This window comes from Neoarius graeffei, chromosome 13, assembly GCF_027579695.1.
Source record: "Neoarius graeffei isolate fNeoGra1 chromosome 13, fNeoGra1.pri, whole genome shotgun sequence".
Taxonomy (NCBI): domain Eukaryota; kingdom Metazoa; phylum Chordata; class Actinopteri; order Siluriformes; family Ariidae; genus Neoarius; species Neoarius graeffei.
Genome location: NC_083581.1, coordinates 14,101,447 through 14,245,625, shown reverse-complemented (window position 1 = coordinate 14,245,625; position 144,179 = coordinate 14,101,447). Strand labels below are relative to the sequence as shown.

General features: G+C 41.9%; 5 protein-coding genes across 13 annotated transcripts in view; 2 read left to right on the top strand and 3 right to left on the bottom strand.

Annotated features, from left to right (window-relative positions):
• nabp1a (nucleic acid binding protein 1a) overlaps positions 1–5,499 on the top strand; it is an 8,721-nt gene extending 3,222 nt beyond the window's left edge. Inside the window, exons 3-6 of the mRNA XM_060937295.1 lie at positions 2,570–2,641; positions 2,749–2,833; positions 3,084–3,144; positions 4,818–5,499. Of these exons, the coding sequence (XP_060793278.1) occupies positions 2,570–2,641; positions 2,749–2,833; positions 3,084–3,144; positions 4,818–5,008 (409 nt within the window). The 3' untranslated portion in view covers positions 5,009–5,499. The remainder of the gene's footprint in view (positions 1–2,569; positions 2,642–2,748; positions 2,834–3,083; positions 3,145–4,817) is intronic.
• A 681-nt stretch (positions 5,500–6,180) lies between these two features.
• On the bottom strand, positions 6,181–13,149 carry ftcdnl1 (formiminotransferase cyclodeaminase N-terminal like 1). Of its 3 annotated transcripts, none has more exons than XM_060937286.1 (6): positions 13,055–13,149; positions 10,498–10,634; positions 7,955–8,050; positions 7,590–7,745; positions 7,315–7,503; positions 6,181–6,783 (listed from the first exon to the last, which is right to left on the bottom strand). In XM_060937286.1, the coding sequence occupies exons 1-6, from the start codon at positions 13,057–13,059 to the stop codon at positions 6,359–6,361; spliced, it is 1,008 nt and encodes a 335-aa protein (XP_060793269.1). In that variant the 5' UTR covers positions 13,060–13,149; the 3' UTR covers positions 6,181–6,358. The 3 variants fall into 3 exon arrangements, with proteins under 3 accessions (XP_060793269.1, XP_060793271.1, XP_060793270.1); XM_060937288.1 differs by lacking the exon at positions 13,055–13,149 and adding an exon at positions 10,918–11,140 and having other exon boundaries at positions 10,498–10,611; XM_060937287.1 differs by lacking the exon at positions 13,055–13,149 and adding an exon at positions 10,918–11,139.
• c13h2orf69 (chromosome 13 C2orf69 homolog) lies at positions 11,174–25,373 on the top strand. 6 transcript variants are annotated; one of them, XM_060937294.1, is made up of 3 exons: positions 11,174–11,194; positions 11,467–11,701; positions 23,152–25,373. In XM_060937294.1, the coding sequence occupies exons 2-3, from the start codon at positions 11,504–11,506 to the stop codon at positions 23,866–23,868; spliced, it is 915 nt and encodes a 304-aa protein (XP_060793277.1). In that variant the 5' UTR covers positions 11,174–11,194; positions 11,467–11,503; the 3' UTR covers positions 23,869–25,373. The 6 variants fall into 6 exon arrangements, with proteins under 6 accessions (XP_060793277.1, XP_060793275.1, XP_060793276.1 ...); XM_060937292.1 differs by having other exon boundaries at positions 11,176–11,194; positions 11,461–11,701; XM_060937293.1 differs by lacking the exon at positions 11,174–11,194 and adding an exon at positions 11,206–11,358.
• Positions 25,374–26,016: 643 nt separating this feature from the next.
• On the bottom strand, positions 26,017–46,092 carry stk17b (serine/threonine kinase 17b (apoptosis-inducing)). Of its 2 annotated transcripts, none has more exons than XM_060937284.1 (8): positions 45,707–46,092; positions 45,335–45,544; positions 33,908–34,120; positions 33,639–33,777; positions 33,150–33,276; positions 31,147–31,195; positions 30,704–30,883; positions 26,017–28,446 (listed from the first exon to the last, which is right to left on the bottom strand). In XM_060937284.1, the coding sequence occupies exons 2-8, from the start codon at positions 45,442–45,444 to the stop codon at positions 28,242–28,244; spliced, it is 1,023 nt and encodes a 340-aa protein (XP_060793267.1). In that variant the 5' UTR covers positions 45,445–45,544; positions 45,707–46,092; the 3' UTR covers positions 26,017–28,241. The 2 variants fall into 2 exon arrangements, with proteins under 2 accessions (XP_060793267.1, XP_060793268.1); XM_060937285.1 differs by having other exon boundaries at positions 45,335–45,448.
• A 16,276-nt stretch (positions 46,093–62,368) lies between these two features.
• Positions 62,369–132,245, bottom strand: hecw2a (HECT, C2 and WW domain containing E3 ubiquitin protein ligase 2a). The gene is made up of 29 exons (XM_060937283.1): positions 131,924–132,245; positions 126,432–126,539; positions 126,227–126,321; positions 125,752–125,821; positions 123,710–123,879; positions 114,965–115,107; positions 114,746–114,846; positions 113,761–114,494; positions 113,124–113,445; positions 111,013–111,111; positions 110,351–110,501; positions 106,746–106,852; positions 106,332–106,456; positions 105,484–105,669; positions 101,620–101,760; positions 101,426–101,528; positions 83,285–83,381; positions 82,991–83,074; positions 82,802–82,890; positions 82,238–82,358; positions 80,463–80,576; positions 76,308–76,460; positions 76,111–76,209; positions 73,679–73,808; positions 66,120–66,266; positions 65,701–65,815; positions 64,649–64,734; positions 64,405–64,517; positions 62,369–63,168 (listed from the first exon to the last, which is right to left on the bottom strand). Exons 1-29 carry the CDS (start codon positions 132,243–132,245, stop codon positions 63,057–63,059), a joined length of 4,437 nt encoding a protein of 1,478 aa, XP_060793266.1. The 3' UTR covers positions 62,369–63,056.
• Positions 132,246–144,179: the final 11,934 nt, after the last annotated feature.

The window sequence follows — 144,179 nt, the reverse complement described above, 5'->3', positions numbered from 1 at the left end:
ATGGATGTATAAAGAGAACCATTGTAGCCTGACTAGTGGGGCTAGGTGCCAGGTAGCCTGAACACCACCTAACAGGGCTTGCGTGTAGGCTAGGTGCTAGGCTACATGTATAATTTGTCATTTATCTCGCATACGATATCCTTAAACTTTTGGAAAAGTTACCTGAGACAAAATGTTCGCCACACAAACGCGTGTGTTCAGTGGGTTGCCAATTCTCTCGCCTGATCGCCGCGATCCACTTTTCGTGACGCTGTCGATCGGCCAGGAACCTATGGAACATTAATCCAGGTTTATCCCCTCTTCTGTTGTGGCAGCTAACTGCACAACACATCAGGCATTCTACGATAAAAGTAAACGATGAAGATGGATATTACAAGCGTTGTTTGCTGATAAGCATGGCTTTGTTTGACCTCCAAAATGGCGGCGTAAACAGTATCACGTGACCCTATGACGTCAGGTCGAAAACCTCTATAGCCTAAGACCCCGTTTACACGTAGCCGGGTATCTATAAAAATGGATATTTATGCGGTTGCACCCATTTACACGTAAACGGAGGTTTCAGTCACTGAAAACAGCTGCTTTCCAAAACTCCGGGCAAAGTGGAGATTTGTGAAGACTTCGTTTTCATGCCTGCGTGTAAATGGTGCAAAACGGAGTTTTCTCCATGTTATGGGGAAAATGGAGTTTTAGCATTGTGATCTGACGGTCCCTCCTTGGTTTTCAGATCTCTGGTTGGCTTTCTATTTGTTTGACGTTTTTGACAGCCTTCCCTGGCTGTTTTTGAGCATTGTGTAAACGGAATTATTTTCTAGTATGGGGAGATGTCCGTTTTCATAAATACCCGGCTACGTGTAAACGAAGTGTAAGCCTGGGTTTATCATTGATCTGGAGTGGGGGGGTCTGGTCTGATAACATCTGACCAATCAGATAATTGTTTACTTGTGATGTCTGAGCACATGTTTTTCCTGGGTGTGTCTGTCTATCCTTGTTGCATCATGGAGAAGCTGATAGTGTTGAAGAATCCCATGCTTTATGACACGCACGTTGTACAATGATGCAGTCAAAAAGGAAGGCGTATGGAAGATCAGCAGTAGAGTGGCTATGAATATCTTTTATCTGTAAACTTGGAACCATCTCCTTTTCCTTTGGCTTTGCCTTCTGTGCAAAATGAGCATCAAAAGCAGCTCTTCCTCACTGTCAGTAATTGTGTGCTGCCATGTGTACACAGTGCACAACTGCTATAACTTCCTGGAGTAAAAAAAAAAAAAAACCCACATTTATTTACCTGAGTGGCAGGACCAACTATTATAGTTGGGGTGTGACTGCTGTAGACTGGAACTAAATTCAGGCATAGGTGCAGCTGTAGTTGGTTGTGTTGTGGGACCAGGCCTTTAAAGCATTGAGTGTAGTTGTGGAAGGTGAGTAGCTGTAAATAAGCTTCCTTCACATTTATTACTTGGAAAGATCTCCAAGAACAAGATTTAAAACAAGGGGAAGGGTGTATGGGACACACTGGTGATTGGGTGAAAGAGCAACACCATCAGGCTTCACACTGGTGGTGTCAAGCGAAGGTAATCACTAAAGCAGTTTTAAAAAGTTGCCAAATTTGGTGACTGTCCCTCAGCCAGATTGTTTCAGGGGAAAGTAGCTAATGCATAAAAGCACCATATGTCAACCTGTTTCATGAAAACTTGCATAAAGGAAGACTTTTGAACACACTTGGAATAGTTTTACCAGATAAGTAAGATGTTGGTGATACAAGCTAACTAGTTACTATTTAACAATTATTCTCTGAAGGCAAAGTGAATAAGATGAAGTCAAGGTTATTATTCAGAGTCTGAGGTGGATGATTGTTTTAGTATAAATGCACTTTTTTTTTTTAAAAAGTAGGGTTTTTAACATTTCAAACTTCAAAACTGGCAGGCGAATGTAATAACTGCAGCGCAGACTTGTCATTTATCTACACCAAGTCACATAAAATGCATTGCTTTGAAATGGGTAAAATAAATCACAATTCCACCTTACCTTTGAATAGTTTTAGATCAAACTTTAGCATCTTTTAGTGCTTTTAGGAACAGCATTTTCTTTCATTTGTAGTTCTTCCTCACTTAATGGTGACCAAGCTGCCATTTTGCTGAGGTGATCAAGAAATAATCTGAATTTCTTGACCAATCAGCATGCACCAATTTTCTTTAATCACCTGTGGATTTGTACTTAAAAATAAGAATGCAAACCTTAGGATTAATCCAGGTTTGTTTCATCTGGCTAATTAAATGATTACAAGTCCATGTAATGGATACAAGACTCAAACAACCAGGTATTTAACTGGTGTATTGAGTGAGGGGTCTTTAAATGGGGAAATAACTTGGGTGAAATTGGAAAGCCCTGTTGTACATCTCTTTAGAACACTGTAATGTACAAGTACAATACACTTACTCACCTGATGCGAGCTGTGAAATCTCCACTGGTCTGGCTCTGCGAAAATCATTGACTACAAGACTGTGTATTTAGTGTGGAGTCTTCAGCCTTTAAATTGGTATCCCCTACCCCTTTTTTTTTTTTTTTGTAGATATGCCTCGATTTGGAAGGGGTGTCTTACCTTGTACACAGGCCGAGGTGGAGATCTGCAGAAAATTGGAGAGTGAGTAGTGTGTAAGCCTAATCTATCATCAGAACCGCTAGTGTTGTATGGTGCTGCCTTAAACACTTGTGCTGCATCTTGATCTGTAATATTTTTAATCAACTCAGGTTCTGCATGGTGTACTCAGAAGTTCCAAACTTCAGTGAGCCAAATCCTGACCTGCTAGCCCAAGCCAACCAGCAGAACAAAACGGTAAGGTGGTTAGACTAGGCAGGAGTGGGTTTTTTTTTTTTTTCTTTTTTAAATATAAGGATTCCTATTTCTAGGTGTTGGAACAGGTATAGTTTATTATAGATGTATAGTCCAAGAAAACCCCATGGATGTTGATCTTTAAAGTGTGGCTAGAAAACTAAAGCTGAGCTCACTCAAGCTAGACCCTGAACTGGGACGGAAGTTGTCTTTGCATAGATATTTAAAGTGGCTTTTCATCTTCTTTAAATAGGGTAAAGAACCGCATGGAAACTCCCCACCTAATCAAAATGCTGCACCTCCTGTCCAAGCAGGTATGCAAACCAGTCAGTCATGATGTACAGTGGTGCTTGAAAGTTTGTGAACCCTTTAGAATTTTCTATTTCTGCATAAATGACAAACATCAGATTTTCACACAAGTCCTAAAAGTAAAGAGAGCCCAGTTAAACAAATGAGAAATATTACACTTGGCCATTTCTTTATTGAGGAAAATGATCCAATATTACATATGAGTGGCAAAAGTATGTGAACCTTTGCTTTCAGTATCTGGTGTGACCCCCTTGTGCAGCAATAACTGCAACTAAACATTTCCGTTAACTGTTGATCAGTCCTGCACACCGGCTTGGAGGAATTTTAGCCCATTCCTCCGTACAGAACAGCTTCAACTGTGGGATGTTGGTGGGTTTCCTCACATGAACTGCTCGTTTCAGGTCCTTTCACAACATTTTGATTGGATTAAGGTCAGGACTTTGACTTGGCCATTCCAAAACATTAACTTTTATTCTTTAACCATTCTTTGGTGGAACGACTTGTGTGCTTAGGGTCGTTGTCTTGTTGCATGACCCACCTTCTCTTGAGATTCAATTCATGGACAGATATCCTGACATTTTTCCTTTAAAATCTGCTGGTAAAATTCAGAATTCATTGGTCCATCAATGATGGCAAGCTGTCCAGATGTAGCAAAACAGGCCCAAACCATGATCCTACCACCACCATGTTTCACAGATGGGATAAGGTTCTTGTGCTGGAATGCAGTGTTTTCCTTTCTCCAAACAGAACGCTTCTTATTTAAACCAAAGTTCTATTTTGGTCTCCTCTGTCCACAAAACATTTTTCCAATAGCCTTCTTGCTTGTCCATGTGATCTTTAGCAAACTGCAGATGAGCAGCAATATTCTTCTTGGAGAGCAGTGGCTTTCTCCTTGCAACTCTGCCATGCACACCATTGTTCAGTGTTTTCCTGATGCTGGACTCATGAACATTAGCCAATGTGAGAAAGGCCTTCAGTTGCTTAGAAGTTACCCTGGGGTCCTTTGTGACCAACTATTGCATGCCTTGCTCTTGGAGTGATCTTTGTTGGTCGACCACTCCTGGGGAGGGTAACAATGGTCCTGAATTTCCTGCATTTGTACACAATCTGACTGTGGACTGGTAGAGTCCAAATTCTTTAGAGATGGTTTTGTAACCTTTTCCAGCCTGATGAGCAGCAATGCTTTTTCTGAGGTCCTCAGAAATCTCCTTTGTGCCATGATCCACTTCCACAAACATTTTTTGTGAAGATCAGACTGATGGATCCCTGTTCTTTAAATAAAATGGTGCCCACTCACACCTGGTTGTCATCCCATTGATTGAAAACACCTGACTTGAATTTCATCTTCAAATTAACTGCTAATCCTAGAGGTTCACATACTTTTGCCACTCAGATATGTAATATTGGATGATTTTCCTCAAATTACCAAATATAATTTTCTTATTTGTTTAACTGGGTTCTTTTTATCTACTTTTAGGATTTGTGTGAATCTGATGTTTTAGGTCATTCATGCAGAAATATAGAAGATTCTAAAGGGTTCACAAACTTTCAAGCACCACTGTAATCTTCATGTGTAGGCTGTATGTACAAAGCCATTCAGACTAATACCATGCTCCAAGATGTGTTCTTGATCTTTTCACTAAGAGACCAGACTCATTTCAGTGTTTTTGAATGGCAGGAAATGGCACCATGCAGACGTATCCCAATAATGCCGCCCCCCTGCCAGCCAGTTTCCCAGCTCCCGGGAGAGCGAATGGCCGTGCTCCTGGAAATGGCCCGCCGCCAGTCACTGCAGGACAGCCTGCACCTTCAAAACCATCAGTCACCATCAGCAACGGCAGGGACCCTCGACGTGCTTCCAAGAGATAAAGCACACTCAAAGCTTGAATTTTTTTTTTTTTAAATAACTGCCAATCAAGAGACACAATCTAATATTACAGTGCCGTCAGCTGAGTGTTGGCTTTGTCCTCTTTGACGTAGGACTGTTAGAGTAGGGTTTTTTTGGAGAACAGTTGTTACCCCCTTTTTTAAATTTTATTTTAAGATCCCTTCCTTGCCCTTCTATTTAGTGCAGGTCTCGACACCTGCCCTCATGTGGAGTTTCAACAATCCACCCTTACTTGAACACTCGATGCACTTTCTTCGCTTAATTTATAATGACTTGCTGTTAGAGGAATTCAGTAATGGTTAACTGCTGTTGTAAACGTGCAGGCGGAAGCCCCTGGCTGCCTTTTTTTTGTGTGGAAGGGAGTATGCCCTTTAGCCAAATATATACCAAAAGTGACTGTGTGCAAAAGAGGTGAGGGTTTGATTCTGATGCTTAGGTTTATTTAATTAGAAATTAAATACTAAAATTAAAACTTGTCTCTTGAGCCTTTCTCTTGTTTTGCAGTTATGGTGGCTTTGGTGAGCTGCCTGTTACAACAGACTGTCACATTCACTCCACACAAAATGGCCCTTTATCACAATGGTCCCTGGCACCTTCTCAACCCATCCTTTTTGTCATTAAAACATGAGTCAAAAGGACTTGAGTCCACACCCCACTCAGATGTATCCTGCTGTAAAACAGTAGGAGTCACTGTCCTGCCTTCTTTCTCCTTCAAACACCAAGTGGCCAAGAAAGTTCACGATTCATGAAAAACCATACCACAACCAAGGTTGTGCTTGTGTTGAACCTGTGATAAGTCATAGTACCAGTCATGCTGGTAAGCCTTGTTCAGGTTCTATGATGAACCACAAATAAAGCAGAGGAAAAATGTCATTGTGTTTAACTGCCACACCCAGAAAAAAATTAACATTTTAATGTCAGTCACAAGAATAAAGATTTGCTCTTCCACACCCTTTCTAAATGTGATGCAAGTATTCTCTAGTTCTTATTTCTGTAGATATACACATTTTTAACAACTCCTTAGTGTTCTCAGAACATCTTTTACACTCTGTGTGCTTTGGAGAGAAATGGCGAAGGTTTATAATAGGGAATGCAAACTTTTGCAATTAACTATATAAACCTGAGTGTGTGTGCAGTTCATTCAGTGATAGTGTGAGGAGTCTGGATGGGTTTTATTTGAATGCAGTAAGAGAATTATCTTTACAGTAATACCAGGTCACCCTAAAGATGATAAATGATCAGCCCAGTCACATGTACAGCTCTATACATGATGGTGCTGTTTATTTTCCAAGGCCTGGGTTCACTGCTTAGCTGGAGTCAAAGCTCCAGGTCTACATGCGTATTTCGTGTAGCTTTTTCCAAAACTCTCCAACTGCCTGAGACAGCGCTTTCTCAGCCAGTCTCTTACACTCGAGCGGTGTGAACCCAACCAGTGCTGTTCCTCGTGTCATCACACCCTGGCATCCAGCCAGTTCTGTTACCCGAGTGGTGATCAGAGAGGCTGGAGCATGGCAGAATTCTTGACCACCAACCCTGAATGCTGGCCAGGATTCCCTTCCAGCAGCTGAAGCTGGTACACTTTCTACGTTGCAGGCAATTTCCACAGTACCTTCGTGAGGAAGAGCCATAACCTGCACCCCTGGGATTCCACCTGGACTGGACTCTCGGATGGCTGCGGCCACGCTCCGGCCTATCGATACATCCTGGGTATCGATGGTCACGTTGCAGTTCATTACATAAGGGCTTGCGCCGATGCCTTCAGGGAGAAAATAAAGTTCTGTTTCTCACATAAGGCTTCGACTTTCATGTTCTGTTTGCTCATTTAAAAAAGAGAACTAAATACTGTATGTACATTACTCATGGGAATTGCCATCCAAATTCCTCCATGCTGTTTGGATACTCTTGATTGCAGGTGGGAGTGTAATTATGAGTGAGGATTGATGTTCTGTTGCAGATTTACAAACACCATTTTTAACAGTTTCATTTCACCTTAGTCTGTGTCATATATGATTTTATAAATGATGATTCAGTGATCATGAAGTGTCATGTTAGGGGGAAAAAATTGTTCGGATTGTTGATTATTTCATGATCAAGAGTCTGATGAATGTTTTCAGAAACAATCCACTGCTTGGTAAAATGCATAACATGCTGATCACGTTTAATCAGGTCTTCAGGAGTATTTAATGTTTATGCTGTTATTAATTTCATCCTGACCCACCAAAGTCTATGGAGTCACTGCTGTCCAGGACAACTCTTTTCAAGTGTTCAGGATACACTCTGTTCTCACCTGTTAGTCCATATCGTCTCGTAGGCGGTGGTCCAACATCCGGCTGGACAGCAGCCATGTTGAGACCTTTCCGGAACCAGCCCAGCTCTTTCCTCCTGTGTGCAAGGCCACGATGCAGTGGTATATCTGCCAGTCCAAAGAAAAATGCACTGGTGCCTGGCACTCGCTCGGTCAGAGCAGTGGCTAAAGCTGAGCAGGGAGAACAGCATGAGGTTACAAACAAAATTTTTTTTCCAAAATTTCTTGGAGCAAATATCTCCAAGCAATTACCTTACCTTGCGCCTCTTTTCCACAATCCTCCAAGCTCACCTCCTCTCCTAGAGGGTAGAAGGGCACGAGATCCACAGCTCCCATGCAAGGGTGAATTCCTTCATGCGCCGTCATGTCGATCAATGAGAACGCCTGCTCAGATGCTGAGAGAACCACCTCCCCTGGAGCACACAAAGCCATCAAAAAACACAGTCCATTCACTCTATACTGCATTTTTATAAACAATTTCCCAAAGTATAATGTGAAATGCACAATGCATTGAAATAGGTCAAAGGAGAAAGAAGCCTTTAAAACAATCCAGAGTACTAAGACATTGTGAATTCACAAACAGCACTGCCAAATGATAGAAAACACAAGAAGAGGACTTTACTGATGAGCTCAATGCTGGTGACAATGGTGAGAACTGAACGGTTGTAGTCATGATCACTGAAGATGTTGAGGACAGTTGCATCTTTTCGTCTTCCTCCTAATACCACTCACACAGAGATTCAGCATAAAAAGGAGAAATATGTAAGGAATAAAACATTTGAGGCATGCGGTTATAGGAAAATAATCCAACACAATCCAATATTGTGGTGTGAGGCATCCAGAAAGAAAGTGGAGTCACAGTAAACACCCCAAAGTTGATCCTGAAATGTTTTACCACACAGTACAAGTGTCTTACGAGGATTTATACCACGGTGCAGTTGAAATCTTGACTCTGATTGGTCAGAAAGTGTTGATTAGTTTTCTTTAACAGCAGTTGTGCATTTGTTCTAATATGTTATTTTTATACACTTCAAAATGTGTAATTGTTGATACAGTGATGTTTTATTTAAGGGGATGTTTATTTAACATTTTTGGAAGGAGTCTCCAGTGTCAGTGTCTTTGTAATGTTTTCCGACATGGCCAAGTCTTCAGGACAGGACGTGCGTTTTAGTGATTTTGTTTTTAATCTTATTAACCTCAAAAGAGACTGGTGATGGACCAACTATTTATACCTTAGGGTGACCAGATGTCCCTATTTTTGGTGGCCTGTCCCCGGAAATGTCCGTTTTTAACCATGACCAACAGACCTGAAAAAAAAAAAAAAAAAAAACATCTACCAGATTTCAGCAGATGCCTCGCGTATTGTTTTGTGGATCACTTTAAGACGGGCTCAGGCCGATAGCAGAGATGTTCTATAATACCTCTGGCGATGGCCTTTCCAGTATTTTGACTGGTGGAGCTGAGGAACCACTCTTTAGCAGAGTGCTAGAATCTTTGTCTAAACTAAAGTCATTCATTCAGCTTTTGACAGATCGCTTCATCTGGTCCTGGACAGGTGAACCATAGTCTTTCCATGTAGGCCGAAATGACATTGTCATTTATGTTATTTAGCCTTTAAATGTGTAAGCTACATTTTGCGATGTTGTATATAACATAACATTGCTTGTCACACTGTACTGAGATGTAACGGTTGACCTAACAAACCATAGCCTACTGTGGCCAATGGTAGCAGGGGGAAGCTCAGTGCAGCGCCGATCAGTCAGCTGAAGTTGTTGCTAGATGTAGCTTTGCTGTAACAGAAATCCAGCTGAGGTAAAATTGTAACAGTTCAACAGCATAAGCTAACTTTCAGACAAATTGGTGTGTTATCCCACAGAGTAGCTGGCTATGTAAAGCTGTAGGTTTATGGTAATGTTACCAAAGTGTCAGTAATTTGTATAATTTGTTGTGATGTGTAGTGGACTACACATTTTGATTAAGGCTACTCATTTAGGCTCGGTCATCAATTCAGCTATGGCTGTGGGAGATCAGGAATCATTTGTATCCTCAATAATAATAATAATAAGAGAGAAGAAGGGGCGGCACGGTGGTGTAGTGGTTAGCACTGTCGCCTCACAGCAAGAAGGTCCGGGTTCGAGCCCCGTGGCCAGCGAGGGCCTTTCTGTGCGGAGTTTGCATGTTCTCCCCGTGTCCGCATGGGTTTCCTCTGGGTGCTCCGGTTTCCCCCCACAGTCCAAAGACATGCAGGTTAGGTTAACTGGTGACTCTAAATTGACCGTAGGTGTGAGTGTGAATGGTTGTCTGTGTCTATGTGTCAGCCCTGTGATGACCTGGCGACTTGTCCAAGGTGTACCCCGCCTTTCGCCCGTAGTCAGCTGGGATAGGCTCCAGCTTGCCTGCGACCCTGTAGAACAGGATAAAGCGGCTAGAGATAATGAGATGAGATGTTACCCTACCTTGAAATTGCTTGGATTGAAGTAAACTGTTTATTTAAATTGTGTTGTGTGTTTTGTATATTTTTAAATATACTGTCCATTACTAGTGGCATATATGGTAATTAATTTAATATATTTACTTTCATGGGTCTAAAACATCTATTTCAGCTAGCCTACAATTTAAGAGTCTATAAATCTAAACTATGTACCCATACCAGAGATTTTTACATTGTCTTTAATTAATGGTAACCTAAAGCAGTTGCAGAATCGGCCTGCGGCGCACTGAGTGAGGAAAATCCCACTTTTTGTGCAATGCATGATCAAAACACATGAAAAAAAGAAATGTCCCCCTTTTTTATTACAAAGATCAAAACAGATGTTTTAATGATATTTTCACTGCCAAACCGAAAATGTCCCTGGTTTTCTTCTCACAAATCTGGTCACCTTTATACCTTGTTAAGTGATGACAAGACCTTCTCTCACAGACATTCCACAACATTAGATGTAACTATACATGGTTTGAAGTATAAAGTAATTTATTTGTTAATTGATGATTGGAATTATCTGGAAATTGCTGTGGAGTAAGAGGAATAAAACACTTCAGGCATTATTAGGGGAGTAAAACATCATCTGGGTGGTAACAGTAATACCACCCTGTCACTGATTATTTTCAAGGGAAATCACTGACATGGAATGGACCAGGATTGGGAGCTACAGTGTGAAAGTTCACCATTCTGGTGGGTGATGGCTGCCTGTGCCACCTTCTCCACCACATCTCTCTCCCGAGCCTCAGAAATGTTCAGAAGACAAGCAACCAGGCGGCGCCCCAGGGCAGAGGTCATGCCTTCAAACAAGGAACAAGGTGATCTATTAGAAAAAACACATGAAAAAGTGTTATATGCTGTAGACAAACTTTACCCCAATCCTAATCTACCTTTTACTTAAGATACCTAATTAACTATCATTTCAACATTCTGTCACTATTAAGAGAAACTAAACCACGTCTGTGCTTCCTATTTCCAAGTATCACTTCACACTGTCGTAAACACTGTCGCAAAAAAAGCGTAAGACATTAAACTGTACTGTATTTTACAAAACATCGAATGCTCTCAAACTTATTAATATTCTCAGGGGAAATGCTGTCGCTTACTTGCTCTAAGATGTATGTATTTACATCCAGCCCTGTGACCAAAGTACAACTTTTAACTCTCGCGTCAGCTGTGAAAGGTCACTTCAGGACTGCTGATTTACAAAACAACAGTACGACAAAATATTTAAACTGAAGTTTAGTACATGTCTGAAAGATTAGTCTATTTGACTTCCGCAGAAAGGGTCCATACTTCCGTGTTTTCCTGCCAATCCTGAGTCATCGTTCGCGCATGCGTGATGTATTAACGCCGTGCAGGATATTTTATTTTGAGCTTTTGGTTGGTAATGTTGAAAATAATAATAATAGCTAGACATTGCTTAAAATAACTTTAATTGTAATAATTTTAAATGTAAAGTATTAGCATTGGAATGTGATGTCATTATGAATATATTTATATGTATGATGTGTAACACCTGCACCGTGTCAAAGATGGCGGATTAAGTACGGTAACTATGGTAACACTGTAGGGGTCATGCCTGTTTATATTTCTGTAGTGGTTTTGTACAACCTGCGTGTTGTGTTTGTATGATTTATGATTTGGAGGTGCAGGACTTTTCCAGCTCGGTGGCTGTGTTGTGTGGCGGTGATGAGCAGCAGTTGGGGAAGTGCGGGTGCGGGTCAGGCGTCGTCTCTCTACGGCCGCCTGCTGCGGCTCTCCGCGGTCCCAGGCTCCGAGCAGCACCGCCTTAACGATGTCTTACTCCTGCGGCCTGAGCCCAAAGACACGCAGGCGACCTGCAGTGAAAATAATGCACACGTCGTGTTTTTCCCCGGAGACATCCAGGTGAGTCTGAACCTTGAGCTGGAAAACAGAAACCTGTCTTCATCGTGTTTCTCCACAGCGAGTTAGCTCGATGCTGGTTCACTCACTGAACAGCTGAGGACATAAACCGACCATACAAGTCACTTTATAGGTGTATAATTACTGACCAGTGCTCTGTCCAATGTTCCCAACTCACTCACTTCAGGGGAAAGTAGCTCATGCATGCTCAGGAACGAGAGAGAATTCACCAAATGACGTCACAAACTTCTTTAGGGACTGTGTTCATTGATTTGCATATCAAAAGTGGAGACGGTTTTATCAGAATAGAAAACGAGATCGTCAGTAATGGCATAGTTCACTCCAGCCCTGTCTAGCCCAGAAGGAACGATTTAAAGTGTGCCACCTTGTGCAATAAATGTTACATAGAAGCTATAGACACCCTAGGAATACTTACCTATTTGCCAGAAATGGCGAGGAATTAATTTAATTTATTAGCTTTTTGCCATAGCAAGATCTATATATGTGGCAGATCACAGAATCCAGGGACACATGTCGGCCCGGGGGCATTTTGAGTTATTGACAGATTCAGAAAGGACAGTTTCTAAGCTTTCCAGTGATGCCTTCCATGTGGAGATCTGACAATATTTGAAGAATGTGTGGCCTTTTGAAAGTGTATACTTCTTAAAACAGAAAAGGGAGAAAATCGCCCTCAAAGTTTTCCATCTCAGCTACTCTGGGTGTAGGGCGGGCACATAATGGTGCTCATTTGCATGACATTAAGGAAAGCCCTACCCCCTACAAGCTAGCACGATGCTACTTTCATGTAAACAAAGATCACCACGTCAATTTTCCTTCCATGCAAAGTATGCCCAAAACAATTATGAAGTACAAAAATAAGTCCTAAAGTATACTTTAACGTTTTGTGGTTGAAAAATTACTCACACCATAAGAAAGAAAGATACCACGATGATGACACAACTAACACAACACTAGTTTCATGTAAAGCCTCGGTCACAACCGGCCGTACAGTACGCGCTCCTACGGCCGGTCTACACGCAAAAAACGCAAGAAACACACGGAGAGCGCGCGTGTGATGCGCTGATTTTCGAGCCGCAGACCGGCCACAGAGGTTCTTTGTCATGCCAAACAAACTCTACAGGCGCTTACGTTTTTTTTCAGGTTGCAAGACAAACTTGCGGCCAACGCGCATCTTTCTCCATGAACAAAAAAAAAAAAAAACGCAGCGATTTGGGAAACGCCAAAAATCACACGGCCAAAAAATCGTACGTCCGGTTGTGACCTAGGCTTAACCAAACCACAACACTCTCCGTTACATACAAAAATAACCACACAGCCTTAGATTAATAAACTTACCCCATCAGAAAGAGAAACGGTGCCTTGCACACACCAATGCCTCCGATGGAATGTAATCCTAAAACGGTCTGTGTATCATCCGATCATTCAAGTATTGCATTCAGTCTGGAAAATGAGGTTGCGGGGTTTTTTTGCTAGAAATGGTTATCTCCGATGTAAATACCGTGTGTCTGTTTGCTTCGCGGTGTTTGCTCCTCTGCGCTCTGTTTAGCTTCCTCATTCCATAGTGAAATTACATGCCTGTATGCAGTTAAGTAGCCATGCGCTCAGCCCGTATCATACAGCTGATTTGCAAAAAAAAAAGACTTAAATCATCATGTGAATGGCCCATATGGTAATTTACCCACATCCCCCAGCAGGCTACAGTCCTGACAAAAACGAGACAATTTGCAACAAAAAATGTATGCTTTTCCAACAAAACAATCTATTATCTGAAATACTGATTGCATTTTTCAAGATCTCAACTTGCACATGATGGAAAAAAACAAAAATCACAAATTTCGAAAAAAAAATGCTTCTTTTGCGATTATCTCGGATTCGTTTCGGCCAACATGCGTCCCTGGATTCGGTGAGGGGTCACATATGTACATACATTATGGCTGGGAAACCACTACAGCTTGTACCAATTACAGTGGTCCCATTGTACAATCTGCATGTCTTTGAACTGTGGGGGAAACCGGAGCACCCGGAGGAAACCCATGCGGACATGGGGAGAACATGCAAACTCCACACAGAAAGGCCCCTGTTGGCCGCGAAGTTCGAACCCGGAACCTTCTTGCTGTGAGGCGACAGTGATGACCACTACACCACCGTGCCACCCCAGAAGCGAGAAGAAGCGATTTTTGTTGAACTGCTCATTAAGGCTTAATTAGTCCATAACTTCATTAACAATTGTAATTAAACAAATCTGGGTCGACGTTATATGCACCCTAGGTATCCCTACCTTCATGCCAGAAAGAATCAAAATGGGTGAAGAATTGAGGGAGAAGAAGCAATTTGTGTGGAAACTGCTCATTAGAGCTTAATTATTCCGTATCTTCATTATTAATTGCAGTTATGCAAATTTGGGTAGAAGCTATATGCACTCCAGACAGACCCAACTTCCTGCCAAAAAGAATAAAAATCAGTAAAGGATTGTGAGAGAGAGCGAGAAGAAGCGTTTTCCGTGAAATGTGGACGACACCGGACGGACAATGGACAACACATGATGGCATAAGCTCATCGGCCTATTGGCCGGATGGGTTAAAAATAATTTAAAACTTAACAATATTTACAATACAGACTGTGTACATGTTAATACAGGAAATGGACATCAATGAAATGGTGACTGAGCTCTTATCCCCCCCCCCCAAACTCTGTCTGTCCCTCTGAGTTACATGTCAATCCTGAGATCGAGATGCTGACCTCTTCTGCTCCTCGGACCTGCCTGATCCATCCTGATGCCCTGTGTCTGGTTGGAGTCTCATCACATTGCTCCTGTGGAGGACGGCCCCATATGGACATTTGAAAATCACACTTGGAAGATGCTCTGGACACTTATGCCGCTTTTCCACTACAAACGCGGCTGAGTCGGGCTGAGCCGTGCCGGGCTGAGTTGGGCTGAGTCGAGCTGAGTGGGGCTATTGGAGTTGCATTTCGACTTGAACCGTGCTGGCTGGAAGTGGGTGGACACATTGGGTGGAGTTAGCAAAAGTGGGTGGACGTCACGTGATGTCGTTAAGCGGCGCAAACAGTGACATCAGTGATCTTTTAAGCGGTAGTCTCACGACCCGGATAGTAAACAATAAACATGGAGGACATGGAGTCGTTAGTGTTGCTGGTCTTGGTTCTGTGGCTTGTTGTCACCGACAACGCCAACAGATACTGGCAAGAGCGTATAGATGAGGCGAGGCGCATAAGGCTTCAGAAATTCTCGTAATTCGTAATTCTCCTTCTTCCGGGTTTACGGTGTTTACAGATCTCAGCGTGCTCGCGGGGCGTGTGTGGGCATGTGAGGACACTCTTCCTCACCAATCAGTGCACAGAGGAGTGTCTGCTCATGCCCCCAGCCTCACTCGGCTCGGTTTGGCTCGCTTCAGCCCCACTCCAAAACCTTGCGAGTTTTGGGTGCTAAGCAGGGGTGAAGCGAGCTGAGTCATGCTGTTCTAAGGTAGTCGAAACACGAGCCGTGTCGGGCTGAAGTGAGCTGAAAAAGGGTAGTGGAAAAGGGCCATTACAGTAATTTTTTTTATGGCTGAGGACGACCGTTGACTTGCTAACTTTAGGACTGCAGTTGTCCTGAACAGTTTTGCGCTCAAGTTTCCATCAATGAAGTTATAACGTCAACAAAACAGACTTCATGTTAAAAATGTTATCATGTTGTCTCTTATCACCCAAATGAGTATAGGTTCCCTTTTGAGTCTGGTTCCTCTCGAGGTTTCTTCCTCGTGTCGTCTGAGGGAGTGTTTCCTTGTCACTGTCACCACAGACTTGCTCATTGCGGATAGATTTGGGATAAAATTATCTCATGTTTAAAGTAATTAAAATTCTGTAAAACTGCTTTGTGACAATGTTTATTGTTAAAAGCACTATAAAAATAAACTTGACTTGAAACTTGATTACTAAAAATATATTTTTGAGCTGAAGAGGAAGCGGGCTTAGGCTGCGGTCTCATGACAGCTCGCAATGCTTTGTGATGGGCTATCGATGAAAATGAGGCGTTTTGGTCATGAATGTTCCCTGAGCTTCAGGAAATATTCCCAAACCCATGTGTGAGTATTTGCCACTTAGTTTGCTGATGAAAACATCACCACCAGATTTCAGTGCATGCACTGAAATTTTTTGTTGTGCTTTTGGAGGCACTCCAAAAAACAACCCGCGAAGCTCTGAGAACATTCCAGACTCAAAAGAGAACCCATCCTCATCCGGGTGATAACAGATAGCGTGATTTTATAAATAACTTTCTTGTATAACCGTGTTCTGTGTCATCACAAAGTACAGCTGTGTAACCTGGAGAGTCATGATAGTTTTAGCATGAAGTCTATTTTGTTGAAGTTAGCGACTGTTCATTGATGGAAACTTGAGTGTAAAACTGTTCATGAGTCTTAACAATGTTCATGAGTCTTAACAACTGTTCATGAGTCCAAACAACTGCAGTCTTAACAATATCATGGTGATTGTAATCCTCAGCCATCGTAGCAAAACTGTAAGCGTCCAGAGGCATCTTCTAAGTGCAACTTTTGACTGTCCATATGGGGCCGTCCTCCACAGGAGCAATGTGATGAAACTGCAGCCAGACATGGGGCATCAGGATGGATCAGGCAGGTCTGAGGAGCAGAGGTCAGGATGGACAAGTAACTTGGCAGGCAGACAGACAGACGGGGGGGACACAGGTTGTTAGGTATGCCCAATGTCACCTAAAGAGTAAGAACAGGATACGTTTTGCACTGAGACTGTGTCTGAGTCCCGAATACTACTTGGCAGGCTGTTCCATAACTGTGGGGCTTTGTAAGAAAAGGTTCTGCCCCCTGATGTAGCCTTCACTATATGAGGTACCAACAGATAGCTTGCACCTTTTGCTCCAAGTAGGCATGGTGGGTCAGAAAGGACCAGAAGTTCGCTCAAATACTGTGATGCAAGACCATTCAGTGCTTTAAACATCAATAGTAGTATTTTATAATCGATATGAAATTTGATTGGGAGCCAGTGCAATGTGGATAAGATGTGGTCATATCTTCTGGTTCTAGTAAGGACTGTTGTTGCTGCATTTTGAACTAACTGGAGCTTGGGCGGCACTGTTGCCTCACAGCAAGAAGGTTCTGGGTTCGAGCCCAGCAGCCGATGGGGGGCCTTTCTGATTGGGGTTTGCATGTTCTCCCCGTGTCTGCGTGGGTTTCCTCCAGGTGCTCTGGTTTCCTCCAGGTGCTCTGGTTTCCCCCACAGTCCAAAGACATGCAGTTAGGTTAACATGGGGCAGCCATGGTCTGAGGTTGGGCTGAAGTGCCCTTGTGCAAGGGCACCTAACCCACAACTGCTCCCCGGGTGCTGTAGCATAGCTGCCCACTGCTCTGGGTGTGTGCATGCGTGCTCATTGCTCACTTGTGTGTGTGTGTGTGTGTGTGTGTGTGTGTGTGTGTGTTCACTACTTCAGATGGGTTAAATACAGAGGTTAAATTTCGCTGTGTGCTTAATTCTGTGCTCGAGTGTACATGTGACAAAGGCTTCTTGGCGGCTTCTTTTTCTTAGCTTGTTTGTGCACTTTATTGGAACATCCAGACAGTAAGGCATTACAATAATCCAACTTGGAGGTAACAAAAGCATGCACTAGTTTTTCTATGTCATGTAATGACACTTATATTTCTTATCTTGGCAATATTTCTGAGATGAAAGAAAGCTATCTGGATAATGTTAACGATATGAGTTTCAAACGAAAGACTGGATTCGGTGTGATCACTGACGTCTTTTACTGCTGCACATGAAGTGACCATGAAGTGGTGGTCAGCTGAGCTCACTGTTCACAAAGCGTTACTGTCACTGGAGCGCCTTGCTAATCGTTAAAATGCTCTACGCTTGCGTTGTTTTGGGCTGCTTGAATCAAACAAACCGTGAAACTGATAAAAGTTTCTTCCGATTTCCCCACGAAGTGATAAAGGGTGAAAGGGCAAAGGATTTTACCAAAAGACGATGAGAAAGGTGGCTCTTGAACCTTTCACTGCGATGGAAGGGAGCAGAGTAGAAGAACGCTCAAGTTTGCAGTGATCACTTTGTAAAAGTTTTGTAAACGCCTCTGATTTATTTCGCTTAGATTTGAAAATCATTTCTCATCATTTTCCATTATTTTGTGATGTTTTGAAGTTCAGGAGATGCTTAAGTTCTCAGATAGACTTTTGTTTCCAGTTTGATCGTGGTTGCCATATTGTAAACTAACATGTATGTTTTCACTTTTATTTATCAGGGTGTCCTAGCAATCTTTACAAGGACAATGTAGATTGCGCTCCTACACTGAACTAGAGAGATGAGATAAGATAATCCACGTAAACACAAAAGCAGAGCTCACGAGTTAACAGCACGAAATTGCTTCCCTGGCCATGCAGTTACAGAGAGCCGTGTTAACTTCTTTGTCCTGTTTTACCAATACCCAGGTCTTTTAAAGGGGTTTCTATGGATCTTTTGAATGATTTACCTGGAAGAGAAGAGCAGGGAGGATTGAGGATTGACTGGCTATGGTTTGTTTACACCTGATATTAAAACTTGTAGTGTCCTAGCAACCACCACAATACAGAAAGCCCAAAAATGCTACTTACCCAGGCATAAAGGATACAGGATTTATCTTGTAGTGTCTTGATCCCCAGATCATTAACCCAGCCAGATATAAAAAGTTGTACGCCTCCATGATCTTCCAGGGTTTCATCTGTTTGTTCGTGTAGAATGATGTCTGCAGCACCAGGTAGATTGAGATGTTGGGGAGCTCAACAGATGGATAATTTTCCAAATCATAGGAAAAATCTTTCTTTACTAGCATGTAAGGATTTACCCCATCGCAAAGAGTAACTTTCTGAAGGTATCTTGACTGTGCATTGGCCTCTAAACTGCAAAAATAGTAGGAGACAGTTTCACTAGCTCTTTATGTAGTGGCAGCCATATTGATTTGTCTGACCACTACTTCATTCACCAGAAGTAAACGCGCAAGCAAAAGTCATGTGACTGTATACAACCTTTTGTGTGAGGTAAGGGTAAGGTGACCAGACTTCTGAGAAGAAAACCGGGGACGTTTTCGGTTCGGCGGTGAAAATATCATTAAAATATCTAATGTTTTCATCTTTGTAAGAAAAAGAGGGGGGGGGGACATTTCTGGTTTTCATGTATTTTGATCACGCATTGCATAAAAAGTGGGATTTTCCTCACTCAGCGCACTGTAGGCCGATTCTGCAACTGCTTTAGGTTAACGTTAATTAAAGACGATGTGAAAATCTCTGGTATGGGTAAATAGTTTAGGTTTATAAACTCTTAAATTGTCAGCCAGCTGAAATAGATGTTTTCGACCCATGAAAGTAAATATATTAAGTTAATTACCATATATGCCATTAGTAATGGACAATGTCTTTAAAACTGTCCAAAACACACAACACAATTCAAATACTTGGACTTAGAAAACTTTAATGTCCCCGAAAGGCAGTTTGTTGTACAGTACAGGCATATGACAGAACAGACATTTAGTAGACATCTGCAGCACTATTCATCTAACACATACAATGAAATGGAGTATATTGCACTTCCCTACAAGGCCTAATATCATAAAAGAATAATGCATAACATGCACACATCAATGAGTGGAATACAGTAAGGAGTAAGAAGGAGTATATTGCACTTGCCTAAGGGCCTAATATCATAATAAGCAAACTACTGTATAGTGTATTGCACCTCCATAAAAGGCCTAATGCCATAAATAAATAAAACTACTGTGCTGTACTACACCACTATTTATCAATACATAACACGCATCCTTAAATAGAATACAATAAGAAGTATATTGCACTTCCCCAGAAGGCCTAATATCGTAAATAAAGGAAAATACTACACAGTGCTACAGATATTCTTCTAATATAATTCTCCTTCTAAAATAAACAATTTACTTCAGTCCAAGCAATTTCAAGGTATGGTGGTATTATTATTATTATTATTATTATTATTGAGGGTACAAATGATTCCCAATCTCCCATAGCTTAAATTGTAGCCATAGCTGAATTGATGACCGAGCCTAAATGAGTAGCCTTAATCAAAATGTGTAGTCCACTACACATCACAACAAATTATACAAATTACTGACACTTTGGTAACATTACCATAAACCTACAGCTTTACATGGCCAGCTACTCTGTGGGATAACACGCCAATTTGTCTGAAAGTTAGCTTATGCTGTTGAACTGTTACAATTTCAGCTGGATTTCTGTTACAGTAACACTACATCTAGCAACAACTTCAGCTGACTGGTTTGGCGCTGCACTGAGCTTTCTCCTGCTACCATTGGCCACAGTAGGCTACGCTTTGTCAACTGCTACATCTCAATACAGTGTGACAAGCAATGTTATGTCATATACAACGTCGCAAAATGTAGCTTGCACGTTTAAAGGCGAAATAACATAGATGACAAACAGTGTCACTTAGGCCTACAAGGAAAGACTGTGGTTCATCTATCCAAGAGCAGATAAAGCAATCTGTCAAAGCTGAATCAATTACTTTAGTTTAGGCAAAGATTTTAGTGCAGGGGCAGATCTAGGGAAATGGGAGGGGGGAGCGCGTCAACCTAGTAAGGCCAGGGGCCTGGGGGCCTTCAGAGGCCCCCAGAACCTCTGCAGTTTTTAAATGCCCGGAGATGCATTTTGAGCTGACAGAGGCATGTTGTAAATGAAATCTCTTAAAGAAAATTACCATATCAAATATGTTTTAAAAGTAGGAACTTTCAAAACCATTTTATTAGTCACTGAAAATGATCTCGTCAGAGTCGCAGGTATATGCGTAGAACATAATTACAACTGATGTATGGTAATATTTATGAAAGTTGCACTGTCATATAATGCAGTGTAGTACACTGACCACAAAATACCTTTTTTTTTTTTTTAAAGTTTTTTTTGGGGCTTTTTGCACCTTTTATTGGATAGGACAGTGTAGAGACAGGAGAGAGAGAGAGACGGGGAGGGATCGGGAAATGACCTCGGGCTGGAATCGAACCCGGGTCCCCGGATTTATGGTATGGCGCCTTATCCACCTGAGCCACGACAGCATATAAACAAGTCCTATAATAAGTCTTGGTTCCCAAGACTCGGGGGATTTCAAGCAGATTTTCTTCAGAGCTGTTGCAAAAATCAACATCTCTCTCAGACCTATCCAGCTGCTGTCATAAAAATCAAAGTGAGGCTCACCCCCAAAATGGCACATGTCCCATGTGCATACACAGGGTATAGTAAGTACAGGGATACCCTGTTAATGAATGAGCACCACCATCACCAGCCTGGACTGTTGATATAGGGCAGGATGGATCCATGCTTTCATGTTGTTTATGCCAGATTCTGACCCTACCATCCAAATGTCGCAGCAGAAATCGAGAGTCATCAGACCAGGCAACATTTTTCCAATCTTCTATTGTCCAATTTTGGCGAGCCCGTGTGAATTGTAGCCTCAGTTTCCTGTTCTTAGCTGACAGGAGTGGCGCCCAATGTGGTCTTCTGCTGCTGTAGCCCATCTGCTTCAAGGTATGATGCGTTGTGTATTCAGAGATGGTCTTTTCTATACCTTGGTTGTAATGAGTGGTTATTTGAGTTACTGTTGCCTTTCGATCATCTCGAGCCAGTCTGGTCATTCTCCTCAGACTTCTGGCATCAGCAAAGCATTTTCGCTTCGAGAACTGCTGCTCACTGGATAATTTCTCTCTTTCAGACCATTCTCTGTAAACCCTAGTGATGGTTGTGTGTGAAAATCCCAATAGATCAGCAGTTTCTGAAATACTCCGACCAACCCGTCTGGCACGGACAACCATGCCACGTTCAGAGTCACTTAAACCGTCTTGCTTCCCCATTCTAATGCTCTGTTTGAACTTCAGCAGATTGTCTTGACCCTGTCTACATGCCTAAATGCTGCCATGTGATTGGCTGATTAGATATTTCTATTAAAGCAGTGGAACAGGTGTCCCTAATAAAGTGGCCAGTGAGAATGTATTTGTGTTTTGAGCTGCTTTGGGATACTGCTGCCAAAGGAAATTTCATTGTAAATTCTTTTACAGTGACCATAAAGAGTCTTCTCTTATACGGTGCCTTTGAATACTTGATTCTGATTGGTCAGTTACGGTATTCAGCGGTCTGTTATTTCTTGTTAAGTATAACAGACCGTTGCTATAGACCACATCATTAGCGGATGCAATAAAAATTTTTAAATCAATAAAATCCTTTCTAAATCAATATTCTGTCAAATTATTGATTTTCTTTAGGAAGTAGCCGTACTAAGCTGGATAATGACTGGCTCGCTGTACAGTCATTACTTGTCTTGTGGCGATCAGTGATGGGTTGAGAGGAACACTTGTGATCAGTGACTGTCGGGGGGGCTGATGGTGAGCGCCGGGCTGGTCATTGGGAACATCAATTTGTGCAGGAGCAACTTAGTCAGGTTTTAAACATTAGATATAGACTAGTCTCCATAACTGTTTTTGAAATTAAGTCACTAAAAGGGTTTTTAAAAAATTGCCAACTCGAACAACAAAGTTGCCAACACAGGCTCTATACAGGAGATACAGTACAGCAGTGACAGTGACATGATGGTGTATCTGATTCATTGCTATTTCAAACCCAAACCAAAAGATGCAGCCAGTAGCTTCCTGTGATCAGAAAGTGACCCCTATTAATGAGCAGAAAAACCCTTATGTAAATCTGTGCTGGAAAAAAAAAAAACGAGAGCAGAATCAAGCACACAGCAGACCAGGAAACTGATATTCAATCTTATGTGCACTAAAATCCCAAGAGGGCTACATTATATTATCTATTTTTTCAAATTTAATGAGCACTTTATCCTGCTAAGGTTTGTGGTGGAGCTGGAGGCGATCCTCAGAACATTGGGCATACGATGGGAATACATCCTGGATGGGTGCACATACATTCACGTGCATATTCGCAGGGGCATCTAATAAAGCCTAAAATGTTTTTGGAGTGTGTGAGGAACCTCCACAAAGCCTTTGCAGAAGAGTGGAGCTTATTCTAACAGAAAGGGAATAAATCAGTAATGACTTGCGGAAGTGATGTATATGATGGGTGGACCTGAGAAACTTGTAATATTTTGTCCATATTGTGCCACTGAAGTTCAGATTGGACTTTTGGCCTCAGTCATCAAAACTTTTATTGCACATGCAATTTGACTTCATCCTATCACAGCACACCCCATCATATTTTATATTCTCTCATCATACTTCCAAGGACTTCAGGAATTTAGTTTATGATGTTTATTATGCCTGAGGTATTTTAAAAATATACACCTTCATAATGTTTTCAGGTTCATTATTGTTCCATATTGTATTATTTGCAATTTAAACACCACAATGGTGATTGGACTTTTTTCTCTCTCTTTCATGTTTCCAGAACTTCCATCAAGAGATGGCTGTGCAGCCTGATGCGTCTCCATGGCTCTCATTTAGTCTAGAGCGAGTAGCTTTGGTGCTGGGAGCCCGTTTCCCAGGCCGACACGTGTGGCTGGTGCGCCCATCACGGCTCCATCTGCATAAGTTCAGCTGCTACACCAACTTTGTTTCATGTGATGTCTTTGGTGCACCTAAGCACTCACCTGACTATGGTGCGGTGCTCCACTTACGAGCCCTCTTGGGCCACGCCATGGAGCGAGCAGCCATTGCTGAACCTTTGCCACCACTAGGAGGTTCCTCAGTGCCTGCTCCCCTCCCTAAAGGCTTCTCTCTCATCTTAGTGGCCTTCAGCAAAGGCTGTGTGGTGCTCAATCAGGTAGTCCATGAGCTGGCGTCAGTCCGCACCAACCCAGAGCTGAGGCAGTTTCTGGACAGCATCTCTGATATGTACTGGCTGGACGGCGGACATCCAGGCACTGGAGACACATGGGTGACGGATAAGCAAGCGTTGGGCGAGTTGGCGTCTAGTGGAATAGCCGTGCACGCTCATGTCACTCCCTATGAAGTATGCGACCCAACGAGGGCGTGGGTGGGACGCGAGCATCGGTGCTTTGTGAAGACGCTGGGAGAACTTGGTGCCCGCATCTCACAAAACCTCCACTTTGAGGATGAGCCAGCATGCATCGCAAACCACTTCCGGGTCATCGAGGAGTTCTGAATGGCACAGAAATGTGTTCATGTTGCACGATTTGAGCTGCTTCTGACTACAAGCTTTAACACTTCATGTTTTTCAGTTTAAGTCTCTTTATTTGGCACATGATTAAGTCCTAAATGTTTGCCATTTTGTGTGAACAGGGAGTTTCTAAAGTGTTTACATGGACCGTTCCCCCCCGCCTTCTTTGGTTTGAGGTCATAGTTCCAGTTTCTTATGCTTGTCACAGGATACTTCTCAAGCAAAGACTAATAAAAGGAAAATATTTTGACCAAATGTGTGAACGTTCAGCTGTAACATGGAGAATATCTTATTGCATAATTGTAAACTGTGTCTCAAGTCATTTAACTATGTTTATTTACAATAATGCTTAGTGTGGTACACTGAGAAATATGAACATTATGCAGACATAGTGTAGTAAAAAGACCAGGATGCGAAACTGTACTAAACAAATGATGCGATTCAGCTGAATATTAGATTTTCTTCTTTTTGGAAAAATGTCTGAGTCAGGTGGCATTTGTTTTTTGTTTACATGTGGATTATGGTTATTGTAATAAAAATGAGCCACACCTGACAGATGATGTTCTAATCTAATTGACTAGGCTAAAAATTGGTAGCTAATGTAAAATAACTAGCTCGCTAAGTACATGTATACAGATCGTTATCCTCTTTTAACACTAATACAGACGGCATTGTTATATTTGTCCATTTATATTTGATGCGCTTTTGTCAAACATGCCAGTGTTTCAGTCTGGATATTCACAGCATGGTTAACTGCGAAGTGACCGTTATTCATGGGAGGAGGAATTGCATCACAGCTTTGTGCTGGATTTTCATTGTTTCCACACACCTGCGTTTTAACCATGCTGATAGATTTATTTTAAATGAATGTAAACAATGCTGTAACTTAAGATCATGCCTGAACCAATGTGTGTAGTGTAGCAGGTGGCAGGATTGGGTACAAGTTATAGTTGGAGCAGCAAACTGCTTCATGTGACTATTTTTCTTTTCAAATAAACTCACTGGCTACTTTAATAGGAACTTGTTTATTCTAAGATTCCTGATTAGAGAACTGCATAAAGCTGCAGGTGGATGGGTGTTCCTAATAAAGTGGACAGTGTGCATATAAATGAAATTTTTTGTTTGGTGAAAGTCAAGTAGTAGTGTCACCTTTTTCAGAGTGTTGAAGCGACTTATCCACTGAATGGCTACAAGTAAAATAACAGACACAAAATCTGCTTGGCCCAGGCTACTGGTTCATCCGCTGCTGTGCAACATGAATGTTTACAAATCGTTGACTATATGTCAATGAAGCAATGGCTCATGGGTTAACCTGCACCAATTCCAGTGAGATGAAATGTCTACTTGTGAAGTGCACTAGTGTGAAATGTTTCATGTGCAGGCTGAATGTTTCTGCTCTGCTGCAGTGACAGTCATGTTGCCATTCCGTGCTTTTATTTAAAAAAAAAAAGCTTTTCTTTGTTTACTTGATAATAAAGTAATGCATTAGGCCTGGTGTCCTCTGTTGTGTTACAAACCACGAGTAGTTGCTGTAAGGTTAAAAGTGAGTGAGAGATGGGACTGAAAATACAGCTCAGGTCCAGGTCAGACCTGAAAAAACCCCAGATATAACACTCCAGGACTAAACGGTCACGTTCATGTGATGAAGTTTCCAGTAAATGCTTTATCATGGTCAGTGTCACAGAGGTGTAAATGGATCATTTGTTTATAGCATAGCTTGTTTGTTACGTTTTACCAGCAGGAAGAAAAAGAAAAAAAAAACGCCTGAAGGAGAGGGTGGGGTTAAATGAACTCTCACTCACACCTTAAGCCTGAACTGGTGCATTGAGGTGAAATGGTGTTACATTTCATGACATTGTCTGTCATTGGTGTTAGAGCATAAAGCTGATTCTTACAAATATTTTGGTGGTAAAAGAAAAACAAAAATGCCCATCAGGAATGTGGAGGGCAGTATCGCTCACTGAACCTGTCTCAGTGCTGCTGCATATGTGGTATGTCGTTCACCAGGTTTATAAAATTATGCATTAAATGCTGCACATGTTGATCCCTGAATCAATTCAGGTGAGAAAAACAGTCCTTCGCTCCTTCCCTCTTACATCTCAGTGAAACAATACACTCGGTACACGCTGAAAGGGAATTTGATTATGTTTATTTGAAACCCATAGAATTTCATTCAGTCACTTTCACGTCACAAACCCGTATGTCACTTGTACAGGTCCGTTCTCAGGGCTGACGTGTGTGTAACTGCGTTAAAAACTCCTGCTCTTCATCCTGATTCCACACACTGCCTGTCCAACACTTAATAAATCTCTCTCGGTTAGCAAGAACAAAATTCTCCTTAGTATTACTTACATCACGACATATAAAAGGTAATAAGAGCTATACGTTTCTTTAAAAAATAAAGAACAGCTTGTCCGAGGACGTCCCTGAGATGCGTAGACCTGGTTGGAGATGAGAAACTACACTGGGTTCAGGTTGGGTGATTAGTGCGGGCAGGTGGAATCCTTTCAGCTCTCAAAATCAATATGATCATGGACAAGGTCTAGTCCAGTTTTGAGCACTTTCCTAACTTACAGTTTCCCAGCGTACAGTGTGCTAAAACACAGGACACCCAGTTTAAAGACAAGACGATGAGTCTTTCGTTTTTGAGGGCGAGTTGGTGATCTCGCCGCCAAGACAAACACGAAAACACATTCCTTAAACCTTCTTAAACCAACATAACATCTAGAACATTCGAAGCCCAAAAATAGCAACATTTCCAGTTCAAATCTCTCACATCAAGATGAGAGGAGATACTGCAGTATATTCTCGCTACGTATAAAATTCCTTACAGCCAATACTGTATGTTAATACTGCATCAACCAAACACCAGTTCCACTTAACCTCAGGCTGAGTTTTAACAATTCTTTATACCGACATCTCTTAACTCTTTCCTTCCCAACAATTCTCTCGCTCTCACTTATAACAATCACTTCATCTCCAACTACCACCACATCACAAATATCCAGTGACATCCCAAATTTACACTCTTCACTGATGCGCTTAATATGAAAGTAAACTATTTAAGAAAAATAAAAGTTTAAAAAAGTTATACTTGATCAAGTTTTGAGCACAGGATCATCGTGTCTGGTGAACAGAGACAAATGCATATATTCATGCACGTTTCATTTCATGTCATGTCAAGATTATGTGGCAAAATAATCTGACAAAGTATTTAATCTACTGCGATATAGAGGCATGAAAGTCTTGTACTGGCAAACTGTGAAGCTGACCCTGAGAAAAAAAAGGCACAGAATGGGTACACTATATAATCAGGGTTTTTTTTTTTCTGCAGAAAATATTAGATAATCTGATGTAACAAGTTGTGACAACGCCTGATCTAATCCAGATTAGTGCAGAGATTACAAAACCTGCTAGAAACAAGCTGTCCATAAATACAGCTGTGCATTTTCCTGCCTTCATTTGCTTGGGAGTTAAAAAAAAGACTACTTTTTTTTTTTTAAATAAGATCTACAAAAATATTTCTGTTTAAAAACAGCTCAGATTAAAATATTTTTTAATAAAAAGATTTTCCTCTCTTCCTTTCCCTTCATATCTCACCGAAGCACATAGACGGCAAGGGATTAAGTGCTTTATGGCAGCCCTCCAAATCTGTGACTAACAGGAAGTGCACACTGCAAAAAAGCCCGGCTCTGAATAATTCAGGGTGCGGTGTGCGAGTTATGTTGAGCAATATGCCCCAAATCACAGGGCAAACCGCACACACAGCATTGTTGGCAGGAATATTAACATTAACATGACAATCATTAATCTCTGACCTCCCTCAGACTAAACCCAACGAGCCCCACACTCCAATGCCCTGTTTATTGAGAAGAAGCTCATTCTAGTTTCCCCTGAAGTCCAGCATATCGTGATTTGGAGCACCAAAAAGTGATCAACAGCAATTAATCAGAAAAATGAAACCCAACGTCCCTACAATTAAAACATTGCTGGTTTAGAGGAACCACTGGCCTTATCTTCCTACTTTAAAATAACACACCTTACTGGAACTCTGTCAAATAAATAATTTAAAAAATAACAATAACAACAACAAAACATAGATAATAAAGCAAATAAAAAAAAACACAAATACAATAAAAGCACATACAAGAGAAAAAGAGCTGCTCGAATATCTGAGATGAAAGAAGACGACAGCAATCGAGCTCTAGGAACCTCATGTTATTGTGCAGCAGGAAGTCACTCTAGCGTTAGCAGATCATCTTTGGTGTGGCCCCAAAAGGAATTCAGAGGATTAGGATGGAAAATCTTGCCCTGATCAAATAAAGAATGTGATTACAGAACGTGTTTCGGATGCTGATCTACAAGCCATCTTCGAAGCGGGATCTTTTAGACTGCAGAATGTTCTCTTTGTCTTCGGGGTCCTTGGGCGGAGAGGCCCACTTGGCACCACTGCTGCGCTCTCGGGGGACACGTGGGGTTACTGGAGCAGGAGAGGGTTCAGCCCACAGGTACTGCTGACACAGCCACGGGTGACTCAGACACTCAGCGGCGCTCGGCCGGTCTCTGTGTTCACGAGACAGAGGAGAAGAGAGTGAGAGCACAGAAAGATTTAATGAGAAAGATCAAAAGTTTGTGGACACCTGATGATCACACCCCTATGTACCTGCTGAACATCCCAGTCCTGATTCCAGTTGACCCTTTGCTGTTATAATAATCTCTACTCTTCTTCTAGGAAGATTTCTAGAAGAATTTGTGATCATTCAGCTCATCTATAAGAGCATTAGTGAGATCAGACACTGATGATGGGATGTTGAGAAGGCTCCAATTCTGCTTCCAGTTCATCCCAAAGGGGTTGAGTTCAGTCAGGGCTCTGTGCAGGATATGAGTTCCACACATTCTGATGACAAACTCCCCCCCCCCCAAAAAAAAGCTGGGACTGGTACAGCACCACAAAATTGCTGGACCCGCTGATGGAAGGGGCTATGGAAGGGGCTACCGCAAGAAAATTGCCGCCTACTGTACCCATCGGCTGGAACACAATCGTCACCTGTTATGAATGCTGTTACCAGTCGCTACACGCAGGCAACCTTCAAATGCAAGACTTTAAAAGTAAATTTGTAAAAAAAAAAAGCAAAGCAGAATGTGGGCGAAAGCAGAACTGGCTCCGTGCCGGTGCGAAAGAGCTGTTAGAGCTATTAGTGCCAGTGAAGGGAAACTGTAAAGCTACAGAATACATAGATATTTTATCACTGTGTGCTTTAAAGGAGAACTGAAGGCAAATTTTTTTATCAAAATTCTATTTCTCATTTTATTAAATATAGGAATGCATTTTTGATCGCTATTTTGTCCCTGCTATAGCGAGTTATGAGTGTTTGAAATATGCTCTGTAATATATCAGTCCATATGTCAAAGCAATGGCCGCAAACGAGATTCGTTGAGACCTGTGTGAGACATCGTAGGACGGAAGTAAAACGTAAGGCGGAAATCAAAATGACCATCTGCCAACGTTGTCAAAAGACGCACACGCCCTCTTTCGAATGCTGATGTAATCAAGCTGGAAGTTTTGTTTGTTTTGATAGCAATCAGGAAAGTTTGAAAAAAGTAGGCAGTAATCGTCATTTAAACTCGTTTTTGTGCAATATTTTGTTTGGAAAACAGTTTTCAAAATGGCGGCACTGACACCTGGCTGACACTTCATGTTTCGAAGTCTTGCATAAGTCTCGTGAAGATCACGCGGATAAGCGACGCCTGCCGTGGACCAAACGAACTAAATTCAACATGGCTAAAAACCAAATAGGCTGATAAGTATAATATTTAATTGCAGTTAGTTGCCAATACGAGTCACAATATAAGGTTACTAAAACCGAAAACGTAATTGAATAACAAGTTAATTAAGAAATAAAGCAAGTTTAAAAATGACTTCAGTTCTCCTTTAAACACTGTGGCAACAGTTGGGGGAAGAGATGGTCAGGTGTCCAAATACTTATGGCTGTATAGGGTAACTTGTTCACGAGTGTGTTAAAGGAGTCAATACGAGTTATTAAGACAGGGCAGCAGTTAAGAGTGTGTGTGTCAAGCTAAAAGGAGCTAATGTCTTCCTATTACTACTAATCATAATATGTATGGCACATATATAAACCTACCTTTAGCTGCTGTAGTTGTTAGACCTTTTTTTTCTAATTTAATCTAATCTGCTTGAAAAGATCACTCAGAACAATCTACGCAGAGAAGACGTTCCAGCTTCAAGCTTTACAGCACTTTGGAGCCAATTAAATGTGTCAGGATTTGAACAATCTGCATACAGTGATATGATTGATCAGGGGCAGAAATACCTGGTATTCTAGATTACTTGACTTTCCTGAACTGTAAATGACTTTTAGGTTTTTTTTTTAAATATATACACACTACTTTGTTAATTGTGGAAACTTCAAATGAATTATGAATAATTAATTCTGAAATCGTAAAGCCACAGGCTTGCTCATTGGGGATAGATTAGGGATAAAATTAGCTCATGTTTTAAGTCGTTCAAATTCTGTAAAGCTGCTTTGCGACAATGTTTATTGTTAAAAGCGCTATACAAATAAACTTGACTTGACTTAAAGACATTCCTATTATCATCACAGATCTCATTCATTATGTACCGATTGTCTTTCCTCTTCTCCACCTGTATACAGTAAAGATTTATATCCCTCTATCCAGTGTCTCTGGTTCATCTCTCCCTCTCTCTAATGAGAGATTTAAAAATCTACATCTGGATTCCTACTGCTTTGTGAGTCTCTGTTACAAATAAAATAATCTTGACACGGACAGATGAACTCACTCTGGCACTTTGACCAGCAGTTTTCGGATGAAGTGGACGGCGAGCTCAGACACGCGGGAGAACGCTTCCTTGCTGTAGTCCACATTGATCTGTGAGACGTTCAGGAAGGTCTGCTGCTTGTCCTCGCCAGCGAACGGAGACTCTCCTGTGATCAGCATGTACGTGATCACGCCAACACTCCTGACATCCACACAGACACACAACGTGAGTGCAGGTCGGGATAACAATGCCACACACTCGTTGATCGTTATCAAAGAAATAAATCAATGTGCTTATGGGTGTATACTGGACCAGCTGTTAATCATTACTGGAATATTCAGCCATAAAGCATGATGTCAGTCATAAAAACATTTGTCCATCTGCATGCTCTCGCATGTTTCCATATCCCTGTGTGCTACATGATGGATGAAGCTGGATAGGAGCTAAACACCTTATAGACGTACCAGAGATCAGTGGCTGTCGTGATGGGCTCATAGTTCAGGATTTCTGGAGCTAGATATTTATTTAAAAACACACACAGAAAGTCATTTGGTATATACATGAAAATGAATAAAAAACAAATCAGTTACAATATAAACAAAATCGAAGAATTTGGTACATGCTTTTAGACTAATGTGCAGCTGTCTGGATTCCAGAAGACAAATCTTAAGCTCTTATTTTGGTCATTATAACGGTTAGCTGTATGCTGGTATTTTTTTTCCCCCCCAGGACAGTCTAGACTATCCAGATCTTCCATCATTTAATATGATATACTTGTACATTTTTATATTAGCCTTTATATCAAGGGGGGGAAAATTGTCTTATGAAATTATGTTTTTTACATGTTTCTCACGATAAAATGGTGTCAGCAGAGAGATCTTTTCAGAATTGTTTAGAGGAGATTGTCTAGAATCTAGCACCATGGTGGTGTGATATTCTCCGACTGAGCAATTAGTGCATAATGGACATAAATATCATTGTTTTTTTTTTTTTTGCTGTGAATTGAAATCCTGATTGCTCAGCAACGCTTTGCCATACAGAGAAACACCTAGTATCTCCAGAAAGGGGAAGTTCTGTGATTATTTTGATCTGTGGTACGCTGTGAAGCAATACAGACTTCCTGACATATTCGACTGAGAATCGGTGTATAAAAATGGATGAACAAATTAGTAAAGATACTGTATTACTTTGCACAAGTTTGATCCATTTCTCAACATGATCACTTCGGTATGTACAAACACTGTACAAATATGACTAATATCATTACAAAGCTGTGGTTCTGCGCTTTTTTGTGATGTGTGCCTGATATCTATGCAGTGATCAGTTCATGAATAATTATAACAAGAATAATGGGTGTGGAGATGGACACAGAGCTGTAACTCGTCGGCGTCACTGCCAAACCCAATCCGGGCTTGAGGTGAACCATGTTTGAGTGATGTGGCGCCACTTCTGTCGATTTCTAGTATCGCTCCAGAGCACACTTGCACCTTTGAGGTTGGGTTGAAAGTTGTGTAAGTAAATTCTTCTTTGACAACCTCAGGCTTTCTTTCCATCCTCTGAGGCACAACTCTTCTAGTCATCCTTTCCTTATGCAGTGTCCAATAAACTTGAGTTGGCGTCATTCAACTGTTGTCAAGAGTTTTTTTTTTTGGCTTGCACGTCAGAGAACTTGTTTGTATGATTAGATTTACAAATGAATAAGTTCTCAGACATGCAAGCCAAAAAAGACAACTCCTGACAACAGCTGAACGACGCCAACAAGTTTAATGGCTGTAACTGTTTAACTATCGGAGGAGCCATGGTCCTCCGATGCAGCTTTGGGACCAAAAGGTCACCGGTTCAATTCCCTGGACCAACACGAATGGTTGAAGTGCCCTTCAGCAAGGCACCGAACCCCCAGCTGCACCCCAGGCTGCTCTGAGTATGTTGTCTAGATAAGAGTGTCTGCTAATTGCCTGTAATGTATTTGATAAAATACATTCAAAATGACTTTTCTCGCTGTCACGTAGATAAGCAGCTAGAAAGGTTTGAAAGATCAATGCTTCATACAATGTGTGAAGCACCTGTCTGTGATGATGACTTCGTACGCAATTCAAGCAAGAAGAAGGGATGTGAATTTGCATCAGTCAGGTTCTAAGGGTTAATGTTTTGATTATAAAAATTCTCATGCACTGATGCGGTCATCTGCCATCTTTAAGTGAAGATGCCACCTTCACTGAAACCCCACAACCTGTACTGTACTGAACTACTACGTTATATGTGCACTCCGAGTCATTACTGCTACAGGCTGCCATTAATACTACTACACCTCACTGGCCAATTTTTGCACTAATTCAACATGTACATACTTTTTTTTTTATTGTCCTGTCTTGTACTTTTACTGTATCGAACCAAATTACCTAAAACAGATGCACTGAACGTGATGACAAGGACAAAAGGGTGATGTTGCGTGTAAACCAGGACATACCCACGTACTCAGGTGTACCCACGATCTCCCGCAGTTCTCCCATGGAACCGAGCCGACGTGCCAGCCCAAAGTCCACGATCTTAATGTCCCCCAGAGGACTCAGCCCGGTCAGTAGAATGTTCTGAGGCTGAAAAGATGATAAGAATCGTGTCAGGCTGTGAGCTCAGGTAGGCAGAGAGCTGACAACTGGGATTTAGCGTCTCCGAACCTGTTACGCAAATTGGACAGGAATTCAAAGATGCTTGGGACATGTTACTAGATTTGAAGGAAGGTTCATGCCTGGATTAGGTGAATATGCTGCATTTTGTCCTGGGTTAAATACTCATATGTAATACTCTCCATGTTCAACGTTGATGCTGTAAAATATTTTAGTTTAGCTAGTGAGTTCCTTACAGCAACAAGGAGCTCAGTGCCATGAAATTAGTTTTGCATGTAGCTTGAATTGTAATGGCTAGTAATGGCTGTGTGTTAGCGCTAGCATTAGCAAACCTTCAGGTCGAGGTGGACGATGTTGCTCTGGTGTAGCAGACTGATGCCTTCAAGAATCTGTCGGATTAAACGAATGATCTGGCCTTCAGACAGCAGCTCGTCAGACACGCAGTGGTCAAATATCTCACCACCTGCTGCACTGTAGAGAGCGCGCGCACACACACACACACAGACACACACGTGAACATTTGAACTATGCCAGATACTTCAAATCCACCCTCAGATTAACGGCAAGTGCCAATATGACCTGCAACGGAGGTGTCACTCACTATTCGAGCAGCAGGATGATGTCATGCTCGTTCTCGTAGGCTGCATGCAGGTTGATGATGCGGGGGTTACACTTGGCCACCTCCAGCACTGCCAGCTCATGGATCACCTCGGCTCGACAGTCACGACCTCGCCGCCGCTTCCGGACAAACTTCGCCGCAAACTCTTTACCCGTCGCCTTCTCCATGCATTTCTTCACCACTGCAAACTTCCCCCTGATGAAAGAGACACATTAATCTGTATGGCATGTGGAAATCAGCAGGTGGGGTTTGGTAGATAATTCTGTGTTCCGTTTCTAATCAGGGTTGTGTGTGTGGGTACAGCAATGAAAATTAGTAGTTCACTCCCTTACTCAAAACAGTCACTGTTTGGTGTCCAATTTTTTTTTTTTACAGATTTTTTCGTAACAATAGAACTCTCATGCACCTCATGCAAAATATTTTCCGTAACCATCTGTATCAAACCACATCCAGAACTGCTGATGTGGTTTAGGACACAGTGTGACTTTGTGTCAGATCATATCAAGCTGGAAGTGACGCTGTCATTCCAGATAAAACTGAACTCTTATGTAATGTACGGTAATTTTACGTAAATACAGACTCGCGCTGCCATTTCACACATTCTATTAAATCAATAAGAGAATAACTATGTTGCTTGTTTCATAGCAAAAGTTGTACAGTATGTAGCAGTACACTGACGAAGTATTTTGTCCAAACAGAAGGCAGATCTGTGACTTCCTCCACTGGCCATGTGACTCAGTAGTGCCAAACCACACCGTCATAAAGCCTAAATCAGTGGCATCATGAAAAACTTAACAGCACTCTGTCTGGCTCTGACTGTACAGAGGTCTGCAAGAGTAACCACTCAACCAGCAAGAATGTCCAAGTGAGCTTCATTCGCTTGTATCTCCTCTGAAAAACAAATACACTCACCGGCCACTTTAATAGGAACTTGTTCTTGATTCTAAGATTCCTGTTCTTGGCTGCAGGAGTGGAACCTAATGTGGTCTTCTGCTGTTGCATGCTGAGATGCTTTTCTGCTCAGCACAGTTGTAAAGAGTGATTATACAAGTTGCTATATCCTTCCTGGCAGATCGAACTAATCTGACCATTTTCCTCTGACCTCGCGTATCAACAAGGCGTTTGTTTCCTCCCACAGAACTGTCGCTCACTCAATGTTTTTTGTTTTTCGCACCATTCTGTGCAAACTCTAGAGACTGTTGTGTGTGAAAACCCCAGGAGATCAGCAGTTTCTGAAATACTCAAACCAGTCCATCTGGCACCAACACCCATACCATAGTGAAAGTCACAGAGATCACAATTTTTCCCATTCTGATGTTTGAAGTGAACATTATCTGAAGCTCTTGATTGGTATCTGCATGGATTTTATGCACTGTGCTGCTGTCAAGGCTGATTAGAGAACTGCAGAAAACAGCAGGTGGCTGGGTGTTCCTAATAAAGTGGCCAGTGTGCGTATATTACATATTCTCAGACGCTTGTATCACATGGAGTTTGTGCCAGGTTCTTACATGACAGAAAATGTTCACAATACAACTGTGACACACAGAGACAAATGAGCTGTGAAAAGAGCTTCCTGTATAAAGAAAAGAGTCCCTGCACTGCGACAAAGGCCTTTACAGAGGACACTTACGTAATACAATGAGAGCGAGAGAGCAAGTACCCATGTCACTTCTCTTTTCACAGAGCTCTCATGATGCTGCTTCCCACTTTAGTTTCCTTCCTTTTCACAACCACAGTAAAACGCGCGCGCGCGCGCGCACCCTGCCCCATGCCGGTGCTGAAAGCTATTAAAGCACGACCAGAAGACACTTAGCAATCTGTTTCTCAATCTGTGCTGTCAGAAACTCAGCAACTCAACAACCAGCATTTACAGCCAGCACTCGCCTGAACCCACATTAATGAGAATCGGCTCCAGTACAACAAGATCATATCCAATATCTTTATGAAATGCATTACGTGTCTATAAAAGCCTGATTTACTTACCCTTCTTTCACTTCTCCACCTCATTAAGTAATTTTTTTGAAGGCGTAAAAATTTTAGCACTTTCTTTGCAAATCTTTATACATATTGTGTGGTGTGAAAATGGCTTCAAGCATAGTGATATATTTTTCATTGTTTCTGACATTACTACATCCAAACATGTGAGTAAATACAGGAATAATCAATGGCTAGGATATCCGATTATTGCGCATCATCTTGCTGGTTGGACTGTTCCAGGATGATGCCGCCCACGTGAGCAGTGTGTCGTGTGTTCAGTCACTGAACACCTTTCTAACATACATTGTGATGGGTTTTTTTCTTCAAATGTGTCACCCATCCATGTAAAAATTCCCAAATCCTTTTCTTCCTTCAGACAGGTCACCAAAACATCAGAATCAAGTCAGACGAAGGGCTCTCTCGTTTCTCCACATGGAAGCGGTTTGGATGATAACTGATTTTCAATCATTTTCTTTTAAAAATGGACTTGGGACTGTTGATGTGAATAGTGTTAAAGAGCCAAATGAGTGTGTAATAATCTAGCAATGTAGCTTGCACAATGCTAATTGACGCTCTAGGCGTCTGCTGTTGTTGGCTATACACTCACCGGCCACTTTAACAGGAATGCGCTGTTGATTCTAAGATCCCTGTTCTTGGCTGCAGGAGTGGAATCCAATGTGGTCTTCTGCTGTTGCATGCTGAGATGCTTTTCTGCTCACCACGGTTGGAAAGAGTGATTACACAAGTTGCTATATGCTTCCTAGCAGCTCGAACCAATCTGACCATTTTCCTCTGACCTCGCTTATCAACAAGGTGTTTGTCGCTCACGCAATGTTTTTCACACCATTCTGTGCAAACTCTAGTGACTGTTGTCTATGAAAACCCCAGGAGATCAGCAGTTTCTGAAATACTCAAACCAGTCCATCTTGCACCAACACCCATGCCACAGTGAAAGTCACAGAGATCACAATTTTTCCCATTCTGATGTTTGAAGTGAACATTAACTGAAGCTCTTGATTTGTATCTGCATGATTCTATGCATTGTGCTGCTGTCAAGGGATTGGCTGAGTGACCAGTGAGTGTATTTGCCTCCAGTGCAGCAAAATGCAGACACTACATTTGTAGTGTAGCAGAAAATGTGTACACTGAAGTTTCAGCCAAATTGTTCTTCTGGAAGTGCAAATGCAAAGTTACGTCACAGATATAAATGCGGATGTTGTATGTAAACAGTGTGGGTGGAGGAAGAGTTACTTGGTTACTGTTGCCAAGTAAAGGCAGATTCATTTCCAACAACAGCATACCTTGAGACATTCCTCTTCAATGAAAGCAACTTGATAATTGTTTACAAAACCTGTAACTTGCTTTCCAGCTACAAGATTACCTGCACTGCTGTTACAGAAAATGACCAATCAGAATGCAGAACACATTCAACTGCACTGTTGTTTTATTCCACTACAAAAATACTCTCCAAACATACTTGTTCTTTAAAACACAAAAAAAAATGCATCAGTATTTATAATAAATTCCATTTTTATAAAAGCTACGTTAATAGTGTACATCGGAATATCAACAGTCTAAACTGTATCACAAGCCCAGATCCAACACTTGTACACTCAAAACAACTCAAACAAACCAAGGCTTACAACACACTGTACAACAAAGACACGACAAGGGATCTGTTTTTAAAGCCGAGTCATACTTTAAAAAATTATCATGACATAATGACACTATATTGCCAAAAGTATTTGCTCACCTGCCTTGACTCATATATGAGCTTAAGTGGCATCCCATTCCTAATCCATAGGGTTCAATATGACGTCGGTCCACCCTTTGCAGCTAGAACAGCTTCAACTCTTCTGGGAAGGCTGTCCACAAGGTTTAGCATACCTGCAAACTAGTCACCTTTCGGCGAAATTCGCCGTTTTGATCCCAAAATAGGTCACTTGTGTGAATCGTGTAGATCCGAAGAGTTTTTTTTTTTGGGGGGGGCGCGAGGCTACGTTGCCGAACATTTGGTTTCAATATACTACTACTTCAAAGTACTACTACTACTTTTCTCCTCACACCCACATTCAGACCATTTCCGCCTTCTTCATACTTCAAACATCTCTCTGATTGGATGACATTCCAACAAGCCAATAGTCTTACAGAACGCTGGACAGTATCCGCGAATTGTAACTGAATAGAGGCGGGGTTTTCTTGAATATGGGTGTGTATAGGAGGATGGCAGAGATCATCCAAACGCAATGCAGAACGGGACACTGAGTCTTGAAAACAGCTCACGGAATTATATTTTCTGATTTTTTCCGAAACTCTATATTACATCTGGAAACGGAAAAACATTTTTAGTATGCGGAGAAAGCTGTGTTACGATGAGTGCGATTTAAAGAGGCTTTAGGGTGTTTTTTTTGGTACCTGTGATTTGGTGGTCTGTGAGTCGCGTTTTATGACATAAGACGCAAGGGGCGGGGCTGTTACGTTTGAACCGAACGCGCGACACGGAAGATGTTTCTGTGGGCTGAAACAAAACAGAAAAAAAAATGTCAAATCAGTTTGAGTAAAGTCATTTTTTGTTGAACATAAGGATCTATAAACGCGTGTTTTGGGTAAGAGAAATCATTTTTATGTGAAACTACTGGTGGGATTGTCAAAATTATAACGTATAAGCGCATTTGTGAGGTCACACACTGATGTTGGACGAGAAGGCCTGGCTCTCAGTCTCTGCTCTAATTCATCCCAAAGGTGTTCTATCGGGTTGAGGTCAGGACTCTGTGCAGGCCAGTCAAGTTCATCCACACCAGACTCTGTCATCCATGTCTTTATGGACCTTGCTTTGTGCACTGGTGCACAGTCATGTTGGAAGAGGAAGGGGCCAGCTCCAAACTGTAAAAACAGACTGCATGCCTAGGTGCTTGATTTTATACACCTATGGCCATGGAAGTGATTGGAACACCTGATTCCGATAATTTGGATGGGTGAGCAAATACTTTTGGCAATATGGTGTATCTTTATTGGGGGCTCATCCACATGGCTGCTTTAATCATACTTTGTACAAGGAACAGCATGTTCATATGAGCTCCTGTAATTATAGAGTTGTGTCGTACAATTATCCTGAGTTTTATATACAAGTCTGAAGTTTGATATTGGTTTCCAGTCTCCAGAAGATCCCGAGTCTCACATGAAATGAAATAATGATGCCTTCAAGGGCTTCTCAATTTGTCCTATAACTTCCAGTGTTCATAATCAGGGTATATACACCAATCTTTGAGTCAATTTACTACCATTTAATACCTTTTTTTACTACCTTCAGATTTTTTTTACAACCGCCACGACATCGAATTGCACCAAGTATCAATCAGAAAGATTTTGTGACATGCACATAGATTTTGTCATCCAACACTTACTTACATCATTACCATTATCCAGGAGACTCGGTTGCATATTTCGCAACAGGGCATTAGTTACAGTAACAATGTGAGGTGGGGTGGTTTGCTTCATTTAAAGTGATGGAATGATACTGGATTTAAACTTACAACCTTCTTGAAGACTGACTTCCAACCATTCGGCGACAGCTACAAATACTACAAAAGAAGAGATTTGACGTACGGACTGCGGAATGACGTACGTCATTATAGAAACCCGAGAAAACCAGGCACTGTTCTTGTTTACATTTCAAATCCATCCGTTTCGGGCGCGTAAGAAAAATATCTCCGTAAACTCCGCTTTTCCGTTTAAAGAGCCGAAAACTCTAAGTCTAACAAATTGGCCAAGTGAATAAAGCGTGTGTAACAGAAAAGGCTTTCCGTTATGATGTCTGTCTCCACCTGCATGTGTTTGCGCTGACCGCAGTTAACCGGGTGCAGCTGAAGTGTCAATCACCAAATTAACAAGGGGCAGCGCAAACGCACGCAGGTGGAGACAGACATCATAACGGAAAGCCTTTTCTGTTACACGTGCGTAGACAAAAAAAAAAAAAATACCGTTTAGAAACATGGCGGACGGAGTAGAAAATGCCACCAAACTTCTTTATTTGAAAAATAAAACCCTTCGTTTTACCTTTATAAAAAGTGTGTAACTGATATATACCATGTGTGGAAATTATTGTTGTGTTTGGTGGTTAATTATTTTTTCATACTTATAACGTTTTGTTTTCTTAAGAACAATGGTCTCTTTTTCCAGTGTGAATTATTACTAATATGACCTCAACCGCATACGGACCCAGATAGCAAAAGGGCGTTGATTCGACATTGGAATCATCGTCATGTTCTCGGGCGTTAGCTTCGTTGATGGCTTGCGAGTAAAATATTTCCAATTGATTCCAATGGATTTTCGTGAATGTCACGACGTTGGTATAGCACTAGCACTAGTGCTAGCTGTCGAGGTGATAGACTGCTGCTGCCCACGACCGCGCATTCCCCTGACGTGTTTCTCCGACTTCATGTGCGACCTGAGCGCATTAGCCCCCATCCAATTAATATTAATGATTTTGAGGCATACTTTACAGTATGCCTGCCTGTCGTTCCCGACGACAGGCCTTATCCAAGCTTGGATCCCGGAGCCAGGATCGGGAAAACTTACATTTCCCCATTTCTAAACTTTTTGCCACCCGCTAGAATTCGATGATTGATATGACGTCAATATCAAGTTCATATCACACATTCATTTTTGAAGTAGCGGCGCAAGCAAGAAAGGATTTATTTTATTTTGCCTATTTCATCAAAATGAAACCAGTCATTGTCCAAAAGAAAAAAATAATACCTATTCTTTAAAAATAATACCTTTTGACCAAATTTATCACTTTTTAAAGCCATTAAATTTTGCGTTTTTGATTTATCACTTTTTAATACTTTTTAAAACCCCACGGACACCCTGATAATACCCGGTTGCCCAGTTGCGCCGTGCAACCGCATTTTGTTGTGCGCAACCTACTTACAAACCCAGGTAGTACAGCACGCTACCTAATTTTGTGGCAAAGACGCTTGCGGTACAGGTGGCGAATCACCCCCGGACTCTGACGAACCCCGAGCCTCGTTACAATATTTCAAGTTTTCTGGAACTTTCTCAAGAGTTTTGTGAACATGGCAAGTCAGTGCACTTTGTTCAAGTATTTTTCCAAGTCAGCTAGTCGAGGTGACGACAGTGAGACTGCTGCTACAAGTCAAAGTCCAGAAGAGCAAGGACAAGGAACATCCGGGACCGAAACGGAAGTACAGCAAGAGGAAAGGGCTAGTGAGCAGACAACGGTGGGGAAGTCTTCAAAACGTGTCCGTAGATACGTCTTTCAAGAGTCATGGCAAGCAGGACGCGCACACATCACGACACAGCAGAAGAGACCGAAAAGATGCTTTGTAACTGGTGCATAGAATTCAACAAGTCAGGAGGCAGAAATGCATTTGTCAGTGGTTGTAAAACAATGAAGATAACAAGCATCACTGTACATGGCGATGCACAAAGCGGCAGCAGGAGAAAAAAAAAAAAAGAGAATCTCATCACTGCCTGGTCAGGTTTGTAACTCTCGGTTATTTTCTTCAAATTTCATTGTAAATCTTAGTAGTGCCAGGGTAATTCCAAGACACTTGTATTTCCATTGTAATACACTGAAAACAATGTTGGTAGATCACTTTGAAAGCGTGGCCATTGTTTTGATTTTTAACCCTCTGGGGTCAAGAGCTTTGCTGGTGAAGCTCAGCAGGTTTAGAATGAGTAGGTCACGTATTTAGATAAATATCTTCGCAAGTTTTTGCAGAAATCAGGGACTTTGAAGTGGGGCAACCTAAAATGTTGATGGGCAACCTAACTTTTTGCCTCAGGTGGGCAACCTGGTTCAAAAAAGTATTTTGAACACTGACTTCTTACAATCTAGTGTAACATCTAATGTACATAATGTGACTAACAGGGAACTCTAAAGCTGGGCATACACTGTGCGATTTTTTTCAATCGCGGTATTCAGCTGCTGCTCACACTGCACGAGTGAATCGCAGGGGTAAACAGCACGCAGCTTACGATTCCTGTTCTCACAGTATACGATCCGATGCTCGGATGCGATGCTCGGATCCGATGCTCAGGATTTCAAACAGGTTTGATTTTCATCCGATCGATCGGGAGGAGGTCGTGAGGTGTTAATCGCTTGTCGTTACCCCATGTATACTACACGATCCGAGACGCACGATTGAGCCAAAACTCGGCCCGATCTCCAAAACAGTCGCACGAGTGAAAATCGTGTCAAAATCGGGCCAAAAATCGCACAGTGTATGCCCAGCTTAATGTAGATGGTAAAGGTTATTAACAAACCTTGGGGATCTAAACTCTTTCTGAAGTTTGCATTTGATGTGATCCTGACACTTCCTCTCACCCTCCAGACCTACCCGACTCATCCTCATCCTGCACTTGTGAGGCATGTTCTGCTCCTGTGGATGATCTGACGTGGATAACCAAAATATTTTCACTTCCCAAAAACAATCATCAAGAATTTGTGGTGCTTATACTGAACTTCCTTTCAATACACTTCCTAGTGTTTGGCTTTACAGTATACAGTAGTTGAAGTGTAATGATTCATAACATAACACTCCTATCTGGTGACACCCAGAAGAGGCTTGTATTAGAGTCTGGTTCCTCTCAAGGTTTCTTCCTCATGTCATCTCAAGGAGTTTTTCCTTGCCGCTCTCACCTCTCTCGTTTGTAAGGGATCTAAATACAAATCTACATCCGGATTTTTGTAAATCAGCTTTATAACAATAGCCAATGTTAAAAGTATATGAAATTTAAAAAAAACATACAATTTAAAGGTACACTGTAAAATTGTAGCCAATTTTCTTTTCAAGATTATACGCTAACTGTTAAGTAGGTAGGTGAGACGTTTGAATTTTTTTTTTTACTTCTTGAATCCAACACCACCAGCACCACCCAAACTCCTGTCTATATTTACAAAGCTCTGCCAACAGGATTTACGATGGCCAGTAGAGTAGAGCGTCAACAAAACGACTAATCAGAGGCCCATCCAAACTCAAACAAGTGACAAGAAGAAAGTTTTCCAAATGGGTTCTCTCAGCCATGTAATACTCCTGCCTTGGGTTTATCGGTTAAACCAGTATTTTTTTAAATCACATATTTCACTGATTGTGTGCACATACAAGACATTTAAAAAAAAAAAAACCTAATGAGTGCACCTTTAATTGAACACAAATTCACGACAACCCAGGGTGTACCTACTTTAAGGAAGCAACAAAAACAGACTTGGTGTGATAATTACAGAAGCCAAGAACAGATATGCTCGGGTTAGTTTATCTCATGATCTCAAGATAACAAAGCTCATGTTCTCATGATTAGTTCATTATTAATTAAATATTTAACTATACAATATAAGTATTTATTCACTTTGTTTTATGCAGTTATTTACTGACTGACTGAAGAAATGAAAGTCGCTTTTATTTCAAAATCAGTTTTTACACGCGCTTAACACAATTCATACCACAACAGTGGAGGCTGGCTTGACCGCAGTTCAAAATAAGCCCATCAATAATGCGCACTCATTGATCTGATATTTTCAGCTTCTAAATCAGTTCCTACAGTTGTCAAGATGCCATCCAGGCATGCTGGCATGACACTGCTGATCTCTGATAAACATAAGTAGACCTAATCAGTGGAAATGACCTTTTGATTTCTTGTGATAAGAAAATTAACTCGCTATTGCAAGAAAACGAGTTTTGGTATCTTGAGACAGGAAGATAAATTAACCTGCGATCCTGAGAAAGCACTATTAAAAAGTTACCGCAAGCACGGCTTTCATAGACAATAGACTCTTAATGAGATTTTTTTTTTTTTTTAAAGTTGGATGTCTGATTTGGTTTTGTTTGAAAAACATTTTTCTTCTGCACTGTACTGTATTTTAGCTAGAACTCTGTGTGTGCTAGCTCAAGAAGCAAGGAAGTAGACAGATCTACGGTGGCCTGTAGAGTACAGTACAGTGTCTATTATAACAACTAACAAGAGGCCCATTAAATCACACACAGGCTTCCGGACCAGACATCAGCTTTCCAAATGGGATTTTTCAGCCATGTAATAACTTGCTCATCAGGTTATTGGTTAAAACATCATTTTTATCATGGTTTATATGTTACTGGTTGTGTATGCAAGTAAGAAACTTTTTAAAAATCTTCTATTGTACCCTTCATTGAATCCAAATTCACCACAAAAAAAAAAGCTTGGTGCAACAACAGACTCGAGTTTACAGGTCCGTTTTAGTTTTATCCATTTCTTTTATATTTAACAATTATTCCACGAAATCGAGTCATACATTAGCTGATAGCCAATGAGCACCGACTCGGCTATAAGCCATGTACGACGAGATTGAGTGGAATAACTGTTTTATTATATCCACATTCACTGGATTTTGAGAAACAGAGCATTTTTATTTTTAGCAAATTTGATAAATAAAAACTTCATACAAAACGTCCGACAAAATCATTTCCCATTAGAATGTAAACAAACCAGCGAAATGATTGTAGCAATTTGTGAAAAATGCTATTATAATAATAATTAAAGCCGCTAGCGGCCTTGACGGGCCCTCGCACGTGTGGTCCTGCAACCCAGGACATTCCGCCACCCAACAAAACAGTCACGTCATATATTCATCAAATGTTGAAAGGTGATGTGCATGCTGCAAATGCCATGACTGCTTGACGGATGAGAGATAAGACAGACAAAGACTGTAAGTGTGTGTGTTTCTGTGGTGTGAAAATGTACATTTATATATGTACAAAACTATACGTGTCTCCTCCTTATCTCTATCTCACGCTGTATTCTTAAGTCATCTTAGCTTTCCTGTGTCTGCAGTGTGTGTGTGTGTGTGTGTGTGTACATGCAGAGTTTTCATATGTCTGCAACAGAATGCACAATTCTTGTACTGATCTAAGGGTTCTGAGTAAGGTTCTGAAGAGTTTTGTTTCAATTAGGGGGCGCTATGAAGTCCCTGGGCCATGGCCGGGGTCAAACGTCTGTGGCTGAGAAGCGGTTACAATGACTGATGCGTGTATCAAATTTAATAAGTTTTCGTGCATGGGAAATGCCTCAAATAAGGCCAAGCGCGACAGAATAATAATAATAATAATAATAATCCTTCGAAAAACAATAGGATCGTCGTACCGAACGGTGCTCGGGCCCTAATAATTATTGGAAAATTAAAAAAAAAAAAAAAAAAGATACGTTCTTACCATAAAAATTATTTTATTCCATATTTTGTTGCGCTTTTTTTTTTGTATTTTGGGGGGGTTTGTTTTTGAGTAGAGTTTTTATTTCGTCCTTGGTTGGTTCAGCAACACGCGCCGCCATCCAGTAAATGTGTTTAGAATAACTATAGATATTCGCCTGTAATATATTTGCTCTAAAGCCCAGTCTGTATTTGTTAAAAAGAGAGTCAGGAAGGCTCTCTCTCACCTGCCAAGTTCGCCGGTGATGTGGAAAAGTGAGTCCAGCGGCTCGCTCAGGATCGCAGTCTGGATGTCCGCCAGCAACCCGCCGCGAGCCTCCCACCGCCTCCGGGCCATCAGCCTGCACAGCACGGGGGGAAGAGGAGAGAAAAGTCCTCAAAACCCGGCAGATTTGAGAGATCTCGGAGTCTGAGTCAGCTTGTTGAAGCAGAAATGACTGCAGAGGAAGTGAACCAGCAGCATAAACAACAAACAACAAGACTCCGGAAATATTATTAGAGTATTAATGAGGATGAGAGCACTTCAGGGAGGGGTTATAAGACTTCCTGCATTATATAGTAATTATCTGTTGGTTTTGAGGAAAGAAGTGTGAACTTACCGAGAGAGAATGCTAACAGAAAGTAAATGTGCACTATATCCTCAGGTGCAGTGTAAACAGGAGCTCTTCGCCGTTCAAGCGCGTATCCACAACATTGTACATATCCACAAAATACCCAGCTTCCTTTCCACACACCGAACCTGAACACAACTCCAGCCCTGTCTCTGCTCGCTGACACTCAGTCCCTGTTCCGTCGCTCCTCCACCTCTCCGTGTTCTAACACGCATCTGTCCTTTACACTCACAGAGCTCCTCGGGTGCACTTTTCCACTTTGTAACTCATGTGATCCGTTTAAAGATTTTTTTTTTTGCCCTGTAAATATTCTCTGATATTATTACGAGCTCCCTTCCTGCTCACGGATTTGAAAAGTGCAGTCGTTTTTTTTTTTTTTTGGCACTGAGGACACATTCCCACTTCCGGGTCCGATTTGACGTCATGACGCACATTCCGACGTCCTCCAACAACACGCTGGACACGCAAGGGGATGTTTACACAGGTTCCTCAGCCTGGTCCTGGAGAACTCCCATATCCTACATGTTTTAGTGTTTTTTTTTTTCTGCTTGTACATTTGACTCTAATTTAATGCCTTTTACCTCTTCTGCTTTCCAGTGCAACCAGGAACATTCTACTTTGATCCCAGTGGTGAATAAAATATTTGTAAAGTAATTACTAATGATTCATTTCACGAATTGAAGAGATCTCATCCATTTGTATGAGTATAAAGCAGACTGGAATTCAGACATTTATCCTCGGATACTATTACACCTGTCACCCCACTGACATCAGATGTTTATCAGTCTGCTGGTCTGACACAACCCCGATTCCAAAAAAGTTGGGACAAAGTACAAATTGTAAATAAAAACGAAATGCAATGATGTGGAAGTTTCAAAATTCCATATTTTATTCAGAATAGAACATAGATGACATATCAAATGTTTAAACTGAGAAAATGTATCATTTAAAGAGAAAAATTAGGCGATTTTAAATTTCATGACAACAACACATCTCAAAAAAGTTGGGACAAGGCCATGTTTACCACTGTGAGACATCCCCTTTTCTCTTTACAACAGTCTGTAAACGTCTGGGGACTGAGGAGACAAGTTGCTCAAGTTTAGGAATAGGAATGTTAACCCATTCTTGTCTAATGTAGGATTCTAGTTGCTCAACTGTCTTAGGTCTTTTTTTGTCGTATCTTCCATTTTATGATGCACCAAATGTTTTCTATGGGTGAAAGATCTGGACTGCAAGCTGGCCAGTTCAGTACCCGGACCCTTCTTCTACACAGCCATGATGCTGTAATTGATGCAGTATGTGGTTTGGCATTGTCATGTTGGAAAATGCAAGGTCTTCCCTGAAAGAGACGTCGTCTGGATGGGAGCATATGTTGCTCTAGAACCTGGATATACCTTTCAGCATTGATGGTGTCTTTCCAGATGTGTAAGCTGCCCATGCCACATGCACTAATGCAACCCCATACCATCAGAGATGCAGGCTTCTGAACTGAGCGCTGATAACAACTTGGGTCGTCCTTCTCCTCTTTAGTCCGAATGACACTGATTTCCATAAAGAACTTCAAATTTTGATTCGTCTGACCACAGAACAGTTTTCCACTTTGCCACAGTCCATTTTAAATGAGCCTTGGCCCAGAGAAGACGTCTGTGCTTCTGGATCATGTTTAGATACGGCTTCTTCTTTGAACTATAGAGTTTTAGCTGGCAACGGCGGATGGCACGGTGAATTTTGTTCACAGATAATGTTCTCTGGAAATATTCCTGAGCCCATTTTGTGATTTCCAATACAGAAGCATGCCTGTATGTAATGCAGTGCCGTCTAAGGGCCCGAAGATCACGGGCACCCAGTATGGTTTTCCGGCCTTGACCCTTACGCACAGAGATTCTTCCAGATTCTCTGAATCTTTTTATGATATTATGCACTGTAGATGATGATATATTCAAACTCTTTGCAATTTTACACTGTCAAACTCATTTCTGATATTGCTCCACTATTTGTCAGCGCAGAATTAGGGGGATTGGTGATCCTCTTCCCATCTTTACTTCTGAGAGCCGCTGCCACTCCAAGATGCTCTTTTTATACCCAGTCATGTTAATGACCTATTGCCAATTGACCTAATGAGTTGCAATTTGGTCCTCCAGCTGTTTCTTTTTTGTACTTTTAACTTTTCCAGCCTCTTATTGCCCCTGTCCCAACTTTTTTGAGACGTGTTGTTGTCATGAAATTTCAAATGAGCTAATATTTGGCATGAAATTTCAAAATGTCTCACTTTCGACATTTGATATGTTGTCTATGTTCTATTGTGAATACAATATCAGTTTTTGAGATTTGTAAATTATTGCATTCCGTTTTTATTTACAATTTGTACTTTGTCCCAACTTTTTTGGAATCGGGGTTGTAGAAATGTTCAATGAAATTTTATCACTGACATTGAACAGACAGGGGTGAAAGCTATACTATCAGTCAGTGGAGTCTGCAAAATGCAGTGCAGTCAGTCAGACCCAAAGGCAATGCGACAATATAAGGATGACTGATTAAAAGCTTCTGTGCTGACAAAAAAAATACCATGGAACCAGTAACTAGACAAATAAAGGCAATCTAATAACATCACATTTCAGCTTACATTTCATATTTGAACACAGAAAATGATTTTATACCCCAATATTTGTTTTTGTACCATTATCAGCAACATGAGCCGAGCTACCAGAACTTCCCAGCACTTGGTAAAGGGGTGAATAGCCAACTCAGCACTACATGCCTTTTTGGCTATCAGCTCATGTATGACTTGAGTCCATAGAATAACTAAATAAATGAATGAATGAGGGTACTTCAAAAATTTCTCAGCCTCACCTAGAAACAAGGGCATAACTCTTATTTTGGGACATAACTGTATAACACCTTATATTACTGTCCACAAATATTCAAATGAAAGAAGCAATCAAAGAAAAAAGGAGAGGAACGCTTCAAGCTGGCATGCTGTTCCTCCACACAGCACAGGTAGCAGGGGCAGGAGCAATCAAATGAGGCTTTGAATTGTTGCCCCATGCACCTTATTCATGCACCCAAACTAACACCGTCTGACTTCAGTCTGTAGTCATCCAGATTCCTGTTAAGGAGTATCTTGGAGGCTCAAGATGTAACCTTCTTCCGTGAAAGGATAGTGATGCTTGAACATCAATGGACCAAGTGCACTGAAGTTAAAGGTCTGATGACACGTTTTTGACATCTTTGGAGATGTTTTATAACATAAAAAGTAAATCCCGATGATCCATATATTAATTCACGAAGGCGCCTATTTTACAAGTTATGATAAAAAACGTGGCTATTTGGGCAAATTTGACGGGGCTGCAGCACCCAGGAGACGAATGAGGAGGAGGGGTTATATGACGTCAGCGAAAGAATCTTCCTCCTCACTTACCAGTTTGTTGTTGATGCGACAGGTGTTCAGTTTGTCATTATTAGTATTATTATTATACATTATTATATATATATATATATATATATATATATATATATATATATATATAGTTATTATGCCTTCGCGTTGTGTTGCCGGCTTTTGCTCCAAAACCCACAAGGATGGGGTAAGTTTATTCAAGTTTCCCAGAGATCCCAAGCTGCATGCGAAGTGGGTGAAGCAAGTCAGGCGCACTTGTGACAAGTGGGAGCCCTCACCAACATCCGTCCTGTGCTCTGAACACTTCGATTTGGATTGTTTTGACACCCTTCCCAGCTTAAAAGAATCTCTTGGGTGTGCAGTTCAGCACAAACGTGTGTTACTACCATCAGCAGTGCCTACAGTATTCCGGAGGGGGTCTACTAGTAGCTATGCTGGATCCAGCAGTTGCCTGGGAAAGGGCGACTCCTCCAAAGACAGTCCTCCTGTCAGAACATGTGTTGAGAAACGACATAAGATAAAGGTACGTAGAGCTATAGAGTGCTCCGACATGATGCTAAAAATAGTAACACTGCGGTCTGCGCAGCCATTTTGGAAGTCACTCGCTCCAGAGCGCTCATAGAGTACACATCATAGAGTACACATTCATGATAATCATAAATGTAATCATAAAGTCGGCGTGATATCAGTCATGTATTTGCTTGTGAAAGCTTGCGGCTTTCATGTAACTGCCACCTAGCAACGAGAGGCAAAGGGTATCGTGACACTTGTGTGTTATATAGAACTGTATGTCTTATCAGGGGCGGCACGGTGGTGTAGTGGTTAGCGCTGTCGCCTCACAGCAAGAAGGTCCTGGGTTCGAGCCCCGGGGCCGGCGAGGGCCTTTCTGTGTGGAGTTTGCATGTTCTCCCTGTGTCCGCGTGGGTTTCCCCACAGTCCAAAGACATGCAGGTTAGGTTGACTGGTGACTCTAAATTGACCGTAGGTGTGAGTGTGAATGGTTGTCTGTGTCTATGTGTCAGCCCTGTGATGACCTGGCGACTTGTCCAGGGTGTACCCCGCCTTTCGCCCGTAGTCAGCTGGGATAGGCTCCAGCTTGCCTGCGACCCTGTAGAAGGATAAAGCGGCTAGAGATAATGAGATGAGATGAGATGTCTTATCAGCACATCGAGGATCTTCCACCGGAGGCTTTAGCAAGTACTCGTAGCAACACTACACTTTACCCTTTGCCATGCGTTGTTAGGGAACGGTAGCAAGTACCCTGATGACCGACTTCAAGAATATGTAGAAAAAATTAGAAATGATACTTTCCAAAAGTCATTTGAGCTTAGTGTATTGCATTTCCATTTATATTGTAGGTTCTTGCTGATGTTTTTGCGGAGTATGACGCAGCTGCTGAATCAGAAGCTGCAGAGTTTGTATGTACTAGTTGTGAGCATTCACATTATTATCAATCTCATTTATTTAAAATCAGATAAAATCATGCCATCATGATCACTGCTTAAAGTACCAGTATTTGGTTGTTCTTTTGTTCAGAGGAAGAGCTAGCACTAGAGAGTTCACCGGCGTTTTCATGCGCCATTTCCATTGAGTAGAACAGCCAGTGAACCGCAGCGTGTTCTTCCGCTGACGTCACAGCATGGCCGTGAGCCACGGACCCAGTTTTCTTGCGCTGTGCAATTAAAAGTTGGATATTCGCGTAACAACAGCTTCTTTTCACGTAATTATAACAGAAATCTAACATGTTTGCCATGTTGTATAGTTTATTTAAGAAATTGCATAGAGTCATGTTCGTGTCATCAGACCTTTAAATGAGACTATATTGAAAAATAATGCAAGAACAATCTTTCTCCTGGGAGGTTTTCTAAGTGAGGCCAAGAACCTTTTGAACTACCTTTGTACACACTAGTATATATGAATTCACAACATTTACTGTCCACATACCAATCATTATAATCAGAACAGTGTAATATCACTATGTAAACTCATCCTTAAAGTCGGAAAACACATTTTTTTTGTACTGCACTTTACCAAACTCAAACAGCATCTTTAAAAAAATGTTTTTCTTTTGGTGGGAGTGTTAAGCTTTTATTCATCACATATACATTAGAGCTCAGTGAAGTTCCTTCTCTGCATTTAACCCATCTGGGGATGTGAGCACACATACGGTACCTGGAGCAGTGGGCAGCTAGGTGCCTTGCTCAAGGGCACTTCAGCCATTCCTGCTGGTCTAGGGAATCAAACCAGCAACCTTTCAATCCCAAAGCTGCTTCTCTAACCATTAGGCCATGGTATCCCCTTACCCATGATATTTTTGCCCGGTTATGAACTGGGGACTTTTTGCATGTTAGGCGAATGTGATTAGTATAGTATAGTTGCTTGTCAGCATCAGTTTCTTTTTTTTTTTTACTGTGCAGACAAATCACTTCATAAGGTATGTATAAAAGATAAAGCTAGCATATCACACCTGCCACTTTATTAGGAACATCATAGTAACACTGGATAGGCCCCCCTGTTTCTCTCTGACCAGCCTCGATTCTTCATGACATGGACTTCCTACAGTGCTGACATGCTGTGACTTTTAAATGATGCTCAGTTCCTATTAAAATGCACAACCATTCATATCTATGGGCAATTTAGAGTAGCCAGTTATCCTAATCTGCACACCTTTAGAGTTGGAGGAAACCCACTCAAGAACAAGGAGAACATGCAAAGTCCACACAGGAGCGCTCTAGTCAGCTATGAGGTTCGAACCCAGAGTCTCCTTGCTGTGAAGCAACAGTGCACTGCACCACGCCGTAATTCAGGTCCATTGATTCATAACACTGAGTCTGAATTCTGACGATAGAATTGACATTTTGTGGCAGTAATCAAGATTCATCAGACCAGGCTACATTTTCTTTTCTTTTTTTCAATTTTCAGCGCTCCAGTTTTACTGATCCAGTAACTACTAAAGCATCAGATTCTTGTTTTTGGCTGACAGGAGTGGAATGTGAAGACACAAAAGTAGTCCTCTGGTGTTGTAGTCCATCTGCCTCAAAGTTTGATTTCTGAGATGCTTTTCTGATCACCACGGTTGTAAAGAGTGGGTATATGCATGATCATAGCTTTCCTGTCAGCTTAAACAGGAAGTCCGGTTGTCTGACCTCTGACATCATGAAGCCTGCAGAACTATCTGATGCTCACAGGATGTATGTATGTTTGTTTCTTTTTTCACATCATTCTGTGTAAACGCTATCGACTGATGTGTGTGAAAATCCCAGAGATCAGCAGTTTCTGAAATACTCAAACCAGCTCATCTGGCATCAACAGAGTCACTGAGATCACATTTCCCCCATTGTGATGTTTTTAACGTGAACATTAATGAATGAGCATGTGGCTGGTGAGGGCATATTCACCCTATATTAGCGAGAAAAAAAAAGTACATATTGGTCTTTCATAGCTGATGATATTGTGTAAGAATGTGTTCTTCATGAAGGGGAATTTTATTTCAGTTTCTATTTCTATTGGTTAGGGATTTTCCATTAACAGAATTTTTTATGAACTCCACAAGAAAATTTCGGCTGTGAAGCTTCCAGACTTTCAGAATGTAAAGGACAGAATTTACCACAAATCTCTCTGCCAAGGAGCTATAAAAGCCACCTTCAAGCAAAATGCAAACACAATAAAGGAGGTTTCAAAGGTAAAAGAGGTTATTTAGAAAATACTGCAGAATTATTTAAAAAGTAACTAGCTCTTGGCTGATCAAAACCTGCCATCATAAAACTAAAATTGAGAAATACAGGAGTTGCACAGTTGTGTTTTGACTCAAGTTCCTAATTTCCTTTCATCAACAGGAATTAGAAGACTTTAATCTTATTGGCTGAGTGACTGACGCGCCACTTGCTCTGATTGGATGAGGGAGAAGTGAGGTTCATTCTGATTGGTCCTTTATGGTTATACTCTGGGTGCGATTTGCTGGGGGGGGATCATCCCCCCCTCTGGTTTTTATCTCTGCTGAAAAAAAATCCTCGGGGACAACCCCGTCAATAAAACAAACAAACCAAAAAAAAAGTTGACATGACAGGCATGTTGTGACACAGTTTTCTATGGTCTACATTGCACTCACTTTCAAAATGACCCGAAGTGGCAGCTTTGATGTTCACGAACGTCCCCAGCAAATAGATACATTGTAGATAATAACAATATCTTTGCGTTCTATGCAGGGATGCAAACAGCGCGCCTTTTGGTGGATGCCGCCTTTTTCATGGCCGTTCTTTTTTTTTAGGGGGGACGTTGGAGTGTCTGATTATAATTTCAAAGTAAATTCTGTATTAAAATTACTAAATAAGCAAATCCGTTACAGTTCATGAAACAGGAAGTATAAGGATGAGAAAAAAACAGTTTAAATTGGAAAGCTGCGCACAATGTGAACTGCGCCATCAGAGCAAACTGTTCATTTAGTATTCATGTATTTTAGTGATTTTCGAGTCGCTGTCCATTTAATCCGGAGGGAGAGAAACATCACAGCAACGCGACAAGCAATGCGAACTTTGTTGTGTTAGTGTTCGTGTATTTAGTCAGAGAGATAGGAAGATGAATTTACTATCTCTGGTTTAGTGTTCGTTTTCATTTAGTGTTATTCATTTGATATCATCGGATGTTATTGAGCTGTTAGCCTATTGTTACCTTAATTTTGTGACGTTTCATGATTTAAAAAAAAAAAACATCCCCCCTTCTGGTTTTTTGATAAATCGCACCCTGGTTATACTCATCAAATAATCCAGCCTTCCTGCAGCTTGAACACAATTAGAACTCTGTCTCTAAAAACACAGGTATACACAAACACAAAAAAGATCACCCTAGCCCCCAAACCTTTGGTACATTCAGTGCAAAATATATTTTGAAACAAGACAGGCATCCATATAATACAACTATATACAAACATGGACATGATTGTGAACAACATGCATGATCTCCAGTTCACCAGATTGTTAGCAGGTGCTACAGACGTTCATGTACAACCTTTAACTTCGGTACATCAAACTCAAAATCAAAACAGGTCAACATGAGATAGGTGACTGTTGTTGGGTTTTTTTCTTCTTTAGCCCCATCCATTGTTAACGACAACTCCTCATGCAAATAAAACTAATCAGGACCGGCGTAGGGTCACTACTTCCAGCATGCAATATCAAGCTATGATACCTAAGGGTCAAACTCAGGTACTGCATTTTAAGACCCTGCATGCATTAGTTTAACCATAGATCAGTTTATACAGAGAAAAACAGCAATGCTGTTTGGGGACGTGAACACAACTCAGAAATGTGTTTGTGTTTGTATAGAGATGCAGCTGTTTGGATGTGTGGATTGAGTCTGGGTGGGTGGTGGGGTGGCAATACCATAAACATACATTGATGTGCCGTTCCTGTAAATGGGTTCATGAGGAATTCATTTTTTTCATGCACTTAATTTTCAGATTGTTGACAGTGTGACCCCAGGATGATGAGGTTTACACAGGCCTCTGGATGATGCCAATTGTTAACATTTTTTTTTTATTGTATGTAATTGTACATAAAGAAAAGTATTCTTAAAACAACTGACTTGATATTAAATTCCGACTGCCAGATGCCATGTTACTTTGTGTTCAACATGCTTCCTTTAGCAATTTCCTTTACAATTAAATATTCATTATTCAGACATTTATTTTGACTCGGATTTGTCCTCTACAGGCTCTACAAGCAATGATGAATTATGAATCTTTGACCAACAGAAAAACAAATTATTAATTAAATACACTATGCACCGAGAGGCTCTGGTTGAAATTATGGATTCCCTGAGGTGATTGGCATAGGACTATTTTGTGAGAGGCACAGCCCCGAAGAAAATAGTATTACGCCAGTTGCCAAAGAGAATCATAATTATCGGTGCCTCTCAGTGCATGGTATATTAGATTTATATCCCTCATCAAAAAATTCCAAACTAAAAGTGTTAAGATTGAATCTCGGCATAAATTCACTGGAGGCAGCCATGTTTGTTGTTTATATCAGCACGACCTTCAACCTGCGTGTGGCAGCGGGGGCGTGGTCTAGCATCGGTCTGTGACAGGAGGGCGGAGTCGGGGAAGTTAAGTGGCAGAATCACTACACCTGTTGTTAACTGATGTGTTTATGTGTCTTCCCAGTGACCGCGCCCTTCTTAAGGAGAGAGAGTGAGAGCAGAGGGAGTCTCTCCACAACCAGATGGCTGATGTGTGTGCGTGTGTCTGAGTGTGTGTTTGCAACTGAAAAGTGCAAATAAAAGAGAGTTTTGTTAAAACAGTTCTGTCCTGCCATCCTTCTGTGCTCCACCCACCTACATGGACTGCTACAGTGGTGCCGAAACCCGGGACTCGAGCACAGAAGACAACAGCCCCATGGAGTCCTCCACCTTCGCCGACCTGATCCATGCCCTTGCCACGGCCCAACAGAGCCAGCACCAGGCGCTGCTCGCCCTCCGAAAAGAGCAAGAACAACGGTTCGAGGCCCTGGTGCTGGCGCAACAGGAAGATCGTCGGGGGTTCCGGCACCTCCTCGCGTCGGCGGGGTCCACCATCTCCACCGCCGCGGGCCCTTCCCCCCTCACCCTCACGAAGATGGGCCCGCAGGACGACCCCGAGGCATTCTTCACGCTCTTTGAGCAGGTAGCAGAGACCTCGGGGTGGCCGGTGGAACAGCGCGCGGCGCGCCTCCTCCCCCTGCTAACGGGAGAGGCGCAGCTGGCCGTGCTACAGCTCCCCGCCGACCGGCCTACGCGGACCTTCGCCGGGCCGTCCTCCAGCGGGTGGGACGCACCCCGGAGCAACATCATCAGCGTTTCCGCGCTCTGCGCTTGGAGGAATTCAGCCGGCCGTTCGCGTTTGGCCAGCAACTCCGGGACGCCTGCTGGCAGTGGTTGAGGGCCGACAGCTGCGACGCCGCGGGACTCATCGACCAGGTGGTACTGGAACAGTTCGTCGCGCGTCTACCAGCGGGAACCGCAGAGTGGGTCCAGTGCCGCCGCCCGGCGTCACTGGATCAGGCAATCGAGCTGGCGGAGGATCATCTGGCGGCTGTCCCGATGGCAGGACAGCAGACGACCTCTTCTCTCCTCTCTCTCTCCCTCCCCTCCTCCTGTGTCTTCTCCTCGCCCCATTCCCCCACCGCGGAGACGGGGGCCGGCCCCACCTCAGCCGGCCCGCCGCACCCACGGTGCCCTTCCGTGTCTCCCTTCTGTGTCTGTCTCTCCCCCCCCTCAGGTGAGTGAGCCCCAGAGCACTAGTGCAGAGAGGAAGCCCGGGCCGGTTTGCTGGTGCTGCGGGGAACCGGGCCACCTCCAACAGCAATGCTCGATAATGGAGGTGGGAGCGGTGGTTCGGATCCCCAACGCGCCAGGAGCCGCCCTCGATCGGGCCGGAGCGTATCGCATACCGGTGAGTATCCAAGGGGATACATATCAGACGTTGGTGGATTCTGGCTGTAATCAGACCTCAATCCACCAAAACCTGGTGCAAGACGAGGCATTGGGGGGAGCACAATTGGTGAAGGTGTTGTGTGTGTGTGTGTGTGCGCGCGCGCACGGGGATGTTCACAACTACCCTTTAGTGTCGGTCCACATTATTTTCAGAGGGGAAAAATTTATAGTGAAGGCGGCGGTTAATCCTCGCCTTACCCACTCTTTAATTTTGGGGACTGATTGGCTGGGATTTCGGGGTTTAATGACACACTTAGTCAAGAATGGGTCCTGCCATTTGACAGGGGGAGGTCCCAGTGTCGCTTTGGCGGGAGCAGCTGTCACAGAGCCGTCTACGTCATCTCCGCGCCAGAGTGAGGAGCCGCTGGCTCCTCCTCTCTCTATTGGGGAATCCCTCGCGGATTTCCCATTAGAGCAATCGCGAGACGAGACTCTGCAGCATGCTTTTGACCAAGTGAGAGTAATCGATGGTCAAACGCTCCAGCCGAACGCCACCCCGTCCTTCCCCTACTTCGCGATTATGAAGGATAGATTATACCGAGTGACGCAGGACACTCAAACTAAAGAGCGAGTCACGCAGCTTTTAATTCCGAAGAGCCGCCGGGAATTGGTATTCCAGGTGGCTCACTTTAATCCCATGGCTGGACACTTAGGGCAGAATAAGACACTAGCCTGAATAATGGCCCAATTCTATTGGCTGGGGATTCGCGGCGATGTTCGTAGGTGGTGTACAGCATGCCGCGAATGCCAGTTAGTAAATCCAGTGGCCATTCCAAAAGTGCCTTTGCGCCCTCTACCGTTAATCGAGACCCCGTTCGAAAGAATTGGGATGGATCTCGTCGGGCCATTAGATCGGTCAACATGAGGGTACCGCTTTATATTAGTTCTGGTGGACTATGCAACGCGATACCCGGAAGCAGTGCCTCTTCACAATATCTCAGCACGCAGTATTGCGGAGGCGCTCTTCCGCGTCATCTCCCGAGTTGGAATCCCGAAAGAGATTCTGACTGATCAAGGCACCTCGTTTATGTCACGAACACTGAATGAACTATATGGGTTATTAGGTATTAAGCCGATCCACACCAGCGTGTATCACCCACAAACGGACGGCTTAGTGGAACGGTTTAATCGCACCCTTAAAAACATAATTAAGAAATTTGTAAGTGAGGACGCGCGTAACTGGGATAAATGGCTCGAACCCTTGCTCTTTGCAGTGCGAGAGGTCCCCCAAGCCTCCACGGGGTTCTCCCCATTTGAATTATTATATGGGCGTAAGCCGCGCGGCATTTTAGACGTGCTGCGAGAAAATTGGGAGGAGGGACCTTCACCAAGCAAAAATGAAATTCAATACGTTATTGACCTGCGCGCAAAACTCCACACACTCACACAACTAACCCAGGAGAATTTGCAGCAGGCCCAAGAATGGCAAACCCGCCTGTACGACAAGGGTACGCGCCTTAGAGAGTTTGCACCGGGAGAGAAAGTACTCGTACTGTTGCCCACATCGAGCTCTAAATTAGTCGCCAAGTGGCAAGGACCCTTTGAGGTCACACGGTGAGTCGGGGACGTCGACTATGAGGTGAAGCGAATGAACAGGGGTGGCGCGCTACAGATTTACCACCTCAACCTACTCAAACTCTGGAATGAGGAGGTCCCCGTGGCGTTGGTGTCGGTGGTTCCGGAGAAGGCGAAGCTGGGGCCGGAGGTTCAAAAAGGAACATTAGCATCACGTCCCTCTCTGGTCCCCTGTGGAGACCACCTCTCCCCGACCCAACTCGTGGAGGTTGCCCAGTTGCAGACCGAGTTTTCGGACGTGTTCTCACCCCTGCCCGGCCGCACTAACCTCATAGAGCACCACATTGAGACGCCCCCAGGGGTGGTAGTGTGTAGCCGCCCTTACAGGTTACCCAAACACAAGAACAGGGTCCTCCGCCCCCACGCCACCTATGCGGCCGCGTACTTGGACGATATCATTATTTATAGTAATGACTGGCCGCGGCACCTACAACACCTGAGGGCCGTCCTTAGGTCGCTGAGGCGGGCGGGTCTCACGGCCAACCCGAAGAAGTGTGCGATTGGGCGGGTGGAAGTACGGTATCTGGGCTTCCACTTGGGCAACGGGCAGGTGCGTCCCCAAATTAACAAGACTGCAGCGATTGCGGCCTGCCAGAGGCCCAAGACCAAAAAGGGGGTGAGACAGTTCCTGGGGCTGGCTGGCTATTATCGTAGGTTTATACCTAATTATTCGGACGTCACCAGCCCGCTGACTGATCTGACTAAAAAGGGGGCACCAGATCCGGTCCAGTGGACGGAGCAATGCCAGCGGGCTTTTTCTAAGGTTAAGGCTGCACTGTGTGGGGGGCCACTTTTACACTCCCCTGACTTTTCTCTCCCCTTTATATTGCAGATGGATGCGTCGGACAGAGGGCTGGGGGCCGTTTTGTCCCAGCAGGTGGAGGGAGAGGATCGCCCCGTCTTGTACATTAGTCGCAAGCTGTCGGTGCGTGAGGGGCGCTACAGTACCATCGAGAAGGAGTGCCTGGCGATCAAGTGGGCGGTCCTCACCCTCCGGTACTACCTGCTGGGACGCCCTTTCACCCTCTGTTCGGACCACGCGCCCCTCCAGTGGCTCCACCGCATGAAGGATGCCAATGCGCGGATCACCCGTTGGTATCTGGCACTCCAACCCTTTAACTTCAAGGTGATCCACAGGCCGGGGGCGCAGATGGTGGTGGCGGACTTCCTCTCCCGTCAAGGGGGGGGGGGGGGGGGGGGAGTTGGCTGCGGGCCGGACGGCTGCCCGGCCTGAGTCGGGCGGTGGGGGTATGTGGCAGTGGGGGCGTGGTCTAGCATCGGTCTGTGACAGGAGGGCGGAGTCGGGGAAGTTAAGTGGCAGAATCACTACACCTGTTGTTAATTGATGCGTTTGTGTGTCTTCCCAGTGACCGCGCCCTTCTTAAGGAGAGAGAGTGAGAGCAGAGGGAGTCTCTCCACAACCAGACGGCTGATGTGTGCGTGTGTCTGAGTGTGTGTTTGCAACTGAAAAGTGCAAATAAAAGAGAGTTTTGTTAAAACAGTTCTGTCCTGCCGTCCTTCTGTGCTCCACCCACCTACATGGACTGCTACACTGCGCATGTGTAATGTACCATGCTATCACCTGCCTCGCTAGGCATGATCATGATACATAGATCTGCACACACAGAAATGCTTGAGGAGCCACAGCTGTGACTGTTCATGGCATATCCAGGATATATCATGACTGACTCACACCATATCCATTTTTTTTTTTTTTGATGACACTAGATAAATTGCTTAATCAGGTGGAACTATTTTATGTCACGTGAACCATCCTTGGCCAATCCCCGCATGGGAATTTTTTAATGAGGGTTATAATTTATAATATTAAGTCTGTCTGTCTTCAGTCCCTGTAAGACCAGTTAGCTAGCAGCTCCAAGATATTCCCTAACTATCACTGAGTCGTGGCCTTGCACACAAAACACAACAAAGCACACTAAGACAAAGCTTGATACTGTATTTTTAATGCTTATTCCTCAATATCATGTCCATTTTCTCTGCTGATGAACTCTAATAGATGCCTTACAGAACCATATTCTTCCCTTTCACCTTAGAGCAGGATGTGGGAAAGTGGCTTATGTTACTTCCAGCACTGAGGCTTTGGAAAAACTTCTCCCTCAGACATCATCCAAAGGCCCCTGAAGTAATGCTGCTTTCCTCTCTGAACCACAAGCCACACATGAACAATTTACAACTATAACACTGCCATGCAGCTTCAGCATTAGGATATGAAAAATATTGGAAAATACTGCATTGGTCAGTGTCTGTGTGTGTGTGTGTAGTACAGCATAAATAAAGCATGGTATCTGTGCCACATTTAAATACAATCCATACAGTGTAAAAATGTCAAATGCCAAAATGGAAAGGAAAAACCTTGATTATACTATTTTCACAAAATCTCTTTTCTGAGAAACAATGAGCAGAGTTTTACCTAAAGGAAAAATCCAGCCTGAATAACACTGGTCAACCATTTTTCAGAAGTTGTCTGCTTCAGAGATGAAACTGGCTGTTTGTTATGAAATTTGGTGTGTTGAATTCAAATATGACAATTAAAACAGCTGATTGGCTACGGCTTCCAATATATTTAAGATTTTACATTTTATACTTATGTACATTGTGTAGATCGTAACATTTTAAGTATAAATTGTAAACCTAGGTCTCTTCATGTGTTTATGGCTGGTTTACATGATATTTCACTTGTTCTCTTTATGTAACACTAGAAAATCAGCAAAAAATTTATATAAATAAAATGTATTATGAACCAAATGGCAAAAAACAATTATGCATCAGTACTGAATAGATTTAGTCCTTACTCAGTGTGTACTCAGTTCCTTTTTGGCAGCTGGTCTCTTGTATTCATGAAACGGAGCATCTCTTGTCAAGCAAAGACTTAATCTCGAGTGCAATAGAACTGTATGATTTTTTTTTTTGAGCTGATACAGGGCAATTTGTTCAGCAGAGTGATGTAAGTTGACTTATGGTTAATATTTTTTTCCTTAGGTTTGAGATTGTTTATAAAACACTGTTGTAACTCTGTGAGCGAGTCAGCCTGCCACATTCTCATAGGAAGAATATAAACTCGGCACCAACCAACAAATTAGTACCAGAACTGCTCAGCATGTCATAAATAGTTCAATATAAACAGATTCATGTATTTTATGGTGGAGTTTTCCCTTTAAGCACACTACATAGCCAAAAGTATGCAGATACCCACATCACCTATCACACCCGTGACACTTCCCCAAACTGCCACCACAAAACTGGAAGCATACAATTGTATAGAATGTCTTTGTACACTGTAGCACTACATGACAACATCACAATGGTCCTGTACACAAAGTGAGCTCCATGAAGACCCAGTGTGTTAAAGTTGCAGTGAAGAACTCAAATGTCCTGCACAGAGCCTTGACTGAAGTTAACCCCACTGAACACCTTTATTTGGGATGAACTGGAACTGAGGCCTCCTCAATATCCCAACATCAGTGCCCGGTCTCACTAATGCTCTTGTAGCTGAACTGAATGAACACAAATCTGCATAGCCACCCCCCAAAATCTCATGGAAATCCCTCCCAGAAGAAGAGTACAGCTTATTATAATAGCAAACAGGGAATAAATCTGGAATGGGATGCTCAACAGGGACATATTGGTGTGATGGTCAGGTGTGCACAAACTTTTGGCCATATAGTGCAGTTCACTGCTTGTCAAGCAAACTTCAAATGTCTGTGAAGAAGTTAGAGAAGAATTTAACAACCCAAGGTTGAAAATAATGCAGGCAAATGTGAGCTTACATGTTGAAGTAAAAATGTGTTGAAGTTCTAGCAGATATCTGAGATGTTATGTGAAACTATGTAACCTCAGCCACGCCCCACCCCCCTTCCCCCGAGCCAAGTCGTGAGAGACTGTAATGATTGTAACGTGATTATATTTCATTATGGCATGCTGCTTCATCGTGTTGTAATGTAGCGCTGCTGGATTGCAACGTGATCAAGATAAGTCTGTAATAACATGTAATGAAGGTCTTGATATTTGGTTCTGGCTTGTTCGAGGCTGCACACAGTCAAACACAAAGCTGAAGGGATTATAGTTCAAGGTGGGTGGCATTCCATTCTGACACGAATTCCCCTAATTCGCTCTATGGAAGTACATCCTGGCTCATTGTTTTTCATTACACAGATCAAGCTATGTGAAAGCAGCACATAATTAAAGGTTCTCTCACCATTTTATCATAATCTACAAAGGTTATTCATTACAAGCAGTTCAAAATGTGTCTGGAATACTTGTAATTAAATATTGCACAGATTCCTCCCCCCCCAAATCCACAACAGTAAAATAAATCTAAGAACACTATCTACAAAAGTGTGTTACATTCCTTTTCTCTCCATTTACATGAGGAACAGCATCAGTGCTGAATGACTCGCTGGAACACAAATCAGTGTAATGTGAGAAATGTACATCAAGTGTATCCATCATGTCCATTTATTTTCTACATTGTGGGTTTGTCTTCTCTCTGGTGAAGTGGGTGAAAATACTATGTATTCTTACAGAGGATTTTAGTGTAACCATTATTTACCATGTTAGTAGGCTTTGTTTGTGTGTGTGAAGGAATTTCTGTATTAAAGACTAGCGAAGTGTTTATGTTCCTGCTCAAGATCTAATGCATTCACCATATGTTTGTATGTATGTGTGTGTTTGAAGACATAGAAGGACTAGGTCCCAAAAAGAGCGGTCATGCTTTCGTCACATAATCCTGGTTTCATAGCAGAGGAAAAAAGGGGTCCAGGAAACAAGGCCATTATTAAGACTGGAGATGAGGATTAGGGTACAGAAGAAAAGGCAAAAAAGGTTTCAGATTTTGAAGAACACAATAAATAATCAGTGAGGAGAGACTGTGCAGAGGTCTCACTCTAGACCAAACGTGCTCGTTTCCTCCACAGCAGTGAGCACCTTCTCGTAAAGCATGGAGAAGGAGTGGTAAGGGGGAAGATCCAAACGGTTAAAGCAGGTGTGAGCCCTGTTGAGACACATGGGGGGGGGGGGGGGGGGGGGGGGGGGGAGTGAAAAAAGCATTTGCAGATTTGAGTACAAGTTACTGGCTAACAGTCTCACCATATTACATAAACAAATTTATAAGTTCCGCCCTAAAAATTTTGATTGAAAAATGAAGGTGTCTGACGAGCTCTGTAGCAAAAATGGAACTCCAAGTTGGCTAAAATGACCAGTTTCTGTTGCCTCTTTCTTGGGTACTGTAGATCGTAGCAGCGCGGGGATGGTGTTGTTTGAAAGCTAGTGAAGAGCTCTTTTAACTTTTATAATGTAGTTATGTAAATGTAATCCAGAGTTATTGGTCACTTCACAAGTGCAGATGATCTCACAGGCTCTCCCTGAAAGAAATAATGCAATCATGTGACCATTTTAACTCTGTGGGATGCGCAGATTGGTATCTCTGGGATAAAAAACACTCCATTCCTAATTAATAGAATGCTGATATCACACATTTCCATTATCATAACATTTTTGCATCACAATGCATCATGAAACAATGTATCGTTGAACCCCCTAATCAATACCGATACTTATACCAAAATGAGTAACGTACTTCGCATTTATCAGGGACATCATGGTTAATTAAATATAGCTCTTTTTGTGTTGAGTTTTAAGATGTTATGATTTAAGCAGTATGCTAAAAAAGAGAGTCAGCGATCAGCTCAACTTAGTGTGCAGACCAGTGTCATCAAAAATCTGCTCATTAAAAATGAGAGCAAGTGCTCGTGAATACATTTGTATGCATGTAATTCATGACATCTTGCACTCATTTGCATCAAGATTTGTTAAAGATACTGTTCAAATGCCATAAAGAGAGTTTTATCAGGTTACTTGTATTGTAGGAAGATGCAGCAGGTCATCCTCTTGATAGTTTCAGCAGGTTCTAGTCTGCTTTGCTTTGCTTATTAATTGTGAAATACGTCCAGCTGGCGTTTTGTGTCGTCTGGTCATGAAAACGACAAAATACTACGCTTACATCACACATGGGATCAGATGTTGGTATTTTTTCCAATTACAAATAAACAGGCACAGTATTGGACCACTGCCATTTGAGCATAAAATAACAATTACACCTCAAACCTCATTCTTTTTCCAAACTTACTGTTTATGACAGTCTCTTTGCTTTAGCAGGAACTGACTTCACTTTGACCAGTGAAATGAGCTTAAAAAGTAATATTCATAATCCCTAAACTGCCAGGCATACCTTGGAAGGGAAGTAACTTTGCCCCATTTCTCGACGCAGAAGCGACGTGGCCCGTTGCTCCCCCGGAGAGAAGCGAAGCCTTCATATGGAACACTCGAAGTGCCTGTGACAAACTGCACAAAATATCCAACAATGTGAGTGTCAAAAAATGTAAAGAAATGTTATGACCACAAAGTAAAACTAGAGAAAAGGGAAAACATGTCCAGTCTAATTTAGCAAGAATAGCCGATCTGGTTTGGTGTACCTGAAGAAGTCTCAGTCTCTGCTCGTTGTTGAAACGCTCCACCGCCGCCCAGAACCATCGGATCACAATGTGACCATCATGATAACCTTCAGTGAAAGATAATTTTTTTTTAAGGAAATGCCAATTCAGTATGACCTGATCAACTCTTCCATTGCTTTACAAAGCCATTAATATTTAAGAATGAAGATATTTGAAATTTATGGGGGGGGTGGTCCTAAAAAAAAATTTCCATGATTAATTTCCTTTATACAGTCGTAGTTAGACTCACCATCCAATTTATTAGGAATACCCATCCACCTGCAGTTTTATGCGGTTCTCTAATCAGCCAATCCCTTGACAGCAGTACAATTCATAAAACCATGCAGATACAAATCTCACTCCAAACATCAGAATGGGAAAAATTGTGATCTCAAAGTGTGACTTTCACTGTGGCATGGGTGTTGGTGCCAGATGGACTGGTTTGAGTATTTCAGAAACTGCTGATCCCCTAGGGTATTCACATGCAACAGTCTCTCGAGTTTACACAGAATGGTGCAAAAAACAAAAAAACATTGAGTGAGTGACAGTTCTGCGGGAGGAAACAAACACCTTGCTGATAAGAGGTCAGAGGAAAATGGCCAGACTGGTTCGAGCTGCCAGGAATGACATAGTAATTCATATAAATCACTCTTTATAACCGTGGTGAGCAGAAAAGCATCTCAGCATGCAACAGCAGAAGACCACACTGGGTTCCACTCCTGCAGCCAAGAACAGGAATCTTAGAATCAAGGAAAAAGTTCCCATTAAAGTGGCCGGTGAGTGTATATTCTCAGGATAGCTACAATAGTCAAGTCAAGTTTATTTTTATAGCGCTTTTAACAATAGACATTGTCGCAAAGCAGCTTTACAGAATTTTAATAACTTGAAACATGAGCCAATTTTATCCCTAATCCCAATACAATCTACGAATTCCACGAAAATGAATTACTTTATTATTATACTCTACTTATCTCCACTCTTTTTTGTTATCTCAGTTTTCTCATGCTGAACTGCCAAATTAAAATAATTCCTACCTCCCCGATACTCTGTGTTGTTTCTCCAGTCAGCCAGGTCGATTTCTGCAGTTCCAGCAATGACGAGCTCCAGCTCGCGGGCATCAAACACAGAGACCAGCCGCACGTCCACAACCTGCACAGCCACGAGTAAGTGATAACATCTTAAAAGTCAGGAGCACATTTCATGAAATTTCACAAAATTTCACTTTGCGTCACATAGCTATCACTTTCTTCCATAACACTTTGCAGATGACTTTCATGACAGCTGTATGAAATTATATAGCTTTTTTTTTTTTTAAATCTAAGTAAATTGCCTTAAATGCCAGAAAATTTCATGAAAGGTTTCATTTGCGAATATATTTTGCACAATGTGACAAATTTCACATATTGCAGCTTTGATATCAACACTAGTATTATATTCAAAGATGATGTTCTACCTCATAGAAGCCTCGCACTAGGCTCTCGGTCTGCTGAGCCACACCTCTCTCAATGCGCCACTTCACCATGCGCTCAATGTACTCCTTCTTATTTTTCTCACACACTGGGACACCAGCTCCTCCAGGCTTCAGCTCCCGCTCTGTAATCTGCAGTGGAGAAAAGTAAAACACTTCCACATTACTCATTCTATATGAACAGCTGCAAGATAATAATAATACTAATACTACTACTACTACTACTAATAATAATAATAATAATAAGCTACGTAACACACTTGCAGAAGTTGGAGGCACATTTGCTCCAAACAACATTTGGAGACAAATTGGACCAGGGATGACCAAGTAAACAAACTATGAAATAAAATGATTGTCTTTCAGTTTTTGAAAAGAACAAATATGAACAGGGCTTTCCCAAAATTTAAAGGGCAAAACTAGAATTGAAATGAAAACACTTTGTAGCACGTCGCTTCATTTTCCAATTCCGGGATGCTAGGAACAGAATTGAAGTCAAATCATGCAACAATGCCATCTAGCGGCCAGCGCCGAGAATGTGGTTTAATGTCTCCCCCTCATCTCATTATCTCTAGCCGCTATCTATCCTATCCGATAATCTATCCTGTTCTACAGGGTCGCAGGCAAGCTGGAGCCTATCCCAGCTGACTACGGGCGAAAGGTGGGGTACACCCTGGACAAGTTGCCAGGTCATTACAGGGCTGACACATAGATACAGACAACCATTCACACTCACACCTACAGTCAATTTAGAGTCACCAGTTAACCTAACCTGCACGTCTTTGGACTGTGGGGGAAACCGGAGCACCCGGAGGAAACCCACGCGGACACGGGGAGAACATGCAAACTCCACACAGAAAGGCCCTCGCCGGCCACGGGGATCGAACCCGGACCTTCTTGCTGTGAGGCGACAGCGCTAACCACTACACCACCGTGCCGCCCGTGGTTTAAACGTATGGTTGCGAATGGCAGTCAGTGCATGCAGCAAAACCCTTTATTTTCACATCTGGGTTGAGTACCAGGAGAGTTTGGACTCTAGACGTATATATTACAATATCTTCATATTTGTATAGTTATTACTCATTTTCAGAGGGGAATAGGAGACATTTAGGTGCAGAAAGTATTCTGCATTGTATAATTTATGGTATTGATTTGTGTGTGTGCGCACAAGTGACAGTGCGGTGTTGATGTTGCACAGCGTGGCGGAGTGCCGCGTATCCGTGCTTTGGGGAAAGCCCTGATAAATTCCAACAAATACAGCAAAAATATGAATCTTATGCTAAAACTTATGTAAGTTATGATATAAAACTATAAGCACAGTTTGCATTTTGTGGCTATGATGAGAAAGGAATCCTAAACTAACCCTAAACCCATGGTGATCGCCGTTTTTTCCCTGTATGTGATTAATACAGATTGATGATGAACATTTACATACATCTAAAGATATTCAGTCTCTGCTTTCACAACTTCACACATTTCATATTACCATACATTTCTTCTAGCAAGTCAGTTATAGCACCTCTACTCTGTTAATATCAGAGGTCATTTTAAAGCAATTCATTAAATACAGATTTCTTTCAGCTTTAATTCAACTCCAATGTGACAAATGTTAATGTACACTAGGTTGACTGTCTTTTTAAACAGTCTGGAAGATTACAATAATAATGTAATTATTTTTAGAAGCTTCTGGCCAGCCACTTGTCATAGGAGTTAATTGGGAGCACATATATGGCTGTGTTTAAAGTCACAGCCTTTTTGCCCTTGATACTATAAGAAAATCCAATTACCTCAATCAAGACAACAAAAACTGTGGACCTCCAAAAGTCCAGTTCAACTGAACCCCAAAACAATGTCCTACATCACCATGGCCTTAAAGGCTGTCATGCAAGAAAGAAGCCACTACTCCAGCATAAAAAAGCCAGACTGAAGTGTGCAGAAAAGAACCAAGTAATTTTGGCAAAACAAACCAAAATCAAGACAAGGCTGTCACAGGGATACAGACTACGGAGAGAAAACAGAGCTTACAGTGAGACAGCCTTTCAATTTCATAAAATCGGTGAAACTATAGGGGGATCACACTTCTCAGCCTCCCCAGGAAAGCCTATGTTGGGGTGCTGGAGAGGAGTCCAGTCGACAGTCAAGCCTCGGATTCAGGAGAAACGATGCAGTTTTCGTCCTGGTTGTGGAACACTGGACCAGTTCTTTACCCTTGCAAGGGTGCTAGAGGGTGCATGGGAGTTTGCCCAACCAGTCTACATGTGTTTTGTGGACCTGGAGAAGGCCTATGACCATGTCCCTCATGGTGCCCTGTGGGGGGTTGCTTCGGGAGTATGGTGTTCATGGCCCACTGCTGCGGGCCATTCGGTCCCTGTATGACCGGAGCAGGAGTTTGGTTCGCATTGCTGGCAATCAGTCGGACTCATTCCCAGTGCATGCGGGACTCCGGCAGGGCTGCCCTTTGTTACCGGTTCTGTTCATAACTTTTATGGACAGAATTTCTAGGCACAGCCAAGGGGCGGAGGGTGTCCAGTTTGGTGGCCTCAGGATCACGTCTCTGCTTTTTGCGGATGATGTGGTCCTGTTGGTTTCATCAATCTGTGACCTCCAACAGGAGCTGGGACGATTTGCAGCTGAGTGTGAAGCGGCTGAGATGAGGATCAGCACCTCCAAGTCTGTGGCCATGGTGCTTAGCCGGAAACGGGTGGAGTGCCTACTTTGGGTCAGGAGGAGTTGCTGCCTCAAGTGGAGGAGTTGAAGTATCTCGGGGTCTTGTTCACGAGTGAGGGTAGGGGGGAGCGGGAGTTGGACAGATAGATCGGGGCAGCGTCAGCAGTGATGCAGACGCTAAACCAGTCTGTTGTGGTAAAGAGAGAGCTGAGCCAAAAGGCAAAGCTCTCAATTTACTGGTCCATCTATGTTCCCACCCTCACCTATGGTCATGAGCTATGGGTAGCGACCAAAAGAATGAGATCACGGATACAAGCGGTCGAAATGAGTTTTCTCCGCAGGGTGGCTGGGCTCTCCCTTAAAGACAGAGTGAGAAGCTCGGTCATTCGGGAGAATGTCAGAGTTGAACTGCTGCTCGTCCACATTGAAAGGAGTCAGTTGAGGTAGTTCAGGCACCTTGTTAGGATGCCCCCGGACGCCTCTTAGGGGAGGCTCTCTGGGCATGCCCCACCGGGAGGAGATCCCGGGGCAGACCCAGGACACGCTGGAAAGATTACATCTCTCGGCTGGCTTGGGAATGCCTTGGTATTCCCCCGGAAGAGCTGGTGGATGTGACTGGAGAGAGGGAAGTCTGAGCAGCTCTGCTTAGACTGCTACGCCCACAACCCAGACCCGGATAAGCGGCAGAAAATGGATGGTGGTGAAATTTAGTTCCCTCTGAAATGTGGTCATTGTGATATATGTTTATTTCTGTAATATCTTAAAAAAAAAAAAAAAACAGGCCATTCTGTGGCTGAGAAGTTATTTAATTTAAAGGGATTCCCTAGGAAATAACATGCATGAAATTGCTTGCTTTGCGCAGTCAAGCAGACAGAGGAAATCCATGTGCGCATGCGCAGGTTTACTTTCTTTTTCTTCTTCTTTTGGATTTTAGAGCAGCTGGTATCCAGTGTTGCATTACTGCCATCTATAGGTTTACCTTGACCGTGCACTGACAGTTACATCATTCTGTCGCTAAACGAACAGCTGATCACACTGAGGTGCTCGCTGACCACCAATATTTATTAGTTTGATCCTGTGTTTCCTTTCCTTCGCAATATAATGTCTTTTCTTCTCACTTTCTGTTACTATAGTCAGTCTTTCACGTTTCATTCACACACTCACATCCTCCATTTTTCTCTCCTGTTTCAAATTTGTATCCCACAATGCCTTGTGCAAATGGGGAAAGCCCACCACGTGATGTATGACGTAGTATCTTGAATTGGGTCATGGTGAAGTAGGAAAAAATAGCGGAGAATTTAGGGCCATGTGGCCCCAAGTTCATTAATTGTTCTATTTTAAAAAAAAAACTAATAAAATTGGAAATCTGTGATTTGAATTCAGTAGCTTTTGGTCCTACTGCTACTGCTGCTATCCAGTTTTACGTCATGGTTCCACCTCTGGGTGGGTTAGACGACGGACTGCCATAAAACCAAGGCACATTTTTATGGCTGGATGCCCTTCCTAATGCCAACCAGGATTCACAGTATCCAGAGGACTAGGTTCCAAAGTCTGCCATTGACCAGGGGGTATTAGATGAAGGCCAGCCAAAAATAAATAAATAAATAAAATAAAAAAGGCGCAGCACATTTTGTCCACTAAAAAATAATTGGGTGTCAGGGAAAATTCTTTTTATGACCTAAACTTGAAAAATCCAAAAGGCAGTCTACCTTTAAGTAGGGAAACTAATCAGGGGCAAGACAATGTGGGTGAGTCCTTTAGTGGTCTGGCGGAAATTGTCAATGATGGCTGTGACACAGCACAGGGTGGCATGGTGGTGCAGTGGTTAGCACTGTTGCCTCACAGCAAGAAGGTTCCAGGTTTGAATCTCACGGCCAATGGGGGCCTTTCTGTGTAGTGTGTGCATGTCCTCCCTGTGTCTGTGTAGGTTTCCTCTGGGTGCTCCGATTTCCCTCACAGTCCAAAGATACACAGATTAGGTAAAATACCCACCCCCTGGGGTTGCACGAGCCAGTGCATACTTGGTGCTGGTCCCAAGTCAGGATAGACTGGGGAGGGTTGCATCAGGAAGGGAATCCGGTGTAAAACCTATGCCAATTCAAATATGCAGAACAGAGCTGCTGTGGTGACCCGTAATGGAAGCAGCTGGAAGAAGAAGAAGCAGCTGGAAGAAGAAGGACCGTCTCCTGAAGCACCCAAAACTTAGGAATGCCTAGACCCCTCGCTAGCATGGTCTGTTTTCCCTACCAGTGCCGGGGGGAGCAATTACCACAGCGAGGCGGCACGGTGAGGGTGGCATGGTGGTGTAGTGGTTAGCACTGTTGCCTCACAGCAAGAAGGTTCTGGGTTCGAGCCCAGTGGCCAGCGGGGGCCTTTCTGTGTGAAGTTTGCATGTTCTCCCCATGTCTGTGTGGGTTTCCTCCAGGTGATCCGGTTTTCCCCACAGTCCAAAGACATGCAGTTAGGTTAGCATGGGGCGGCCTTGGGCTGAAGTGCCCTTGAGCAAGGTACCTAACCCCTGACTGTTCCCTGGGCGCTGTAGTGTGGCTGCCCACTGCTCTGGGTGGGTGTGCGTGTGTTCACTGCTTCAGATGGGTTAAATGCAGAGGATGAATTTCACTGTGCTTGAAGTGTGCATGTGACAAAGGTTTCTTCTTTCTTCTTCTTCTTAGCTGAGCAAGCAGGCAGTGTGACATCCAGGGAGGTGGAGCAACGTTCCCAACTGTGAAGCATGGTGGTGGCAGCATCACGTTGTGGGAATGTTTTGCTGGAAAGGGACTGGTGTACTTTATAAAACAGATGCCTCATGAGGATGATCTGGAACTACTGAAGCCACACCTCAAGACATCAGCCAGAAAGTAAACACTTGGTCAGAACTAGGTTCTACAACAGCACAATAATCCTAAGCATATACAGATCATAGTGTTCTGACCCCAACTTTCTAACATTTTATATATAACAAATAAAGTTGTCTTCTTGTGAAAGCTGAAATAAATCTGTTACTTAGCTATTATTTTGAAATGACCTCTTATGGAAATAAAGACTTGACTTACCACAGGAAATGTATGTTATTGTGAAATGAGGGGATTTGTGACTAAACTATAACATTGCTTGATATGATGATTGTATTATTTTAAATCTGGGCAGACTCAACTTATGGAAGCTAATCTAATTGTTGGCCAATATACAGTATTAGATGAATATGTATAGTCAAGCCAGAAAGTCTGCACAGACCTTTCACCTTCTCCACATTTTATTACATTACAGACTTATTCTACAATAGACTGAGTTCATTTTTTGTCACAAAATTCTACACAAAATAGCCCATAATGACAAAGTGAAAGCAGGTTTTTAGACATTTGTGCTAATTTATTAAAAATCAAAATGTAAAATATCATACCGGTATGTACACAAGTGTGCACACCCTTTGATATGACACCCAAAAGTGAGCAGAGGTGCATTTTGTTTCCACTGATACTGCTTGAGATGTTTCTCCAACTCAATTGGACTCCATCTGTGGTAAATTCAATTGATTGGACATGATTGGGGATTGCCAACACCTGCCTATATAAGGTCCCACAGTTGACAGTGCATGTCAGAGCAAACTCCAAGCCATGGGGTCAAAGGAATTATCTGCAGACCTCAGAAACAGGATTGTGTCAAGGCACAGATCTGGAGAAGGGTACAGAAAAAATTACTGCAACTTTACAGGTCCCAAAGCGCACAGTGGCCACCATCATTCATAAATGGAAGAAGTTTGGAACCACCAAGAATCTTCCTAGACCTGGTCGCCCAAACTGAGCAATCGGGAAAGACGGGCCTTGGCCAGGGAGGTGAGCAGGAACCCGAGGGTTACTCTGACAGAGCTCCAGCATATCCTTGTGGAGATGGGAGAACCTTCCAGAAGATCAACCATCCAGGCAGCACTCCACAAATTAGGGCTCTATGGTACAGTGGCCAGATAGAAGTCATTCCTTAATAAAAGGCACATGACAGCCCACTTGGTGTTTGTCAAAAGGCGTCTAGAGGACTCTCAAACCATGAGAAACAAGATTCTCTGGTCTGATGAAACCAAACTTGAACTTTTTGGCCTGAATACCAAGTGTCACGTCTGGAGGAAACCAGGCACCGCTCATCACCTGGCTAATGCCATCCCTACGGTGAAGCATGGCGGTGGCAGCATCATGCTGTGGGGATGTTTTTCAGCAGCGGGAACAGGGCAACTAGTCCTGATGGAGGGAAAAATTAATGCAATTAAGTACACCGAGATCCTTGAAGAAAACCTGCTCCAGAGCGCTCTGGACTTCAGACTGGGGCAAAGGTTTACCTTCCAACATGACAACGACCTGAAGCACACAGCCAAAAGAACAAAGAGTGGCTTTGGAGGAAGCCTGTGAAATGTCCTTGAGTGGCCCAGCCAGAGCCCAGACCTGAATCCAATTGAACATCTGTGGAAGGAGCTGAAAATGGCTGTGTACCAATGCTCCCCATCCAACCTGACGGAGCTTGCAAGTATATGCCAAGAGGAATGGGCAAAAATGTCCAGAAACAAGTGTGCCAAGCTTGTAACTTCTTTCCCAAGACACCTTGAAGCTGTAATTGCTGCCAAAGGTGCATCAACCAAGTATTAGGCCAAGGGTGTGTACAGATACAGTATGTAACCCCTAAATAACCTATTTTTGTCAATAAAATAAAATTGCATATTTTCTAAAACCCTGCTTTCACTTTGTCATTATGGGCTATTTTGTGTAGAATTTTGTGACAAAAAATGAACGAAATCTATTGTAGAATAAGTCTGTAACGCAATAAAACGTGGAGAAGGTGAAAGGGGTGTGCAGACTTTCTGGCTTGACTGTAAGAGCCCTGAGCACAGAACTGACCTGACCAAACACCTCCTCATTGACAGTGAAGGTGAGATCCAGCATGTTCTCAATGTCATTGTCTTTCATCCACTGCAGACTCTGATGAAACTCCTCATCCAGAAACTCCAAGTCACTCAAATCACATGGACTACAAAATAAAAGTCACATTAACATTCGTTTCAAGGACAGAGCTGATTTGTGTTTGAAGTCCTTGCTCATGGACTGAACAGTGACACACTGGTAGAAATGGGATCAGAACAAATAAAGTTTTAAAATCTCAGACAGACATTCTCGATTTCCTTGGGTATGGATTAAAAAAAATAAAAAAATTGTTTCCTAAATTATGATGGTGGAGACCAAGAACATGCACCTGATTGGTCAGAGGTTGTTGATTAATTTTCCATAAGAGCAGGATTATATTATACAGTATATAGTTGTAATGAAGTTATTCTTTCTATAGTCGCAGCTAACACAGGCATTTGTATGTAGGACACTGATACAATCTAGGACTAAAAATAACTAAAACAGGAAACAAATTTTTTTTTAAAGCATTTATGGAAGGAATCTCCAAGTATCAGTGCTTTGTAACAATCAGATGTAAAGCTGTAACTTTAAAATATAATGTATAATAATTCAACCATGGGACAGAGCATGATGCATTTTGCATCTTATTTTAGTAACTTTTTTTGTGTGTGTTTTTTTTTTTTAAATTATGTCTTATCTTACAGAGACGCTGGCGAGGGAGCAGGTGTTTACAGCCATTATAAAAAAAAGTGGTAAAAGGAATTAACTTTCACAGATGTTCCACAATGTTAAATGTAAATCTAAGCATTACTCTTCTCTTTAATTAAAAGAAACAAAATCGACAAATTGGACTGTAATCTGTTCTTAAATAAAATTTCATTTAGAATAAGTAAATTACACTGCCCAGCCAAAAAAAGTCACCATTTGGATTTAAATAAGCAAATACATAAGAGCCTTTGATTGGATAATTATGGCAGTGATTAATTAATTAGCTAGCAACAATTATTTTAATACTAACTGATGCAGTGAGTAACTTCTCATTTCTTTACCTCTTCCCGTGCTCATAGAAAAGATGTTACTGTGTTTCAGAAGGTCAAATTATTGGCCTGCATCAAGCAAAGAAAAATAACTAAGGAGATTTGAGCTGAAATGACTGGAACTGGGTTAAGAACTTACCAATGCATTATTAAAACCTGGGAGGATAGTGAGGAACCATCAACCTCATGGAAAAAATGTGGCTGGAAAAAGATCTTGACTGACCATGATCAGAGATCATTTAAAATCTTGAAGTCGAACAGTAAAAAACATTGGCATTAGAACTCACATCTATTTAGTGAAATTAAGACCATTTCCACACTCACAATGTGATGAGAACTCACAGCATTGGGACTAAACAGCTGTATGTCCATAAGAAAACCACTTGTTATTAAGACTAATCAGGAGAAAAGGCTTGAGTTTGCTACGGAGCATAAAGATTGGATTCTGGAACAATGGAAAAAGATAATGTGGTCTGATGAGTCCAGATTTAACCTATACCTGAGTGATTGGTATGTCAGGGTAAGAAGAGAAGCTTATGAAGTGATACACCCATCATGCATAGTAGCCATTGTACAAGCCTCTAGAGGCAGTGTGATGATCTGGGGTTGATTCAGGTGGTCAGGTCAAGACTCAATAACGTTATGGGACAATAAAATGAAGTCAGCTGATGACCTGAATGTACTGAATTACCAGGTTCACATCAGTGGGTTTTTTCTTCCTTGATGGCATGGGCATAAAATTAGGGCTCAGATTGTGAAAGAGTGGTTCAGGAAGCATGAGGAATCATTTTCATACATGAATTAACCACTACAGACTGCTGACCTTAACCCCATTGAGAATCTTTGCGATGCTGGATAAGACTTTACGCAGTGGTTCGACTCTCCCATCCTCAACACAAGATCTCAGTGAAAAATTAATACAACTCTGTACTGAAATAAATGTTGAAATAAGTTTGTTGAAACAATGCCACGATGAATACATGCTATAATTAAGCTAAAGGCGGTCCACCCAAATATATTCGAGTTTGCCACTTTTTTTTCTGGCAGGGCAGTGCTTGTGCTTAATATGGTAATTGGCTATTCTCACTAGTACATTTGGGACAAAAGAAAGTCTCACAAGTAGCCAAAAAAACTCTTCCTTGAGCAAGTACAATACAATAAAAGTTTCTTCTGTAAATGTCTGTAATCTAAAGGCTTCAAGTACAAGCAAGAGAGTGACTGTAGGACTAGAAAGAACACAAATCTCCAGCTCAATCACATACATTCTATCACATCAAGAGTGAACAAGGCCTCTGAAGCCCATTTCTCAAGAATATTTCTCACTTCTAATAAAGCTGAAGGAGTATTATTTCATTGAAACACATACAGTATCTCAGTAGAAAGACTCACATGCGCAGCAGGCCTTTATAGAACGGCCGAGTGAAGAAGGCATCCAGGAGGTACTGGTGAATCAGAGCGAGGCCCAAAATTCGTCCACTGAACCGGAACCTGAGTAACAAGTATCCTTTATCCATTATCCTTCCTATTTATTGACTTCAATAACACAGTGGGTTGATTGACTGCTTTTGTGTTTTGTGCTGACTCACCATTCATGGTGGTTGTCCACAAAGGCCGACATTGGGCTGATCTGCACAGTGTAGGTGTCATTGGCTGAGTACTCAAAGAGTCCATAATACGGGTTAAAGAGCTCACGGGACACCAAGAAGAAGAACTCCCTCGATGGGCCGCTGTAGTCCAACCTGATTGACAAAGAAAGACTCATAAGCAAGGAGAACTTTGCAAATCATCCTGATTCACTATTCAGATTGGGAAACAAAGCAGTTCTTAATTTGCAAGAGTGAAAACACTACAGTCTGTTTATCAACTCGGTGGTATGATGTACCAGGTCTCTTAGGGGAATACATAAATACAGTAGGACTAAGTTTTATTTAAGAATGTATTTAAAATTCTAGCAGTTTATTAAATAACTAAATATTTGTTACTGCAGTGTTACATAAGGAATAAAAGACTGTTAGAGGAAAATAATCCATGACGGAGTGCTGGGATGTTCTTAATAGCATCCTCTGATGCACACATTAGGACACATCATCAGTGTTGTTTCCTGGAGTCATTGGGCGTTTCAAGTCTTACAGCAGACACCCTCTTCCAGAAGACTTGACCAAGGCTGATCAGACCTCGGCCTGTGTCCTAGTGGCATTCTTCTGCCCCCACTGTTCCCCCCTCTTCAACCAGAGCCATCTGGCTGCTCTCTCTACTGCCTCCATGTTGTTACCAATGGCTCTTCTTCTGCTGGCACCAGTTATGCCCAGGGTACAGGGAGTGACCAACAAAATCCCCTACAGCCCACCTCCACTGGCATACATCTGGTCTGCCACCCATGGAATCAGTTACTGTTACCACCCCAGTGTGGATTATTTTCCAATAACAGTTTGTCCTCCAATGTTTTATTCCTCCTATACTGCAGCAATTTGCCAAAGATTAAAACATTTGTACAGATTATATGTTTTTAAACATTTATGGTTGTGGAACATCTGGGGAACTTGCAAATTCCTGAGATCACTTCATTTTTCAATAGTCATTCCATAATCAGTGTCACTTGATGTTAATAAGACCAAAAAAAAAAAAAAGGAGCTTGTCGTGTTACAGACACCACAAACTCTTCTGTTCTGAAGACTTTCCTGGGTTAGAAAACTTAATTGCAGCATTGTTTGGTGATAATGTTTACAGCATTGCTTGGAGATAAAAATGGTCTCCTCACAGAAAACTTCAGCACATCAGCGACAATCTGTTTTATTTGTTTAAAGATAACTTTTTTCTAAGTTTGTTCATGATGAGGCTTTGTCCTTGATACACTGATACTGTAAATGAAGTTACTATAGAAATAGTAATGTATTTGAACAACTAAATGAAGATAAACCTGTGATTTGCGGACAGTAGTATTGTCAGAGTTGTTGTTGTAGTAAATTAATCAAAACCCTCTAACCAATCAGAGTGAAGAATTCAACAGTGCTGTGGTATAAGTGGAATTTAATGCTCTGCTTTTAAAAAGACCTGTGATATCACGAGAGGCTGGCCGGCTCTCGGCAGGACCCTTCAATCAGTGCAAGGACACAAAGGTTAAAATAAATCAAGGCTTTTAATGTTATGCCAGGAAATTAAACAGAAAAGGTAACTCAAAGTCCAATGTTCAAACGAAGATGGACGAAGAGACATCACGGCAATTCACAGTCACTGGGCAGGTGGGGGGTGTCGATCTGGGGGCCCGTCTGCAGCCCCGACGAGTGATGCAAACAGCTGGGCGGATGGTGAGCTGGAGGATCCTGCAGTGGGCCTAGGCTCGTCCACTGGTTTCCCACACTGCCAAGACATGTGTCCCCTGCCCCCACACCAGAAGCATTATCGGATGTCACCATCACGGGGAATCCTAACCGGACCCGGCTGGCTTCTGGCTCCCCCTGGAACATAGCTGGTCCTGCTGTGGCTGGGCTGGACCCCTTGGATTTTTTGGGGTGGCCTCCCCCTGTCAGCAGTGGGGGTGCAGTCCTGGGGTCCTTCCTGGAGGCACAGAGCATTTCTGTTGTGGCCTGGTGCTTTTCCACAGCTTCAACCATCAGTTCAGCTGTGGTTAGGGCTTGTTGGCTGATGAAGCGCTTTGCCTCATATGGCAGGGCTCGAATGTAGTGATCCACGACAATGGCCTCCACTACTGCAGCCGCTGTGGTTTTCTTAGGTTCCAGCCATCTCCTCATGATTCTGGAAAAAGTTCGTGCATCTGCGCACGGGGAGCCTGGTCTGCTTGGAAGGTCCAGCTGTGGAAGGGTTGAGCCATACCGAACTTGGTGAGCCCATGTCTGCTGAAGATCTCAGTCTTCAGAGCATCATAGTTCGTAGTCTTGTCAGGGGGTAGGTCTCGGACAGCGTTCAACGATTCTCCCGTTAAAAATGGGGCTAACAGTCCAACCCACTGTGCCTTGGGCCATCCTTCCCTCGTGGCCGTGGCTTCAAAGGTGTGCAAGCATGCCTCAACATCATCTGTAACCCCCATTTTGGTGATAAAATCACTTGCCTTTATTGGGCCAACGCTCCAAACAGCCATCTTCTTCTGTAGCTGCAACTCCTCTGCCTTCAGTTGGTTGGCTTTCACTTGTTCCTCCAGGAGGGCCGTGCTCACCTGCATTTGGGCTTGCTGGTCTGCAATAAGGGCGTTCAAAATTTCCTCCATCTTGTTATGCAGAGGGCCTATGGTTAGCTGGGAAAGTTGAGCAATCAAATGTTCAGTGTCCTCCTCGTATATGCACTATTCTTGATGATTGAAATGCCCACATTCTCCACCATATGTGATATCACGAGAGGCTGGCTGGCTCTCGGCGGGACCCTTCAATCAATGCAAGGACACAAAGGTTAAAATAAATCAAGGCTTTTAATGTTATGCCAGGAAATTAAACAGAAAAGGTAACTCAAAGTCCAATGTTCAAACGAAGATGGATTCCCAAAAGTCAAACTCAAACAATGTCTCTGGCTCTAGAACAACAAAATTACAGGCAGGTTTCCTTCAGTCCAATATCCCGTTCTCAGAACAAACAAAATCTTCTGCCTTACTTTGAGTCCAGTCAACAATCCCTGTAGTCTTTAGCCCGGTGGCCGCCCAGTAGCAGGCATTCATAACACAGATAAGTCCTTCAGTGCAAAATCCTTCAGGTAAGAATTCCAGATAAGCTTTTCAACAAATACTCCGCCCAGCAGGTTCCACTCAGCAACGGGAGTCCATGAACCTCTCTCCTCTCCCCTCCACATTCACACTGGGAGTTTTGAGCTCTCACAAAGCCCTCTTACTCATTAGGCCCTCATTGGCCACAGGTGTGTTGTCGCGTTGGGTGCTGAGGGTGAAGTTTCCAACTCCACCACCAGATGGAGTTATAGCTGCCAGAAGTTGGAGCCATCTGCGTGTGACATAGCGCCCCTCAATGACGCAGCCTCTCGGGATATCACAGACCTGTACACAGGTATGATGTAGCAAAAACCCTGATACTGAGGTGTACTGTGAATTTATCATCTCTATTATTCTTACTTCCACCAACTTTGTTGGAGGAGGTTATGTTTTCGCTTCTGTTTGTTTGTCTGTTCCCAATGTAACTAAAGAAGTAGTGAACGGATTTTGATGAAATTTGGTGGAAAGGTGAGCCTTGAGCTAAGGAACAACTGCTTAGATTTTGATGCAATTCCAGATATGTACAGTATGTGAATCCAAGACTTTTTTTTTGTCTGTTCCCACCGTAAGTCAAAAAGTAGTGAACAGATTTGGATTTAGTATTATTCTCAGTTCAAGTGATTTGATTTTGAAGTTGATAATATGTGGCTTGGTGGAGGTATGAACTTTACTGAGTGCGTTTCTTCATCTTCTTTTTCTTAATAATAATAATAATAATAATAATAACCAGACCCCCACATAAGCTTTTCCTAGTCAAAGTCATTGTCATTTAAAAAGACATCAAGTCATTTACTAGTTTCCTACACGAGTCAATTTGAATGTCTGAACTTTTGTCAGCTCAAATACATCACTGAAGGTATCACTGATACATTACACATTACTGTAAAAATAAACTAACCAGCCCGATTTGTGCTAACTTTTCAGAAAATGTGGAGCTCTGCAGAAAATCTGAGATGAGTCATAAGTTAAAAAACCAAACATGAATCTGCAGGAAAAACAAAACCATAGAAATGTAATACTGTGGTTTACTCACCCCTCCTCCCCAACAAAGCTGACGTACAGTTTGCTTCTCTGCAGGTCCTTCCGTGAGTAGCACATTATCTGGTTAAAGGCATCTTCCAGTAGATGATCTCTGCGGATGATCAGTCTGGGAATGGGGCAATAAAGGCAGCAGGATATTATTAATGTCTAGTGTCTAATATTTAAATTCTTAGGACCCATTCAGTGCAACTTTTCTGCACTTAATTTTCTGAATCCACTAAACTACTTAATACTCAGGACTTTCCAATCATCCTGTACAAATGTTACATGCACAGTACAACTTCAGCTTGTTGTTACATTATTCAGCGCCTTAAAAAACAGATTAGGGTCTTAAGTGCTATCACACTTGAGTCTTTATGGTTCTGCTGGTTCCATATTTCTAATACTTAGTGCAGGTAATATTCTTATGTTATACTTCTTTTTTGAAAAAGTTGGATGCAGTGTATCATGCTGCTTTACTTTTGTGACAGATGCAAAAGCAAGAACACGTCACTGTAAACTGTATGAAATGGTTCAATGGACATCACTGTTGCTCAGAAGGAAAGGTCATGTTCTGATTTTTATAGTTAAAAGCATTGATTGTTAAATTACCACCCTATATCGGTAATCTGTTGTCACGTCAAACCAGTGCTTATAGCACAAGGTCATCAAATAAAATAATCTTGAACATCCCAACAACACGAACAGCGTTGGGCAAAACTGCCTTTAGCTCATTTGCACCATATGCCTGGAATGAACTTCAGAACATACTAAATTTTGAGTTATTGCCCTCTCTGAATGTATTTAAAAACCTTTTAAAAACAACTATTACAGAACAATGTCATTGTTTCTAACCTAGCTTCTCTGGTTCCTTAACACATCTTATCTGTACCCTCCTCTATGTCTTTTCTTTATTCTTTGTTTTCTTTTAAACTGAATGTTTTATTGTAGTGTGCGTCTTCTGTTATGGTCTTTGTATTTACTGGAACTTTTTGCCGCCTATCTTGGCCAGGACTCCATGGCAGAAGAGATATTGTATCTCAATGGGACCTTCCTGGAAAAATAAAGGCTAAATAAATAAATAAAAAAATAAATACTGGACATGGAATGTAACTCGAATGGCAGAAAAAGAATCACAGGCCACAGGTGAAAAACACAACTAATTAACATATCAATGATGGTACATAGAACAGACAAAGAATACAGATACTGTATTCTCTGTAAAAGTTTGTACACCCCTACTCTACTCATTCACAAGATTTTGTGTATTTTGACTATTTTCTACATTATAGAACAATACTGAAGACATCAAAAGTATGAAATAGCATATGGAACATATATGGAATTATGTGGTAAAGAAAAATGTGTTTAAAAAAACAAAAACAAAATATGTTTAATATTTTAGATTCTTCAAAGTGTCCAACATTTACCTTGATGACACTTTGCACACTACTGGAATTATCTTAACCAGTTTCACGAGGTAGTCACCTGGAATGCTTTTCAATTAACAGGTGTGCCTTGTCAAAAGTTAATCAGTGGATGAGTTTCTTGCCTTCTTAATGCGTTTGAGATCAAACAGTAAATATTAAATAATAAAAATACAGTAAATAGCCCTATTCCACAATTGTAGTAATCCATATTATGTCAAGAACCGCTCAACTAATTAAAGAGAAACGACATCCATCATTACTTTAAGTCATGAAGTGACTTTTAATTAATAAAAATAAAGAAAAAACATTGAATTAGAAGGTGTATCCAAATTTTTACACTGAGAAAATCCAAACTTACTTCACTTTTCCTGGGCCCTGCCCGTAACCCTTTGTCTCCAGTTTGCGGTAGAAGTTTCTTAGTTTAGCCTCAAAGTCACGTTTGTAAGGTGCAGGGGCGCGAGCATTTGCACGAGGAGTTCCTTCATTTGAGTGTGGGAGATTAAGAAGCAAAGATACAGAAGTGAGAGAATGGAAATATATTTTTAAAATAAAATTCTACAATTTAATGTTTTTGTCAATACATTGTATAATTAAATGTACTGTATGTAATTAAAAAATACATTAATTTCTGAAGCGCTTTAAAAATGTAGGCCAACATGCTTTATAAAAATACATGACAGTATATGTATATTAAACTCCAAATGTTAAATATGAATAAAAAAGAAAGAGAATGTTATTTTTTAAATTTTATTCATATTTAAAGAAACTACAAAACAAGACCTAGAAAATCGTATATATTTTTCAAGTAAAAGAATGATATGCAACATCAACTTCTGACACTGATACCACAGAAAATTGTGAAAGATATTGAGGGAAAGGAAAGGAGCCGTATGGAGTGAGAGCAGGTCATGTGACCTCTCACCAGGGGAGCTTTGTGGAGAGGCATGACAGTAACTGGGGTGTAGTAAGGCATGGGGCGGCACATACGACATCACTTCCTCTTCAAACAGACTGCAAGGAAAGATGGGCCATGTAACATACAAACAAGTCTGCCATACACACTATGGTGTAACACACACACACACACACACACACACATACACACACACACCTCAGCAGCATCACTAGGTCTGCATCACTAGAGAGTCGAGCCAATCCAGATGCACCTTCATTACGAATAAACTGGACTTTCTCTCTGCAAACACACACCTTTTTGGTTAATCTGCACTCTTCTCTTTAATCAGTTCCTTTTACAGATACTTTTCCCCACAGAAAATACTGAGCAGTGTAAACATAACTCATTTATTCATCATGTTATTGTAGAAGAGTGAAATCGTTCTTTGTTATTAGCTTGACTTTTACACTGTCACTGTTGAAATGAAGTGTGTTTGACAGAGAAGCAGACCTGAGGGAATGGTTTCTCACAAGCTCCGGTTGCCTCTCCTGTAAAATCTCTAAGATGTTTGGTTGCCGTAGGAATGCCACAATTTTTTCATTGTAAGCTGGAGAAAAACAGATGCATGTTTGTTTAAGTCAGTAAAAGAAGTGTTAAAGCACTTATTTAACATCTATCACACAGTACTCAGTACACATTGGTCAGGGATTAATAATATCTCAGTGTCAATGTACATTTGCCATTCCTAAAAATACCCATGTACAGTATGATATCTGAAGTAGCCAGAGAAGCCGGTGGCTTGAAAGAAGAGTAAAAGAAGCCATCTTCGTCAACCTGGAACGACCATCACTGAAGTGAGACACTACTTATCAGCCACCAACAATGCAGTCCTTGGCACACTTCCCAGAAAACTGAATACCTATCCACATCAAGACTCACTTGACTTCAAAGACTCACATGATGGCAGAGAGAGCGACGACCCACAGATCACCCTAACAACCGTCTAGGCTGCTAACACTGTTCACACCCAGGCTCCAGTGACCCTAACAACTATAGGATGACTGAGGCTACATCCACACGACAATGGCAGCGAGATTTTATTAAAAAAATATATCGTGTCCACATGGCAACGGATCAGTAAAATATCAGGTAAATATGGCAATGCAACGCTTGCTGAAAACGATGCAATACACATGCCACACCTCTAGGGGCGCTGTAAGACGGTCCCATCGGAGACACCAGAACAATAGAAGAAGTAGGACACATGCGCATAAACCCCTTCTTCTACCTGGTGTGAAGCACTCACAGGAACAAACACACAACAAGAAGAAGATGGCTGTGACTACGCGAGGAACTCGTGCCTTCTGTGTGTACAAATTAGTTTTATTAGTGTGCATAGTTTTATATAACTTAATTTTCTTATTGTGTGTGAACATTTTGAAAAGCATTTTTATATAATTTAGATAACTTTTTATATTGTGTGTGAACATTTTGAAAAGTCAAATCAAATCAAGTTTATTTGTATAGCGCTTTTAACAATAAACATTGTCGCAAAGCAGCCTTATCCAATAAAAAAAGAAATTCAAGAAATGGTTCAGTTACTTGTTTATTTAAAAGAAAAGCTGTATACAAAAGTGAATGCAATGCAGTGGTTCATACAAAACAGCGAGAGTGCTGCTTGTTCTAGTCATGTGGTTGTGACGTCATTGTAAACAAAGCCGTTCTACTCATCCAGATGACTTCGCAACGGCGCCGTTGCCAGATTTTTCCACTCTGGAACCCGTTCTCAAAAAATATCATTGTGGGGCACCCAAAACGCCGGTGCCGTGTGGATGCCAGGCCGAAATGATAAACAATTTTATCAGATTCACCTGAATCCGTTGCCGTGTGGACAGGGCCTGAGAGTGTCAATGACTTCAACGATTCTCCTTAGGTTTGCTTTTGGTCCACTAGAGGATAAATACCTGAAACTCCCCACGAGTCAGACAGAACTGAAGAAGCCCTTTGGATTGTAGGTGCTAAAAAAGGCAACTGGACTTGCTTGAAATTATTGAAGACATTTCACCTCTCATCCAAAAGGCTTCTTCAGCTCTGTCTGACTAGTGGGGAGTTCCAGATATTTATCCTCAATTTTTTAGCACCTACAGTTTACTATGACCTGGATGACTGAGAACCTTCACAGATATAGGAGGATAAATACATGGAACTCCCCACTAATCAGACAGAACTGAAGAAGCCTTTCGGATGAGAGTTGAAACGTCTTCAAGAATTTCAAGCAAATCCAGTTGCCTTTTTTAGCACCTACAATTTACTATGACCTGGATGACTGAGAACCTTCACAGACATACAAGCCTTCTGGATGAGAGGTGAAACATCAAGAATTTCAAGCAAGTCCAGCTGCCTTCTTTAGCACCTATGGTTTACGATCACCTGGATGACTGAGAACCTTCACTGACATTATCTGAAGTACCATTGTAACATTAATGGTACATGTCTGATAACTTAAATCAGTTTTCTCTTAGGTTGGGTCATACCAAAGACCATCATAAAAATGGTACCTACTGCCATCTGGGTGGCACGGTGGTGCAGTGGTTATCAACAGCAAGAAGATTCCGGATTTGAACTTCACAGCCGACAGGGGCTTTCCTGTGTGCAGTTTGAATGTTCTCCTTGTGTCTGTGTGGGTTTCCTCCAGGTGCTTTAGTTTCTCCCACAGTTCAAAGATGTGCAGGTTAGGTAAAAATACCCAATCACTAGGGTTGTACAAACCAGTGCATACTTAGTGCTGGTCCCAAGCCCGGATAGATTGGGGAGGGTTGCGTCAGGAAGAGCATCCAGTGTAAAAACCTTTGCCAAATCAAATATGCAGAACAGATTCGTTGTGGCGACCCCTAATGGGAACAGCTGGAAGAAGAAGACCGCCATCTGGTGAGGCACACTGCAATACAGATGTGAGTAAGGAGTCAAATTCTTCTGGTTACCAGAGGACCAGCCCCCCACTGTAACCCTAGCTACAGTGTCTTGCAAAAGTATTCATCCCCCTTGGTGTTTGTCCTGTTTTATCGCATTACAAACTGGAATTAAAATGGATTTTTGGAGGGTTAGCACGATTTGATTTACACAACATTCCTACCACTTTAAAGGTGCAAATTGTTTTTTTTCTTTTATTGTGACACAAACAATAATTAAGATGAAAAAACAGAAATCTGGAGTGCGCATAGGTATTCACCCCCCAAAGTCAATATTTTGTAAAAGCCACCTTTTGCTGCAATTACAGCTGCAAGTCTGGGTATGTCTCTATTAGCTTAGCACATATAGCCACTGGGATGTTTGCCCCCAGATAGCAAATGATGTTATTTCAATGTTGATATTTGGTCAAGATGGTTGATTTACAGTTATAGTTGAACACTGATGGTGGATCAACCATTAATCAACCACTGATAAAATAAAGTTGAAAAAATGTGTTCGAATCAATGTAATGGTTGAAGGAAACATTTGATCAGTGTTGAATACATGTTGATTTTGTTGTCATCATACACTGCACCACTGGACAGGAGCCTGGGGTGCACTCTGGGTGAGACCATTTTGGGGGGGGGGGGGGGGGGGGGGTTTCCTACATTTCATTGAATTTCATTTATTTAATTTAGAATTTTAATAGAGCACAAGGAACTATGAAGAATAGATTATTATTTATGGTTATGTGCAAATCTTGTGTGTGTGCAACATGTAAGGAAAAAACGAACAGAAAATTCTACCGTACCGGCCGCTATTTGGAATGGTCCAAATAACCGTCTCTCAGAAGAACTTTCAGAAGAGCTCGAGCTCCGTTGACGACGAGACTTGCGACCATAGACTGTCCGTGCTTGCGACTGAAGAAATTTGTTTCAACAACACTGGCCAGTTCTCCTCTTTGTGGTAGTGTGGTTAAAAATAGTGGTTAAGTGAACATGTGCTTGTACACATGGTACTCTGATGGACAAGAACCCCATCCCACCTCATGCCCAGTGTTCCTGGCATAGGCTCCAGATTCACCACCATACTGAGTAGGATAAAACAGTGACTGAGGATTACTATACAGACTTATTATGACATGTTATGTATTCTCATCTCATTATCTCTAGCCACTTTATCCTTCTACAGGGTTGCAGGCAAGCTGGAGCCTATCCCAGCTGACTATGGGCGAAAGGCGGGGTATCTACACCCTGGACAAGTCACCAGGTCATCACAGGACTGACACATAGACACAGACAACCATTCACACTCACATTCACACCTATGGTCAATTTAGAATCACCAGTTAACCTAACCTGCATGTCTTTGGACTGTGGGGGAAACTGGAGCAAATATTCAAATATTTTGTTAGTCAGGCAATTATTTGAATTGTACAGTAAGTTTAACTGCTAGTACTGTATTTAGGCAATATTTTATTTTCCAGGTAAAGACTGTATAATCCTTTCTGGTTCATATCATATCTGGTTCATGTCCACAGACAGGCCTTTCCATCATTGTGTACGGTGAAACATCAACATCAACCCAATTTCTCACGGTGATGCAGTGGTTAGCACGGTCGCCTCACAGCAAGAAGGTTCCAGGTTCGAACCCAGCGACCGGCGAGGGCCTTTCTGTGTGGAGTTTGCACGTTCTCCCCGTGTCTGTGTGGGTTTCCTCCACAGTCCAAAGATGTGCAGTTAGGTTGACGTGGGGTGGCCTTGGGCTGAGGTGCCCTTGAGCAATTCCCAGATAGCAAAAATCAGTTGAATCAACATTGAAATAGCGTTTGGCAGAAAACATTGAAATAATGTTGAAATGATATTGAAAGTGTCCCCTTGAATTTGGGTTGAATCAACGTTGAATTTTCAACCCTATCAGCATTGAATCAATAGTGATTGATTCATTGCTGATAGGGTTGAAAATTCAACGTTGATTCAACCCAAATTCAAGGGGACACTTTCAATATCATTTCAACATTATTTCAATGTTTTCTGCCAAACGCTATTTCAATGTTGATTCAACTGATTTTTGCTATCTGGGCCCATTCCTCAAGGCAAAACTCCTCCAACTCTTTCAAGTTAGATGGGTTGCATTGGTGTACAGCAATCTTCAAGTTATGCCACAGATTCTTAATTGGATTGAGGTTTGGGCTTTGATTAGGCCATTCCAAGACATTTAAATGTTTCCCTTTAAACCACTCCACTGTAGCTTTAGCAGTATGTTTAGGGTCCTTGTCCTTCCAGAATGTGAATGTTCATCCCAGTCTCAAACCTCTGGCTGACTCAAACAGGTTTTCCTCCAGAATTGCCCTGTGTTTAGTGCAACCATACTTCCTTCAGTCCTGACCAGCTTTCCTGTCCCTCCAGATGAAAACCATCCCCACAGCATGATGTTGCCACCACCATGCTTCACTGTAAGAATGGTATTCTCAGGGTGATGGGAAGTGTTAGGTTTGCACCACACATGGCATTTCCCATGATGGCCAAAAAGTTCAGTTTTAGTCTCATCTGACCAAAGAATCTTCTTCCATGTGTTTGGGGAGTCTGTCGCATGCTGTTGGGCAAACTCCAAATGTATTTTCTTATTTTTTTTCTTTAAGCAATGGCTGTTTTTCTGGCTACTCTTCTATAAAGCCCCACTCTGTGGAGTGTATGGCTTAAAGTGGTCCTATGGACAGGCACTCCCATCTCCACTGTGGATCTTTGCAGCTCCTTCAGTGTTATCTTCGGTGTCTTTGTTGCATTTCTGATTAATGTCCTCCCTGCCTGGTCTGTGAGTTTTGGTGAGCAGCCTTCTCTTGTCAGGTTTGTAGTGGTGCCATATTCTTTCCATTTTGCTATAATGGATTTAATGGTGCTCCATGGGATATTCAAAGTTTGGGATATTTTTTATAACCCAACCCTGATCCATACTTCTCCACAACTTTTTCTCTGACCTGTTTGGTGTGCTCCTTGGTTTTCATGTTGCTTGCTTAGTAGTGTTGCAGAGTCAGAGTCCTTCCAGAACAGGTTGATTTATACAGACATCATGTGACAGATCATGTGACACTTTGATTGCACACAGGTGGATCTTGATCAACTAATTATCTGACTTGTGAAGTGACGTTGAACCAGCTCTTATTAAGGGGTTTCATACAAAAAGGGGTGAATACCTATGCAGACTCCAGATTTCTGTTTTTTCATCATAATTATTGTTTGTGTCACAATGAACAAAAGATAATTTGTACCCGTGTAAATCAAATGGTGCTTCTTCTTCTTTTGGCTGCTCCTAATTAGGGGTCACCACAGCGGATCTTTCATCTCCATTGCTCCCTGTCTTCCGCATCCTTCTCTACCACACCTGCCACTTTCATGTCCTCTCTCACCACATCCATGTATCTCCTCTTTGGCCTTCCTCGTTTTCGTGTGCCTGGCAGCTCCATCCTCAACATTCTCCTTCCAACATGCTCTGCATCTCTTCTCAGGATGTGCCCATACCATCTCAGTCTCATCTCTCTTAGCTCAATTCCCAAGCTCTCCACATGTGCTGTCCCTCTGATGTGCTCGTTCCTTATCCTGTCCAACCTTGTCACTCCCATCTCAAACCTTAACATCCTCAACTCCGCCACCTCCAACTTTGCCTCCTGTCTCTTTGTTAAGGGTACGGTCTCCAATCCCTACACCATAGCTGGTTTCACTACTGTCTAATACATCTTATCTTTCACTTTTGCTGGGACTTTATCACAAATGACTCCTGAAATCCTTCTCCAACTGCTCCACCCTGCCTGCACTTTCTTTCTCACCTCACTATCGCAGCCCCCATTTTCCTGCACAGTTGACCCCAGGTACTTTAATTCACCAACTTTCTTTACGTCTACTCCTTGCATCATCACTACATTCTCATCCCCATTCTCATTGATGCACATGTATTCTGTTTTGCTACTGCTCACCTTCATTCCTCTTTGTTCCAATGCATACCTCCATCTCTCCAAACCCAGCTCAATGTCCTTTCTACTTTCACCACATACCACAATATCATCCGCAAACATCATGTTTCATGGTGACTCTTGCCTCACTTCGTCCGTCAAGCTATCCATCACTATGGCAAACAAGAAAGGACTCAAAGCAGATCCTTAATGAAGTCCCACCTTCACCTTGAACCATTCAGTCATTCCAACTGCACACCTCACTGCTGTTTCACTGTTCTCATACATGTCTTGCACCACTCTGATATACTTCTCATCCAATCCACACTTTCTCATACAATACCATAACTCATCTCTCGGCACTCTATCATATGCCTTCTCCAGGTCTACAAACAGACAACATAGCTTTCTCTGGCCTTCCCTGTACTTCTCCATTAACATTCTGTAAAACTTTGCGCAGGTGGGTGGAGCACAGAAGTATGGCAGGCCAGAACTGAGTTTCCAAAAACTCTTTATTTCAGCAGTTTTCAGTGTTTCACTCTCCCAGACACTCAGACACACGCACACACACATCAGTCGTCTGACTGGGGAGAGAGCCCTCTTCCTCTGCTCTCTCTCTCCTTATATAGGGCGTGGTTGCTGGGAAGACACACAAACACAGGTTAATTGACATCAGGTGTAGTGATTCTGCCATGTACCTTCCCTGACTCCGCCCTCTGGTCACAGCCCGATGCTTGACCACGCCCCGCTGCCACATACCCCCACCGCCCGACTCAGGCCGGGCAGCCGTCCGGCCTGCAGCCGACTCCCCCCCCCTTGACGAGAGAGGAAGTCCGCCACGACCATCTGTGCCCCCGGCCTGTGGATCACCTTGAGGTTAACGGGCTGGAGTGCCAGATACCAACGGGTGATCCGCGCGTTGGCATCCTTCATGCGGTGGAGCCACTGGAGGGGCGCGTGATCCGAACAGAGGGTGAAAGGGCATCCCAGCAGGTAGTAGCGGAGGGCGGGGACCGCCCACTTGATGGCCAGACACTCCTTTTTGATTGTGCTGTAGCGCCCCTCACGCACTGACAGCCTCCTGCTGATATACAGCATGGGGCGATCCTCCCCCTCCACCTCCTGGGACAAAACCGCCCCCAGTCCCCTGTCCGATGCGTCCGTCTGCAACATAAAGGGGAGAGAAAAGGCAGGGGAGTGTAACAGTGGCCCCCCACACAGTGCAGCCTTCACCTCAGAGAAAGCCTGCTGGCATTGCTCTGTCCACTGGACCGGATTTGGTGCCCCCTTTTTAGTGAGATCAGTCAGCGGGCTGGTGACGTCCGAATAATTAGGTATAAACCTACGATAGTAGCCAGCCAGACCCAGGAACAGTCTCACCCCCTTTTTGGTCTTGGGCCTCAGGCAGGCCGCAATCGCTGCTGTCTTATTAATTTGGGGACGCACCTGCCCATTGCCCAAGTGGAAGCTCAGATACCGTACTTCCACCTGCCCAATCGCAAACTTTTTCGGGTTGGCCGTGAGACCCGTTCGCCTCAGCGACCCAAGGACAGCCCTCAGGTGTTGCAAATGCCGGGGCCAGTCATTCCTATAGATTATTATATCGTCCAAGTATGCGGCCACGTAGGTGGCGTGGGGGCGGAGGACCCTGTCCATAAGCCGCTGAAATGTAGCGGGTGCCCCAAACAACCCAAAAGGAAGTGTGACAAATTGATGCAAGCCAAACGGTGTGGAAAAGGCCGTTTTTTCTCGGGATAATGGAGTCAAGGGGATCTGCCAATAACCCTTTGTCAAATCCAGTGTCGAATAAAAGCAAGCCGTGCCTAGTCGATCCAGCAACTCATCAATGCGAGGCATTGGGTACGCGTCGAATTTAGACACCGCGTTGACTTTTCTATAGTCCACACAGAACCGGACTGACCCATCGGCCTTGGGAACCAAGACCACCGGGCTGCTCCAGTCACTGTGGGACTCCTCGACGATGCCCATTTCGAGCATGGCCTCGAGTTCTTCCCAAACCACTTTTTTCTTGTGTTCGGGTAGCCAGTAAGGGCGGCTGCGCACTACCACCCCCGGGGGCATCTCAATGTGGTGTTCTATGAGGCGGGTGCGGCCGGGCAGGGGCGAGAACACATCCAAAAATTCGGTCTGCAACTAGGCAACCTCCGTGAGTTGGGTCGGGGAGAGGTGGTCTCCACAGGGGACCGGAACAGTAAGTGATGTCAATGTTCCTTTTTGAACCTCTGGCCCCAGCTCCGCCTTCTCCGGAACCACCGACACCAACGCCACGGGGACCTCCTCGTTCCCGAGTTTAAGCAGATTGAGGTGGTAAATCTGTAGCGCCCCACCCCTGTCCGTTCGCCTTATCTCATAGTCAACGTCCCCGACTCGCCATGTGACCTCAAAGGGTCCTTGCCACTTGGCGACCAATTTGGAGCTCGATGTGGGCAACAGTACGAGTACTTTATCTCCCGGTGCGAACGCCCTAAGGTGTGTGCCCCTGTCGTACAGGCGGATTTGCCATTCTTGGGCCTGTCGCAAATTCTCCTGGGTTAGATGTGTGAGCGCGTGGAGTTTTGTGTGCAGGTCAATAATGTACTGAATTTCGTTTTTGCTTGGTGAAGGTCCCTCCTCCCAATTTTCCTGCAGTACATCCCGTGCGGCTTACGCCCATATAATAATTCGAACGGGGAGAACCCCGTGGAGGCTTGTGGGACCTCTTGCACTGCGAATAACAGGGGTTTGAGCCATTTATCCCAATTGCGTGCGTCCTCGCTTACGAAGTTTTAAATTATATTCTTGAGTGTGCAGTTGAACCGTTCGACTAAACCATCCATTTGTGGGTGATAAATGCTGGTGCAGATCGGCTTAATTCCCAATAACCCATACAGTTCGCGCAGTGTGTGTGACATAAACGAAGTGCCTTGATCAGTCAGAATCTCTTTGGGGATTCCGACTTGGGAGATGACGTGGAAGAGCGCTTCCACAATACTGAGTGCTGAGATATTGCGAAGAGGCACTGCTTCCGGGTATCGCGTTGCATAGTCCACCAGGACTAAAATAAAGCGATACCCTCATGTTGACCGATCTAATGGCCCGACGAGATTCATCCCAATTCTTTCGAACGGGGTCTCGATTAATGGTAGAGGGCGCAAAGGCGCATTTGGAATGGCCGCTGGATTTACTAACTGGCATTCGCGGCATGCCGTACACCACCTATGGACATTGCCGCGAATCCCTGGCCAATAGAACCGGGCCATTATTCGGGCTAGTGTCTTATCCTGCCCCAAGTGTCCAGCCATGGGATTAAAGTGAGCCGCCTAGAATACGAATTCCCGGTGGCTCTTGGGAATCAAAAGTTGTGAGACCGTCTCCTTAGTCTGAGTGTCCTGCGTCACTCGGTATAATCTATCCCGCATAATGGAGAAATAGGGGAAGGATGGGGTGGCGTTTGGCTGGAGCGTTTGACCATCGACTCACTTGGTCAAACACATGCCGCAGAGTCTCGTCTCGCGACTGCTCTAACGGGAAATCCGCGAGGGATTCCCCGAGAGAGGGAGGAGGAGCCTGCTGCTCCCACTTGGGCAAATTATCAAGAACAATTCAATTTTATATCACTGCTATGCAGATGATACCCAAATTTATCTTGCTCTATCACCTAATGATTATGCCCCCCTTGAATGTCTCTACCAGTGTATTGATCAAATCAACAACTGGATGTCACAAAATTTTCTTCAGCTGAACACAGATAAAACAGAAGTAATTCTATTTGGAAAAAAAGATGAAAGACTCAGGATTACAACTATTCTTGACACAAAGGGGATTAAAACAAAATAAATGGTTAAAAATCTTGGTGTTTTCATTGACAGCGAGCTAAACTTTGACAGGCACATGAAAGCAATCACTAAAACGGCATTTTATCACCTAAAAAACATTTCCAAACTAAGAGGACTTATGTCAAAAAATGATCTGGAAAAACTTATACATGCCTTCATCTCTAGTAGGGTTGATTACTGCAATGGCCTTTTCACAGGCCTGCCAAAAAAACACCATCAAACGACTTCAGCTGGTTCAAAATGCAGCAGCTAGGGTTCTCACACGAACAAAAAGAACAGAACACATTACTCCAATTCTAAGGTCCCTTCACTGGCTTCCAGTAAGCTACAGAATTGACTTTAAAGCATTACTGCTGGTGTACAAATCTCTAAATGGTACAGGGCCCAATTACCTCTCTGATATGTTGCAGCGGCCTAACCCAATCAGATCTACCAGATCGCAGCAGAAAAATTTACTGTTAAAACCTGTTGTTAAAACAAAGTGTGGTGAAGCAGCTTTTAGCTACTATGCAGTACAGCTATGGAACCAACTGCCAGAGGACATCAAAAATGCTCCTGCTGTTGGCAGCTTCAAATCTAGACTAAAGACCAAGCTGTTTTCAGATGCTTTCTGCTAAATTATTAATATTGCCATCTCTACATGTTTTAAACTCTTTACTTTTACAGTCACTCCATGTTTTAAATTTTACTTAACTTTTATTCTATTTTATTCTGCTTTTTTTTAAATTGAACTCTCATTATTATTTTATTTCTACTATTGTTTAATTCTTATTAATTTTCTTCCCCATTTATTTTATGTAATTTTATTTTCTATTGTTTACTGTTTTGCTTTTACTTCTGTAAAGCACATTGAACTGCCACTGTGTATGAAATGTGCTATATAAATAAACTTGCCTTGCTCCTCACTCTGACGCGGAGATGACGTAGATGGCTCTGTGACAGCTGCTTCCGCCAATGCCACACCGGGACCTCCCCCTGCTGAACTACGGCAGGACCCACTCTTCACTAAGTGAGTCATTAACTCCCGAAATCCCGGCCAATCAGTCCCCAAAATTATCGAGTGGGTAAGGCGAGGATTAGCCGCCACCTTTACACTAAATTTCTCCCCTCGAAATAGAATGTGGACCGACACTAAAGGGTAGTTGTGAACATCACTGTGCACACACACACACACACACAACACCTTCACCAACTGTGCTCCTCCCAATGCCTCGTCTTGCACCAGGCTTTGGTGGATTGAGGTCTGATTACAGCCAGAGTCCACCAAAGCCTGATACGTATCCCCTTGGACACTCACCGTTATGCGATACGCTCCGGCCCAATCGAGGGCGGTTCCTGGCGCGTCAGGGATCCGGACCACCGCGCCCACCTCCATTACCGAGCACTGATGCTGGAGGTGCCCCGGCTCCCCGCAGTGCCAGCAAACCGGCCCGGGCTTTCTCTCTGCACCGGCGCTCTGGGGCTCACTCACCTGGGGGGGGGACAGACACGGAAGCGGGAAACGGGAGGGCACCGCGAGTGCGGCAGGCCGGCTGGGGTGGAGCCGGCCCCCGCCTCCGCAGTGGGGGAACGGGGCGAGGATGAGACAGAGAGAGAGAGAGAGAGGAGATCTGCGATCCTGCTGTGGGAACAGCCGCCAAATGATCCTCCGCCAACTCGATGGCCTGATCCAGCGACGCCGGGCAATGGCACTGGACCCACTCCGCTGTTCCTTCGGGAAGCTGGACGATGAACTGCTCCAGTGCCACCAGATCAATGGTTCCGTCAGCGTCACGGATGTCAGCCCTCAGCCACTGCCGGCAAGCGTCCCGGAGTTGCTGGCCAAACGCGAACGGCCGGCTGACCTCCTCCAGACATAGAGCGTGAAAGCGCTGGTGTTGTTGTTCGGGGGTGCGCCCCACACGCTGGAGGACGGCCCGGCACAGGTCTGCGCAGACCAGCTGGCTGTCGGCAGGAAGCTGTAGCGCAGCCAGCTGCGCCTCGCCCGTTAGCAAGGGGAGGAGGCGCGCCGTGCATTGTTCCACCGGCCAGCCCGAGGCCTCTGCTGCTTGTTCAAGTAGTGCGAGGAAGGCCTCGGGGTCATCGTGCAGGCTCATCTTTGTTAGGGTGAGGTGGGGTGGGCCCGCGGTGGTGGACCCTGCCGACGCGAGGAGGTGCCAGAATGCCTGACGATCTTCCTGTTGCACCATCATCAGGGCCTCGAACCGTTGTTCTTGCTCCTTTCGGAGGGCGAGCAGCGCCTGGTGCTGGCTCTGTTGGGCCGTGGCGAGGGCGTGGATCAGGTCTGCAAAGGGGGAGGACTCCATGGGGCTGTTCTCCTCTGTGCTCCCCCGGGTTTCGGCACCACTGTAAAACTTTGCGCGGGTGGGTGGAGCACAGAAGTACAGCAGGCCAGAACTGAGTTTCCAAAAACTCTTTATTTCAGCACTTTTCAGTGTTTCACTCTCCCAGACACTCAGACACGCACACACACATCAGTCGTCTGGTTGGGGAGAGAGCGCTGTTCCTCTGCACTCTCTCTCCTTATATAGGGCGTGGTCGCTGGGAAGACACACAAACACAGGTTAATTGACATCAGATGTAGTGATTCTGCCACTTACCTTCCCTGACTCTGCCCTCCGGTCACAGACCGACGCTTGACCATGCCCCCGCTGCCACACATTCTTAAAGCAAAAACTGCATCCCGTACTGCTGTTCACAGATTGCTACACCTCTTCTCAATCTCGCCTCCAATACCCTTTCCCATAACTTCATGGTGTGGCTCATCAATTTTATCCCTCTGTAATTACTGCAGCTCTGTACATCTCCCTTATTCTTGTATATTGAGACTAGCACACTCTTTCTCCATTCATCTGGCATTTTCTCATTCTCTAGGAGCTTATTCAACAATCTCATAAGGAACTCCACAGCCGTCTCACACAAACATCTCCAAGCCTCAATCGGGATACCATCTGGTCCGACTGCTTTCCCAGTCTTCATTCTTTTCATGGCTGCCCTCACCTCATCCTTACTAACCAACTCTACTTCCTGATTTGCTGTCTCCAACGAATCTGACCTTTTCTCTCTTGGATTCTCCTCATTTAATAAATCCTCAAAGCACTCTTTCCACCTTCTTAATACACTCTCTTTGTTTGTCAGCACATTTCCATTTACATCTTTCATCACTCTTACCCGCTGTACATCACTCGCTTCCCTGTTTCTCTGCCTAGCTAGTCTGTACAGGTCTTTCTTTCCTTCTTTGGTCTCCAGTCTTTCATACAACTCCTGATATGCATCTGCTTTCGCCTTCACTACAGCTCTTTTTGCCTTCTGTCTCGTCTTTCTGTATAACTGCCTGCTTTCCTCGTCTCTCTGATCGTCCCAATTCTTCTTTGCTTTGCTTCTCTTTTATAATTTCTTGCACTTCTTTGTTCCACCATGTCTCCTTGTCTTCCTTCCTCCTTCCCGATGACCACCCTAGCACCTTCCTTGCTGCCTCTCTTACTAGTACAGCAGTAGTATCCCAATCTTCTGGCAGACTTCCATTACCACTCAATGCTCATCTCATTTCTTCCCTAAACTCCTTCTGATGATCAACCTCTTTTAGTTTCCACCACTTAATCTTTGGCTCCACTAATTCACGCTTCCTCTTTTTCACTTTCAAGCTCATCCTGCACATAACCACTCGATGCTGTCTAGCTACACTCTCTCCTGCCATCACTTTACAGTCTCCAATCTCCTTCAGGTTACCCCTTCTGCAGAGTATGTAGTCCACCTGTGTAGATCTTCCTCCACTCTTAAACATCACCCAGTGCTGCTCTTTCTTCTCGAAGTATGTATTGACTATTGCCAAATTCATCCTCTTTTTGAAAAATCAACCACCATTTGCCCTTCCACATTTCTCTCTCTTACACCATATTTGCCCATCACGCCCTCATCTCCTCTGTTTCCCTTGCCAACATGTCCATTGAAATCTGCTCCTATCAGCATGCGCTCCTCCCTTGGTATACTTTCTACCACTTCATCCATCTTTTCCCAGAAAGACTCTTTCTCTTCATTCACACATCCAATCTGTGGGGTATACACGCACACAACATTGATTACCACTCCTTGAATCTCCAACTTCATGCCTATCACTCTGACACCCTCTTCACATCAATCACGCTGTTGACCAATTCTCCCCTCAAAACAATACCAACACCATTTCTCTTTCCATCGACTCCATAATAAAACAACTTGCCTCCACCTCCAATGTTCTTGGCCTTGCTTCCTTTCCACCTCATCTCCTGCACACACAAAATGTCCAACTTCCTTCTTGCCATCATATCTGCTAACTCTCTCGCTCTGCCAGTCAATGTTCCCACATTCAGTGTTCCTAACCTCAATTCTAAGCTCCTTCCCTTCCATCTTTCATGCTCTCTCCTAACACACCTCCCCCCTCTCTTTCTCCTTCTCTGTTTTGATGCAACAGTAGCATACTTTCCACCGGCACCCTGTTGACCAATAGTACCGGAGGCAGTCGTTGTTAACCCAGGCCCCGACCGATCCGGTATGGTATTTCTCTTTTCAATCCACATGTTAGATTTGGCACGGTTTTATACCGGATGCCCTTCCTGACGCAACCCTCTCCAATTTATCCGGGCTTGGGACCAGCACCAAGAGTATGCTTATGCACCTCCAGTGGCTGAAATGGTGCTAACCTCCCAAAAATCCATTTTAATTCCAGCTTGTCAAGTCAAGTTTATTTGTATAGCGCTTTTAACAATAAACATTGTCACAAAGCAGCTTTACAGAATTTGAATGACTTAAAACATGAGCTAATTTTATTTCTAATCTATCCCCAGTGAGCAAGCCTGTGGTGACGGTGGCAAGGAAAAGCTCCCTCAGACAACATGAGGAAGAAATCTCGAGAGGAACCAGACTCAAAAGGGAACCCATCCTCATTTGAGCAACAACCGACAACATGACTATAACATTAACAGTTTTAACATGAAGTCAGTTTCGTTGATGTTATAAACTCTTCATTGATGGAAACTTGAGTGTAAAACTGTTCATGACGACTGCAGTCCTAAAGTTAGCAAGTCAACTGTAGGCCTCAGCCATAAAATAATTACTGTAAGTGTCCAGAGCATCTTCCAAGTGTGACTTTCAACTGTCCATATGGGGCCGTCCTCTACAAGAACGATGTGATGAGACTCCGACCAGACATAGGGCATCAGGATGGATCAGGAAGGTCCAAGGAGCAGAAGAGGTCAGCATCTCGATCCCAGGACCGACATGTAACTCAGAGGGACAGATGGGGAGAGGGGAGGGAGAGAAAACACAGGTTGTTAGGTATGCCCAATGTCACTTGAATAAGTAGGAACAGTATACATATTGCACGGAGTACAAGCAGGGACTCCGGCAAAACTAACTATGACAGTATAACTAAAAGGGGAGAGCCAGAAGGTAACACAGGCATGAGGGAGCTCCAGGACATAAAGCAGCCAGCCACTACACCGTCAACAAACTCGAGTGAGCAAGCGAGTGGGGGACTGACAGCATCCATACATCCCAGTTTACCAAAACACTGTATGCCTGAGGGCCCTCCAGATCTACACGTTTACCTCATAAACACCATTAACAAAAGGCTTGAATAAACAGATATGTTTTCAGCCTAGACTTAAATGCTGAGACTGTGTCTGATTCCCGAACACTACTTGGAAGGCTGTTCCATAACTATGGGGCTTTGTAAGAAAAGGCTCTGCCCCCGATGTAGCCTTCACTATACGAGGTACCAGCAGATAGTCTGCACCTTTTGATCCAAGTAGGCGTGGAGGGTCATAGAGGACCAGAAGTTCACTCAGGTACTGTGGTGTGAGACCATTCAGTGCTTTAAAGGTCAAAAGTAGTATTTAATAATTAATACGAAATTTGATTGGGAGCCAATGCAGTGTGGATAAGACAGGGGTGATGTGGTCATATTTTCTAGTTCTAGTAAGGACTCTTGCTGCTGCATTTTGAACTAACTGGAGCTTGTTTATGCACTTATTGGAACATCCAGACAGTAAGGCATTACAATAATCCAACCTGGAGGTAACGAAAGCATGAACTAGTTTTTCTGCGTCATGTAGTAACATTAAATTTCTTATCTTAGCAATATTTCTGAGATGAAAGAAAGCTATCCGGGTAATGTTATCAATGTGAGTTTCGAATGAAAGACTGGGGTCAATAATCACCCTGAGGTCTTTTACTGCTGCATGTGAAGAAACAGAAAGGCCATCCAGAGTTACTGTGTAATCAGAAAACTTACTTCTAGCTGCATGTGGTCCTAGTACAAGTACTTCAGTCTTGTCAGAGTTAAGCAGAAGGAAGTTAATAAGCATCCAGTGTCTAATGTCCTTCACACATTCCTCAATTCTATTAATCTGATGTCTCATCAGGTTTTGCAGAAACATACAACTGTGTGTCATCAGCATAACAGTGGAAACTAATACAATGTCTATGAATAATATCACCCAGAGGTAGCATATATAAAGAATAAAGCAGTGGACCCAAGACAGAACCCTGTGGAACACCAAACTTTACCTCAGTATGTCTAGAAAAATCACCATTTACATCAACATACTGAGAGTGATCAGTTAAATAAGACCTGAGCCAGGAGAGGGCCATTCCCTTAACTCCCACAACATTTTCTAGTCTATCCAGGAGAATGGAATGATCAATGGTATCAAATGCTGCACTAAGGTCAAGCAACACAAGCAGCAAGACACAGCCCTGATCAGATGCCAACAGTAGGTCGTTTACTACTTTAACCAGAGCTGTCTCTGTGCTATAATGAGGTCTAAATCCTGGCTGATACATTCATGGATGTTATTCCTATGTAAATATAAGCATAACTGTTGTGCCACAGCTTTTTCAAGGATCTTGGAGATAAAGGGGAGGTTTGATATTGGCCGATAATTGGACAGCTAACAGGGATCAAGGTCAGGTTTTTTAATCAGAGGTTTGATAACTGCTAGTTTAAAGGATTTGGGTACATAGCCAATCATAAGAGAAGAATTTATTATTTTTAGAAGCGGTTCAATTACTTCAGGTATTATCTGTTTGAATAGACATGTAGGTAAGGGATCTAGTACACAAGTTAAGCTTGTAATGCAACAAAACAGGACAAACACCAAGGGGGATGAATACTTTTGCAAGACACTGTATATAATAGGTGAGAGGCAGAGGGCTATGGAAACGGAGATTGATGCCGCCCAATGCACCTTAACTGCCTGGTTATTACTTGGACGGGAGACTGCCTGCCTGGGAAGACCAAGTCCTGGGACAGGAGGGACTTTGACCCTAATATTATGAAGTCATTTATCCACTACATCTGATTCCCCTTTGGATTTTTTTGTCCATCTTCAGCACCAGCAGGTCTTATTGGGATAGAGGGTTATGTTAAAGCTGTAGTCAAGACTCCCTTTGACAAGTCCAAGAAAAGTTCAAGACCAAGAGTAGTTGAGATTGAATCAACACTGAGCCTTAAGGGAGTTGAGGCCAAGACAAGATCGAGTCCGATGAAAGTGAGACTGAGTCAAGATTAAGCCTGAAATCCTTTTCAAGGACAAGCCTTACTTTAACCAGTTGGCTTCATGTGTGTATTTTTCCAATGATTATGCTATATTTTCTCAAAGGAATTATGTCGTCAAAATTTGTCCATGCAAACACATCTCGGGGTAGACAAAAGCCATATTTTGTGAGAGCAACACCCAAGTCTGAGACAAGTCTAAGAACAAACAGAAAACTTCTTGAGTCCTGCTCTATTCCTAGGTTACAGCACCAATGTAACCCACAATGGATTAAAACCTACTCTCAAATGAGGTCTCAATAACTAGGGCGCTACTCAGTAGGACAAATTCTTTCCCAAGAAGCATGCATGTAGGACTGGGAGTAAGGATTTTTCCTCCCACTTACCCATAGGTACCAGGTCTTGGTACTGGTTACGACTGGAGCCAGCAAAAGTGCTTGAGGGTCGAGGTTGCATGGGTGGGCTTGGGGAGCGAGAGTCATCTGCCACCTGAAGCACAAAGAAAATCAAGTATGTACACTATTCATCTGAGAATGAGAAAGACACAATAAAACATGGCAGTGAAGGCAGAGGCCTGTACCTGTACCTCTCCAGCGCTGTGGCTCCTCTGGCGGCTCAGATGCTGTCGATGGGCCAGGAGGCCGCTGGAGCGTGAGCTCTGTAGGGGCAGCCGTGGGTCGATGAACGTTGTGGCACGGCAGTTGTGATCCACAAAGAAGAGCTAGTGAGAGAGAATGCACAGGTAACACTTCAGGTGTCAGTTTGATCAGCGTTGTTAACATATTTTATATACAAAATATGGAGTAAGTAATAAACATTACAAGATGGTGTGATGCGTTTTTTTTTTTAATTTGGTTAACCAAATTGCTGTGATTTAAACAAACACACACACACACACACACACACACGGGAAAAAAGGATGTACTTTTGCAAGATCTAGCAAAATCTTTCTTGCAAAGTTTTTCATTTAGGTCAGTGTACTTCCGGGTCAGTTCAGGAACATGGAAACAAAGCTGTCACTGAGGCTAAACGCATGTAAAATACACCTATTATGTTTATGCTGGGACGAAGAGTGAAGCTTTCTAGCTGTTCATCTTCACTGTGTCCCGAACATGTCCCGTTGATTATGAAATGAAAACTCATAATCTTGGTTGCAATATAAGCTACAGAGACCCTGAAGGGACATGGAGGGGGGGAAATATGTATTTTTTTAAGTTTCCACAAAGTTTTTCATTTTCTGAAATAACAAGTAAAAACCTCTAAATACGTGGTATTTAGAGTTAACACACATTTAAAATTTGCTAGAGATAGAAATTCCTATTGATTTACCAGCACAAATCATAGTATATTCAAAATTGTGATGCATTATCAGCATTTACGGTATCTAGACTGTGTGACCAATCATATCGTCACTTGCTAGATGGTATGCACGTGACATCACTGTATGCAGAAGTCACTGAGTGGCAGAATGCCTCACTTACTGAGTGGCAGCATTAGCATTCAACTCGAATGCCAAAAAACCGCACAAAAAACACATCTGCAAAGTGGATTTAATGTCTTTATATTTGAGGACAATCTCAAAACGTCTCCCGCTGGTGTGTGCTCTCCATTGTTGTGGGTTCCATGTTGGTGAACTGACCCGGAAATACAATGACCTTAATAGAAAACTTTGTGGAAAGTTATAAAGTACATCCCCCGCCCCCATGTCCCCTGTAGCTTATATCACAGTACAGATTATGATTTTTTTAAATTTCATAATCAACAGGACATGTTCAGGACACAGTGAAGATGAGCAGCGAGAAAGCCTCACTCTTCGTCCCAGCACTTTTATTGAAAGGGTAAAATGTGAGCTGATTTTTTCACAGCATACTATCAATCACAGCAGACATTTCCATCTCTCCAAGGGCTTTTAAAAGCCTATAAAAGTTTAATAGAATGTCAGCAAAAGGTCATTACAATTACATATTTGCTTTTCTATTAGATGCTACTGTTATTATACCTCTCATTATATCCACTGTCTTTAAACCAGTTACAATCAACTTATTATACACTTTATGCTGCTGCCCCCATACTTGGTAAACATTGTATTAGTTTCCACTGTTATACTGATGACACACAGTTGTACGTTTCTGCAAAACCAGATGAGAAACACCAGCTTAATAGAACCGAGGAATGTGCAAAGGACATTAGACACTGGATGCTTATTAACTTCCTTCTGCTTAACTCTGACAAGACTGAAGTACTTGTACTAGGACCACATGCAGCTAGAAGTAAGTTTTCTGATTACACAGCAACTCTGGATGGCCTTTCTGTTTCTTCACGTGCAGCAGTAAAAGACCTCAGGGTGATTATTGACCCCAGTCTTTCATTCAAAACTCACATTGATAACATTACCCGGATAGCTTTCTTTCATCTCAGAAATATTGCTAAGATAAGACATTTAATTTCACTGCACAACGCAGAAAAACTAGTTCATGCTTTTGTTACCTCTAGGTTTGATTATTGTAATGCCTTACTGTCTGGATGTTCCAATAAGTGCATAAACAAGCTCCAGTTAGTTCAAAATGCAGCAGCAAGAGTCCTTACTAGAACTAGAAAATATGTCCACATCACCCCTGTCTTATCCACACTGCATTGGCTCCCAATCAAATTTCATATTGATTATAAAATACTACTATTGATCTTTAAAGCACTGAATGGTCTCGCGCCACAGTACCTGAGCGAACTTCTCGTCCTTTATGACCTGCCATGCCTACTGAGATCAAAAGGTGCAGGCTATCTGCTGGTACCTTGTATAGTGAAGGCTACATCAGGGGGCAGAGCCTTTTCTTACAAAGCCCCACAGTTATGGAACAGCCTTCCAAGTAGCGTTCGGAAATCAGACACAGTCTCAGCGTTTAAGTCTGGGCTTATCTGTTTAGTCAAGCCTTTTGTTAATAGTGTTTATGAGGTAAAAGAGTAGATGTGGAGGGTCCTCAGACAGAGTGTTTTGGTAAACTGGGATGTATGGATGCTGTCAGTCCCCCACTCGTCTGCTCACTCAAGTTTGTTGACGGTGTAGTGGCTGGCTGCTTTATGTCCTGGGGCTCCCTCATGCCTGTGTTACCTTCTGGCTCTCCCCTTTTAGTTATGCTGTCATAGTTAGTTTTGCCGGAGTCCCTGCTTGCACTCAGCGCAAAATGTATACTGTTTCTACTTATTCAGGTGACACTGGGCATACCTAACAACCTGTGTTTTTTTTCTCTCTCTGTCTCTCCCCCCCAACTCTATCTGTCCCTCTGAGTTACATGTCAATCCTGAGATCAAGATGCTGACCTCTTCTGCTCCTCGGACCTGCCTGATCCATCCTGATGCCCTATGTCTGGTCGGAGTCTCATCACATCGCTCCTGTGGAGGATGGCCCCATATGGATAGTTGAAAGTCACACTTGGAAGATGCTCTGGACACTTACAGTAATTCTTTTATGGCTGAGGCCTACAGTTGACTTGCTAACTTTAGGACTACAGTTGTCATGAATAGTTTTGCACTCAAGTTTCCATCAATAAAGAGTTTATAACATCAACAAAACAGACTTCATGTTAAAACTCATCTCATCTCATTATCTCTAGCTGCTTTATCCTGTTCTACAGGGTCGCAGGCAAGCTGGAGCCTATCCCAGCTGACTACGGGCAAAAGGCGGGGTACACCCTGGACAAGTCGCCAGGTCATCACAGGGCTGACACAGACACAGACAACCATTCATACTCACATTCACACCTACAGTCAAATTAGAGTCACCAGTTAACCTAACCTGCATGTCTTTGGACTGTGGGGGAAAGCGGAGCACCCGGAGGAAACCCATGCGGACACGGGGAGAACATGCAAACTCCACACAGAAAGGCCCTCGCCGGCCACGGGGCTCAAACCCGGACCTTCTTGCTGCGAGGCGACAGCGCTAACCACTACACCACCGTGCCGCCCTCATGTTAAAACTGTTAATGTTATAGTCATGTTGTCTGTTGTCGCCCAAATGAGGATGGGTTCCCTTTTGAGTCTGGTTCCTCTCGAGATTTCTTCCTCATGTCGTCTAAGAAAGTAATCTCAGAAATCTCGTTTTTCCTTGCCGCCATCGCCACAGGCTTGCTCATTGGGGATAGATTAGGGATAAAATTAGCTCATGTTTAAAGTCATTCAAATTCTGTAAAGCTGCTTTGCGACAATGTCTCTTGTTAAAAGCACTATAGAAATAAACTTGACTTGACTTCCTGTTACTTATGATATAATTTCCAGTTTTGCTGAGTTTCTGCACAGTCACACCACATAGCTCATGCTCATGATATTCAGGATTAAATCAGAAACAAAGGCGCAAATCAAATTCAGAGATTCAATATCACAGTGTATCACTATTAAACAAGACTCGCCCAGCATATGCTTCTGTTCATTATGGTATTTCTCCCACACACACCTTGCCAGTGTGGTCATGTTTCATCTCCCAGCCACGTGGCAGCTCAAGCTGCTTGTTAGTAAACAAGTTGAGGAAGGTGACCAAGTCTCGGTTGTGCTGGTAGCGTTCAAAATGCTGCACATCCCGCCGAACTCTACTGATCATGTGCTTCAGACACGTGTTGCTTGTAAACATGCGATAGGCACTCTGAAAGACAATGGAAAACTCTGATCAAAAGGTTTTTCCTTTCTGAGCTATTAATAGACCTGTTTGAGACTTTTTATGTAACTGAAATGATTAATACTGATTAGCAGGCACTGAGATAGGCTCTTTAGTACTAAGCTTTTATACAACATTCAAGATGAATTATATCCTACTCACATGATGTAATGTACAATCATGATACAAAGGCAGCAGTCAAATGCTCAAATCACTGCTAGAAATGTGCTGAAAAGATGAGGGCATTATTCAGTAAAGAAGGTCTAGGGGAATTCAAATCCAAAATGATGCAATGTAGTCTTTAAAATACCCACTGCACCACCATTCTGCCCAAGCAATAGGTCTTGTGTCTTATTTATCTATTGATCATGAGTAATAACAATTCGTAGATTTTAAAACTGTCCATCTTTCCTTTAAAAATGACAATAAATCCAACAAATACATAAAGTACACCCGACAGAATAACAAGAAAAGAAGAAAAATCTTTATTCCTCTTAGATCACTGCTTTGTTCTGGAAACCGCACTACTTTATCAGCATTTTGCATTTTATTAGAACAATGTGTTCTCAGAATTTGAGTGCATTATCCAAAGAGTAGAGAGGTGTGTGTGCGCGCGCGCATGTGTGTGTGTGTGTGAGAGCTGCACTTACAGGGTTGGAATGCAGCACAGTGAAGAAGTCAGGACTGGAGAGAAACTTGGCTCCAGGAGATTGAAGCAGCAGGGTGAGACGGGAGTGAGAGCTGGTCTGAGCCAAAGAACCATCTCTACGGTAGTCTGGCAAGAAGATATACACACAGAGCAATTAGATTTGAGTGTTGGCAAAATGTCCTGGGCTCAATCCACAATGCCAGGTCTTAAAGTTTAGTGATGTATCTTTGGAACTTGAGAGAAAAAAAAAAAAACCTCAGTAGAACATAATTTAAAAATTGCATTACCATACAACATCCTGAATGTTTCCTCTGAGCTTCACTTACGACAATAAACCTTTTCTCTTTGCACAAAAGTTCATGGGCCAAAAAGGAAAACATTATTGACACCAGGCTGGTGTAATGCCATAACTCACCAGAGATGGAGTGGGACAACATGTCCATATCATCAACAGGAGGAAAGTCTACGCTTTGCTCCTCTGAGCTCCTCTCGCTGGTCATGGTTCTACGGATGCTCTGGTACCTGATGGAACACCAGACGCAACCTCGTGTTTAGAAATAATATTCCAAAAAATTTACAACATTAACAGATCAGCATTGGGAAATCTCACTAAGGACCTGCTATACACTCACTGGCCACTTTATTAGGAACACCCATACACCTGCTGTTTTATGCGGTTCTCTAATCAGCCAATCCCTTGACAGCAGCACAATGCATAAACTCATGCAGATACAAATCAAAAGCTTCAGTTAAAGTTAGACTGCCTTTCAGATTTTTCAAGAGAATTTTACCTGACACCCAATTACGTATTTTTGTTTAGTGGACCAAAACTACTGAATTCGAATCACAGACTTCCAATTTTATTAGTTTTTTTTTAAATAAAACAATTAATGAACTTATATTCTTCACTATTTTTTCCTGCTTCACCATGACCCAATTCAATATACTACAACCCCGATTCCAAAAAAGTTGGGACAAAGTACAAATTGTAAATAAAAACGAAATGCAATGATGTGGAAGTTTCAAAATTCCATATTTTATTCAGAATAGAACATAGATGACATATCAAATGTTTAAACTGAGAAAATGTATCATTTAAAGAGAAAAATTAGGTGATTTTAAATTTCATGACAACAACACATCTCAAAAAAGTTGGGACAAGGCCATGTTTACCACTGTGAGACATCCCCTTTTCTCTTTACAACATTCTGTAAACATCTGGGGACTGAAGAGACAAGTTGCTCAAGTTTAGGGATAAGAATGTTAACCCATTCTTGTCTAATGTAGGATTCTAGTTGTTCAACTGTCTTAGGTCTTTTTTGTCGTATCTTCCGTTTTATGATGCGCCAAATGTTTTCTATGGGTGAAAGATCTGGACTGCAAGCTGGCCAGTTCAGCACCCGGACCCTTCTTCTACGCAGCCATGATGCTGTAATTGATGCAGTATGTGGTTTGGCATTGTCATGTTGGAAAATGCAAGGTCTTCCCTGAAAGAGACGTCGTCTGGATGGGAGCATATGTTGCTCTAGAACCTGGATATACCTTTCAGCATTGATGGTGTCTTTCCAGATGTGTAAGCTGCCCATGCCACTCGCACTAATGCAACCCCATACCATCAGAGATGCAGGCTTCTGAACTGAGCGCTGATAACAACTTGGGTCGTCCTTCTCCTCTTTAGTCCGAATGGCACGGCGTCCCTGATTTCCATAAAGAACTTCAAATTTTGATTCGTCTGACCACAGAACAGTTTTCCACTTTGTCACAGTCCATTTTAAATGAGCCTTGGCTCAGAGAAGACGTCTGCGCTTCTGGATCATGTTTAGATACGGCTTCTTCTTTGAACTATAGAGTCTTAGCTGGCAACAGCGGATGGCACGGTGAATTGTGTTCACAGATAATGTTCTCTGGAAATATTCCTGAGCCCATTTTGTGATTTCCAATACAGAAGCATGCCTGTATGTGATGCAGTGCCGTCTAAGGGCCCGAAGATCACGGGCACCCAGTATGGTTTTCCGGTCGTGACCCTTACGCACAGAGATTCTTCCAGATTCTCTGAATCTTTTGATGATATTATGCACTGTAGATGATGATATGTTTAAACTCTTTGCAATTTTACACTGTCAAACTCCTTTCTGATATTGCTCCACTATTTGTTGGCGCAGAATTAGGAGGATTGGTGATCCTCTTCCCATCTTTACTTCTGAGAGCCGCTGCCACTCCAAGATGCTCTTTTTATACCCAGTCATGTTAATGACCTATTGCCAGTTGACCTAATGAGTTGCAGTTTGGTCCTCCAGCTGTTCCTTTTTTGTACCTTTAACTTTTCCAGCCTCTTATTGCCCCGGTCCCAACTTTTTTGAGATGTGTTGCTGTCATGAAATTTCAAATGAGCCAATATTTGGCATGAAATTTCAGAATGTCTCACTTTCGACATTTGATATGTTGCCTATGTTCTACTGTGAATACAATATCAGTTTTTGAGATTTGTAAATTATTGCATTCCGTTTTTATTTACAATTTGTACTTTGTCCCAACTTTTTTGGAATCGGGGTTGTACATCATGCATCACGTGATGGGCTTTCCCTGTTTGCGCAAGGCATTGTGGGATACAAATTTGAAACAGGAAAGAAAAATGGAGGACATGAGTGTGCGAATGAAACGTGAAAGACCAACTACAGTAACAGAAAGCGAGAAGAAAAGACGTTATGTTGCAAAGGAAAGGAAACAAAGGACCAAACTAATAAATATTGGCAGTCAGCAAGCACTTTGGTCTGATCAGCTGTTTGTTTAGCGACAGAATGATGTAACTGTCAGTGCATGGTCAAGGTAAACCTGTAGATGGCAGTAATGCAACACTGGATGCCAGCTGCCATAAAACCCAAAAGATAAAGAAGAAGAAGACACCGAAGGTAAGCGTGCACATGCATACACGAACCTCCTCTGTCTGCTTGACTGCGCAAAGTGAGCAATTTCATGCACATTATTTGCTAGGGAATTCCCTCAAATTAAATAACTTCCCAGCCACAGAATGGCCTGGTTTTTTTTTTTTTAGATATTACAGAAATAAACATATTTCACAATGACCAAATTTCAGAGGGAACTAAATTTCACCGATTTTATGAAATCGAAAGGCTGTCTACTTTTAATGTTCACTTCAAACATCAGAATGGGAAAAATTGTGATCTCAAAGTGTGACTTTCATTGTGGCATGAGTGCTGGTGCCAGATGGACTGGTTTGAGTATTTCAGAAACTGCTGGTCTCCTGGGGTTTTCACACGCAACAGTCTCTAGTGTTTACATAGAATGGTGGGAAAAACAAGACTTTGAGTGAGCGACAGTTCTGTGGGTGGAAACAAACACCTTGTTGATAAGAAAGGTCAGAGGAAAATGGCCAGATTGGTTCGAGCTGCCAGGAAGGATATAGTAACTCATATAATCACTCTTTACAACCATGGTGAGCAGAAAAGCATCTCAGCATGCAACAGTAGAAGACCACATTGGGTTACAGTCCTGCAGCCAAGAACAGGAATCTTAGAATCAAGAACAAGTTCCTATTAAAGTGGCCGGTGAGTGTATTTTAACAATGAGAGAGCTAGAAGAAATGGAAGAAATTAAATTGGCTCATGGCTAAATTGAACCACGATACACTTTAAATAGTACAATAACTAAATAAAGCAATAAGCCATGAGAGGTCATGGGTTACAGTGATTTTATCACATCCCCGGTAAGGGTATCTTTGGCATGACAACAAAAAATAGGATAAATAAATCATTTTATTTATTATTAATAATGTTCATGATAAATAATTCTTCTGCTATACAATATTGTCTGTTAACAGTATGTACTGGCTGATAAGCAACATAACAGGTAATTTTCTATGGATAGAATAGGTAGTTTGACGGTTTTATTGGTTTAAAACCTGGCTTCACTCTTACAGCTCCTACACCACAAATCTGAGCAAACTCTTCTTGTATCTTCAGCAGATTTGAGTTATGGATTTGATGATGATGTAGTTCTGACCTGCGATTGAGCTGCTCCATCTGCTGGATGGAGCTAGAGCGGGTTAGGCCCTGAGGAGCAGGAGGGCCTGTGGGTCTCTGCCACGTGGTGGTCCGGTTCACATGATCCACAAAGAAGATACGGCCGTGACTGTCGATCCGAGCCTCCCAGTCTGCAGGGAAAAGGTAGACAGAGTGAGAAAAATGGTTGGCGTTTTGTCAGAAGGCTTTAGTTGACACAAAGATACCAGCAAATCTCCTGGTGATAAACTGGTCTAGTCAAGCAAAGTCTGAGTATTTTAAAACGGGTGTGTGAATGTAGTCTGAACAGTACATACAAGTACATGGACAAAAAAATAATCAAACTACATGTTTTCAGTTTTGCAAGCAAATTACTTTTTAACTTTAGCATTTACAGAAATAATGTTTGTTACATTGAAAACTTTTGTATTAGTTTCTTGAATTTAACACTGGTTGATACTATTACTTCTGTTCTATAATACTAACAATGCTCAAAATACAGTAAAAAATTAAATAATAATTCAATTTGTCTTAATAAACAATGAATTTTGCATATGCATGCATATAAAGACACAAATGTACACAGTTGTAAGGTAACAGATACACACATGACAATGCTAACAGTGCACATGCAGACAAACATAAACACATACACACACTCACTGGGTGGAAGCGGCTCGTCCACACGCTGGTACCGATGGATGTCTTGTCTTACAGAAGGAAGCGAATGAACCTGCTGATGCCCATTTAGCTGAGTGGGACCTGTACAACAGTTACACTCATACACTCAGTATCATTTATTAAAAAAAAAAAAGGCAACCAGATAAAAATGGTTCAAAGTACAAAATACAACCCCAAATCAGAAATAGTTGGGACAGGATGCTGAAATGTAAATTAAAACTGAAAACAGTGATTTGTAAATAATCTTTGACCTGTATTGCACTCAAAACAATACAACAGCATATTATTTGATGTTTTACCTTATTAATTTGATTGTTTTTACAAAATAAACACTTTGCCATTCCTTCTCACAACACTTAAAAGATGTTTATGGACTGAAGACACTGAGTGATGAAATGTTTCAGGTGTTACTTTGTCCCATTCTTCCTGCTAACAGGTCTTAAAGGTGTGCAACAGTACAGGGTCGTCGTTGTCATATTTTTCGTTTCAAAATCCTCCACACATTCTCTATTGGGGACAGAGGGGACAGGCACCCTCTTCTTTCACAGCCACGCCTTTGTGTGGCATGTACTTTTCTGCGTCAATGCTCCATCACAGAAGTGTAAGTTACCTTTGCCAAAGGCACTGACACAACCCCATACCATGACACACCCTGGCTTTTGGACTTGTTCCTGGTAACAGTCTGGATGGTCCTTTTCCTCTTTGGTTCGAAACACTTGGCATCAATTTTTCCAAAAAAGACATGGAATACTGACCCATCTGACTACAATACACATTTCCACTGTGTGATGGTCCATCCCAGATGCCTCTGAGCCCAGAGAAGTCAATGGTGCTTCAGGACACAGTTAAGATAAAGCTTCCTTTTTGCACAGTAAAGTTTTAAATGCCATTTGTGGATGTAACTCCATATTGTAGATCCTGACAAAGGTTTTCCAAAGTAATCCTGAGCCCATGTGGTTATCTCAGCCATAGAGGAATGACGGTTCTTGATGCAGTGCCGTCTGAGGGATCAGAGATCATGGGTGTTCAGATTAGGCTTGTGCCCTTGCCCTTTATACACCAAAATTCCTTGAGAGTCCTTGAATCATTTAGTGATATTATGCACCATAAATGGTGAAATATCCAAATCCCTTCATATCGTTCTTTGAGGAACATTGTTTTTAAACGTTTCAATAATTTTCTCATGCATTTGTTGACAAACTGGAGATCCTCGGCCCATCTTTGCTCCTCAAAGACTAGGCCTTTCCTGGATACTTATTTTGTACCAAATCATGATTACAATCACCTGTCTGTTGACGTCACCTGTTTCTAATCACATCATTATTTAATTATTTTATCTCATTACTCGCCCTAAATTGCCCCTGTCCCAACTTTTTTGGAATGTGTTGCAGGTCTGAAACGCAGGAATGGATGAATATTAACAAATAAAATGGAGTCGACCAACAAAACATGAAATATCTTGGGTTCATTCTGTCTGCAATGAAATACAAGCCAAAGTAAATGCAGGAATCACTGCTTTCTTTTTTTATTTGCATTTTCCATACCATCCCAATTTGTTCTGATTTGAGGTTGTATTACAAAGTAGTTTTTCCAATTAATATTTTGACTTCCAAAAACAGGAGCTGAAGTCTAAAAAGCCAATATTTGAATAATTTAATTCGTTTTTTGCAGTTTTTCATTCTTTTTTCCATTTTCATCATCCTCCACCGGATATCTGCTATGCTTCAAATGCTCAAAGTACAGCAACCAGATGGAAATCTTTTGCTTTTCAAGTAAAACATGACTGTTTATCACATAGTACACTTGTTCAACTCTTTAATCTACATATTTGAAAGCCATTGTTTTGAAAATCCAAAATTATCTCTTCAAACCTAAAACTCAAAACAAAGTTTCCACCGTTGACCCAAAGCTTAAAACCATGCCCTCCTTTCTCTCATATCTCTATGATTTTGATATCCTTGAATCTTTGTCCTTATTGGTCAAATAATTAACATACAAAAATTTATATAGCTGTGAAATTCTGTACTCAAGTTGGGTAGGATTCAAAGTTTCAAGGTTTTTTTTTTTTTTTTTGAGCAAACTAATGATTTTACCTAGATCTGTGTTTGTATCTGTTGCAAAAGTCTCAGAGTCCACAGACCCGCCCTCCCCTGAATGCATTAGCTCCTCCCCCTCGTCCTCCTCCTGCGACACGCCCGCTGTTGCCTCCAGACTCCACCTTCGGGACATGGTGTCCTCCTCCACCTCATCTTCATCCTCATTGGCCAGTAACTCTGGAGGTGGTGTGTGCAGTTCAAACTCATCTGTCAGAGGAGGTTCACCTCCAGCATCAATGACCTCATAGGTTGTGGGCGGGTCATCTGAGAGATCTCCTCCCCCTGGATCTATTGCTGTCTCCGCCCCTTGTTCTGCTTCCTTGTATGAGCAATCATGGAAACAGTTGAAGACTATTAGTTCTTCTACCGTATACCATATATGTACCATTTGTTTTTAGATTGTTTTACAAGGCAATTTGAAATACCTTTAACAATTTCACTTGAGGATTTAGACCAATAAAGGTACAAATAAAAGTCTAAAATCCTGATTCCACCAGAAATAATTATTTTTATTTCTTCACTTTTTAAATTAACGCATTTGAAACAAGTTCACAAACTAGACCTGTTCTTTAGATCCATTCTACGTGTTGGACGCAGACTTTTGTAACTTGACTTTATTTGTAAAAAAATTCACCTGAGCAGCAGATATAGGCATGGGGCCACAGTCAGATGCCATGGAGGAGATATCCACCTCTGTGGCCAACTCCTCACTGGGTCCCAATCCTTCTTCTTCCTCTTCCCCTTCATCCTGTCTCTCCAACAGACTTGCTGTCTCTATTTGTGGAGCCACAGAACTGGGAAGAACCTCTGGCTCCAGAACCACCTCAGGCCCTAAACTCAAAGTCTCCACTTCTGACTCTAGCCCAACTTCTTCTGGTGGCTCACTCAGTTCCTCAGGTTCTTCAGGAGGTTTGTGGATAATTACTGGACATCTGGTGAGACCGTTCAGAGCAGGCAGTATGGGATCAATACCAATAGACCTCTCCTCATCTTCATCAGAGTCGATGTGGAGTATATCACTGAGGCGGGTGTGGGTGGGGAAGCTGGAGCTCAGTTTTGGAGACGCTGCACCCATGGGACGCTCACCTGGACCTTTGGGAGCCTCAATGGCATCAAGCTGCTCACTAAAGGTTCTTTGAAGTATGCTGAGGGAAGGTAGACTGTCTTCATCCAAAGCACCAGAGCAGATCTCGGTATCAGGTGATAGAGCACCACAGCTTTCACCATTTCGACGAAAGCTCTGGGAGCGGGTGGGGTACAAAACACCAGAAGGGAGAGGAAGATGATGGGGCAACTCTTCATCATCTGAAGGGGTACCAGGGGGTCCATTAAAGGCTGCTGCTCCAAGGATTGACTCAGGGGTGACATCTAGGATATGAAAATATTCATAGTCATTTAAAAGTTAATATAACTCATGCAGTCACACTATCCCTATGTGAGTATTTTTGATTTGTGATCTTAATGGCAAAGTGGCACTGGAAATATAAACCCACACAGCGGAATCTAATTTGGTAAGCACGTCACTGAAGTCAAACCTCTGTGTTTGTGTGTGTATGTATGTGTGTGTGTGTGTGTGTGTGTGTGTGTGTGTGTGTGTGTGTGTGTGTGTGTTATCTCACCATCCTGGTTTGTCGAGGTGATATCCACTTTAAATTGCAGCTGACCACTTACATTATCAGCAGGCAAGCGACGGCAGAGAGAGAAGCTCAGTGATTGGTTCCTGCGAGAATTCCATATGCAGATTAAAACTATTCTGATAATACCCTCCTGCTTAAGCATGTTGTATCATGTTGTGGATAAAAATTAGAATAATTAGCAGGGGAAAAAGCTGCACTGACCCTGATGCATGTCTTTCCAGCAGCCTCTGAACAGGAATGTTGAGCTGGCCCAGGAAGCGTTTAATGATTGGCCGACTTTTAGCAAACTTGTCCTTAACCTCGATGATGAGGACATCAGTTATCAGGGCCACAAATGTGTGTCTCTGCATGGAACATAGCATAAAATGGCAAAACCTGTCAAAAGATGCAAGTTTGTCCATTTCCAGCTGTGTGTATATGAGTCTGACTGTTTTTTCTGTATTCGCATGTAGCATATGAGAATAAGAGTGTAATAACGACTGAATGACTGCAACTTCATCTATTTTACACAATAAAAAACTTACTTTATTTCATCAGGAAGTAAAAAAACTTCATTTATTAATGAATGAATACTTAAAATCCACCTGTGTGCAATCAAAGTGTCACATGATCTGTCCCATGATGTCTGTATCAATCAACCTGTTCTGGAAGGACCCTGATTCTGCAACATTACTAAGCAAGCAACATGAGAACCAAGGAGCACTCCAAACAGGTCAGAGACAAAGTTGTGGAGAAGTATAGATCAGGGTTGGGTCATAAAAAATATCCCAAACTTTGAATATCCCAGGGAGCACCATTAAATCCATTATAGCAAAATGGAAAGAATATGGCACCACTACAAACCTGACAAGAGAAGGCCACCCACCAAAACTCACAGACCGGGCAAGGAGGGGCATTAATCAGAGACACAACAAAGACACCAACAATAATGCTGAGGGAGCTGCAAAGATCCCCAGTGGAGATGGGAGTATCTGTCCATAGGACCACTTTAAGCCATACACTCCACAGAGCGGGGCTTTATGGAAGAGTGGCCAGAAAAGTCATTGCTTAAAAAACTCATGTTTGGAGTTTGCCCAACAGCATGTGGCAGACTCCCCAAAGACATGGAAGAAGATTCTCTGGTCAAATGGGACTAAAATTGAACTTTTTGGCCATTATGGGAAATGCCATGTGTGGCGCAAACCCAACACCCTGCGAAAACCATCCCTACAATGAAGCATGGTGGTGGCAGCATCATGCTGTGGGGATGTTTTTCATCTACAGGAACAGGAAAGCTGGTCAGGACTGAAGGAAAGATGGATGGAACTAAATACAGGGCAATTCTGGAAGAAAACCTGTTTGAGTTGGCCAGAGGTTTGAGACTGGGATGAAGGTTCATAGTCTAGCAGGACAATGACCCTAAACATACTGCTAAAGCTACACTGGAGTGGTTTAAAGGGAAACATTTAAATGTCTTGGAATGGCCTAATCAAAGCTCAGACCTCAATCCAATTGAGAATCTGTGGCATAACTTGAAGATTGCTGTACACCAGGGGTGTCCAAACTGGTCCATAAAGGGCCGTGTGGCTGCAGGTTTTCATTCCAGCCATGCAGCAGCACACCTGATTTGGCTTATTCAATCAACTGACACACCCACCCGTTAATCAAGGGTGGGTGTGGCTGCAAGTATTTGACTGTGTGAAGACAGTTCAGTTGATTGAATGAGCCAAGTCAGGTGTGCTGCTGCATGGCTGGAATGAAAACCTGTAGCCACACGGCCCTTTATGGATCAGTTTGGACTCCCCTGCTGTACACCAACGCAACCCATCTAACTTGAAGGAGTTGGAGCAGTTTTGCCTTGAGGAATGGGCAAAAATCCCAGTGGCTAGATGTGCTAAGCTAATAGAGACATACCCCAAGAGAATTGCAGCTGTAATTGCAGCAAAAGGTGGCTCTATAAAGTATTGACTTGGGGGGGGGATACTTATGCACACTCCAGATTTCTATTTTTTCATCTTAATTATTGTTTGTGTCATAATTAAAAAAATGTGCACCTTTAAAGTGGTAGGCATGTTGTGTAAATCAAATGGTGCTAATCCCCCAAAAATTCATTTTAATTCCAGCTTGTAATGCAACAAAACAGGACAAACACCAAGGAGGATGAATACTTTTGCAAGGCACTGTATCTGATATATCATGAAAAAGCCATTATTATTATTATTATTATTATTATACATACATATTCAATGTAACAATTATAGATTTTACAAAAAGTTAAGAACAGGGGTGTAACTTACCAATACTGAATGCTGATTCTGATCGAATGTAATTCAATGTTCTGTCAATCCAATGTACATGTACAAAGTCAAAGTTCTAACAATAAAAATGGTACAAGTCAGGGCAGGAATTTCACGAGGGCCATGGCCCTCGTGCCCTCTCAATTTGGCCTTGTGCCCTTGGAAAAAAATATCTGCCGTAAGGACACAGTGGCCTTGATGCCCTGCGGTTTTGTAGTCTGCCTTGTGACTGCCAATCAGTGATGGGAATAACGGCGTTAGAAATAAACAGCGTTACTAACGGCGTTACTTTTTTAGTAACGAGTAATCTAACTAATTACTTTTTACATCGTTATAACGCCGTTCCCGTTACTTACAATAAAATACTATGCGTTACTTTATTAAAGCTGTTCTCATCTGGCACGCTGCTCATTCAGCCTTTCTTTACTCTGCTTTCGTGTGGGGCGGGGAGACGCGAGACAACGGCACAGTAAGCCAATCAGAGTAGATTTGGACAACATACGTAGGTAGGCCACGCCTACTGCACTGCGCACTCTTTCAATCGGAAGAGCCAGCGATGGCGAGCGGTCAGCCCAGCACTGCGCTTTCACACTGGAAATACAGCCAGGACTTTTCATTACTTGAAATAAAAGGCAAGAGTGTTTACGTACAATGCACATTATGTCGAGGAACAAAGCGTTTGTCCTCGTCAGTGGCCAGAAATTAGTAACATAATTTTAATAACTACAAAAATATATTCCATTTGATAGATGTCTTATCTCACATTGTCCCACAAAAATATTAATATAGTGTAGATAACATTACTAATTGGTTCTGTTAAGTGTCCATTTCAGTCATTAAACACATTTAACATTCACTTTTATTATGATTACACTAATTGAATTTGATTTTTTTTTTGAGGGGGAACAAAATGTAACGGATTAATTACTTTCCCTGGTAATTAGTTACTTTTATGACAAAGTAACTCCGTTACTAACTCAGTTACTTTTTGGGAAAAGTAACTATAACTAATTACTTTTTGAAAGTAACGTGCCCAACACTGCTGCCAATAGGCTTTAACATCACCTGCGTCTATTGAGAAAAAAATACATCTTTTGATGACATTCTGGATTCTTATTGGGCAACTCATCAGTGGTGGATCGGACTCGAGCCTGGCATGAACCGCTCCGACGTACTACCGTATAATGACACCAATCTATCACCAGCCACCCAGGAGACTTAATCAAACGCATCCCCCGCCCACTTGTGTCCATGTCTGAGACGTTGAATTTTCACAGAAGGAAGGAAGAAGTTGACTGAGGTAAGACTGTGTGATAAATTAACGAATGAATAAGATAGGAGGGGCGGCACGGTGGTGTAGTGGTTAGCGCTGTCGCCTCACAGCAAGAAGGTCCTGGGTTTGAGCCCCAGGGCTGGCGAGGGCCTTTCCGTGCGGAGTTTGCATGTTCTCCCCGTGTCCGCGTGGGTTTCCTCCGGGTGCTCCGGTTTCCCCCACAGTCCAAAGACATGCAGGTTAGGTTAACTGGTGACTCTAAATTGAGCGTAGGTGTGAATGTGAGTGTGAATGGTTGTCTGTGTCTATGTGTCAGCCCTGTGATGACCTGGCGACTTGTCCAGGGTGTACCCCGCCTTTCGCCCGTAGTCAGCTGGGATAGGCTCCAGCTTGCCTGCGACCCTGTAGAAGGATAAAGCGGCTAGAGATAATGAATGAATGAATGAATGAATAAGATAGGAATTTCAACATGTAGGGCTTAAGTTTGTTACCATTAAATAAGCATTGCTTGTACAGTAACGTTACAACGTTGACCCACTTTTAACGTGCCGAGTACCAACTGTAGCCGGTAACAAATGCTAATTAGCTTGCTGTCAAGTTTTTCCTTTGTCGAGCTTTAAGCGTAAGGTCATGGATGTTACTACTGCTTGTTCCTGCCGTAATATGATACGTGATATGTGCTGTTGTCTGTTCATAGCCACTTTTTTAATCTATGTAGTTAGCATTGTTTTGTTACTAGTATTGTATGTTTCTTTTTGCTGTTTAACTGAAGTGTAACTGCTGCCATCTTGACGAGATCACCATCACAAGAGATTTTATCTCACTGTTAAAAACAGAAAAATGCAGGCATATTGTCCAACGAGCATGCAAAGTGCAAAGACCTTAAATTGCTCTGTGTAAATTAGAAAATGGCACAACTTCCTCTGTAGCCGTCAACGGACAAGCACAGACTTGTCTTGAGTTTTGAGCCGGTCACAACAGGGCAGCACTGTGGCCCGAGGTAAAACATGATAGTTTAAGTTTGTTTAAATTACAAAAATGAGTAAACCCAATGACTGTCTCATATACTCTTCATATAGACCCCTTCGCATGTTTGTAAACAAACCGACCGTTGCCAGGATGCGCGCGCAGCCTGGACCCAGAAACAATGGCGCTGCCCATAGACCGGCATTATGAGCTGTCAGATTATGCAAAACAATTGTCGTTACAAGATCGAGAATGCTACATAAATAAGTTAACTCTAACAAGTGGACATCGCCTACTGGATCCGCATTTAATTAAAGAGTGTACGGACGGTGCTAGTAAGTTCCCTGGTATACAATGGCCAGATATATACTCGTACCTTATTGACAAGACTTCAGTGTACACCCATGAAAAACTTCGTGGCTACAAGTCTTTAGACGCATATGATTATGTTATGTGCGGGCATGTACAACTTGATTAACAATGGGACATTCATATTCATTTTGTTTTAATCAAATTATGCCAGTGATGTGATGGCAATGTGGCTTTAGCTACAACAGCAAATACCAACACTAAACAGCAATTTGCAGAAGGTAATGGCATGAAAGGAATGATAGTGTAAAGAGTGCAGCTAAGAGAAATCAGAGCTGCGTAAAAAGCGAGGCAGAGACCAGAAATGAAACTGAACGGGGCGGGAGCTAGGTTAGAGCAGTCAACATAAGTTGGCATTTAGAGTGAGGGCACACAATTTTACCTTTCCATCCTTGCTTTAAAATTGTGATTTTCGGCATACACAAATAATGATGGCACAAAATCTGGACTGCTTGAGTCAAGCAAGACCTCTCCTACAAACAAAATTGCATGCAAAACTAAGTTAACATGCTAACAATATTCATTACATTGTGTAACTATGACCCAGCTAATCAGACAAACGTTACCAAAGTATTTTGCTACATCAATAAACGAAGACTAGAAAGAATAAAAAAGAAAGATTTAATAAATAGCCTGATCTTACCTGTGATGAAGTGGGCGCTGCAAACCCGTGCATTTTTGATGGTGCTTTCATCCCAGTCTACACGTTTGATGGCTTGTAGTCATAGACGTCGGCGATTTTTTTGGAATGGGTGAGATCCTGCTGGAATTCTGAACATTTTAACCCCATCACTGCTACGATTCTGACACCCGAAAACACAACAACTAGGCATTTCTGAGTCTTTTTTGGGTCCAGGCTGCACGCGCAATTTCCGCTTACGTATGAATGACGTTTACTGCGAAGGGGTCTATACTCATACTGTTTAAGTAATGCAATAAAACTAATCTTTAAAAGTGGTATTTACTCAAACTGTTTGCATAGAATGAACTTTTGGGTTAACAGTGTAATAGTGTTGCAGTGTTCTGCAAATTTGCAATTTAATATTTCAGATCGTGAGACATGAAAGTGCTATTTTAAAAAATAAAAGGTCAGAAATGTTTTCTTTGTTGTCTATTTAGTTCATTTTATTTCCTCAATAATTTTCCTTGATTGAGAAATCGGTCTGGGCTCTTATGGGTTAATCAGTAGCCTGCATGCTAGTATATGTTCCATTTACAGTCAAACATTTTGATGTGCTCCAGGCTTAATTTTGATTAATCAAAAATCTGCGTAGTAGTACAGTCTGAAGATGCTCTTGCACATTCGGTGTCAATTGAACAAAAATTATGGGAGGATATAGGTTTGATAAGTTTTACAATTTTTGAAGTGAGTGATGGATTGATAAGTTTAGATGTGTTCAATATTTTCTTATCTTCAGACATAATATTGTAGATGTTTCTTTACCTGCTTGATAGTTTTGACTGAGACTCCAATCTTCCTCAGAAGAGTCATTAGTCCTTAAATTAAATTCATTATAGACATGAACTTAAAATCATTGTTTTATTTTATGGCCTTGGTGCCCTGGCTTTTGGCCTTCATGCCCTCAAAAAATTGACAGCACAAAAGGCCAAGTGGCCTTGCCCCTAAAATGACGAAATTCCAGGCCTGGTACAAGTTCAAAAAGCCTGAACAACCACCCAACTTATATACAAGCTAAATACAGGTTGACAGTTCAAGTTCAAAGTTACTTTTGGTTGTAGTTAATTGTTACATTGCAGTTATTCAAAACAAAAGGACTTTGCTGAGTGAAGTCCATAAGTGAAGCTCTCTTGTAAAAGTCTCCGTCACTTTTCCTGACCTCCAAGTTAAACTTTATATTTCTGCTATTGCACTCTTTTCCAGTTTTTCGATATCCATTGGTATGTTTTTCTCTTGTAAATATGCATGAAGAATATCCAGTTAAGTTTTTGTAGCCTTTCTGGTGTTCAGCGCGTCTGGCTCTTTAAATCTTCCGCTTTTAATGAAGCAAATCTCACAGCCATTTTTGTTTATAAACTGTTACAGTCACTCATGAGTGTGGAAGTTTTATGTCTCCGATGTGCGTCTTTTCCATTTTTTCCATATATTTAATGCGGAAGATTAAATGCGTGAAGAATATCCAGGGAAGTTTTGGTAGCCTTTCAGGTGTTCAGTGTGTCTTTCTTTTTAAATCATCCGTTTTAATGAAGCAAACCTCATGGTCATGTTTGTGAACAACACTAGCGCAGAAGTTTTACATTTCTGTCATTAGATTAGATTAGATTAGATTAGATTAGATTAGATTAGATTAGATTAGATTAGATTAGATTAGATTAGATTAGATTAGATTAGATTAGATTAGATTAGATTAGATAAAACTTTATTGATCCCTTTGGGAGGGTTCCCTCAGGGAAATTAAGATTCCAGCAGCATCATTACAGATAAACAGAGAAAAGAAATAGAGGAAAACTTCTAGATAAATTAAAATAAATTAAGTATTTGCATATACAAATATAAAAAGAATAAGATATGGGGAAGAGAGGAATGGGGGAGAGAGGGGGGAAGGAGGAAAAAAAGGGGGGGGCAGGAGAGATATTGCACTTTGTATTGCACATTGTCCGGTATTGCTTATTGTTAGGCTAGGCTACTGCTTCTTCCCATCCTCTGTCCTCCTGTTACCCCTCCTCCCCCCCAGAGAGGAGTTGTCTCTTTTCCAGTTTTTTTGATGTCCATTGGTATGTTTTTCTCTTGTAAATATGCGTGCAGAATATATAATGAAATTTTGGTAGCCTTTCGGGTGTTCAGTGCATCTTTAGTTTCAATTTATTTATTTAGTGCTTAATCCGAGCACTGAATTAACCCTGTCTTCTCTCTCTCTCCTGGCTGACAAAGAAATGATTGTGCGCAACAGAAAAGTTATAACAATATTGCACGCTCATTCTCCATTGGGGAGACTGGCGTAATACATGGAGGATAAGCGATATGATAACAATATTGCATGGCATCAATAAAACCGTTAGAAGGGAACAGAATACATGTTTTTATTCCATGGAAAAAGTGGCCCGTATGTATAATAATTAAAGAATGTTGGCTGGCACTGAGTGGTATATCAGATTTATTCCATTCAGGTAGCATAATATTGAACAAGTCAAAGACGAGTTCAATATCATGCTAGCTGAATGGAATATATCTGATTCTGAATATTTTCTTAACATTTTTTTAAAGCAAGTAACAGTTTTTGGACCATCTTAATTTCAAAGCGATTTTGAAAGAAAATTAATCCTGTCTTAAGAATTCATTCATTAATAAACCAAGGTTTTTTTTTTTACTTCCTGATGAAATAAAGTAAGTTATTATGTAAAATGGATGAAGTTGCAGTCATTCAGTCATTATTACACTCTTATTCACATATGCTACATGCGAATACAGAAAAAAAAAGTCAGACTAGGATACACAAAGCTGGAAATGGACAAACTTACATCTTTTGACAGGTTTTGTCATTTTATCCTGTGTTCCATGCAGAGACACATACAAAAAAAGCCAGGCATTATTATTATTATTATTATTATTATTATTATTATTATTATACATACACATTCCTTTCGGATGTTCAACGCATCTTTCTCTTTCAAAATTCTCTCAAAATCTTGCGTATTTAACGAAGCAAATCTGGCGGCCATGTTTGTTTACAAATTGTTGCAGTCACTCACTAGTGTGGAAGTTTTACTTCTCCGACGTGTGACGTCATGTTGTCCTGACAACCATGCAATATCATAAACCATATTCAATGTTCATTCTCCACTGGGTAGAGTGACATAATACACGTAGGATAAGCGATATGCTAACAATATTGCATGCTATCGAACCAAATGAATGAAACCCGCTAGAAGGGAACAGAATACATGTTTTTATTCCACTGGAAAAGTGTCCTGTATGTATAATAATATACTATATTGTGCTATTTATTTCCTGTCAACAAGAACACTCATCTTTCAAACATTACCGTATTCACTAATTCATTAACAGTGTGTGTGTGTGTGTGTGTGTGTGTGTGTGTGTCCCACCTCTCCATGCCACACAGGGTTTATAGTATTGGTTGTAATGCCAGATCGTCTCTCTTGGCCGTGGTGGGAGAAGGTGGGAAAGCTGTTCCTTTTCCCTGGGTGAATGCTCATCTTTAGATAGGGGTCAGGATTAAAAAACATGCCTTTCTTCAATCCCACAGCTCGAATATCTACAAAAAGTACAGCACAGTCACAATAGTGGATGCTTACATATATGAGTAAGAGCCAAAAGCCTGAGTCAGCTATCACAAGTTGTTTCTTTTACATCTTCCAAATTAATACACAATTTATCTTTATATACAGTATATCATTTTATTTCATATATTTTTTATTAAAATATATTTTAGATTTGAAAGCTGAGATTGAATTATTAAAGCTTTTAGAGAAATCCTTGTAGCCTGAGGATCCTTTAGATACAGTGTTACAACCAATACCCAAGACTGACTCAATAATAACAAATATACGTATAAACAAAGTAAAAATGACATTACTGAAGCGTGACATTATGATCAAGCAATATTATGTTATGCCATAAGAGACGTTTAATAAAACACTTCTGATATATCTTTTAATAAATATAACATACTAGAATATTACAATGGTGTATTAGGGCCATTGAAGGTTAAAGAAAAAAAAAAGAAATACAGAGCTGATGGAGGGGCGAATATTTTGAGAAATAAACTAAAAAATTTTCCAAGATTAAAGTTATGAATTTTACAAGAAATCCCCAGATATTCTCTGGGATTATAAAGTCATACATTTGCAAGAAAAAAATCTCAGAAAAATAGTGGTCTTTTGTGCATTACAAAGCTAAGGGTGTGTGTGTGTGTGTGTGTGTGTGTGTGTGTGTGTGTGTGTGTGTGTGTGTGTGTGTGTAATATTCTGAGAAAAAAATGAGAATTTCCGAGACTGCCAGAGATGCAGGTGACAGCTAGATGCAACTGTGACAAAGAGTTTAATAAAACACAGGCTGGTAAACAGATCCAAATTGTCAGGCAAAAAACAGAGTCAAAAATAGGCAAGGGTCAGGTGAGGTACAGACAAAGGGCAAAATCCAAAACAGAAAAGAGAGTCAAAACCAGAATAGCTCTGTAAACAAATAGATTAATATGAGCAGACACTAGGTACTGATCCATACTTCACACTGTGTGTGTGGAGAGAGTCCTTATATACTGTGCGGTGATGGGGCAGTGATGTTGAACAGCTGTGTGTGTGATAATCAGTATTCTGGAGACGGAGAGGTACGTGGGGCCATGTTTGAAAATCACTGCAAATTCTGGGAAGTGGAGTTTTGAGTGTGAGCAGGAGCAGACATGACAAAGACTAAAAAGTCACAAATTTATGAAATAAATACTCAGAAACTTCCAGATTAAAAAGTCAAAAATTTACTAAAAATTTTTTTAGAAAAATAGCGTTGTTTTCAAGGAACCACATTACAGGCATTTAGCAGACACTCTTATCCAGAGCGACATACAAGTTAAAATTGTTTTTACCTAATCTGCATGTCTTTGAAGTGGGAGGAAACCCATGCAGACATGGGGAGAACATGCAAACTCCACAGAGAAAGGCCCTCACTGGCCGTGAGGTTTGAATCCAGAACCTTCTTGCTATGAGGCAGCAGTGTTAACCACTACACCACCATGCTGCATTGTTTCACTTTGCAAGGTTGGATCAACGTGTTTCCTCCTCCATGTTTCTCTCAAGTCTTTTAATAACTATAAAATAATAAATGAGATTTTCAACTACATTTCCCAGAATGCACTGCAGCCAGGAAGCATGTGATTGTTGTCTCAGAGAATATACGAGGGTTTTTTTGTTTGTTTGTTTTTTCCTCAGAAATTTGTGACTTTTTAATCTTGGAATTTGAGGGGTTTTTTGAAATATTACTCCCTCCCTCATCTCTGTTTTTTTTCCCCTACAATGGTCCAAATACACCATCAGAGAGAACTGTATTCTTGTGAATAACTGATTAAATAAAGAGTTCTAGGCTCAGACTTTTGGACTCTATTGCAAACAGCCAGTCAGACATGGATTCCGCTGACCTGACAGGGTGAAGCTGAGCAGTTTTCGGCTCGTATCTGAAGTCAGCTGTCCTTCTCCTTGGCTGTCGGCCTGAACAACACACTGAAATCAATTTCTGAACCTCTCTCTCTCGCTGTCTTCTTCTCCTCTCTCTCTTTCTGTCTTTTCTTTCTCTTTTCCACACACATTCATGTATTAATACTATTTATCTCACTGTGCATCATAGTAAACAAATCTGCACATCTGGTTGTTGGAAGCAGAAATATAATGTAAGATATTAATATCATTAAAAGGTTCTCTATTGCTATGAATTTGTAAATATACGAGTTTGTAAATGGCAGCAATACAGGATAAAGTTCAATGCTTTTCTTAGTTAGCATGACTGCATACTATATAAATAAAAAATGTCTACATGTATATACAATACTGTACATCTAGAAATGCCTTTTAAACACAAGTTCTATAAACATTAATACTTTAACTAAAAGGACTGACTGAAAATCGAGGATTCTTGACAGTGATGCATGGCGTTGTGGCTCTCAAGGCTCCAGTTAAGCCATGATAGTATTTGAAGCAGATTCTGGTCTCAGCTAGAAGTCAAAACAGGAGAATTCTGGGATAGTTCATATTTTTTAAAGGATAGTTAAAATATCCTTAACAAAGAACAAATAAAATGTGATCAAACTGCAGCCATACTGACCATCCAGGAAGTAAGGGCCAGCCTCCAGTCTCCAGACAATCTGTCCACACTGCGTACCATTCACACCACGATTTTTGCAGTCCCACACATTTGATGGACAGGTCTCATCTAACGGAGAGAAAAAACAAACAAAAAAAAAAATCACGTGTCCACATGCTGACTTTATATATGTTGACTTTCATAATTCCTGGAAAGACGATTCGAATTTGCCCAAATACAGTCAGATCATCTGTATTCAGTCAGAACGTCTGTATTTCAGAACATCTATGACTGTCAGGAAGATTAGACTTAGAAATCAGGGATAACATCCAGAAAAGTTTTCTGAATTTTGACAAACTTGTGAATTACACAAAGCCTGTTTAACTGAATAAACAGAACAAAACCACATCAATGAACATGTGAGAAATATTCATTTAATGTACTTTTAGTAATATCAATGAAATCGATCCCAATATAGAGACTTGAGGTACAGTACCAGTCAAAAATTTGCACACACCTTCAAAAAGACTCTGCATTAAAGTAATGATGGATGCCATTTCTGTTTACTTAGTTGTTTGGTTCTTGACGTAATGTGGATTACTCCAGTTGTGGAATAGGGCTATTTACTGTATTTTTATTATTTACTGATCTCAAACACATTAAGAAGGCAAGAAATTGCATAAATTAACTTTTGATGAGGCACAGCTGTTAACTGAAAAGCATTCCAGGTGACTACCTCATGAATCTGGTTAAAATAATGCCAATAGTGTGTAAAGTGTCATCAAGGTAAATGCTGGCTACTTTGAAAAATCTAAAATATCAAACATATTTAGTTTTTTTAAAACACTTTTTTTGTTTCGTACATAATTCCATATGTTATTTCATAGTTCTGATGTGTTCAGTATTGTTCTACAATGTAGAAGATACAAAATACAGACAAACTTATTTACCAATTCCAGAAAAGCATTCACTGAGTCAGTGATCACAATATTTTTTGATTGATCCTTCTGAGATAAGGGTATAGGTTTTAAAAGCAAAATTATGGGATATTTTATTTGCTTGGTCCCTTATATTAAAAAAAACAAAAAACCTTGGCTTCTCAGCTTAGTGGGTATATAAAGTAATACTGCCCAATGGCATGTTCCTTAATGAATAAAAAAGCAGACCAAACTATCCAAACCTGTCAATTGGAAAAGAGTAAATCCCAGCTTTCCATATTCCTTATTTGTTTGGTAACATTAACCTTTTTCCAATTACAGTGATGTAATTTTGTGATACAATGTTCTATCCCCTGTAGAAAAACTTTTTTTTTTTTGGTATTGTCTTTTATGTAAGGATAACATAATACTAGTTAGTTAGACCTAGACTCTGCAGAACCTACAGTTTTCATTGACGAAAATCTGCTCAGTTTTGGTCAACTAAAACTGCTATGACTGTACGACTATAAAATGACTAAAACAGTCCAAATAGCTATCTCCAAGCAATGTGATTAAAGAAGAATAGTAAAGAAAAATCAACCATATAGTACAGTATGCATAAGTAATAGACATGCAAATGTAACTAACATATACTGGGTACATAATACAAATAACACACTTCTTACACTTTGTCATCCTCACACATGCTTATTTAAGTCCTGTTTTAATGCTAAAGTAAGAGGCACATCACACTGACGCCATCATTGAATGTCTGCTTAGTTGTGGAAATGTAGAGCACCCCAGGGAGGAGCCCGTTGTGAAGGTAATGAAGTACTGAGGCCTCCAGGTCAATAACTCAAGGCAAGGTGCCCAGATGGATCGTTTTTCCCACTCTTTTTTTTTTTTTTTTTGCATGATGTTAGTGATTGAGATTGTAGTATATAAAGGGAGGGATGGGAAAGTATCTGCTATGTATGTCTTCAGCTTGTGTTGTGTCAGAATTATAAAAACAGAACAACTTTTATTTGAAACCATGCTTTTTAGACATAAGGAATGAGTCTTTAAATCCTCCTCCTGTGAGGAAACGTTGGTTAAATGGCATCAGGAGAATGGAAGCTTTGTCTCCCATGATTGGAATTGAAAGGCTTGAGTTTCAGCACTGAGGCTCCAGGATCTCAGACCGATTGATAGGGTTTTTTCACCGATGTCACAGATTTTTGTTTTTCACACAGTGTCTGCCATATTGCCAGGCAAACAAAGAAACAGCTGCGATAGTTTATGAAAATCGAGACAACTGCAGTCAGTACAATCTCTCTAGTTTGATTAAAAATTATTTTTATACCAGCAGATCATGTTACATCCAAAAGCTGAAACACGCAGCAATCACAGATCCATACAGTTTACCCACAAATGCATTTATTTATTTATTATTTATTCTGCACAATGCTCTTCGTATGTGTGTGTGCTCATTGCTCACTTGTGCACGTCTGTGTGTTCACAGCTTCAGATGGGTTAAATGCAGAGGAGGAATTTCGCTGTGCTTGAATATACATGTGATAAAAATAAAGGCTTCATCTTCTTAATTTACCCACAAATGTATTTATTCCACTTGAAAAGCTCCCAGATTTGGGATACTATGACATCCTGAACTCTTTAGTATTTGGACTTCTAAATACACTGGCAATGTGAAAGTACAGATGCCTACCGATATTTCGAGGCAGGTTTCATGCATGCTGGAATGTTATGGAAAATTCCCGATAAAGAAAAATACCTTATTATGACAAAGGTAAGCTTGAACATTACATTACTGGCATTTAGCAGACGCTTTTATCCAGAACGACGTACAACAAACCCAGAGCAGACTGGGGAGCAGTTGGGGGTTAGGTGCCTTGCTCAAACATGGACTTCTAATAGTAATAAACAAGCCAGGGCTGAGATCTAACATATGTTATGGTGTTTAGCCGAATCTACAGTATCAGTACATAACAAACATGCTGCTAGTCTCGCCAAACATTAGGTCTAATAAAATATATCATGTCCAAAGCTCACATTCAGATATAGATTTTAAAGTTGCACAGAGCTTTCATACTAACCTGATATAAAATGTTCTCCATACACACGGGAATGCTTTATCATTCAGTCTTCCTTTTTAACTGCAGCTCGCCATTTTTCTTGTCTTTCTGGGTTCGCCGGGAAGTGGTGAAAAGTTAAACCAGGCCTATCTCCACATCTGTTATTCCATCCAAAAACACTACAGGTCTCTGACATTGTTCTTTTACATGTAACTTCTACAAGCTTATTTGTAGATGTACTGAATTGGGCTTACAATCACTCGTACACTTGTATCGGTCGTTGTCAAACACAAAGCTCACCAGGCAACATGGCCACATAAACAAATCCACAGTTATGATGATGTCATGTGAAAGGCCCCAATAGCCTGATCTGATACTGAACCGCCGGAGTCAAAGTACTACACTATAGGTGAAGCAATGTGACCAAGGTTATGAGTCAATTTTAATCAAATTATTAATTACAGTCAAAGATCCCTCCTGTGTCAGGACTTGGTCTTCCCAGACAGTTTCCCATCCTAGTACTAACCCTTAAAGCATATACGCAGAGCCATGGACTCACTTTCGTTTATAAATGCCTTGAGACCTCAAGAATAGCACAGGAATAGTTTTAAGCATTAACAATGAATCTAATATAGTAATTTTTATGATTAAAGTGATTTATATAGGTAGCGGTCTGAGTGAATGACCTTGATGTCCGTAACGTCACAACAGGAAGTCTATTGGTCTCACCGCCATTTCCGCTATACTAAAACACAGACCTGACTGCAACTCTGATCCTCTATTTTGAGCTAATTTATCACCATGCCACGTAGATGTGTTACTGGCCAGTGAAGCAACATGACAGAAGGTGGATTTACATTGCATTCATGGCCCAAGAATGTTCAAACTGCAAAGATTTGGACACATTTTGCGAGAAGTTCACGGGCACATTGGGTACCCATGAAGTGGTCTCTCCTCTGCACATTTTACTGAAGACTTGTACGAGACCTCTGATCTGTTGAGGAGCGTTGGCTATAAGCCTGTATTGAAAGAGGGTGCAGTAACAACAATTAAAGAAAAGAAGTATTTATTTATTCATTATTTTAAAATTAAAGTCAGTTCAGTTGCACCAGTCCTCCCGGAGTGAGCCGAGGGTTGTTGCTAAAACCTGGGACGGAACAGGACGAGACATATTGCTCGGGCAGTGACCTACTCACAGTTGTTGCTAAAACCGGTGATATCCCGTTCCGTCCCGGGTTTCAGTAATTGCCTGAGCCCAGCAGTAATGGCGGAATACTCAGTATGAAGAAAAGTGAATGAGTGGAGCAGCCATCTTATTTCTAAACTGGATATTGCTGCCATATCGCCCTTATGTAGAAGAAGCGAATGAACGGAGAACTGAACGAACAACTGAAAGTCAGATTGTTTCAAAAACAATCGGCCACAAGATCGGCCTTCAAGAACCAAGAACACAGACAGGTAAGCTCCAATTCTCATTTGGATAAAAAAACAACACGTTGTTTACCTGCATTTAGATAAATACATGTAACTTGTATTGTGTGTTTAAGTTACCGGTATAAGATTATTTAATTTGATTCAAAATGTGATTTGTCTCAGTTCATCTGATTATTTAATTAGCCTTTTACGCTTTATCAGTGAAAATGCATGCATGTACATGTATGTTGCATAAGTTATAACACCTATCCTTTTTTAATGAGAGTCAACCCACAATCAGTGAAGTCAAATCAGTCTTAGTTGAGCAAGTCGGTAATGGTATTTCTTACTTTCACCATAAATTTTTATTTATATGACTTTGGTCTATAGCTGTTTTAAGGCCTCGGCCTTAAAACCGGTTCCTGCTGTGATGTCATGCACTCAGGCATGGCTAGCTCAGCGGGGCAGCTCAAATGCCAACTTTGCAGTCGATTTTAACTCTCAAAAATATATATATTTTTTTTTATTCCCATTTATGCAGCATACAAGAGTCAAGGATGGAGATACTATCCACTCAGAAATTTATTTAAAAATAAAGGCTCTGCGTATCTCCTTTAAGGTGCATTAGGCAGCACTGATTTCCTTTTCTATAGCCCTCAGCCTCTCACGTATTACATAGCGAGTAACGGCTGGTCCTCTGGTAACTGTGAGAGTATGACTCCCTACTCACGTCTGTATTGCAGTGCCTCACCAGAAGGCAGTAGGTACCAATTTTATGATGATCTTTGGTATGATCTGACCATGAGTAGAACTCACAATCTCCTGGTCGAGAGGCAGACACGCTAACCATTTGGCCAACTCGCAGTCTTAATTACAGTAAACTGTCAAAAAAATTCAGCAGAACAGCTGATCACTATTACACTGTGGAGAATGCCAAAGGCCTCCAATCATTCATCAGGTTTCCTAAAAATGCCATTTCATTAATGTAGTTACTTAGGAATTCTTTTGCTTTTATGGTTTTATCACATACTCCTTGAAGATTCAGTTGGTAGAAATCAGATTCTGCTATGTTATGAACCTGAGGATCAAGAAACAGCTCATCAACTCTTACCTATGTGATAGAGGCCAATCCAATCAGTAGCATCGACCTCCTCCTTGATGTCCCAGGAGAGGACTAGGTTCTGTCCACGCCCGAGGGTGAACTCCAGTGTAGAGGCTGTGAGGGAAGAGCGACCCTGTGAACTGACCAGGTCTGTGTCACTGTTAGCTCTAGTGAGTCCTGCTGTTCCACCTGCTGCCGTTTCAGTGCCACCACGCTCGGCTAGGCTCCTCAGATTTTCAGGGCTCAGTGTATGGCGAAGATGAGGGCTTCGTCTTCGTGCACCCTGTTGCTGCTCCCGTGCCACCAGGTGTTCCCGCCCCTGGGGCGCCATGCCAGGCGCCTGGTGGGAGCGGGGCCTGGATGGCAGGACCGCTGTGGCAAGAGATGGCCGAATGGTTGCTGCTGGTATGGAGGCAGGACCAGGAAATGTCTGGTATTTTCAAAAAGGATTATTGGTAGGTTATTTGTCTATGAGGGTAATATTCTAAGCCTGTACTTGAGGTTATGGATCCTGAATGAAAGACAAGGCACAGACTAGAACAACTGTTAAACTTGGACCAGCAATGCAGCTCACAGTAAGCAGCCACAACCTGAAAGTGAAGCGAGAGAGAGAGAGAGAGAGAGATGGAGATATTAGTATTTGTGGCATGTGTCAGCAGCAAGAGCGTCAAATTACTTCAGCCAAAGAAAGGAATCTCTGAATTGGCAGCCATCATTAGAAAGGACAGGAGCATTGCCCTCGAAAGTCAAACTGTTCAAATACAATACAGTAAATAACCTCACTTCTGGGGAGGACATCACCCCACATGCCCATAGTTACTCAATGTCTTTTTTTTTTAATCATTTTTTTTGTCAGAGTGACTGAAGACAGTCATACCAGTACCATTAAAATCCTCTCTTTTTTTTTTTAATCATACACCCAGGATGGGGTGCGCACACACACACACACAGACACACACACACACACACACACACACACACACACACACACACACACACAATTTATCACAGCCAATCTACCCACAAGCATGTTTTTGAATCATGGTAAGAAACTGGAGAGCCCAGAGGAAGTTCATGCAAACACAGAGAAAATATGCAGTAACCTGAGCTCAGGATCAAACCCGGGACCCTGGAGCTGTGAGGGAGCAGTGCTACATTCAGCTGGTAAACTGTATGTGATCTTATTTTTATTTATTTATTTGTTTATTTGCACATGATAAAAGAGATTTACAAGAAAACATAAATGGAACAAAAACAGAAAACATGCTGGGGGAAGAAAAAAAGCACAATGGCTTGTTCTAAGTCTTCCCCCATTTAAATTAACAAGTAATTAATACAAATTTAACAAATTAGAATAACAACTATATTAACAATAGTAAATAATAACAAATAATAACAAAGATAATGGGGCGGCACGGTGGTGTAGTGGTTAGTGCTGTCGCCTCACAGCAAGAAGGTCCTGGGTTCGAGCCCCGGGGCCGGCGAGGGCCTTTCTGTGTGGAGTTTGCATGTTCTCCCTGTGTCCGCGTGGGTTTCCTCCGGGTGCTCCGGTTTCCCCCACAGTCCAAAGACATGCAGGTTAGGTTAACTGGTGACTCTAAATTGACCGTAGGTGTGAATGTGAGTGTGAATGGTTGTCTGTGTCTATGTGTCAGCCCTGTGATGACCTGGCGACTTGTCCAGGGTGTACCCCGCCTTTCGCCCGTAGTCAGCTGGGATAGGCTCCAGCTTGCCTGCGACCCTGTAGAAGGATAAAGCGGCTAGAGATAATGAGATGAGATGAGATGAACAAAGATAATAATATAATAATTGGTAACAAAATTATACATTAAACTGTAACTGGTATCATAACTGAAATAAATATAAACAATGTCAATTGCAGATAACAAAATATAAGTTAATGAGTGAAAATAAGAAACGAATAAAATGTAACCTAGGATCTATACATAAAGTAAAAAAAGTATAATTGATTGATTTCGAATGGTGAATAAATGTTGTACTAATAACAGAAGCCTGGTGCATGGTGTAGTGTAATATTTTACAATTTGATCCAAGACTGAACTATATTTAAAGATAAAGGTCAAGTGTGGCTGGGGAATGAAAGTAGGTGGTTTTTGAGATTACGTTTAAAACTAATCATGGATGTAAAACTTTTAAGGCGGAGGGGGAGGTTATTCCATTCAATTACACATTTGTATTGAACGCTCTTTTGACCTAGGGATGTTCGCACTAGGGGGATATGTAGTTGGTCGCTTTGTCGAGTTTGGTAAGCATGAAATTGGGAATTAAGATTTAAAAAACTATCAAACGTGTCTGGAAGAGAATTTCTAAGAAATTGGAAAGTGAAGATATTTAGCTGAAGTCTATTGATATCAATAATATTTAAAATCTTAAGCTTCGTAAATAGAGGTAAAGAATGGGCATAAAAACTGGATCCGGCGGCCATACGAACAAATCTTTCTTGGAGTAGTATTAGGTGCTGTAGTGTAGTTTTGTAGGCATATCCCCATACAATATTTCCGTAGGTCAGATATGGGTATATTAAGCTATTATATATGGTGATAATGGTTTGTTGAGTGAGAAGATGTTTGATTTTTCCCATAAGTCCAATAGTTTTAGATATTTTATTACATAACATGGCTATATGTGGTTTCCAGGTCAGTTTGTCATCTATTATTACGCCTAAGAATTTAGCTTGACACTCTTGAGAAAGGGGCATACTTTTTAGTAAGATTTTTGTGTTATTTCTATTGTAGGTTTTATTTTTATTACAGAAAATAAGGAAGTATGTTTTTTTGGCATTGACATATAATTTGTTAGCCTCGAACCAGATAACAACTTTTTCTAATTCTTGATTAGCTAGTTTTAAAGTTTGAGTGTGAAAGGAAAAGATTGGAGTCATCTGCAAATAAGATAAAGAAGATGACTGTGGAAGCTTGTGCAAGGTCATTGATGTAAATTAGAAATAGTAAAGGTCCTAAAATTGATCCCTGTGGTACTCCGCATTGTACTGTTTTAAGTGTAGATTTAGTGTTGTTAATTGTTACATATTGTTGTCTGTCAGATAGATAAGAAGAGAACCATTTTAATGCAGAGTCATTTATGCCATATCGTTTTAGTTTGCTTAGTAGAATAGAATGACTTACTGTGTCGAATGCTTTAGATAAATCGAGAAAAATCCCAATGGTGTACTCTATTGTTTATAGCTGAGGAAATTTTGTCCATTAACTGAATCAGTGCCATAGAGGTGGAATAGCCCTTTCTGAAGCCTTTCTGGTGTTTGTATAGGATGTCATTATGATCTAAATGTTTCAGAAGACGGTTATATATTAGTTTTTCGAGCACTTTAGATATACAGGGGAGGACAGATATGGGTCGATAATTGTTGATATTAAGTGGATCACTACTTTTAAAGATGGGAGTTACCTTTGCAACTTTTAGTGAGTGAGGAACAACTCCATTTTGCAAGGAAAGAGTAAGAATGTGTGTAAGAGGGGCAATGATATAGGGCAGGGAAAGTTTTAGAACTTTAGCACTTATTTCATCATGCCCAGCAGCTGAATCTTTTAGGTTTTTGACGATGTCTGTGATTTCGGCATTAATTGATGGTATAAAGGTCGATAAATTAGATTCTACTTGTAAGGTAATGTAGTTCAGAGGGTCCTGTGGTCGTTTTTGTATTTTGCTTTCTAGTGAAGGCCCAATAGACCCCTTCACAGTAAACGTCATTCATACGTAAGCGGAAATTGCGCGTGCAGCCTGGACCCAAAAAAGACTCAGAAATGCCTAGTTGTTGTGTTTTCGGGTGTCAGAATCATAGCAGTGATGGGGTTAAAATGTTCAGAATTCCAGCAGGATCTCACCCATTCAAAAAAAAAATCGCCGACGTCTATGACTACAAGCCATCAAACGTGTAGACTGGGATGAAAGCACTATCAAAAATGTGCGGGTTTGCAGCGCCCACTTCATCACAGGTAAGATCAGGCTATTTATTAAATCTTTCTTTTTTATTCTTTCTAGTCTTCGTTTATTGATGTAGCAAAATACTTTGGTAACGTTTGTCTGATTAGCTGGGTCATAGTTACACAATGTAATGAATATTGTTAGCATGTTAACTTAGCTTTGCATGCAATTTTGTTTGTAGGAGAGGTCTCGCTTGACTCAAGCAGTCCAGATTTTGTGCCATCATTATTTGTGTATGCCGAAAATCACAATTTTAAAGCAAGGATGGAAAGGTAAAATTGTGTGCCCTCACTCTAAATGCCAACTTACGTTGACTGCTCTAACCTAGCTCCCGCCCCGTTCAGTTTCATTTCTGGTCTCTGCCTCTCGCTTTTTACGCAGCTCTGATTTCTCTTAGCTGCACTCTTTACACTATCATTCCTTTCATGCCATTACCTCCTGCAAATTGCTGTTTAGTGTTGGTATTTGCTGTTGTAGCTAAAGCCACATTGCCATCACATCACTGGCATAATTTGATTAAAACAAAATGAATATGAATGTCCCATTGTTAATCAAGTTGTACATGCCCGCACATAATCATATGCGTCTAAAGACTTGTAGGCACGAAGTTTTTCGCGGGTGTACACTGAAGTCTTGTCAATAAGGTACGAGTATATATCTGGCCATTGTATACCAGGGAACTTACTAACATCGTCCGTCCACTCTTTTATTAAATGCGGATCCGGTAGGCGATGTCCACTTGTTAGAGTTAACTTATTTATGTAGCATTCTCAATCTTGTAACGACAATTGTTTTGCATAATCTGACAGCTCATAATGCCGGTCTATGGGCAGCGCCATTGTTTCTGGGTCCAGGCTGCGCGCGCATCCTGGCAACGGTCGGTTTGTTTACAAACATGTGAAGGGGTCTATATTGACAAAAAAAATCAATGAATTCATCACATAGTTTTCTTTATTTTCGATAGTTTTATTTCCAATTTGAATCTTGTTTGGACTGGGTGTTTTTATTTTGTCACGATTTAAGACGTCATTTATCATTCTCCATGTTTGTTTTATATTAGAAGCGGCTTCAGTAAACTTTCTGTGATAGTATTCTTTCTTTGCAGTTCTAAGGAGATGATTTAGCTGATTTCGGTACTTTTTGTAGACATTGTGGTTAAGTGGTGTAGGGTTCTTGACGTACTTAGCATAAAGTTTGTTTTTTCTGCGTATTGATTTTAATATTCCACTACTTAACCAAGGTTTTTTTCGAGAATGGTTGAAAATTTTTGCGTTTTTCTTAGGAAAAATTTTCATATAAAGATCTGTACGTTTCAAGAAACTGATTGTAAGTTTTCTCTGTGTCCGCCTCGCTAAGTATGTTGTCCCAAACTATACCTGATAGGGATTCTGTAAATCTCTGAATGTTTGTCATGTTAATGAGACAGTAAGATATTTTGTCTGTCTTCCTAGTTGGTTCCACTAAATCAGATATAAGGAATATAGGAAAGTGATCTGATATATCTGTTACCATAATCCCAGCCGTGTAGTCGATGTTAAGTGTGTTTGTGTATATGTTATCAATTAAGGTAGCAGAGTGTGGGGTAATCCTGGTAGGCTTGTATACAAGAGGGAAAAAGGAGTTAGAGAAAATGTTATTAATGTGATCAGTAGTAGGGAAATGCAAGGTTTTAAGTAAGTCTATGTTATAGTCTCCAAGAATGTAGCAAGTACTCTTTTCTTTGTTGATGTTATTCAGGCATTCTGTCAATTGGTTATTAATTGTTGAATGTCTGTATTAGGAGGATGGTATATGCAGCCAATGACGATTTTTTTCCCCTCATTACCATTTGAAAACAGTTCAACAAAAATACACTGCGTGCCCGATTCATCGATTATAAATTCCAAGTCGTTTCTTTCTATATAAGATAAATCATTTCTTATGTATAGAGAAACCCCCCCACCTACCTTGTTCAGTCTACAGTGATGAATGCTTTTATACCCGGGTATGTTATAATTGTGGATTGTATTTTCAGTTAGCCAAGACTCTGTGAGAGCAATTACTGAGAACCTATGTTTTATAGAGTATAGGTATTCAGTGAGCTCCTCGAAGTGGCGCGAAAGGCTCCTTACATTTAAATGAAACAGAGAGAATTGCTTTTTCTTGATTTGCGTGTACTGATGAATGAGTCAGTGTTGTAATACTGTGTGGTGCTCTTAGAAGAACTATAGTAGTTATTAAAGAAATTTAAATCAGGGTTGAGAGATGAAAAGTGTGATTCATAAACATTTTCATTTAAGTCAAATGGATTAAAAACTAGGGTACTTAAGTCACTGTTACTTATTTGTGAAGGTAGAGATGGCTGTTTTTCAGTAGTGGAGAGCATGAGGTTTGATTACCGGCGATGACTTAGTCGAGTCTTGTTTCTTCGTGTGTTGGCCCTCCTTGGTGTGTCTCTCGATGGGTGCACGACCAGCCGATCGTACCGTAAGTATGCCACGTTTCCTCTCTCTCTTGCTGCCCGCATTTCCGGGAGGAGTTCTTTCCTCTTTTGGCGTACTGCTTCTGAGAAGTCTTCATTGATGTAGATGTTCGATCCTTTGAGGTACTTTGCTCTCTGCATGATGGCTTCTTTGTCTTTGTATCGGAGAAGTTTCGCAACAATGGGTCGTGGCCGGCCGTCTTCCTGGAATTTTCCATTACGATGAGAACGTTCGATTTCAATCTTAAGTGGGTCGAGCTTGAGTTTGTCCTTGAGAATTTCTCTGACTTTCTGTTCACATTGGTACCAGTTCTCTTGTTTGTTGTCAGGGACACCGTTGATCAGAATGTTATTACGACGAGACTGGTTCTCCAAGTAATCGGATTTATGAAGGATCATGTTGATGTCAGCTCCTAGACGATCTATTTTCGTCTCAACTTCCTTGATATTGTGGCCCTGGTCATGTTGTTTTGCTTTACCGTTTTGGATTTCCGCCTGGGAGAATTGTAGACTGTCCTTTATTTCCTGCACCTCGCGGATGAGACTGTCCATTCTTTTGTTGTTAGTATCCATTACTGTTGCGATGAAAGACTGAAAGGTGGATTGTTGTCTCATCAACAGGTCCTCATATTTTGCCCTTTGTTGATCTAGCATTTCTTTCAGGGTACCAAGAGTGACTACGTCCTCATCATTTAGTTGTTTTTGTCCTCGAGTAGGCATGGTATCGACGGTATGTGGGAATTTAGAGATCACACAATTCCTACCTGGGTAGATCTAATTAGTGGAATCCGATGTAAATTTGGCGGGAGTGGGGATGGACACACCGCGCCGCGGGGGCTCCTTTTAAGCCCGCTATGGTTAATCCGCGTGAAACAGAAGTGTAGACAACTCGCTGCCGGGCTCGCCAGGCCGAGCTTATGCCATTAAAGAGGATTTTTCAAGATAATATAGTTTTAAAAAATGCTACACAGGATTACTGCTGGGGAAAAAAAAAGCACACGTTGGACACCAGGTTGCCGAAAACTATTATGCTAGGATATGTCCTTTAAAGATTAAATTACACCACAAACATATGCATCTGTTGAGAAAGGGGTTCTGTGGTCTGATGAGACCAAAACAAACCAAGTCTTTTAGACAAAACTGGTAGCTTTTTTATAGCGGAGGCAAGACAGGTACAATAGCATATTTTGCATGTCTGCGTGTGTGTTTATAAACTACTGAGGAACACGGGTGATTGCTCTGACAACGAGGGAGGCTCAGCCTCCTCTAAAAATGATGAACATCGTGTAGGATGAATTGCGCTAGGCTTATGTTATAGCCGACCTTATAACATTGCTATTTCAGATCCAGAATCATAGAAATATATGTGCTCAACCCAACTACAGTGCGAAATCATTCCGTTTTAACTTTCCCCAGTTCGCCTAATGTGTGCGTGAGTTTTTCCCCCTCGTGACAGCGCGATGCAGCCCAGCCTCAGTGGACTTCAATGGCATTTGGGAGCTATGCGCTTTCAATCTCAAAATGCAAGACGGTTATTGGACAAATACTGCGAAAACGCCCGCCCACGGAGTCTCACGGACTCCCAGCCTCAGTGGACTTCAACGGCATTTGGGAGCTATGCGCTTTTCAATCTCAAAATACAAGATGGTTATTGGACAAATACTGCGAAAATGCCCGCCTACGGACTCCCAGCCTCACATGGGAGGGATATGGCAGTTTCCACGAGGAAACTAGTGATTGGTGAAAGCGGCCGGATATTTTCTTTGATTGACAGCTCGTTTCAACTATAGACAGGCAGCAGTGAATCTCAGTTCAGTCCCATGCGGATTCGCAAGTGTTGTGGTGTATTGTAAGAGATCAGCTTGCATTTCGATTTCATTCATTACATACAGTTTCTACCAGCTTTTTTAGTTTGTATATATTTTCATTGTAAATAAAGTGTAAATATAGTGTTGTCAAGTTTGCTATCTTAGTTACAGAAATTTTGTTTATTTGAGTGACTGAACTTGAACTTGAGGGGGCTAGTCAGCTAGCAAGAAAGCTGCGCACGGATGCCAAGCATTGCTGATTTAATTTTGGCGAAGCCATTTGCCAGTCTTCCTTTCGAGGAAAAAATTAAAGAGCAGGGTAGACCAACGCCTCAAATTGACTTGGTGAAAAAGGTAGGGAATAATACTCGTTCCTTTCAGCTCTCCTGGTACGAGAAAGTGAATTGGCTAACAGCAAGTGACCCACATCAACAACAGTAAATAGGCTACTTTGGTAATATGTCATGGATGGACCAAAAATATAGAATCTATTTAAAATGTTTATGCTGAGTATATTATATTGGAATATATATTTTTCTGGATATGAATTAAACACAGCTACAATTTGGAAAACATTTTTAAACAAAAACACAGCCGAGAACATTTCACACTACAGACCCGGATTAAAAGTGAAGGGTTATCAAAATTGTCAATAAAACATTTCTCAGTCAAAATAAGTAAAATATAGGGAAAGTGACATTGAATGAAATGTGTGGCACCCAGCTCTATGTTTGGCTCCCCAAGGTCAGTGCTTGTGCCTATTCCAGAACACTCTGCTGTTACTGCTGAGGTTCCTGACAAAGAGCTGCTTTCAATAATGATCAATTTTTAAACAACATGCCACAATTTTACAATATAAAATGTTAAAATATACCCCCCCCAACACCACCATCATGTATATTGGACAGTAGGCTAATGGGCCAAAAGAACCTGTTATTTCACAGTTTGTGACCCTGCCAACAATCAGCCAGATCAGAGGCAAGAGTATGGGCAAAATTGATGTGTTTTTTCTTTTAAAATCTGGAAATATTGTAACCGACCAGCCTCCCCTGTTTGAAAGACTACCAGCCGCCACTGATGAGGAACAAATGTCCCCACAAGGATAGTAAAATCTGACAATTTCGACCTTGTCTAACATTTGGACATTTGTATGGTCCTTACAAGGAAATTGCTGCTGTTGTGTTTTTTAAACAAAAATTTACATAAAATAAAATAAATGACCCAAAACGTTTCCTTTTCATTACTGAGGTTAAGGATAGGTTTAGGTGCAAGCACAGTATTAATTAACTGCAATAATAATTATGTCAATGGAAGGTCCTCACAAGGACAGTGAGACAAATGTGTGTGTGTGTGGTGAGTTTACACAAATTTCTGAAAAAGTAACATCAACAATCACCAATAAATATTATCTTACTTGACCCTTGCTCGCTTGTGAAGCAATATCAAGTTAAATAAAGCCTATATTTCTATAATAAATGAATCTGTAGCCCAGGATTCTGCTGTTTGGTTGTCAGTTAAATGTTGCAGAGTCTTGGTATACTAATGTCCCCATGCGCACTTTATAAACGGGTTAATCTGGAAAAAATACAGCTTGCCCCTTACTAAGAAAAGAGGACTTTATCAGAATCACAGCTGGGTACGAAGTTTGTAGGTAACAACTGTTTGAGTGAAAGTGACATCAGTTATGGAAAAAGGTTTTTTGCTTTTTCGTCTCCACATATTTATGCACAATGAGTCAAGATGATCATTTGAGATTACTGCTGCAAACTGGAGATGCATTTCTGCAAGAAAATGCAGGTGTGATTGTTCCGCAGTGCAAAAAAAAAACAAAAAAACAAAACAACAAAAAAACAACTATGGTTCATGGACAGATGTGTGTGTGTGTGTGTGTGTGTGGGGGGGGGGGGGGGGGGGGGGGGCATGTTTGGTTGCTCTCTGATGAAGCGTGTCCAAGCAGAAAGACTTTGGCTCCAAAACTCCATGTATTTCTAAGGGGCCAAAAATCCACTGTAGTCAATGGGAGAAAAACGTAGGGATGAAAAGCAAGAAAAAGATGAGTGTAGGTCGTAGCTGATTTCATGGATGTGCTGGGTGAGCTGTCCTGAGATGTCATATTAGCCTAAGTTTGATGACTCTCTGATGGAGCAGGACTGAGCAGGAAGACTTTGATTCTGATACTCCATTCATTTCAATGGGGGAAAAAAACAGAACAGGACGGACAAGTTGGAATTGGTTTGGGGTAAATATCTCAAAAACCACAGGAGAAGAAACGTGAAAAAAGGTAGCCTGACGAATAAGAATAGTGTGATGATTGCTTGTGCAATTGCACCAATTATTAACTGGAAAATCTTGTGATGATCTAATCCTTTTCCCAATCGCACAAAAAATATTTAGATGTGTTGATGTTTTAATAGCATCATACTGTGGTATAGTATCATATACGTACAAATCTGTGATTGATCGGTGAGCACAGGAATTTTTTTTTTCATGATGCGATCTGCGAGCATAACCACAGCAAATCTGAGTGTGTGTAGCTGTGGAGTGGTGTTGTTGTGCCAGTAGGGAGCTCCCTGTTATGCACCGGTGGACATTATTGCAGCACTCTGCTGCCTGACAGAATGGGCACCTTGGGGAGCTGGCACTCAAAATGGCACTGGGGTCTCTCTTTGTTCCAAGGTGTGGGTGTGTGTCTGTCTCTGTCTCACACTCACATGCACAAAGCAAGATAAACAGTACTCATGTCATACACTCAAACTCACTTCCACTCAGCTGAAAGCCCAGATACACTACTATGTCGTACCAAATAAATACAACCCCAGATCAGAAGAAGTTGGGATGGTATGGAAAATGCAAATAAAAAAAGAAAGCAGTGATTTCTAAATTTACTTTGTCTTGTATTTCATCAATTCCAACATTTCAGACCAACAACACGTTCCAAAAAAATTGGGATGGGCTAGTAATGAGGTAAAACAATTAAATAATGATGCAATTTGAAACAGGTCATATAAACAGGTGACCGTAATCATGATTTGGTACAAAATCAGTATCCAGGAAAGACCTAGTCTTTGAGGAGCAAAGATGGGCAGAGGATCTCCAGTTTGTCAACAAATGCATGAGAAAATTATTGAAATGTTTAAAAACAAATGTTCCTCAAAGAAAGATAAGAAGGGATTTGGATATTTCACCCTCTATGGTGCATAATATCATTAAACAATTCAAGGAATCTGGATGAATTTCAGCACATAAGGGCAAGGACTCAAGCCTAAGCTAAACACCCGTGATCTCCGATCCCTCAGACAGCACTGCATCAAGAACCATCATTCATCTATAGCTGATAGAACCACATGGGCTCGAGATTACTTTGGCAAACCTTTGTCAGGTGCTACAATGCGGAGTTACATCCACAAACATCAGTTAAAACTTTACTGTGCAGAAAGAAAGCCTTATGTTAACTGTGCCTAGAAGCACCGTCAACTTCTCTGGTCTCAGAGGCATATGGGATGGACCATCACACAGTGGAAATGTGTATTGTGTTCAGACAAATCAGTATTCCAGGTCTTTTTTGGAAGAAATTGATGCCGAGTGTTTCAGACCAAAGAGGAAAAGGACCTCTTACCAGACTGTTACCAGGAACAAGTCCAAAAAGCCAGGGTCTGTCATGGTATGGGGTTATGTCAGTGCCCTTGGCAAAGGTAACTTACAGTTCTATGATGGAGCATTAATGCAGAAAAGTACACTGAGATTTTGGAGCTAGAGGCCTGCACTCCCGCGGGAGTCCCGTGGGACTCGCAGGACCCGCCGCAAAGCAGTGCGGCGCGGGACAAATTTTGAAAGCTCATTGCAGGTGCGGGCGGGAGCAGGAGTGCACATATGCGGGCGCGGGCGGGAGCGGGAGTGCACATATGTGGGCGCGGACGGGAGCGGTGATAAGCTGCAGTCTCGCTAACTAAAAACGTGTTTAAAATAAAATTTATAAATTATTAATTTATGTCTATCATATATAATTTGTGCTGGATATTTTATTTGGCATTAA

Coding starts and splice junctions, on each gene's coding strand:
- c13h2orf69 (XM_060937289.1), top strand. CDS start 11,450: ATGATTTGGAGGTGCAGGACTTTTCCAGCTCGGTGGCTGTGTTGTGTG. Junction 11,702..23,151: donor TTTTCCCCGGAGACATCCAG/GTGAGTCTGAAC, acceptor TCATGTTTCCAG/AACTTCCATCAAGAGATGGC.
- ftcdnl1 (XM_060937286.1), bottom strand. Junction 8,051..10,497: donor AGCCATCACCCACCAGAATG/GTGAACTTTCAC, acceptor GAGTGGTATTAG/GAGGAAGACGAAAAGATGCA. Junction 7,746..7,954: donor CACCAGCATTGAGCTCATCA/GTAAAGTCCTCT, acceptor TGTGTGCTCCAG/GGGAGGTGGTTCTCTCAGCA.
- stk17b (XM_060937284.1), bottom strand. CDS start 45,444: ATGGCCCGGAGGCGGTGGGAGGCTCGCGGCGGGTTGCTGGCGGACATC. Junction 34,121..45,334: donor ATCACCGGCGAACTTGGCAG/GTGAGAGAGAGC, acceptor CTCTTTCATCAG/GGGGAAGTTTGCAGTGGTGA. Junction 33,778..33,907: donor ATCATCCTGCTGCTCGAATA/GTGAGTGACACC, acceptor CGCTCTCTACAG/TGCAGCAGGTGGTGAGATAT.
- hecw2a (XM_060937283.1), bottom strand. CDS start 132,245: ATGGCGCCCCAGGGGCGGGAACACCTGGTGGCACGGGAGCAGCAACAG. Junction 110,502..111,012: donor GGACGAGCCGCTTCCACCCA/GTGAGTGTGTGT, acceptor TTTTCCCTGCAG/ACTGGGAGGCTCGGATCGAC. Junction 101,529..101,619: donor ACAGCGCTGGAGAGGTACAG/GTACAGGCCTCT, acceptor TTTGTGCTTCAG/GTGGCAGATGACTCTCGCTC.